General features: G+C 40.1%; 3 protein-coding genes and 2 pseudogenes across 3 annotated transcripts in view; 3 read left to right on the forward strand and 2 right to left on the reverse strand.

Moving 5' to 3' along the window:
* Positions 1-3,430: 3,430 nt before the first annotated feature.
* Positions 3,431-55,535, reverse strand: LOC141510067 (uncharacterized). Its single transcript, XM_074220058.1, is given in 5 exon segments — positions 3,431-5,709; positions 24,960-25,593; positions 50,561-52,100; positions 54,458-54,526; positions 55,404-55,535. Coding segments are annotated over 5 exon segments (4,527 nt in total). The 5' UTR covers positions 55,438-55,535; the 3' UTR covers positions 3,431-3,459.
* Positions 55,536-55,920: 385 nt separating this feature from the next.
* LOC141510093 (transcription factor BTF3 pseudogene) lies at positions 55,921-56,395 on the forward strand (annotated as a pseudogene).
* Positions 56,396-84,627: 28,232 nt separating this feature from the next.
* On the forward strand, positions 84,628-91,421 carry LOC141510017 (uncharacterized). The gene is made up of 4 exons (XM_074219966.1): positions 84,628-84,675; positions 86,817-86,943; positions 87,830-87,898; positions 90,239-91,421. Exons 1-4 carry the CDS (start codon positions 84,628-84,630, stop codon positions 91,390-91,392), a joined length of 1,398 nt encoding a protein of 465 aa, XP_074076067.1. The 3' UTR covers positions 91,393-91,421.
* A 51,194-nt stretch (positions 91,422-142,615) lies between these two features.
* Positions 142,616-143,328, reverse strand: LOC141510091 (transcription factor BTF3 pseudogene; annotated as a pseudogene).
* A 13-nt stretch (positions 143,329-143,341) lies between these two features.
* Positions 143,342-144,179, forward strand: part of LOC141510021 (uncharacterized) — a 7,279-nt gene continuing 6,441 nt past the window's right edge. The window contains exons 1-2 of the mRNA XM_074219980.1: positions 143,342-143,401; positions 143,705-143,831. Of these exons, the coding sequence (XP_074076081.1) occupies positions 143,342-143,401; positions 143,705-143,831 (187 nt within the window). The remainder of the gene's footprint in view (positions 143,402-143,704; positions 143,832-144,179) is intronic.

The following is a 144,179-nucleotide window of genomic DNA, read 5'->3' on the forward strand; positions in this document are numbered from 1 at the left end:
TCATCAAGAAGGAAATATTTTAAACACGACCTACCTGAGAAGGTTCACAGCCATAGGGAAATGAGGGTGGTAGACAAATATAGAACCCAAAAGTTTACAACGGGATGAATATTGAAAGTATCTTTGCATGTAATTGGAAAAATAAAAAGGAATTAATTAATTAATTTTAAAAAAACAGAGAGGAATTGATTTTTTAAGAAGACAATTGCATCATTCTAACCATTCTAATCATTTTTTAATTTAACAATATTTCTCATAAATGACTCCCAAAATCACAAAGAAAAGGGGCAGCTAGGTGGTGAAGTGGCTAGAGTTCAGGCCCTGGAGTCAGGAGTACCTGAGTTCCACTCTGGCTTTAGGCACTTAATAATTACCTAGCTGTGTGGCCTTGGGCAAGCCACTTAACCCCATTTGACTTGCAAAAACCTACAAAAAATAATCACAAAGAAAAACCTGAAACATAAAAGCAATATTATAGATTTAAAACAAAACCTGTTGTTTTCACAAAACAGATTTGAAACAAAATCTTGCTGTCAATCACATGACAGTCCAACTGAATGCATTTTTCAAATTATTTTACATAGAAAATACTTTATCCAGCTAACATTTCAGATGAAGCAGTCAGTTATATTTTAACTGGAGCTTTTTGTGCCATCAAAGAAACAAAGTTGAGTACCCATCAACTCGTGAATAGCCAAAGAAACGACAATATGTGAATTCAAAGGATTATTACTGAAGAATAATGAGAAGCATCGAGATTTCAAGAGGGGTTTTAGGGGTTCCATACACAGTGTGAAATTTGGGATGATTAATGAGTTCTCTTATAATTGGAAATCAAATGAAATCCATAGTGGAGCAAGAGGGCTAACATTGATCCCTAAGTTTTATCTTCAGCAAGATTTGTCCATTGTATAGACAAGACAACTTTGAATCCAAGGCAAAGCACTCAACAGCATACTAACAAGTCTGTCTTCTACCCACTGACGCCAAAGAGACCAAAGTCTATCTTCCAGGGGAAAAAGTCAGAGATGGAGAAGGTTGTATACAATCAGCTAAAATCTAGAACTGGTTGACAGTCTTATTTCAAATTTTAGCCTCAACTTGAACAAGTAAGGAAAACCATCAGACTCTTACAAGATATGATCTAAATAACATTGCTTATGAATAGGAAGTAGAAGTGATGATTCAAGGGATTAGAATTGGTAGATAGCATACCTGAAGAATTATGAATTATAAAAAAGTCTTCTACAGGAAGCAGCAACAGAAGCTATTTCAAAGAAAAAGAAGAGAAAGAAAGCAAAATGATGGTTTGACGAGAGTTTACAAATAGCAGAGGAAAGAAGGAAAGGGAAGTGGAAAAAATGAGAGGGAGAAGATATACCCAACTAAATTCCAGAGAATACCAAGGAGAGGATTCTTAAATGAGCAATCAAGAAAAATTGAAGAAAAAAATGAAATGGGAAAGATAAGAGACCTTTTCAAGAAAATGAGATATCAAAGGGATCGATGCAGTCCAAAAAATGGGCATGAGGACTTCAAGAGCCAAGATAGCAAGGCGAGGCACTAACTGGGTTTTCCCAAATTCCATTCCAGCTAAATTTGCAGCAAGATCTCAAAATTAATTTTGGAGCAATGAAGGAGATTACCTACTCAGGACAGCTTGAAGGGTGAACAAAAAAGGTCTGTTTAATGATGGTGGGAGGAAGTGTCCTCAAATCAGCGAGTCAGTGGCAGGCCCCATCTCCAGGTGCCATGAAATATTTTAGGAGAGCTGTTGAGAAACCTTATGATTTCAGAAAAACAGTTCAATCTATTTTTAGGACTTGTTGCTTTGGATGTGATATGTGATATCTAATAAGATCTGTGCTGCAGGGACAGGCCTTTCCTCACTAATTAGATCCATAAATGTTAACCTCAGGAAGTCTTCTCCAATGTATATACAGTTATAAGATCTGGGCGAAGGCCTTCTCAGAATTCTGACTTTTAAGACTTTTCTTTAGTGTGACTAGTTTGATGTCTACTGAACTCAATCTTGCAGAGAACGTGGGACCTCATTAAGTGTTTTATGTCTGCTCTCTATGATGAATCCTTGATGTCAAGAGATGATCTTAGGATGAAGGTCTTTCCAATAGCATCCATGTGGAACTTGTTCCTCAGTTTGATGTCTAGTGACCTCCATCTTCCTGAGAAGGTGGGACCTCATTAAGAGTTTTATGTTTTCACTCCATGATGAATCTGTCATCAAAAGAGATGATCTTAGGCTGAATGTGTTTCCAATAGCATCCATATAGAACTTGTTCCTCTGATGCCTAATAAACTTTTGTTCTCCATTAATATGCTTTTCCACATTCATTAGAGGAGTAGATTTCTATTTCATGTGAATTCCCTGATGGGAAATAAGGGAAGACCTTAGTCTGAGGACTTTCCATAGTGATGGTATCAATGAGGTTTATCCTGCAGAATGAATTCTCTGATAGGAGACAAATGATTATTATTCTCATATATTAATAACCAATTACTGAATTAGGCCTAAAGGTTTCTTTACATTTTCATTTCCTCATTCAGAAATCAGCCCCCTTAGATTATTCAGTCAGTCTTTAAGGGAAGGCCGATGATGAGATGAAATCTTGGGACAAGCCTTCCCAACTTGAAAACTTTAGAACAGAGCTAAAAGGTAAACAGATTTTTGTCTAGGTGAATTCTGCTCCATTGTGTTTTAGTCAGACAGGTTCAAGGGGAAGTGGATTTCCCCTTTTGTTTAGATTACCCTATTCAGGGATGGTCTGGATGTAAATTTCTGTCTAGACTGAGTGATGAATTATGCTTCCCAAACCCTCATTAGAATAGTCATTCTCATAAAGCACTGGAGTCAGGAGGACCTGGGTTCAAATATGGTCTCAACCACTTAATAATTACCTAGCTGTGTGGCCTTGGGCAAGCCACTTAACCCCATTTGCCTTGAAAAAAACTAAAAAAACCCAAAGAATAGTCATTCTTATAAAGTTTGAACCTGTCAGAACTGATCACCACCTTTTGGGAACATCCGCTCATCTAAGGGCATATAAGTAGTGGGAGGCTTCCATGAGTTATCTTTGGTTTACAGGAGATGAAAAATTGTCCATTCATCAATAATTTGTGTTATACTAAATTCATTATTCATGAATGAAATGAATACCCAGAAATTGATCTGGGAATTGTCACAGTAGTTTGGCAAGGTGGAAGTATTTAAGAGAAGTTTTACATATGAACCACACTCATAAATATTGTCTCCAGTGTGGATTCTCTGATGTCAACTAAGGTGAACATGTATATTAAAAGCATTGGAATATAATCGATACTTCTCAGGTTTCTCACCAGTGTTCATTCACAGACATGTGGCAAGATTTCCCCAAATTTATTACATTCAAACATTTCACTCCAGGGTGGATTTTCTGATACTTATAACATTGGTTGGGCATCTTAATAAGCCCTTTCATATTGATTGTATCCATAAGGCTTCTCTCCAGTGTGGATTCTATGATGTACAGCAAGATGGGAGCTCCGTATGAAAGATTTTCCACATTGATTACATTCATGAGGCTTGTTCCCAGTGTGGATTCTCAAATGTGAAGCAAGTCCACAGCTCTGTGTGAAATTCTTTCCATAGTGATTACATTCGTAAGGCTTCTCCCCAGTGTGGATTCTGTGATGAAAAATAAGAGAGGAGTGTTCGCTGAAAGCCTTTCCACACTGATTACATTCATAAGGTTTCTCTCCAGTGTGCATTCTCTGATGTGCAGCAAGTCAAGAGCTCTGTGTGAAAGTCTTTCCACACTGATTACATTCAGAAGGCTTGTTCCTAGTGTGGATTTTCTGATGTACAGCAAGTCCAGAGCTCCTTCTGAAAGTCTTTCTACACTGATAACACTGGTAAGGTTTCTCCCCAGTGTGGATTCTCTGATGTGCAGAAAGACTGGAGCTGTCTCTGAAAGTCTTTCCACATCCATCACATTCATAAGGTTTGTCCCCAGTGTGGATTCTCTGATGTACAGCCAGATGGGAACTCCGTGTGAAAGTCTTTCCACACTGATTACATTCATAAGGCTTCTCCCCAGTGTGGATTCTCTGATGTGCAGCAAGTCCAGAGCTCCGTGCAAAAGTCTTTCCACACTCATTACATTCATAAGGCTTCTCCCCAGTGTGGATTCTGTGATGATGAATAAGAGAGGAGCTCCCTCTGAAAGCCTTTCCACATAGATTGCATTCATAAGGCTTCTCCCCAGTGTGGATTCTCTGATGTTGAATAAGAGAGGAGTTCTCTCTGAAAGCCTTCCCACATAGATTACATTCATAAGGCTTCTCCCCAGTGTGGATTCTCTGATGTCCAGCAAGTCCAGAGCTCTGTCTGAAAGTCTTTCCACACTGATAACATTGGTAAGGTTTCTCCCCAGTGTGGATTCTCTGATGTACAGAAAGACTGGAGCTGTCTCTGAAAGTCTTTCCACATTGATCACATTCATAAGGTTTGTCCCCAGTGTGGATTCTCTGATGTATAGCCAGATGGGAACTCCGTGTGAAAGTCTTTCCACACTGATTACATTCATAAGGCTTCTCCCCAGTGTGGATTCTCTGATGTGCAGCAAGTCCAGAGCTCTGTGCAAAAGTCTTTCCACACTGATTACATTCATAAGGTTTCTCCCCAGTGTGGATTCTCTGATGATAAATAAGAGAGGAGCTCCCTCTGAAAGCCTTTCCACATAGATTACATTCATAAGGCTTCTCCCCAGTGTGGATTCTCTGATGTTGAATAAGAGAGGAGCTCTCTCTGAAAGCCTTCCCACATAGATTACATTCATAAGGCTTCTCCCCAGTGTGGATTCTCTGATGTCCAGCAAGTCCAGAGCTCTGTCTGAAAGTCTTTCCACACTGATAACATTGGTAAGGTTTCTCCCCAGTGTGGATTCTCTGATGTACAGAAAGACTGGAGCTCTCTCTGAAAGTCTTTCCACATTGATCACATTCATAAGGTTTGTCCCCAGTGTGGATTCTCTGATGTATAGCCAGATGGGAACTCCGTGTGAAAGTCTTTCCACACTGATTACATTCATAAGGCTTCTCCCCAGTGTGGAGTGTCTGATGTTGAATAAGAGTGGAGCATTCTCTGAAAGCCTTTCCACACTGATTACATTCATAAGGTTTCTCTCCAGTGTGGATTCTCTGATGGACAGTAAGCCTGGAGCACTTTGTAAAAGTCTTTCCACACTGATTACATTCATAAGGTTTCTCTCCAGTGTGGATTCTCTGATGGACAGTAAGCCTGGAGCACTTTGTAAAAGCCTTTCCACACTGATTACATTCATAAGGTTTCTCTCCAGTGTGGATTCTCTGATGGACAGTAAGACTGGAGCACTTTGTGAAAGTCTTTCCACACTGATTACATTCATAAGGTTTCTCCCCAGTGTGGATTCTCTGATGTACAGTAAGACTGGCGCTCCCTGTGAAAATGTTTCCACACTGATTACATGGATAACGTTTCTCTCCAGTGTGGATTCTCTGATGTGCAGCAAGTTTGAAGGTCTTTCCACATTCATTATACTCATAAGGTTTCTCTTCAGTGTGGATTTTCCAATTTTCAGTGCCACTGTCATGTCTTTGACAAGTCTTTCCATATTGAGTATATTCATACTGTTTCTCTATACTGTGGATAACATGGTTACCAAGATGAGGCCTCTCTTCACCAGAAGCAGTAAAGTCATTCAAGGAGGTCATTTTCAGAGTTGCACTCATCTCATCACACTTGGTCTCTGCATCTGATGGAAACAAACACACACACATATATGTTTGAGGACATCCTCTTCTTCCTCGCAGAAAGTTTCCCCAGTTAAAAGAAAAAGATCTCAAACTTAAATGAGCAGAATCAATCATTTGAAGATACTATAAACTTACACATAAGACAATTTAAGGATCAAAAAGTTCCACACACAACTGCAATGGATTCTCACCACAAACCAGAGACAAGTGCAAAGCCACGTTCTCACTATGTGTGACTCTTCCGGTCACAAGTTCTGAATGGCCGAGTGACCTGACCCAAATGTCAGCACTCCGCCGGGTGAAGGAGTATGCTCTGCCACTGCCCTGGACAGGTGTTCTCCTTTTTATTTTCCTTTGCATCAAGAGCATTTGGTTGCCAACAATGCTATTTTCTTATATTCAGGTAATTGCCCAACTGTTCTGAGTGGACCAGTTTTGATGCTTTCTCACGAGGTCATTATTTATAAATTTTACGATAACCTGAGAAATAAATTTTCTCTTTTTTACTTGTCCTGTCATAATTTACATTTAGATCCCCTTTTCTGATCACTTGTTCTGATGCTTAGATATTATCTCAAGGACCTTTTAGCAGCCTTGGAGACTGTCAATCATCCACTTTTTCTTGATATTTTTTTCTTTTCTCTAAGTTTCTTGGATATTACTTTCTCTTTGGACTCCTCATACATGATTTCCCACCCATCCCACACAAGCCAATGTTCCTGTAAACTTGGTCTCCTGCTACTATACAGGAAAAACCCTCACAATCATTCATGGGCCAAATTAGGTGTCATCCACTCCTCATTATCACTCCCACTTCCCTGCCCCAACTCTGAAGCAGGTGATTCCACCTGTGTAAGCTTGCTCTAACATTTCCCTTTCTCCACCATCCTTTCCTCTTGTTTGGTTGGGGGTCCAAATGACCTCATGTTTCAGGTATTAAAAGAACTGACTCACGTCTCTTCCCAGGTCACTCCATCCTCCATCACCTGATAAAATCATCTTCCTCAAGTTCTTTGCCTGACCATGGCACTCCCTACTTAATTCCAGGGGCTTGAAGACCAAAGATAAAATTCTGGGATGGGCTCTTCATCTTCTGACTCTTTGTCCCTTTCTAGCCTTCCTTCACCTGTCTTAATCCTCCACAAAGGCTAGTATACAGTGGGGCAGAGGCCTCTTTGTTGCTCCAACAGTGTGGATTTTCCCTGGCTGGTGCTCCTGCTGAGAACTCTAATCTGGGCTTTTCTGAAGTACCACAGATCTGTATCCTTAAGACTGTCCCAGTCTTCTTTAACCTTAGTGCCTGCCCACCTTGTCTTGATGGGCTGCAATAGCAGTTGTGTCCATGTTGTCTTTCTCACCAAACTGTGGGATACCAGAAAGCCTTATGCTTTCAGAAGATGAGCCTTGTACTTCCTTATATCCAGTTGGCACTTAGTAAATTCATATGGATTTAGACAAAACTCATATTTGACAGCCTCAGCCCTCTCTAGAGAGTCAAAGGAGAGCTTCATGCCCCAAAATTCCTAACAAAGACCTCTAATAGGATCACTGAAGCATCACTAGAAGAAAAATTGAAGGGAGAGGGGTGCCATAGTACACAGAGCACCGGCCCTGGAGTCAGGAGGACCTGAATCCAAATCTTGCCTCAGACACCTAGCTATGTGACTATGAGCGAGTCACAACCCCATTATCTTGAAGAAAAAAAAAGAAAACTAAAAGAACCAGGAGAACACTGTACATTTTAACAGAAACACCACAAGAAGAGCAATTATGATGAACTTAGCTCTTCTCAGAATTTCACTGATCAAACACAATCTTCAAAGTCCTGTGATGGAAAATACTGTACAAAATCAGAGGAAAAATATGAAGACTGAATGTAGAGCAAAGAATACTCGCATCAGTTTTTCAAACTTCCTTTATCATAGTTGCCACCCCTGCCCAACCCAGTGCTAATAGAAAATACTATGGAAACATGTTAACATAATTGTACTTGTAAGACCATTATCAGATTGCTCATTTCCATAGGGGGCAGGGTGAAAAGGAAGGGAGGAAGGAAAATGTGGAACTCAAGAGTTTACAGAAGGATGAATTTTGAAAACTATCTTTGTGAGTAACTGGAAAAAAAATTTTAATAGGAGGCAACTGAAAGTCCAGGGTATTCAACTGCTCATGTTAGAGATGAGGATAGCGGACCTCAGAGAGCCTCACCCAGGATCCTACTGTTGAAAAGTATATGAAAAGAAATAACAAGTGAGGTCTTCCTCAGTCGAACACTTCTTTACTGACAAATCCAGAAGTCTCCTGTGATGCAACGCACACCCCTCACTCCTCACTCACCTGGACAGGAGATCCTTAGACACTCTTGCTCCAAGTGGGGGATCAAATCTTCTCTGCAAACTGGAAATCCTAGGTAGGGGGATAAATTAGGCAAGAGGGTGGAGAGAAGTTTGTATTTCCTTTATAGGAAAGGAGGGAGGGTGATTCAAAGCAGAGGCACATTACTGCAAGTAATTTGGAATCAGAAAATTCCAACTTTGCTTGTCTCCTTCATAGAAGGATGTCCACATTTCATAACTTCCATGGCCTAGAAATTAGAGGCATTGCAAGGAGACAGGAGCATAGTGGGCTGGTGTCAGGATCACCTGACCTCAGACTCTTACTGACCCAGGAATTAGTCCCTTAATCTATTTGCCTCAGTTTCCTCAATTATAACATGGGATAATAACAGAAATCCAAACCAAAAGATAATTGTGAGGATTGAGTGGGATTATATGCATGAAGAAAGCTCTTAGTACAGGGTCTAGCTCCCAGCAGATGTCTATAAATACTTATTCCCTTCCCTTTCTTTCCCTAGATCTCTACAAGACTTGGCCAGCATATGAAGGAAGAACATGGGTACTCTTGCTATGCTAGAAATCTATGATTGACACCAAGAGCAGTGAGTTACACATTTGTCCCTAGTAACGAAAAAGTACATTCTAATGACCAAACACTTCCCAAAGAGGAAGGGTAGCATTGGAAGGAAGGGGGTCCCCCTCACTGCCCATCTTCAAGGAGAAGCTGCAGGATCAATGTCTGGAGACTTTGCAGACTTGTGTCTAGCTCCCTGTCACATGGAACAAAGGTCTGTTTCAGAAAAGAAATGCAGCAGGAGGACCTGAGCTCTTGGATTCAGGAGGTCATCACTTTGGACATTCTAAGAGGTGATCAATGGGCCAAACCTTCTTCTAGGACAGAGTTGCAGACACTCCGTTTAATGGAAGATTCCCAGTTACCTGGGGAATGGTCCTTACCCAGGAAAAGAAAGTTCTGAGCATTCTCCAGCATGACGTCCTTGTGTAGCTGCTTCTGAGAATTGTCCAACAGGTCCCACTCCTCTGGGGTGAAGTCCACAGCCACATCCTTGAATGTCACCACCTCCTAAAACATCCACATGCAGAGAACTTAAGAGTTGAGACGGGCTTCAGAATTGATCCAGCTCAATGCTCATCAATGTACAGAAGGAAAGTGAAGCAAAGAGAGGAAATTGCCCAAAGGTTGCACCCTTTATAAGAGTCAGAGCCAGCACAAGGAATTATACTCTTGAAAAGTCCAAGGGAGCATGGGAAAAAGCAATGGACATTTTCAGTTGAAATGAAACTGAGAAATATTCTTCTATGGAATGCTAATCTCTTTAGAAGATAGAAAGTGATGTGTTCTCTTAGAAAGATAAGAGAATTTCTGGAGGAAAACTAAGCAAAGTTAAGAACTGTCAGCAATGATAGATTGAGAAAATTTCCTGAAGACTTTGTGAAGAGCAGTTAGGTGCAGTAGTGGATAGAGCACTGGCCCTGGACTCAGGAAGACTTGAGTTCCAAGACACTTTTTAATAGCCTAGCTGTGTGACCTTGGGCAAGTCACTTAACCCTATTGCCTTAAATAAAATTTTCCAAAAAAAAGAGTGCGTGAGAAACTAGTTAGTTCTGGTTTTAGTCAGTAGAGAGGAAAAGAAACCAAGTTATTTTCCTGAAAGTGAGAAAGACTGAACAAGATGAAAACATGAGGAGGATTATTTTGTTTTTCTTTTTTGGATTTTTACAAGGCAATGGGGCAAAGAAAACTGCCCAGGATCGCAGAGTGAAGCAATTATTAAGTGTCTAGGCCGGATATGAACTGAGGTCCTCTTGACCCAGGGCTAGTACTCTATCCACTATGCCACCTAGCTGCCCCAAGAGGATTGTTTTTATTGATTTTTTATTAATATATTTTGGGAACTACAAGCAAACATAGCTTTCAACAATGATTTTTTTGGTAAGGTTTTGAAATTCACATTTTTCTCCCTCCCTCCCTTCCCTATTACACTTATGTAATTATGTTAAGCATAAATCCATACTAATCATGCTGGGAAAGAGAAATCAAATCAAAAATGGAAGGAAAAAAGCATGAGAAGCGAAAAATCTTAATACATAAAGAATTTTACAAGTTGAAAATAGTAAACTTTGGTCTGTATGCAGACTCCATAGTTCCTTCTCTGGAAGTGGACAGAATTTTCCATCACAAGTCCAATAGAATTGTCTTTGAGCATTGCTCTCTGGAAGTTAGATCAGTGCACAACTCCACCAACAATGCATTAGTATTCAGTTGTCACACATCCTATCCAACAGGAATCCTTTAACTTTTTAATCGCATTAGCCAATTTGATGCGTGAGGAGTAGCACCTTGTTTTAATGTGCATTTCTCTAATCAATCAATGATTTAGAGCATTTTTTCAAATAATTGTAGAGTGTTAACTTCTTCATCTGAGAACTGCATGCTCATGTCCTTTGACTATTGATGAATTAGGGAATAGCTTGTATTCCAATGAATTTGACTCAGTTCTCTATAAGTTTTAGAAATGAGTCCTTTATCAGGAACACTAGCATTAAACAATTCTTTCCCAACTTATTATATTTGTTTTAATATAGGTTGCATTGATTTTACTTGCACAAAAACTTTTCGATTTGATGTAATCCAAATGGTCTATTTTGCATTGTATAATGTTTTCTCTTTTCTTTGGTCATAAACTGCTCCCCTTTTCCATAGAACAGATAAACTATTCTTCATCTTCCCAATTGGCTTATGGTGTCACCTTTCTTGTCCAAATCCAGTACCCATTTCAACCTTATCTTGGTATAGGATGTGAGAGGTTGATGCATAACTCAGTTTTTATCAGTGAGTTTTTATCCTTGAAGCTGAAGTCTTTGAGCTTGTCACACAGGATTAATTTAGGCATTTACTACCATTTCTTTTGTACTCAATCTAACCCACAGATCCACTTTTTTATTTCTTAGTCTCAGACTGTTTTGATGCCAGATAGTTTACCATAGAATTTTAGATCTTGTAAACCGAGGTCTCCTTCCTTTGTATTTTTCTTCATGAATTCCCTTGATATTCCTGACCTTTTGTTCCTCCATATGAATTTCATCACTATTATTTCTAGCCCAATAAAGTCATTTTTGATAGCTTGATTTGTATGGCATTGAATAAGTAATTCAATTTAGGCAGCTTGGTCACTTTTATCATATTATGAAGAGGATTCTTACGGGTCCATAATTGCTATCTGCACTGAAGTAGTATGAGTCTGTTTCCATCAAAAGACGGAAGTTATATCTATTTTTATAGGCTTAAAGAGGTTCTGGGGGTGATATGCTGAAGAACAAAATCTTATGCCAAGGCTTATTTTTGATTTATTTTACTAATGATACATTTTCATTAATTTGGATGTTTATATAGAAATAAGAATGATCACCATGGGGGGACAGGAAAAGTTCTTTCACTCTTCTTTAAACTAATTTATGCTCTATTTGGAACCAATATTTTGTCTTTAACTTCCTTTATTTCTATCAAGTAACCACTGAACAGGAAACAAATATATTAATCCATTCACACTTTTGGAGATCCCTGAGACTTTACAAGCTTGTCCTTTACATTACGGTCTCTTGACTGACTATTCTTCATTGCAGAGTATTTACACACAATATGTTCATTCAATATAGGATGGAAGTCACTTTTTATTGATTAGCAATTGATTCCAGATGGATCTCGAATGCCAAGAGAAGCCATTTCCAACTTCTTTCCTCCTATATCATTCATCAGCCTGAGGCTAGATTGTGATTCCCTACTTCCATTTTAGAAGGAAGCTCAGCTCAGATAGCATTTCATTTGTTACCTGGCTTTAGCTTGTGGGAACCTTCTCAGACTCACTTCTCCATTCTCCCTTCCAATTACGCACTTTCTCCTCTCCTCTAGCTTCTGCATTATGGGGGATGTTCCCTTTCACTGCTAGAATACAAGTTTCTTGAAGTTATGGACTAACTATATGTGTCCATATGGTTGTACCTAGTACTTAATAAAGATTTTGGTTCACAAATGCCATTTAAGAAATTATTTACTGATTATTCCACCCAATCACTCTTATTCAGATACTTCTTAATATACTTTAAAAGCTGAGACCACTGCAGTTGAGCCCCTTTTGCTTTCTACTGCCTTTTCGACAAACTGAACTATGAAGTTAATTCAAGATATCTTACATTCAACATGGGTAAAAATGAACTCATTTTCTTTCCCCTTCTGGTCCCTATTCTTGTCAAGGACCACACCATTCTCCCGGGACCTATTCTCCTAAACGAGGTGTCGTCCTTCAACCTTCTCATTCTACCATGCTAATTTTCTCAATATCTCTGAAATATATCTGGTTCTCGTCACTGATTTTTTTTTTCAAGGTAGGGGTGTTAAGAGACTTGACTGAGATCCCACAGCCAAGTAAATATGAAGTGTCTGAGGTTGGACTGGAACTCAGGTCCTCTTGACTCCAGGGTTAGTCCTCTATCTACTGTGCCACCTAGCTGCCCCTCCACTGATGTTTTAGTCTTGATAGCCCAGACAATTCTCACCCCACTCAGACTATGGCAATTGCTTGTATGTGGTTTAGTCTGATTCAAGACTGTCCTGTTTCTCTGAAGTTCAAACTAAAATTTACCTCCTTTAGAAAGACTTCCCCAATGTCTTTTACTTTTAGTGCCTTCTCTGTTGTTTATTTCCTGGTTATCCAGTATATGACTTACTTTTGTATGTGTTTATATGATGAGCCTCCAATAAATTGGCTGGTTACTGTCCATTGTTATCAAAGAAGATCAAAATAACATCACCACATTTGAGACAAATAGCAGTGTGTCTGTATGTGATTGATCAGACCCATACCAGCTTAGTCCATGAGAATCCTTGGGGTGGGTACTCTAAACTTGTAGTTACCACGTTTTCCTTCAATTGCTTCCATTCTGCCTTTCTCATAGAACTCAAGCCCCTCAGTGATGAGGTCATGTCACCCTGGGCAGTCCTGTGCAGACGCCTCCCATGTTGTACAATCAATTAAAAAATCCTGCCATGAGACCTTGAGGGTGACTCGGTATCACTTCTGACACTTTTGTGGGCACTTGCCATGAGTGAGCTCTCCATAAAATCACTTTTGTTTGGGAAACATACATCTGGCATCCTAACAATGTGGCTAGTCCATTGTAGTTGCATTCTGTGCAGCCAGATTGGAATGCTTAGCAATTTACCTGAGAAAGGACCTCAGGGTCTGGACCCTTCTGCCAGGTCATCTTCAGAGTGTTCCTAAGACAATTAAAATGGAAGTGGTTCAGTTTCCTGCCATGGCACTGATAGACTCCAGGATTCACAGGCATAGAGCAATGAGGCCAACACAACAGCCCTGTAGACCTTCAGTCTGGTGGTCAGTCAACCACCTTTTCTCTCTCTCTCTCTCTCTCTCTCTCTCTCTCTCTCTCTCTCTCTCTCTCTCTCTCTCTCTCTCTCTCTCACATTTTCTTTCACTCTCCTAAATACCAAACTAGCTCTAGCAATATCAGCGTTCATCTCATTGCCAATGTGGACCTTCCTGGAAACACACCATTGGCTTTCATCAGAAATTGAACATCTGGATGGTGTGTTGGGACTGATGGATCACCTGGCTGTTCTTGGTGTTCATTGTTAGACCAACACTAGCACAAGCAGCAGAGAATATTTCCATACTTGTTGCAGCTCATCCTCAGAGGCTGCACGGAAGCACCATCACCTGGAAGCAGAAGATCCTGCACGAACCCTCCCTCATCTTTGATCTTTGCTTGTAGCCTTTAAAAGTAGAAGATGTGAGGCAGCTTACTGTGAGGCCGTGCTAATCCTCAATGAAGGCATGGGATAATATGGATGAAAACATTGTGCTAAAGAGCCAGGGAGCAAGGTCAGCCTTTTTTCACTTCATTCATGACCAAATGGGCTCCAATAATTAGTGAGCTCTTCAAAGGCAGGGATGGTCTTTGCCTCTGTTTGAATCCCTCTCACTCGGCACAATGATTGGGACAAAGTAGGCTCTTAATAAGTGTTTACTGATGAACTGATTTCAGTTCCCAACAACCTAGAGAGCAGTGGTTCTGTTGCTCCTCATTCTTGAAGAGAGGAAACTGAGACAAAGGTTGAGTGACTTGGCCCATGTTGAGGCAAGGGAGGCAGCTTTTGAACTCAGGTCTTCTGGACTGTAGGACCAGTTCCCTCTAGGACCCACAGAGAATAGACAGAAGGTGTCAGCCCATGGGGAAAGGCCTTGGCTATTTAAGGATCAGAAAAGTTTCTTAGAAAAGGTGATTTTGACTTCAGACTTGAAGAATTCTTTAGCTTTGGATTCTTATTCTTAACTTGATGAAGATCTTCACGAGGCTCAACATTTCCCTAAGCAGAATAGAAGAGAAAAAGGTTTGATCCCAGGTGAAATCCTGAGTTGTGATCATGTTTGGGTGGCTTGTTAATAGTAGAGTCACTGCACACATGTCTGTCCCAAACTCCTCCTGGGCATGGTAAATAAAGTCCAATAACTCTCTTTTTTGTCTGTTTGCTTATTTATTTTTGGTGGGGGCAGATTATTCCTTGTTAAAAGAAAGCATGGACTCAGTGAATAGAATCATAGACCTGGAATCTGGAAGATTTGAGTTCAAGTCTGCTTTTAGACACTGTGTGACCATGGGCAACTTACCCACTCTTTGCCTCAGTTTCCTTACCTGTGAAATAAGGATAAGAGCATTTAATTCAAAGGAATCCTTTAAAGATCATCAAAAGTGGATTTGGACAAGAGCTTAAACTCATTCCATTTATCTTTTCTGTCCTGGACATGCCCTGGGGACCTCTTTGGGCAGTTGGTGGTACAGAGGACAGAGTGGACCCTGGAGTCAGAAGGATGTGAGTTCAATTCCAGCCCCAGATACTTCATAGTTGGGCGAGCCTGGGCAGGTCATTTCACCTAATTAGCCTCAGTTTCCTCATCTATCAAATGAGTGGAGAAAAGAATGGTCAATCACACCAGTAGCTTTAGCAAGAAAACCCCAAAGAGGGTCAAAGGCAAGAGTGAAATAATTGAACCAGAAAAACAAAAAAGGAGTCTTGGAATACCACCTTTCCTCCTGGGACTGAATAATTCCAGAAATTCCCTTTCTCCCCAATCTTCTCTAATTAGGCACTCAGCAGGATCTTAATAAATGCCAATTAAATAGCAGAGTCGAAAGAAGATGCTGATTTGCCTTTGTGATGGTTAAGGTCCTGCTAAAGGTCTGGGAACTCTTTAAGCCAGCTCTTCAGGCTTTTAAAAAAAAATTCACTTTTTTCTGTATCTTTTTTTGTCCAAGGGTCTTTTTGTATTTCAGCGGGTTATTGGATATTAACCAAAACTCCCTGCATGTCCAGCAGCTCAAGGAGAGAGAGAGAGAGAGAGCGACAGACAGACAGAGACAGAGACAGAGAGAGAGAGGAAGACAGAGGAAGGTAGCTACAGAAAAAGGGAGAGAGAGGTAAAGGGGGGGGAATAATGAACAAGCATGGAGAGAGGAAACACATGACCGTACAGAATAGAGAGGAAAGACTGAAGGGGGTCATTCGTGCAGCTAAGTTTTCATGAAGGAAATCTAAAAAAAAAAAAAAAAAAAAGCAGGTTAGGGGTGGAAATTTGGGGAGGGGGTCCCTGCAGGGAGATAGAACATGAGATGCTAAATTTCCAAAAAATGTTCTTAAAACACAGGAGGGAGCAGAGCAATGTTGTTACTTCTGTATTGAATGTCCTATATGTTTTTGTAAAGAAATGACCCATAGGGGTAGCTAGGTGGCACAGGGGAGGTTCAGCCAGGTGGTGCTATGAATAGAGCACCAGCCCTGGAGACAGGAGGACATGAATTCAAGTCAGACACTTAGTAATTGCCTAGAGGTGGACCTTGGGCAAGTCACTTAACCCCATTGCCTTGCAAAAGTAACAAAATAAATTAATATTAATAAAAAAAATGGCCCATAAGGATGGTAATGCCAATATTTCATACCTAGTATTTTCAAGAGTTTTTGTCAAATAGTGAATTGCCAGGCTAGAAGTGAATGTCTTTGAATTTCTCAAACAAGAGTCTTTGATTAATTTCTTTGTAACCAGTAGCAGGAAGTTTTGATGCCTGCCACTTTATAGTACAATTGTAGATCTGGTAGGGCCAGTCTACCTTCCTTTACATTTTTTCATCAGTTCCCTTGCTATTTTTGAACTTTTCTTACTCCAGATGAATTTTGTTACTACTTTTCTAGTTCTGTAAAAGCAATCTGATAGCTTGATGGGTTTGGCAGTGAATAAGTAATTTAATTTGGGAAGACATCATTTTTATTAGATTAGCTTGGCCTATCCATGAGCAATTAATGTTTTTTTCCCCAATTATTTAGTTATGACTTTATTTGCGTGAAAAGTGTTTATAATTGTGTTCATACAATTTCTAGGTTTGTCTTAGGAGGTAGATTCCAAAGTATTTTATGTTGTCTGCAGTTACTTTAAATGGAATTTCTCGTCTCATCTCTTGGGCATTTTCATTGTTGTTTATATACAGAAATATTGATGACTTGTGTGAGTTATGTGTGTTTATTTTATATCCTGCTACTTTAATGACATTGTTATAGTTTTCAGAGGGTTTTCTAGGGTTCTCTACGTATACCATCATATCATCTGCAAAATGTTAAAACTTTGCTTCCTCTATGCCAATTTTAATTCCTTTAATTTCTTTTTTTCTCATTGCTAAAGCTAAAACGTCTAATGCTCTCTCTCACTCTGTCTCTCTGTCTCTCTCTCTCTCTCTCTCTCTCTATATATATATATATATATATATTGAAATGGCAAATGGGTTTAAGCAACTTGCCCAAGGTCATACAACTGGGTAATTACGAAGTGTCGGAGGTAGGATTTGAAATCAGGTCCTCCTGAATCCAGGGCCAGTGCTCTATCCACTGAACCACATGGCTGCGCCTCTAATGTAATACTGAATAATAACGGCGACAATGGGCATGGTGACAATGGGCATCCTTGTATCACTGCTAACTTTACTGGAAATGCTACTTAGCTAATCCCCAACACATATAATATTTGTTCATTGTTTTAGATTGATACTGCTTAGTATTTTAAAGAAAACTCCATTTATTCTTAAACTCTCTAGATTTTTTAATATGAATGGATGTATTTTGTCAAGGACTTTTTTTTTGTTTGCAAGGCAGTGGGGTTAAGTGACTTCCCCTAGACCACACAGCTAGGTCATTATTAAGTATCTGAGACAGGATTTGAACCCAGGTACTCCTGACTCCGAGGCTGGTGCTTTATCCACTGCGCCACCTAGCCGCCCCTGTCAAAGACTTTTTCAGCATCTATTGAGATAATAAGATTTCTGTTGGTTTTGTTATTAATACATTCAGTTTGTAAGTGTTTTCCTAATACTAAGCCATTCCTGTGTAACAGGTATAAATCTTCCCCAGTCATGATGTACTATCCTGGTACTAATGTGCTGTAATCTCTTTGCCAAACAGTTAAGATTTTTCCTTTAATGTTCAGTAAGCAAATTAGCCTATAATTGTCTTTGTTTTGACTCTTCCTGGTTTAATCAGCACCATAATCGTTCCATAGAAGGAATTTGAGAAAACTTCTATTTTTTAAAATAATTCATACAGAATTGGAATTAGTTGTGCCTTAAATGTTTGGTAGAATTCACTTTTAGGGGCGGCTAGGAGGCAGAGTGGATAAAGCACCAGCCTCGGAGTCAGGAGTACCTGTGTTCAAATCCGGTCTCAGACACTCAATAATTACCTAGCTGTGTGGCCTTGGGTAAGCCACTTAACCCCATTTGCCTTGCAAAAATCTAAAAAAAAAAACAAAACAAAACCAAAAGCATAATTCACTTATAAATACTTCCTAACCTGGAAATTTTCCTGGTTAATTAATTGATGGTTTCTTTAATTTCTTTTGTTGAAATGGGGTTATTTTATTTTCTCTTTTCTTAATCTGGGTAGTTTGTATTTTTGTAAATATTCAAGCAGTCCCCACAAGGTGTTCAAATGGATTGATATACTGTTGGGAAATATAGTCCTGAATTCTCTCTTTAATTTCCTCCTCATTGGTGCTAAGTTCACCCTTTTCATTGTTGAAATAGGTGATTCCAGATCGCTATTGATTTCAGAAATGCAAAATAAAACAATTCTGAGGTATCACTTCACTTCTTTTATAATGGCTATGATGACAAAAAAAGGAAAATGATGACTGTTGGAGAGGATAATTGGGATTTCAATGCTAGGTCCAAAGAGCAATAAAACTGTTCCTAACCTTTCAGTCATCTGTATCATTATTAGGCTTATATCCAGAAGAAATCATGAAAAATGGAAAAATCTCACACATTCAAAAATATTCATAGCAGCTCTTTTTTAGTGGAAAAAAATTGGAAATTGTGGGGATGCCCATCCATCAGGGAATGGCTGGACAAGATAGGGTACGTGAATATTGTGGAGTATTATAATTCAGTAAGAAATCATGAGAGGTCAGACTTTAGAGAAGCCTTCAAAGAATCATATGGATGGATATAAGTGAAGGGAGCAGAACCGAATGAACATTGTGCACATTAATAATCATTACTAACGGTTTATGAGGATGGAGGTTGCTCCTCTCAGCTATCCAGTGGCCAAGGACAGTCCTGAGAGGAAACATTGAGAGGAAACAACTGTGGAGTCTGGGGGCAGAGCAAAGCAGACCATGTTCATGTTTTACAAATGTCTTTTTGTTTTTCCTTTCTACCCCATGTTTTCCCCCTTAGTTGTAATTCCTCTTCCCCAATGTGACCAATATGGAAATATGTGAGACACAAATGACCCTGTACAACTTTGACCACACTCTGAAGCTTCCTGGGGAGGGGGAGGGAAAGGAGAAAAATGTGGAAGACAGTGAAACAAAAGAAAACAGAAGGAAAGACCAGGGCAAGGTTGCTCCTCTGCCTCCTCTCCACTTTTGTAAGGAAATGGCCCTTCAGGAAGGTCCTGGCAGTCTCCTAGACAAGGTGCTCTGAGGCTGATCTTGTTTAAACCTGAGATTGAAGGGCACTCACCTGGGCTGGGGGGCTGGGGCTCCCAGGGGCCATTCCTTCAGGTTCCAGGCTCCCTTCTTGGTCCGGCCTGGGTCCTCTGCAGACTGGAATGGAAAGGGAGGATCCTGGAGGGGCAGAGGTCTGTCCTTGTCTTCCTGGGCAGGGGGTTGACCTAGAGGGAGTTACAGAGGGTGAGACCCCACAAGGAAAAGAGAGAGACTCTGGCCTTGCCCTCCAGGAGAGACTCCAAGCTAAGGAAGGGGCAGCAGGCTGGGCCCCCTCTCCCCTTTTTCTCCCCACTTGCCTTCAGGACACAGAGGGAGTTTTGGGATTCCAGAGGGGATGAGGACAATCAGAGGTCCAGGACTCCTCCCACTGACTCCCTGGAGGCTTGCCATCCCTTCCCCCAACACCCAGCACACATGTGCAGACACCATCCAGACCACTGACTTCTTGCTTGGTCCAGGAGGGAGGGACAGCTGGCCATGAGAAGGGCTCTGGCCCTCTGGCCCAGGAATGACCAGGGGAAGCCTGAGATTAAATCCCTTCTGGGAACCAGCTCCTGGAAGGGAACTGAGGCTCTGGAAGCTGAGGAGGCAGGGCCCCAGGAGTCTGGGGAAGGGGAGCAGGGGGAGGGTCTCAGAGGCCCCCAGCAGGGAGATCAGGATGGCCAGAAGGACTCCAGAGGGACCCTGAGCCTGGAAAAGCTGGAGGACCATGTCCTGAGGTCTGACTAGTAGCTGGGGGAACTCCTGGGACCTTCTGGGGGAGCAGAAGCTTGGGGTCCAGGAACCAGGGCTGGGAGGGGGGCTGCTCCGTCCAGACACTCACCTCTTGGTCAGATGAGCAGGATGAGACCCCAGACAAGGGGCAGCCAGAGGACACCAGGACGTGCGGGTGCGGGGAAGGGGAGTGGGCTCCTAATCACTTGAGACCTGCAGCCCCCCCAGAGCTGGTTTCTAGGTGTCAGTGACCTCAGGTCCAGGAAGGCAGAGAGATCTGGGCTCCAAGGGAAGAGGGGAGAGGTTTCTTAGCTAGACAAGTTCTGGCTTCTTCTCAGGCCACTTTAGAGGGATCTCCAATTCCCCAGAGCCCCACTCAGCCCAGGACCTAGAAGTCTCTCCCCATGGGAAAGAGCATTTCTCCACTCCAGACTCCACCCATCCTTAAAACTCCACCCAAGCCTGCAGGTCTACCTGGACCTGCCCAGCAATCACCTTCAAGAACTGCTGCATCTGTTCCCCCTTCCCTGAGATTTAGACCCTCCCCCTCCTCAGGAGCAGGAATGTCATGATCCCCTTTGGGCAGCAGACTGAGGGGAGGTCTTATAGTTTGAGGGTAAACTGAGGGTCCCTCTGTGACCCTTTAGAACTAATGGTCATTTGTCTTAAACTCCACTGGCTGCTGATCTAGTAGCAGTCTTCCATTGTCTGAACTCACAGAGAGGGAGGTCAGAACTGAGTGCAAAATTCACCTCAAATATGATAAGAAGGGGATTTGTTTACAAGGTGTAATAATCATAACAGTGTCATTGGAAGGAGATGCCCTGGGTCTCTGAATGCCAGGATTGTTGCACTGATCTAAACAGGAACGGATTTTCTCTGGAAAAAATTTGTAAATGCAGGGAACTGAGCAGAAGGCAATTGAAGACAATCATTTTAGTTCTTGATCCAAATCCAAAGTAGTATTCATTTTATTCTCCTATGTCTTCCATTTGAAGTTTTTGGAAATTCTTTGGTATAAAATGCTGCTAATGAAAAGCTGATTTCCAGAGAGCAATGGAATGATGCCCTCACTAAATTAACCTCTTTAAATTTTGATGCTGTGAAATGGTGTATTGAGCTATTTGAGAGTGTGGTACAATGTTTACTAACTTTTTAAGAATATTTGGTTTACATCAAATTCAGATAATTTGGGAACAGCCGCAAAGATCTGTTTAATTCTCAGTGACTAGGAAGTGTTTTTGTGGGGTTTATAACTGGATTCTGGGGACTTTCTCTGAGAAAGGTCCCAAAATCTTGCCAAATCCATGGGGAGAAACTGCAATTGTCCAATGCAGATTGAGTAACTCAGCGTCCTCCCAGTTCCCAGGGGTGGAGTTAGGGGGCTGTTTTGAGAAGCTTGTTTTTAATGAAGAAATGATTTTGCTCTGATAGATACTCTGGCCATTGATGATGTGAATTACAAACTGAGGAAAGAATAATATTGAAAGAAATGATTATATTTCCTTATTCATAACCAGTTATTAGTAGTTTAGTAAACAGTAGGTTTTTCCTCTTTTCCCTTCCTCCTTCAGAGACCTCTCCTTGAAGGTCAGATAGTCTGGAGCTGAGATGGGATTAACCCGGGAAACATTCTCCTGTATTTTGGGCAGGACCCACCCACCTGGGAGAGGTGATTTCTGCTGAAATGGAAGAGAATCTTCTCCAGGTGGGCAGCACTAAACTGACTTGGGATGTCCCCAGTCATGCTGGAAGGACCTTGAGGGCAGGAACTGGTTCTTTCTGACCCCTGAAATTTAGAACCAGGCCCGGGCCAGAGTAGTCCCCTGAGAAAAGGTGCGTGAGAGGGATTCAGAGAGGAATCCCTGTGGGAAGGTTCCTGTGACCTGAGCAGAAGCAGGGAGACAAATTTGCCTTGCCTCCCTCAGGGCCCAGAGCTGGGGCAGCTTCAGGGCTCTCTCTGCTCCAGAGCCCTAGAGGAAGAGACTAAGGGTGAAGAGCCCAAGTTGGTCAAGACATTGGAAGGAGGGAGAAACTCAGAAACAAATCCGGAAGGGAGCAGTAGATAAGGAGGGAAGAAAAGGTGGAGTGTGAGAAACCGACCTCATGTTTCCATCATTTTTATTTCTTTTTTTAGGTATTTCAGAACTAGTTGACATTTGGAATTTTCTGGCAAACATACAGCTTAGTTACTAGATGAAGGAACTGAGGCAGTTAGTAAGCATCTGAGGCTGGCTGGGAACTCAGGAAGATGAGCATTCCTCAGTCCAGGTTTGGCCCTCTACTCACTGTTCCTCCTGGCTGCCCTTTGACCACCCAGCTGCCCTGATGTCCTGAAAACATCAATATTTAACTTCTATTAATTAGCTTCCAAACAAGAAACCATTTCTCAGCCCATTGCTATTTGACAATTCCCCAAGGCTTTATGAACTTTCCTTTCCACTCCTCTCTTGCTTGACTATTCTCCCTTTTCAACTGAGAATGAACTATCCAGAAAAACTGAGCATCTTCCTTTAGGGGAAAAGGTGGACTTGCAATGAAACAGGGGACTTTCACACCTCTCTAATGAAGCAGCCAGAGCTGAACCGAGTTTGATCTTCAAGTACAGGGACTCAAGGAAACCAGAGAAGGGGTGGAAAAGAAGGACTAATTATGAGAATTGATTTTGAACTGTTTGTATTCCTACAGGGGAAGAAGATGCTGATACCTCACATGAATTTTCTCATTTATCTCTGTTACAAGGGGCAGAATGGTATAATATAGTCAAAAGATGAGGTCAGTGAGTGATAAAGGAAAGTGCTGGAAGGAAGGGAAAGGAAAGGAAGAAGGGGTTAAGCTATTTCCCATTTAAGTGAAGAAAAAGCTTTTACAATGGAGTGGGAAGGGGGAAGGCAAGGGGGAAAGAGTGAGCCTTCATTCTTATCAGAAATGGCTCAGAGAGGACATAACATAAACACCAAATAGGGTGAGGAAATGTGTCTTACACTAGAGAAAAATGAGAAGAAAGGGATGGGAGAGGAGATGATAGAAGAAAGGGAAGATTGTGGAGAGAATACTCAGATACAACACACTTCTGAACAGGGCCAGGATGAAAGGAGAGAGAGAATTGAATAAATGGGAGTGGGAAGGAATAAAATGGAGTGAAATTCAGTTAACAATAGCAACTGTGGAAAAAAATATTGAAGCAAACTTGTCTGATGGACTTATGATAAAGAACACAACCCATCCCAGAGACAGAACTGATGGATCTGAACACAAGACTGAAGTGTCCTTTTTTTTCCCTCTCAATTTTTTTTCATGAGGTTTCTCTATCTTTGTGGGGAGAAACTAATTTTTTTTTTTGTGGGGAAGCTAATTTTGGAGCAATGAAGGAGATTACCAACTCAGGACAGCTTGAAGGGTGAACACAAAAGGTCTGTTTAATAATGGTGGGAGGAATTGTCCTCAAATGAGCAACTCAGTGGCAGACCCCATCCTAGAGAGCCACGAAATATTTTAGGAGACTTGCTGAGAGACCTTATGATTTCAGAAAAACAGTTCAATCCATTTTTAGGACTTCTTGCTTTGGATGTGATATGTGATATCTAATAAGGTCTGTGCTACAGGGCCAGGGCTTTCCTCACTAATTAGATCCATAAATGTTAACCTCAGGAAGTCTTCTCCAATGTATATACAGTTATAAGATTTGGGTGAAGGCCCTCCCAGAATTCTGACTTTTAAGACTTTTCTTTAGTGTGCCTAGTTTGATGTCTACTGAACTCCATTTTCCTGAGAAGGTGGGACCTCATTAAGTGTTTTATGTCTTCACTCCATGATGAATCCTTCACGAAAAAAGATGATCTTAGGCTGAAGGTCTTTCCAACTTCATCCATGTGGAACTTGTTGTTCTGATGTCTAATAAACTTTCTTCTCCATTTATATGCTTTTCCACATACATTAGAGGAGTATATTTCTATTGCATGTGAATTCCCTTATGGGTAATAAGGGAAGATGTAAGTCTGATGATATTCCATAGTGATAGCATCAAAGAGGTTTATTCAGCAGAATGAATTCTCTGATAAGAGAGAAATGATTATTGTTCTCATATATTAATAACCAATTACTGAATTAGGGCTAAATTTCTCTTCACATTTTCATTTCCTCATTCAGGAATCAGTCCCCTTAGATTATTCGGTCAGTCTTTAAGGGAAGGCTGATGATGAGATGAAATCTTGGGACAAGCCTTCCCCAACTTGAAAACTTTAGATTAGAGTAAATGGTAAAGAGTCTAGCTGAATTCTGGTCCATTGCGTTTAAGTCAGACAGTTCAAATGGGAAGTGGATTTCCCCTTTTGTCTAGATTACCCTATTCAGGGATGGTCTGGATATAAATTTCTTTGTCTAGATTGGGTGATGTGTTATGCTTCCTAAACCCTCATTAGAATAGTCATTCTCATAAAGGACAGGCTCTGGTGTCAGGAGTGCCTGAGTTCAAATCCGGTCTCAAGCAATAATTACCTAGCTGTGTGGCCTTGGGCAAGCCACTTAACCCCATTTGCCTTGAAAAAACCTAAAAAAAAAAGAATAGTCATTCTCATAAATTTTGAACCTGTCAGAACTGATCACCACCTTTTGGGAACATGCACTCATCTAAGGGCATATAAGTACTGGGAGGCTTCTGTGATTCATCTTTGGTTTACAGAAGATAAAAAAATGTCCACTCTGTCAAAAATTTTTGTTATACTAAATGGATTATCCATGAATGAAATGAATACCCAGAAATTGATCCAGGAATTGGCACAGTTGTTTGGCAAGGTGGAAGTATTTAGGAGAAGCTTTACATACAAACCACTCATAAATATTCTCTCCAGTGTGGATTCTCTGATGTCAAGATGAACGTGTATATTAAAAGCTTTGGGATGTAATCAATATTGCTCAGGTTTCTCATGAGTGTTCATTCACAGACATGGGGCAAGATTTCCCAAATTGATTACATTCATACATTTCACTCCAGGGTGGATTTTTCTGATACCTACAAAATTGGTTGGGCATCTTAAAAAGCCTTTTCACATTGATTATATCCATAAGGCCTCTCTCCAGTGTGGATTCTATGATGTACAACAAGATGGGAGCTCTGTGTGAAAGTCTTTCCACACTGATTACATTCATAAGGTTTCTCCCCAGTGTGGCTTCTCTGATGTGCAGCAAGTCCAGAGCTCTTTGTGAAAATCTTTCCACACTGATTACATTCAGAAGGCTTGTTCCTAATATGGATTTTCTGATGTACTGCAAGTCCAGAGCTCCTTCTGAAAGTCTTTCTACACTGATAACATTGGTAAGGTTTCTCCCCAGTGTGGATTCTCTGATGTGCAGAAAGACTGGAGCTGTCTCTGAAAGTCTTTCCACATCCATCACATTCATAAGGTTTGTCCCCAGTGTGGATTCTCTGATGTATAGCCAGATGGGAACTCTGTGTGAAAGTCTTTCCACACTGATTACATTCATAAGGCTTCTCCCCAGTGTGGATTCTCTGATGTACAGTAAGACTGGAGCTCCTTGTGAAAGTGTTTCCACACTGATTACATTCATAAGGATTCTCTCCAGTATGGATTCTCTGATGTGCAGCAAATTTGGAGCTAGTAAAGAAAGTCTTTCCACATTGATTATAGTCATAAGGTTTCTCTTCAGTGTGGATTTTCCGATGTTCAGTGCCACTGTCACGTCTTTGACAAGTCTTTCCATATTGAGTATATTCATACTGATTTTCTATAGTGTGGATAACATGGTTACCAAGATGAGTCCTCCCTTCACCAGAAGCAGTAACGTCATTCCAGGAGGTCATTTTCAGATTTGTGCTCATTTCATCACACTTGTTCTGGGCATCTGATGGAAACAAACACACACACATATATGTATGAGGACATCCTCTTCTTCCTGGCAGAAAGTTTCCCCAGTTAAAAGAAAAAGACCTCAAACTTAAATGAGCAGAATCAATCATTTGAAGATACTATAAACGTACACATAAGACAATTCAATGATCAAAAAGTTCCACACACAACTGCAATGGATTCTCACCACAAGCCTGAGACAAGTGTGCAGCCACGTAGTCAGTATGTCTGACTCTTCCGGTCACAAGTTCTGAATGGCCGAGTGACCTGACCCAAATGTCAGCACTCCGCCTGGTGAAGGAGTATGCTCTGCCACTGCCCTGGACAGGTGTTCTCCTTTTTATTTTCCTTTGCATCAAGAGCATTTGGTTGCCAACAATGCTATTTTCTTATGTTGAGGTAATTGCCCAACTGTCCCGACTGGACCGGTTTTGATGCTTTCTCCCATGGTCATTCTTTATAAATTTTACGATAACCTGAGAAATAAATTTTCTTTTTCACTTGTCCTGTCATGATTTTCATTTAGATCCCCTTTTCTGATCAATTGTTCTGATGCTTAGATATTATCTCAAGGACCTTTTTGCAGCCTTGGAGACTGTCAATCATCCACTTTTTCTTGATATTTTTTTCTTTTCTCTAAGTTTCTTGGACATTACTTTCTCTTGAAACGCCTGATTCATTCTTTCCCACCCATCCCACGCGACCCAATGTTCCTGTAAACTTGGTTTGCTGCTACTATACAGGACAAAAACCTCGCAATCATTCATTGGCCAAATTAGTTGTTATCCACTCCTCATTATCACTCCCACACCCCTGCCCCAACACTGAAGCAAGGTGATTCCATCTTTGTAACCTTGCTCTAACACTTCCCTTTCTCCACCATTATTGCCACATTTTTGGTTGGGGGTCCAAATGCCTTCATGTTTGCCATATTAAAATAACTGACTCACGTCTCTTCCCAGGTCAATCCATCCTCCATCACCTGTTAAAATCATCTTCCTCAAGTTCTTTGCCTGACCATGGCACTCCCTACTTAATTCCAGGGTCTTAAAGACCAAAGATTAAAACTGTGGGATGGGCTCTTCATCTTCTGCCTCTTTGTCCCTTTCTAGTCTCCCTTCATCTGTCTTACCCCCTACACAGGCTAGGATGCAGTGGGGCAGAGGCCTCTTTTTTGCTCCAACAGTGTGGGTTTGCCCTGGCTTGTGCTCCTGCCTAGAACTCTTACCCGGACCTTTCTGAAGTACCACAGATCTGTATCCTTAAGACTGTTCCAGTCTTCTTTAACCTTAGTGCCTACCCACTTTCTCTTGATGGGCTGCAATAGCAGTTGTGTCCATGCTGTCTTTCTCACCAAACTGTGGGATACCAGAAAGCCTTATATGCTTTCAGAAGACGAGCCTTGTACTTCCTTATATCAGGTTGGCACCTAGTAGATTCATATGGATTTAGAAAAAACTCATATTTGACAGCCTCAGCCCTCTCTAGTGTCAAAGGAGAGCTTCATGCCCCAAAATTCCTAACAAAGACCTCTAACAGGATCCAATAGGATCACTGAAGCATCACTAGAAGAAAAATTGAAGGGAGTGGGGTGGCATAGTACATAGAGCACTGGCCCTGGTGTCAGGAGGACCTGAATTCAAATCTTGCCTGAGACGCCTAGCTATGTGACTATGAGCAAGTCAGAACCCCATTGTCTGGAACAAAAAAAAAAAGAAAAGAAAAAGAACCAGGAGAAGACTGTACATTTTAACAGAAACACCACAAGAGCAATTATGATGAACTTAGCTCTTCTCAGAATTTCAGAGATCAAAGACAATCTTCAAAGGCCTGTAATGGAAAATGCTGTCCAGAATCAGAGGAAAAAATATGAAGACTGAATGTAGAGCAAAGAATACTCACATCAGTTTTTCAAACTTCCTTTATCATGGTTGCCACCCCCTCAACCCAGTGCTAATAGAAAATACTGTGGAAACATGTTAACATAATTGTACTTGTAAAACCATTATCAGATTGCTCATTGCCATAGGGGGCAGGATGAAAAGGAAGGGAGGAAGGAAAATGTGGAACTCAAGAGTTTACAAAAGGATGAATTTTGAAAACTATCTTTGTGAGTAACTGGAAAAAAAATTTTAAAAGAAGGGAACTGAAAGTCCAGGGTATTCAACCGCTCAGGTTAGAGATGAGGGTACTGGACCGCAGAGAGCCTTACCCTGGATCCTACTGCTGAAAAGTGTCTGAAAAGAAATAATAACTGAGGTCTTCCTCAGTTGAAAACTTCTTTACTGACAAATCCAGAAGCCTCTTGAGATCCAACCCACACCCCTCACTCCTCACTCACCTGGAGAGGAGGTCCTTAGACCCTCTTGCTCCAAGTGGCAGATCAAATCTTCTCTGGAAACTGGAAATCCTAGGTAGGGGGATAAATTAGGCATGAAGGTGGAGAGAAGTTTGTATTCCCTTATTAGGGAAGGGGGGGTGATTCAAAGCAGAGCCACTTTACTGCAAGTAATTTGGAATCAGAAAATTCCAACTTTGTCTCCTTCATAGAAGGATGTCCACATTTCTTAACTTCCATGGCCTAACAATTAGAGGCATTGCATGGGAACAGGAACATACTGGGCTGGATTCAGGATCACCTGAACTGAGACTCTTACTGACCCAGGAATTAGTCCCTCAATCTATTTGCCTCAGTTTCCTCAATTATAACATAGGATATTAACAGAAATCCAAACCAAAAGATAATTCTGAGGATCACATGAGATTACATGCAAGACGAAAACTCTTAAGCCTCGGGAGGGTTAGGGTTAGGGTTAGGGTTAGGGTTAGGGTTAGGGTCCCCTTCAGTGCCCATCTAAAAGGAGAAGGTCCAGGATCAATGTTTGCAGACTTTGCAGACTTGTTTCTAGCTCCCTGTCACATGGAACAAAAGTCTGTCTCAGAAAAGCTAGGCAGCAGGAGGACCTGATCTCTTGGATTCAGGAGGTCATCACTTTGGACTTTCTAAGAGGTGATCAATGGCCCAAACCTTCTTCTAGGAGAGAGCTGAAGACACACCGTTTAAAGAAAGATTCCCAGTTACCTGGGGAATGGTCCTTACCACGGAAAAGAAAGTTCTGAGCATTCTCCAGCATGACATCCTTGTGCAGCTGCTTCTGAGAATTGTCCAACAGGTCCCACTCCTCTGGGGTGAAGTCCACAGCCACATCCTTGAATGTCACCACCTCCTAAAACATCCACATGCAGAAAACTTAAGAGTTGAGACGGGCTTCAGAATTGATCCAGGTCAATGCTCAGCAATGTACAGAAGGAAACTGAAGCAAAGAGAGGAAAATGCCCAAAGGTCACACACTTTATTAGACTCAGAGCCAGCACAGGGAACTATAATCTTAAAAAGACTGAGGGAGCATTGGGAAAAACCAAGGGATATGTTCAGTTCAAATAAAACTGACAAATATTCTTCTTTGGAATGCTAATCTCTTTAGAAGAAGGAAAGTGATGTGTTCTCTTAGAAAGATAAGAGGATTTCTGGAGGAAAACTAAGAACTGTCAGCAATGATAGATTAAGAAAATTTCATGATGACCTTGTGAGGGGCAGTTAGGTGGAGTAGTGGATAGAGCCCTGGAGTCAGGAGGACTTGAGTTCCAAGGAGTTCCAAGATAATAAATAATAGCCTAGCTGTGTGACCTTGGGCAAGTCACTTTACCCTATTGCCTTAAATAAATAAAATTTTCTAAAAAAGAGTGCTTGAGAAACAATAGTTAGTGCTGTGTTTTGGTCATTAGAGAGAAAAAAAATCAAGCTATTTTCCTGAAAGTGAGAAAGGCTGAACAAGATGAAAACATGAGGAGGATTATTTTGTTTTTCTTTTTTGGATTTTTGCAAGGCAATGGGGCAAAGAAAATTGCCCAAGATCGCAAAGTGAAGCAATTATTAAGTGTCTAGGCTGGATATGAACTCAGGTCCTCTTGACCCAGGGCTAGTGCTCTATCCACTGTGCCACATAGCTGCCTCAATAGGATTGTTTTTATTAATTTTTAATTTATATATTTTGGCAACTACGAGCAAAGATAGCTTTCAACAATGATTTTTTGTACGGTTTTGAAACTCACATTTTTCTTCCTCCCTCCCCTATCCCTCTGATGGACAGAAAACAATCTAATATAGATTATACTAGTGTAATTATGTTAAACATAAAACCATAGTAATCATGCTGGGAAAGAGAAATCAAATTGAAAACAGTAAACTTTGGTCCATATGCAGACTCCATAGTTCCTTCTCTGGACGTGGATGGAATTTTCCATCACAAGTCCATTAGAATTGTCTCTGAGCATTGTCTCTGGAAGAGTTGGATCAGTTCACAACTCCACCAACAATGCATTAGTATTCAGTTGTCACACATCCTATCCAACAGGAATCCTTTATTTCTTTTTATTGTATTTTATTTAATTTTTTTTAGGTTTTTGCAAGGCAAATGGGGTTAAGTGGCTTGCTCAAGGCCACACAGCTAGGTAATTATTAAGTGTCTGAGACCGGATTTGAACCCACGTACTCCTGATTGCAGGGCCGGTGCTTTATCCACTATGCCAACTAGCAGTCCCTAGGAATCCTTTAACTTTTTAATTGCATTAGCCAATTTGATGCATGAGGAGTAGTGCCTCATTTTAATTTGCATTTCTCTAATCAATCAATGATTTTGAGCATTTTTCCAAATAATTGTAGAGTGTCTTCTTCATCTGAGAATTGCCTGCTCATGTCCTTTGACTGTTGAGCAACTGGGGAATAGCTTGTATTCCAATGACTTTCACTTAGTTCACTATAAGTTTTAGAAATGAGTCCTTTATTAGGAACACTAGCATTAAACAATTCCTTCCCAACTTACTATATGTTTTAATACAGGTTGCATTGATTTTACTTGCACAAAAACTTTTCAATTTGATGTAATCCAAAAGATCTATTTTGCATTCTATAATGTTTTCTCACTTCTTTGGTCATAAACTGCTCCCCTTTCCATAGAAGAAACAGATAATCATGTTTGGGTGGCTTGTTAATAGGAGAGTCACTGCACACATGTCTGTCCCAAATTCCTCCTGGGTATGGTAAATAAAATTCAATAATTCTCTTGTTTGTCTGTTTGGTTGTTTATTTTTGGTGGGGGCAGATTATTCCTTGTTAAAATAAAGCACTGACTCAGTGAATAGAATCCTAGACCTGGACTCTGGGTGATTTGAGTTCAAATCTGATTTCAGACACTGTGTGACCATGGGCAACTTACCCACTCTTTGCCTCAGTTTCCTCACCTGTGAAATAAGGATAATAGCACTTAATTCAAAGGAATCCTTTAAAGATCATCAAAAGTGGATTTAGACAAGAGTTTAAACTTCTTCCATTTTATCTGTTCTGTCTTGGACATGCCCTGGGGACCTCTTTGCACAGTTGGTGGTACAATGCACAGAGAGCAGACCCTGGGGTCAGAAGGATGTGAGTTCAATTCCAGCCCCAGATACTGCTTAGATGGGGAAACCTGGGCAAGTCATTTCACCTAATTAGCCTCAGTTTCCTCATCTATCAAATGAGTGGAGAAAAGAATGGTCAATCACACCAGTAGCTTAAGCAAGAAAACCCCAAAGAGTGTCAAAGGCAAGAGTGAAAAAACTGAACCAGAAAAACAAAAAAGGAGTCTTGGAATACCACATTTCCTCCTGGGACTCTGAATAATTCCCGAAAGTCCCTTTCTCCTGAATCTTCTCTAATTAGGCAAGCAACAAGAGTTTAACAAATCCTAATTAAATAGCAGAGTCCTAAAGAAGATGCTGATTTGCCTTGGTGATGGTTATGGCTCTGCTAAAGGTCTAGCAACCCTTTAAGCCAGCTCTTCAAATTTTTTTAAAAAATTCACTTTTTTCTGTATCTTTTTTTTTTGCCCAAGGGTCTTGCTGTATTTCAGGGGCCTATCAGATGTTAACCAAAACTCCCTGCATGTCCAGCAGTTCAAGAAGAGAGAGAGAGAGACAGACAGATAGACAGACAGAGATAGAGATAAAGACAGAGAGAGAGAGAAGAAGAAAGAGGAAGGGAGCTAGAGAAAAAGGGAGAGAAAGAGGTAAAGCGGGGAATAATGAAAAAAGCATGGAGAGAGCAAAAACATGATCCTACAGAATAGATAGGAAAGAGTAAAGGGGTAATCTGTGCAACTCAATTTTCAAGAAGGAAAACTGGAAAAAAAAAAAGCAGGGAAGGGGTGGAAATTTGGGGAGGGGAGTCCCTGCAGGGAAATAGAGCAGGAGATGCAAAACTTCCAAAAAATCGGGTTAAATCACAGAAGGAGGGAGCAGAGCAATGTTGTTACTTCTATATTGAAAGTCCTATCCATTTTTGTAAAGAAATGACCCATAGGGGTAGTTAGGTGGCACAGGGGAGGTTCAGCCAAGTGGTGCAATGGATAGAGCACCAGCCCTGGAGACAGGAGGACATGAATTCAAGTCAGACATTTAGTAATTGCCTAGTGGTGTGACCATGGGCAAGTCCTGAGAGGAAACGTTGAGAGGAAACAGCTGTGCAGGCTGGGGGCAGAGCAAAACAGACCATGTTCATGTTTTACTAACTTCTTTTTGTTTTTCCTTTCTACCTCATTGTTTCCCCCTTAGTTCTAATTCCTCTTCCCCAGTGAGACCAATATGGAAATATGTGGAACACAAATGACCCTGTATAACTTTGACCGGACTCTGAAGCTTTCTGGGGAGGGGGAGGGAAAGGAGGGTGGTAGAAAAATGAGGAAGATGTTGAAACAAAAGAAAACAGAAGGAGAGACCAGGGCAAGGTTGCTCCTCCACCTCCTCTCCACTTTTGTAAGGAAAGGGCCCTTCAGGAAGGTCCTGCCAGTCTCCTAGACAAGGTGCTCTGAGGCTGATCTTGTTTAACCCTGAGATTGAAGGGCACTCACCTGGGCTGGGGGGCTGGGGCTCCCAGGGGCCATTCCCTCAGGTTCCAGGCTCCCTGCTTGGTCCGGCCTGGGTCCTCTGCAGACTGGAATGGAAAGGAAGGATCCTAGAGGGGCAGAGGTCTGTCCTTGTCTTCCTGGGCAGGGGGCTGACCTAGAGGGAGTTACAGAGTGTGAGACCCCACAAGGGACAGAGAGTGATTTTGGTCTTGCCCTCTGGGAGAGACTCCAAGCTAAGTAAGGGGAAAACAGGTTGGGCCCCCTCTCCCCTTTTTCTCCCCACTCCCCTTCAGGAGACAGAGGGAGCTTTGGGATTCCAGAGGGGATGAGGACAATCAGAGGTCCAGGACTCCTCCCACTGACTCCCTGGGGGCTTTCCATCCCCTCGCCCAGCACGCCCCACTTGTGCAGACACCATCCAGACCACTGACTTCTTGCTTGCCCCAGGAGGGAGGGACAGCTGGCCATGGGGAGGGCTCTGGCCCTCTGGCCCAGGAATGACCAGGGGAAGCCTGAGACTGAATCCCTTCTGGGAACCAGCTCCGGGAAGGGAGCTGAGGCTCTGGAAGCAGAGGAGGCAGGGCCCCAGGAGTCTGGGGAAGGGGAGCAGGGGGAGGGTCTCAGAGGCCCACAGCAGAGAGATCAGGATGGCCAGAAGGACTCCAGAGGGACCCTGAGCCTGGGAAACCTGGAGGACCATGTCCTGAGGTCTGACTAGGAGCTGGGGGAACTCCTGGGACCTTCTGGGAGAGCAGAAGCTTGGGATCCAGCAGCCAGGGCTGGGAGGGGGGCTGCTCCCTCCAGACACTCACCTCTTGGTCAGATGAGCAGGATGAGACCCCAGACAAAGGTCATCCAGGACACCAGGAAGTGGGGGTGCGGGGAAGGGGAGTGGGCTCCTAATCACTTGAGACCTGCAGCCCCCCCAGAGCTGGTTTCCAGGAGACAGAGACCTGAGGTCCAGGAAGACGGAGAGATCTGTGCTGCAAGAGAAGAGGGCAGAGGTTTCTGAGGTAGACAAGTTCTGGCTTCTTCTAAGGACACTTTAGAGGGTTCTCCAACTCCCCAGAGCCCCACTCAGGCCAGGACCCCTCCTCTTCTCCCCAAGCCCTGCCCCCCAATCTTCTGGAAGGCCTTCCTAGAAGTCTCTCCCCATTGGAAGGAACATTTCTCCACTCCAGACTCCTCCCATCCTTAAAACTCCACCCAAGATTGCGGGGTCTACCTGGACCCACCCACCAAGGATCTTCAAGAACTGCTGCATCTGGACCCCTTTCCCTAAGATTTAGACCCTCCTCCTCAGTAGCAGGAATTTCATGATCCCCTTTGGGCAGCAGACTGAGGGGAAGACTTATAGTTTAAGAGTAGACTGAGGGTCCCTCTGTTACCCTTTAGAACTAATGGTCATTTGTCTTAAAGTCAAATGGGTGCTGATCTAGTAGGAGTTTTCCATTGTCTGAACTCACAGAGAGGGGGGGTCAAATCTGGGTGCAAATTTCACCTAAAATATGATAAGAAGGGGATTTGTTAGAAAGTGGAAGAATCATAAAAGTGTCATTGGAACAAGATGCCCTGGGTCTTTGAATAGCTGGATTGTTGAAGTGATCTAGGCAGGAAATGATTTTCTATGGAAAAAATTTGTGAGCAGAAGGCAACTGAAGGCAATTATTTTAGTTCATGATCCAAATCCAAAATATTATTCATTTTATGTTTGTATGTCTTCCATTTGAAGTTTTGGGAAACTCTTGGGTATAAAATGCTGCTAATGAAAAGCTGATTTCTAGAGGGTGATGGAATGATGCCCTCACTAAATTAACCTCTTTAAATTTTGACACTGTGAAATGGTGTATTGAGCTATTTGAGAGTGTGGTACAATGTTTACTAACTTTTTAAGAATATTTGGTTTATATCAAATTCAGATAATTTGGGAACAGCACCAAAGATCTGTTAAATTCTCAGTGTCTAGGAAGTGTTTTTGTGGGTTTTATAACAGCTTTCTGGGGACTTTCTCTGAGAAAGGCCCTAAAATTTTTCCAAGTCCTTGGGGAGAACCTGCAATTCTCCAATGCTGATTCAGTAACTCAGCCTCCTCCCAGTTCCCAGGGGTGGGGTTAGAGGGCTTTTTGGAGAAGTTTGTTTTTAATGAAGAAATGATTTTGCTCTGATAGATCCTCTGGCCACTGATGATGTGAATTACAAAACTGAGGAAGGAATAATATTGAAAGAAATGATTATTTTTCCTTATTCATACCCAGTTATTAGTAGTTTAGTTATCAGTAGGTTTTTCCTCTTTTCCCTTGCCTTCTATTAATTAGCTTCAGAACTGGAAACAATTTCTCAGTCCATTCCTATTTGAAAGATCCCAGACTTTATGACCTTTCCATTCCACTCCTTCCTTGAGTCAGTATTCTCCCTTTGCAACTGAGAATCAACTATCCAGAAAAACTGAGCATCCTTCAGGCAAAAAGGTGGACTTGCAATGAAACAGGGGACTTTCACACCTCTAATGCAGCAGCCAGAGCTGAACCAAGTTTAATCTTCAAGTAAGGGGACTCAGGGGAACCAGAGAAGGGTTGGAGAAGAAGGACTAATTATGAGAATTGATTTTGAATTGTTTGTATTCCCACACGGGAAGAAGATGCTGATAACTCATGTGAATTTTCTCATTTATCTCTGTTACAAGGGGGAGAATGGTATGATATAGTCAAAAGATGGGTTCAGTGTGTGATAAAGGAAAGTGCTGGAAGGAAGGGAAAGGAAAGGAAGAAGGGCCTAAGATATTTCACATGAAAGAGAAGAAAAAAGCTTTTACGATGGAGTGGGAAGGGGGAAGGCAAGGGGGAATGAGTTAGCCTTCATTCTCATCAGAAATGGCTCAGAGAGGACATAACATAAACACCTAATAGGTTGAGGAAATGTATCTTACCCTAGAGAAAAATGAGAAGAAAGGGATGGGGGAGGAGATGATAGAAGAAAGGGAAGATTGTGGAGAGAATACTCAGAGACAACACAGTTCTGAACAGGGCCAGGATGAAAGGAGAGAGAGAATAGAATAAATGGGACTGGGAAGGAATAAAATAGAGGGAAATTCAGTTAACAATAGTAACTGTGGAAAAAAATATTGAAGCAACTTGTGTGATGGATTTATGATAAAGAAAATAACCCATCCCAAAGACAGAACTAATGGTATCTAAATACAAGACTGAAGTGTCCTTTTTTTTCCCTCTCAATATTTTTTCATGAGGTTTCTCTCTTCTTGTGGGAAGACAGGAGTAGGGTGTGGGGAACCTTTTTTCTGCTATGAGGCATATGGTTATTTACAACATCATTTGCAGACCAGACAAAATGATTGACTTAAAAATTTGCTTGATATATTTAGTCAAACAATTAATTAATTCACTCCTGTAAAGCTCCTGGATTTATTGAATTTCAAGTCTTGCCTGTACTTACCATGGTGGTGTCATTGCATATGATTTCTCTGGGCAGGCTTGACTTTGGCCACCCTTGGTCCAGAGTGTCAGGCTTGGAATCAGTAACCAAACTGTATGAGTCTTCAGATTCCTCGCATGCAAAATGAGGAGTTTACATTCCTTTGCAGACTTCAGAGGGGACCCTCTCTACTCTCTTTTTTATAATGCTGAGAACTTGAATTTTAGTGCCTATACATTTCTGATAACCTGTCTTTCAGATATACACAAATGAATGTGGAAAATAAGCATAAGTAGGTACCATAGAAGAAACAACCAACAAAAGATTGTAAATGATTGCACACTTGTCTTTAAATACCCGCTGACTGATCACTCTCACCCCGCCCACATCATTCTTTCTGTATTTCCTTCTTTTCCTTCCCCCTCTAATATTATGATTTGGGTCTGCTGATGTTACCCATAACTGCATAATTGCAGTGAAAATATGGTGTTCTGGACATCTGTCTGCTTCCTTCTCTATTATTTCTTTGATGTTCATATTTCTCTAGATAAATCTCTCTAATTTTCAATGGCACTAGATTATTCCGGCAGTTTTATTCATATTCTCCAACCAATGGACTCTGGGTTTTTTGCTTTGGTAGTTACCCAGTGATACTGCTAGGAATGTTTTTGTATAGGCAATGTGCTGCAGGGGGGGGCGGACTGAGGAGAGTCAGGCAACTCCATCACAGGATATGGTTCCACACAAATAAAGGAAGGAAGAGTCCTTACCTTCCTTCCTTGCAGCAGTCACCAGATCTCCTAGCATCCCTTCACTCAAATCCAATTCCTGCGCTTGTCATGGCATCACCTCCCTGATGACATGGTCTTACCTGAGAATGAAAAGCAAACAGCCAGATCTCTGGTGTCATCATGACCCATGTGTCCTGGTTCACATGTCAGCCAATGAGTTCAAATTTACTGAGCGACCTGAAATCCAGCCTTGTGACTGGGAGCGCTCCCTGCACAATACTTGATTGTCTTTCTCCATTTGATTTTCATAGGTCTATTTAATTTTACTTTTTGTTTTTATCAACCTCAGATAAACTTCCTGCTTTTCTGTACTGATCCATTTTGTTACACCATGCCATGGTCATTTAGAAATCTCCTCTGTTAAAATGAGAAATGAGCTTACTTTTTTCTTTTTTTTTTAATAATCTTACTTTTCTAACTGTTATGTCATAGCACACATCAATACCGGTCACTGTATATACAACTTTACATAGAGTCTATGAGGTCTGGCTGATATTTGCCAATTGATGCATATATGTTAAATGTTCATATTATTTGATTATTTATTAAATCATTAAGTATAGAAATTTTGCTGGTGAAACTTTTTATCCTTCATTTTTCTGTTCTTAGACCTGACATCATAACCTGATTGGTAGTCAAATGTTTTGATTCCTCTGTGGCCTAGACTGTTAGGATAGTCATTATTCACATTTTTAAAAATATGTGAATAACTCCAAACTGCCATCATCTAGCACAGATAGGTTTGAGTGCTTATATAGTAAATATATGGTAGCCTATCTGCTTCTGCCTCTGTGCAACAAATACTGCCACCATTTTTCAGTACAGAGACCAGAGACCCACTTTCTATGAAGTATCTGAGGTCAGATTCAAAGTTAGATTTTTCTAATTTGATGCATAGCACTCTATCCACTGTCCCTCCTAGCTCCTGATTATGAATGTGCAAGTTTTTAATTATTCATAAATTGGCTCCTGTTTAAAGATCTTGGAATCCCCAGAACCAATGAGTTGCTTGGATCATATCAGATACTTAATAAGAGCTCATTGACTTTTTTTTTTTGTTAAAACCATTAGGGGTGGCTAAGTGGTTCAGTGGATTAAGCACCAGCCCTGGAGTCAGGAGTACCTGAGTTCAAATCAGCCCTGAGACTCTTTATAATTACCTAGCTGTGTGGCCTTGGTCAAGCCACTTAACCACATTTGCTTTGCAAAAAATAAAATAAAGTAAAACCTTTGGAATGTGACCTCCTTGAGGGCAGGTGTTTTTACACCTAGCCTTCTACATTAGTAAGCAGTAGGTGGTTAAACAACCATGAATTGGAGATTGGGTCCATTCTCTTGCTTTTTGGCCTTCTAAGAACTAAAAACAGCAAATGTATTCAAGGAGAGGACCCATTCTGTATTAAGGATGGGGTCTGTGAAGACTGAGGTGTCTCAAAATGTGAAATCGCCATATGTGATATCCCAGGTGAACTTTTATGATTATTCTAATCTCTTTTAATTCCTTTTTTAGGCAATTTCTTTTTGAGGCTGATAAAATATTATGACCTCACCCAAAAGAAAATTCCAGGGTGTCTGTCTTTTCCCAAAAGCTTCCCAGATCAGAAGTTACAGATTCCATTTTACTTTTCCTAAAAAGAAAGTTGCTGGAGATGGGACAGTAGATAGAACATGGTCCCATCAGTCAGGAGGGCCTGAGTTCAATTCCAGTGTCAGATATATAATACTTAGTAGCTGTGTGAGCTTTTTTTTTTTTTTGCAAGCCAATGGGGCTAAGTGGCTTGCCCAAGGCCACACAGCTAGGTAATTATTAAGTGTCAGAAGCTTGATTTGAACTCAGGTATTCCTGACTCCAGGGCTGGTGCTCTATCCATTATGCCACCCCAGCTGTGTGATCTTAGGCAAGTCACTGAACCACATTGCCTTGCCAAATTAACCCCCAAATCAAACAAAAAAATTTGTCATAAATAAGTTTAAACAAAAGTATCCCTAATTTGATACCTATGTTTTTAACCTTGGCTATCATATACACTAATAGCTTAATTCATCAGTTTGCAGAGTCTGTATCAGAAGAAGAGGTGATTGGAGCAGCTGGTGGTGCAGTGGATAGAGTACAGGCCCTGGAGTCAGGAGAACCTGAGTCTAAATCTACCCTCAGACACTTAATAATTGCTTAGCTGTCTCACCTTGGGCAGGTCACTTAACCCCTCGCCTTGCAAAACCCCCCAAAATAAAAAAAAAAGAATTAATTTCCCCAGGGCACAGTTGAATCAGACTGAAGGAATTATTTTTCAACTTAAAAAATAACATCACAATAACATAAATAATCTAAACTAACTCTCAATCAGTAACATCAATTTTGTTGAATACATTCCTGAATTATTTGAAAGAGATAATCGCTTTCTCCATTTATCAATTTGATACTGTAGGTTAAGTGCATTCAGATACCAGGATAAAGGCCTTTTAATCCAATCACTCTTTTAATTCTTATCTTTATGAATTCTAGAAATATTGCCTTAATAAAAAGTTTTCAGAGTATTTTTAAATTGAGGAATTATTCCTTTATGGAGAGTCAAATATCATTATTTTCCTAAGAGAGGAATACATATGACATTAAATAAGATTATAATTTAGGAAATTTTAGTTCCCTCAAACCTACATTTAAATTACAGATGTTATTATCATAGAAAATCTCATTTTTCCCAAATCATTTTGCTGCTAGGATCTCAAATTTGAAGGCCCATTCCTTTGGACAGTCTTTTATCACAGGTTAATTGTGATATTTTTGTGAGACGTCTTCAAAAAGAAGAGAGTCAGAGTCCCAAAGGAAGATGGAGGAGGGAAAGTGGGCAGTGAAGAAGTTGATTTAATGAGTGAGGATCCCTGCTCAAATTCTAATCAGTATTAATCAATCTGATGTGATTCTAAGCTCTGCATACTGCATCTCAGAGCCACTTGTGCAAACAGAGGAAAATAGGGAGAGGTCCTTCTTCCTTGTTTTCAGGATAAAACCCAGTATGGCAAAGGTGACTCAACTATATGGAAACTTCCAGGGAATTCTTGTCTCTCCAGACCATTTAAATGAGCATCTTGTGACCATCTTATGACCACCTTGTCAATATGTTTATCCTCACTGTCTCCTCCTGAGGAAGATATTTTTGCCTAGCTGGAGACTCTGCTGTAGTATGTTTTGCTTCTTTTAGCTTATTCTAGCCTAGGTAGCATATAAAATTGCTCCACATTTGAAATATCAAAGCAGGACATATAAGACTTTCTAATATCAGCCTCAAAAAGGAATTGCCTAAATGTAAAAGCAGCACCCTGAAAAGAGACTGTTGGGTTCAGGTCTGGGTTTCAGTCTTGCACAGTTGAGTCTGCTTGAATATCCAGAGAAATGAAAGTGAATTAAGACAGTGAGTTACCCTCCATGGAAACCCCAACCAGCTCTTCACTTCCATGGAATCCCAACTGGACTCTCAATCCCCTAGGAAAGTACAACACCTTGCTTTCCAATAGCACTCACCATATTAAAAAGTGTGCTTCCTAGGGACAGCTACATGGTGCCAAGGTGACCTGAGTTCAGATCTAGCCTCAGACACTTAATATTTATTTAGCCATGTGAGCTTGAGCAAGTCACTTAACCCCATTGACTAGCAGACAACTAAAAGAAAACTGTGCTCCCTAAAATACAGGCTGCTGGTATCTATTCTGGACCCTGCTCACTATTCCTTCTTGCAAGAAACCATTTTGCACCTCCCTCCATTTGCATTTTTATTGGCATTCTCCTTGTACCTGGGGCTTTCTGATCTTACTGAGTCAACACCTCTGATCATCAGCAAAATCTGAGGTCCTTGTTATTGGAGAGGACCATGGACCCTTTATTGAAGTGCCATTGGCTCAGAGCTTTGCCTCAGTCTTTTTTGTTATAAACAGGACAATTTTATTTGCTACCTTATTAGAATCCTAAGATGGGACAAGAATTCATGGCCCTCAACTTCATTTGTCCATCTCTTCAAAGTTGGTAGGTCTTTCTTCATTTACCCTAAATGCATTTTAAGAAGGGAACACAATTGGGCTGAGGGACTTTTTGAACTTGTAACTTACCTGTCTAAATTTATAAACTCTGGAGCATTCAATTTATTTAAAAATTGAATAATTTTTGGCCATGCGTTTAATTTTTAAACATAGACTCCTTTCCCCCCCCCTTCCATTTTTCTTACTTTCATTTTGAAAAAGATCAGGCAGATTGAGGGGTGGAATTGCTAGATTCTCATTATCTGGCTAAATCTAAAACTTCCTACTGGCAGGGTCAAAATAGATTTTTTTTGCCTTTAAATTCTTTTCACAAAGATCAATTAAATCATGTTTGTCATCCATCTAGAAACCTCTAAATCGGTTGAAAGGAACTTTCTGTGGCTCACAACAGGCAAGGAAACCATCTAAAGAACCCTATGAGCAGTTCTAAGGTTTGTAGGATTTGGGGAACTTACTATCCGCTAGAGTGCTCTTACTCTACCTTAAAAGGCCAATCATTTGGCTTACAACTAATAACCTTAGTGCAGAGAGTCCCCACCTCACTGGCAAGCTATGGTAGAAGTTTCATAAGTTTTCAAACCTACATTCCTGTAAAAAAAAGTTTTCTTTACTATCATAAAAAATGGAATGTTCTCTCTCCTTATGTTAATATAAATTCAAGAAGATAAAAGATGAGATAGCCAGAAAACTTGTCTTTATCCTTTAAGTCAGAAAAAAAGACAAGCATCATGTAATATGATATTCTTTAATTTGGAATTATTACTTCTGAGCTATGTATTTCTGATCAGCAGTTAGATTCTTAACCTTGAACTAATAGTTATAAAATGTCCATCTCCTATGTCAGGCTGGACTCCTACACTGTTGGCTTGGCCTGTGTCAATACTAGCTGGTCATCTCAGTGATAGTTTCCTTACCTGATCAAGAAATCTCGAGATAAGAGACATCTTGGATGAGCAGAGAGAAACTCCTATTGTTATCTGTAAATATTTACTCTTCAGCATAAGTGGGTGCCTTGTCAATAGGAGTTATACCCAAATATTATAAGATTTCAGAAAATCATATTGTAAAATGATATCATCCATGTGAAACCTCAGCTTTCATCATTCATTGTTCTTTCTGTATAAAATGCTTGCAAAATTTTCTATCAACGTTGCCATTCATAAGGATGCCATCCACCCATGGCTTTTGCTAAGATCCTAGGGAATAAAACTTCATTTATATTATAAATGGCTCATGAATACTTAGTCCAGAGGGATTAAAATTGTTTTTATTAAGACATCTTAATGAATGGCACACCTCTCTCAAGGGGAGAGGGGCCCCTAAATTGGAAAATACTAGGTGCTATATATGTATTTGAAAGGCTTTTTTCCTGGCCCTACATGCCAATCATTGGCTGGGGGGAGGTCACAAATCTAATTGTTATATTCATCCCCATAGGTTTTCCCTGCCCTGCTCAATAGACTAATGAGCAAGAACAGCTACCTCCTTGAGCATGAGCAAAGGAGAAAGAAACAGACCCTGGCTAAGGCAGAACTAGGTGGTGCAGACCTGCCCTAATCTCAGGTTTTGATCAGATGGAGGCTAAATCTTTTGTCTTATCTCACATACCTGCCCCTAGGCAAAAATACAGGCAGACCCCAACAATTCTCCCTTCTCCTTCTTGGGGAAGGCAAACACACCCATTTTTCTCACAGTTTACAAAACTAACTTTGTTATTTCACCTCCTTCATACAAGATAACATTATTTTAGAATGCTATTCTTTGGGGAAGCAATTTGGAAACCTAATAGATCACCTTACAAGGAAGTTTAATGATTTTTCCTTATCCTTGCATATATATATATATATATATATATATATACATATATATATATGTATATATATATTTATATGCACACAAATTCTGGTCTCCCTCTGCTCTGGGTGGTCATTACTATAATTCCCTCTAACTATAGATTTCCTCGCAAATTTTAAGAAGATAATTTTCATGCCTAATCTCTATTTCTTATATTTTATTGTAAAGCTAAATTATGAAGTTTTGTACTATGAAGGGTTGTGATGATCCTGGGATCAATCCCACCTTCTTCTAACCTGAGAAGAAGGCTCATGTTGATTCCTCATGATGAGGAAAGAAAAAGTTACTTTCATTTATATTTGTATAGGATTCAATCTGTTCCAAGAAAATCGGAATGAAATTTTCAAGACCTTGAAGGGAAATTTGAGGTGAATTTTGCTGAATATTCATTTTAAAGGACCTTAGGCCCTAGGTGACCTAGAGGTTAAGCCCAGAAATTAAGTGAGGTTGCATTGGAGAATTTGCTAAAACAAAACCCTAAAATACAAGGATTTCCTCTAGTGTTAGCTGTAGGAATGATGCTCAAAATGTTGACCAGAATGCCAAATGCTGGCAGGTAGGAAATGACCCCTCTTGCTCGAATATTCAAGTGCCTTTAGAAGCAATAGGGAATAAGGTGTGCCCTGGGGAGTGTAGTTCATTTTTCTAAGAAGTACATCTCCTCAACTGGGATGCCGACAGAAGAGGAGTCAGTCATAAGAGAAAAAATGCAATGATCCTGAAAAAAGCATGGACCCCCCACTCCTCCAGGGATTTGGGATGACCAGAGATTGAGCCATTAGGCTGTGTAAAATTTGGAATGAAAATACAAGGGTTTAGTTGAGTCCCTAGTCATTGCTAAGTGAATTTCTTCATCAAATAGCTGTACAAATGCTTTTCTAGCACCAAAAAGGTTAACTTTGAGAAGGACATAAATGATTTTTTTTTTCCCCAAAATCATTCTGCTTACTGAAATCTATGATCCTACAATAAGGATCTGATTTGGCTCAGTGGGTTGTTTTGGGGGGAATGTATTTGCCCACATTTACAAAAGTTATGTGATTGTAACCAATTCTGATTGCCCAAAGGTCCTAAAAAAATTAGTATGAAATAGACATTTCTAACCACTGAAAAACTAAAAAGAAAAGGTAGTTAGTAGAGGAATTAAGTAAGAAGAAGGGGGAAAAAAGAGAGTAGTGTTTCTGGGGGAGAATAGAACTGTTGAGAATGAGTGGAAGCGTAGAAAAAGTTGGAGTCTCTTTGCATTGACACAGACTAAATTCAGGGTTTGAAAGTAAAGGGTTGGGGTGGCTAGGTGGTGCAGTCCATAGAGCACTGGCCTTGGACTCAGACACTTAATAATTATCTAGTTGTATGGCCTTGGGCAAGTCACTGAACCCCCCTGCCTTGCCAAAAAAACCCACCCCAAAATAAAAAAAAAAAGAAATTAAAGGGTTTTGGAGTTTTGCAAAGATTTCAGAAAAGGTTTTACCACTACTGAAACAGAAAAGATTTAGGAATATTTTGTTTCCATTATTCCATTCTGCTTATCCCTTACTCCCAAAAGAGAACTATGATGTTCCCCCCCCAAAGCTTCCCAGTTTCCTCACTCCATTTAATGGAAGATTCCTAGTTACCTGGGGAATGGTCCTTACCCAGGAAAAGAAAGTTCTGAGCATTCTCCAGCATGACATCCTTGTGCAGCTGCTTCTGAGAATTGTCCAACAGGTCTTACTCCTCCAGGGTAAAGTCCACAGCCACATCCGTGAATGTCACCACCTCCTAAAACATCCACATGCAGAGGACTTAAGAGTTGAGACAGGCTTCAGAATTGATCCAGGTCAGTGCTCATCAATGCACAGAAGGAAACAGAAGCAAAGAGAGGAAACTGCCCAAAGGTCACACTCTTTATAAGACTCAGAGCCAGCACAGGGAACTACCATCTTGAAAAGTCCAAGGGAGCATTGCAAAACGCAACTTTCAACTGAAATAAAATAGGAGGATTTCTGGAGGAAACCTAAAAACTGTCAGAAATGATAGATTAAAGAAATTCAATGAAGAGCTTTTGAGGAGCAGCTAGGTGGAGCAGTGGACAGAGCACTGGCACTGGACTCAGGATGACCTGATTTCAAATGTTACCTCAGACACTTGATAACTGCCTAGTGCTGTGACCTTGGGCGAGTCACTCAACCCCACAGCCTTAAATAAATAAATGACATCTTCAAAGAAAGAGTTTCGGAGAAGCTAAAGCAATGCTGTATTTTGTGGGTTTAAAACATTTCCTATGGTCACAATAGTGCAAAAAAAAAATCAAGTCATTTTCCTCATAGTGAAAAAATTTGAACGAGACAAAAACATAAGGATTCTTTGTTTTTCTTTTTTGATTTTTGCAAGGCATTGGGGTTAAGAGAATTGTCCAAGGTCACACAGCTAGGGCATTATACAGTGTCTCAGGCCAGATATGAACTCAATTTCCTCATCTGTAAAATGAGAAAGAGAAGGATATGGCAAACTATTCTGGAATCATTGCCAAGAATACTCCAAAAGGGGACATGAAGAATTGGACATGATAGAAACAGGTGAACAATAATCAGTTATCAGTATCCCATTTTGAGCTATCAGTTAGAGGCAGGGAGTTTAAACCTGATTTCTACCAAAATCACTTTCTAGTTTAACCACCAGGTCTTTTTCAAAAGGGAAATTCTTTTCTTTTAGGCTTTTGCAAGGCAATAGGGTTAAGTGCCTTGCCCCAGGCCACACAGCTAGGTAATTATTAAGTATCTGAGTTCGGATTTGAACCCAGGTACTCCTGACTCCAGGGCCGGTGCTTTATCCACTACGCCACCTAGCTGCCCCAAAGGGAAATTCTTCCCCTGCATGTTGATTTTCTTGACTTTATCCAGTTTTGAAATCACTACATTTACTTGCTTCTGTTATTTTCTTAAATCGTGTGCTCCCTTTCATCTTACATGAACTGATGAGGAGAGAAATGAGGAGAACCTGGAGAACCAATTGCAGTAACTATTTTCCAAATGCAATGATCCCATTAAGGTAAAGATGAAGTAAGTAGCTCAATGACTAAAGATGCAAAACAGCAGATGTCTCTGGTACAGGACAATGGAGACCTTTCTCATCCCCAAGAGACCTTGTGGCCTCACTGCTAGAAAGGAAGGTTATCTCCATTAACCATGGGTTTGTGGGACTGGATTCCTTTTCCTAGTTAATTTTCTTTGTGAAAGGAGAAAATGCAGACTGAAGAAAGGTTTGTTTCCCTCTTAAATGGCATTGATATTAAGACAGACTGTGCCTAGAGAATAAGTCTTATTCAATATTACATAATTTAATGAAGAATATTTGCAATAAGCTTAATGGAAATGGATTTAACCGATATTTCCAATTTTTATTTTGGCTGTTACCATGAGACAATGTCATAGGAGAAAAGCCTTAAAGAAACTGGTGGTTGTCCTTTCTGGAGGAACAAAATGACATTGGAGACAAGTTGCAATGTGTCTGTGCTGATTAGATGAATATAAGTTTGGAATACTCTCTGGTTGTGCACCAAAACTCATGCAAACACATGTGGTGGAATCTCTAAGCGTGAGCATCTTGAGACATGGTTTTATTTGAGCTACTTCTGATCACATTTTATGACGTTGCCCGAAGAAAAGGTTCTGAAAGCATTTGGTTAATTTCCAAAGAACTTCCCAGATGAGAATTTAAGAGATTTTTGTTTCTTTTCCCAAGAGTAAGTTGTTATTATTATTATTATTATTATTAAAGCAAAATATATCCAGTTATGTAGCAATTTTTAAAGTTTACAACCACATTCTTTACCAGTTTGATTCTTCAAATCACAGCATCCAGGAGTTGATTTCCAGGAGTGGCTAGACTTCAGAAAAACCTGGAAAGACCTGTATGAACTGAGGCTGAGTAAAGGGAGCGGAACAATTGTACATGTTAGCAGCACCACTGGGTGATGATGACCTCTCGTGGCCCCATTTTTTTCCCAGAACTTCAGTGATAAAGGACAATGCTGACTCTGTTATGGAAAATTCCATCCATACAGATACAAAGAAAAAACTATTAATTCAAAGTAAAGCATACTTTGTTCTTTTTATTTCTTTTTCATGACCCCCCCCCCTTAGTTCTGATTTCACAATAGGATTTATATGGGCAGTGGTGAGAGCACTGACTTAGGAGAATGGGAGTTTGAATCTGGCCTCATGACATTTGACACTTACTAAGCTACATGACCTTAGGCAAGTCACTTAACCCTGATTGCCCAGCACCCAAGGCCATCTCCAGTCGGCCATATATACATCTGGTCATTGGATTCAGATGTCTCTGGAGAAGAAAGTGAGGTTGGTGACGTAGCACAGCCCCCTGCCCCACACTCAAATACAGTTCATGCATTTGTCATGGCCTCATGTAACTAATGTCATAGTCTTCTTCAAGAAAGAAGGACAAAGATCATCATCAAGAAGGAAATATTTTAAACACAATTATAAATATACAACCTACCTGAGAAGGTAGGGGGAAGAGAGGGTGGTATACAAATACTGAACCCAAAAGTTTACAAAAGGATGAATATTGAAAGTATCTTTGCACGTAATTGGAAAAAGAAAAAGGAATTAATTAATTAATTTGAAAGAACAGAGAGGAATTGATTTCCTAAGATGACTATTGCATCATTCTAGCTAATCATTTTTTAAATCAACAGCATTTCTCAGAAATGACACCCAAAATCACAAAGAAAATGAGCAGCTAGGTGGTGCAGTGGCTAGAGCACCGGCTGTGGAGTCAGGAGTACCTGAGTTCCAATCTGGCCTCAGACACTTAATAATTACCTAGCTGTGTGGCCTTGGGCAAGCCACTTAACCTCATTTGCCTTGCAAAAACCTAAAAACAAAATCACAAAGAAAAACCTGAAACATAAAAGCAATATTACAGATTAAAAACAAAACCTGTTGTTTTGACAAACCAGATTTGAAACAAAATCTTCCTGTCAATCACATGACAGTGCAACTGAATATATTTTTCAAATTATTTTACATAGAAAATACTTTATCCAGCTAACACTTCAGACTAAACAGTCAGTTATATCTATAACTGGAGCTTTTCGAGCCATCAAAGAAACAAAGATGAGTACTCATCAACTGGTGAATAGCTGAAGAAATGACGACACATGAATTCAAAGCATTATTACTGAAGATTAACGAAAAACATCAGGATTTCAAGAGTGGTTTTACTGGTTTCATATACGTTGTGAAATATGGGATGATTAATGAGTTCTCTTATAATGGGAAATAAAATGAAATCTATAGTAGAGCAAGAGGGCCAACCTTTTTTTTTTTTTACACAAAATTTGGAGTTTTATTTTTTTCCTCAGTCAGAGATTCATTTTGTAACAAGCATGCATTTCAAAACAGTAATAGGGGCTCAAAGGCCTCCAAGCAAACAGACAAGCACAGAGGACTGAAAATTCCTATTTAGAAAATGCAAAGAGAAGGTCATCTATTTGTCATGATTGGTGGGTTTCCCTTTCCCCAAGAGTTGAACCTAAAACTTTATTCACATTTTGTTTCAATTGCAATGATCCAATTATGCTAGAGTATGATGCCAGTTAAGGATCAATCTGGGATTTATTCCTTTGGAGGCATTACTTTTAATCTCTTTTACAAAAGTGACTATGAGCTGGGGGAGGGGGGGAAAGTCCTTTCTTAAGTTAGCTCCCCCTTAAGATTTGCTTCCCCCAAGCTTCCTGGAAGATGTAGACATGACATCAAAAGACGGTAAGAAAAGATAAGGGGAAAAAAACAAAGTTACTGTTGTGATCTTGCAAGAGTTGCAACGTTTCAGAAACAGGGAACTGGTCTTTTTGAAATGCACCATCCATTGGCCTTCAAAGTATTTGTTGCAATGCAATTTTTTCCGTTTGCTCTCTGCGCTTAAAACATCAAACCACTCCAAGCACTTTTAGTTCATGTGAGAAGAGTTTACAATTTTGTTCTCCTTGATATATACTTATGATGAGGGAGGCTTTATAAAAGAATGAGTCAAACAATACTTTGTTCCATTCTACATTTTCAATAGTAGATTTTTCTCCTTCCTAGGGTAAGGACAAAGAGGAATACCCTCTTCCACCTGTGCCATGAAATATTTTAGGAGAGCTGTTGAGAAACCTTATGATTTCAGAAAAACACTTCAATCCATTTTTAGGACTTCTTGCTTTGGATGTTTTATGTGATATCCAATAAAGTCTACGCTGAAGGGACAGGCCTTTCCTCACTAATTAGCTCCATAAATGTTAAGCTCAGGAAGTCTTCTCCAATGTATATACAGTGATATGATTTGGGTGAAGGCCTTCCCAGAATTCTGAATTTTAAGACGTCTCTTTAGTATGACGAGATTGATTTCTACTGAACTCCATCTTCCAGAGAAGGTGGGAGCTCATTAAGTGCTTTATGTCTTCTCTCTATGATGAATCCTTGATGTCAAGAGATGATGTTAGGCTGAATGTCTTTCCAACCGCATCCATGTGGAACTTGTTCCTCTGATGACTATCAAACTTTGTTCTCCATTTATATGCTTTTACACATTCATTACAAGAGTAAGATTTCTATTTCATGTGAATTCCCTGATGGGAAATAAGGGAAAATTTTAGTCTGATGACTTTCCATAGTAATGGTATCAATGAGGCTTATCGTCCTGAATGAATTCTCTGAGAGAAATGATTATTGTTCCCATGTATTAATAACCAATTATTGAATTAGGGCTAAACATCTCTTCACATTTTCATTTCCTCATTCAGAAATCAGCCCCCTTAGATTATTCAGTCAGTCTTTAATGGAGGGCTGATGAGGAGATGAAATCTTGGGACAAGGCTTCCCCACCTTGAAAACTTTAGATAAGTGGTAAAAGGTAAAGAGGTGAATTCTGGTCCATTGTGTTGTAGTCAGGCAGGTTCAAGGAAAAGTGGATTTCCCCTTTTGTCTAGATTACCCTATTCAAGGATGGTCTGGATATAAATTTTTGTCTAGATTGGGTGATGTGTTATGCTTCCCAAATCCTCATTAGAATAGTCATTCTCATAAAGCACTGGCCCTGGAGTCACGAGTACCTGGTTCAAATCTGGTTTCAACCACTTCATAATTACCTGGCTAAGGGGCCTTGGGCAAGCCACTTAACCCCATTTTCCTTGCAAAAACCTAAAAATAAATATAGTTATTCTCGTAAATTTTGAACCTGTCAAAACGGATCAGGACCTTTTGGGAACATCGACTCATCTAAGGGTGTCTAAGTACTTGGAGGCTTCCATGATTCATCTTTGGATTACAGGAGGTAAAAAAATGTCTATTCCATTAATAATTTTTGTTATACTAAATTTATTATCCATGAATGAAATGAATACCCAGAAATTGATCCAGGAATTGGCACAGTCGTTTGGCAACGTGGAAGTAATTAAGAGAAGCTTTACATACAAACCAAACTCATAAATATTGTCTCCAGAGTGGATTCTCTGATGTCCAGGAAGATGAACGTGTATATGAAAAGCTTTGGAATATAATCGATACTTCTCAGGTTTCTCACCAGTGTTCATTCTCAGACATGGGTCAAAATTTCCCAAATTGATTACATTCATACATTTCATTCCAGGGTGGATTTTCTGATACCTACAAAATTGGTTGGGCATCTTAAAAAGCCTTTTCATATCGATTATATCCATAAGGCTTCTCCCCAGTGTGGATTCTCTGATGTACAGCAAGATTGGAGCTCCGTGCAAAAGTCTTTCCACACTGATCACATACATAAGGTTTCTCCCCAGTGTGGATTCTCTGATGTACAATAAGACTGGAGCTCCTTGTGAAAGTCTTTCCACACTGATCACATACATAAGGTTTCTCCCCAGTGTGGATTCTCTGATGTTCATTAAGACTGGATCTGTGTCTGAAAGTCTTTCCACACTGATTACATTCATAAGGCTTCTCCTCAGTATGAATTCTCTGATGATAAATAAGAGAGGAGCATTCTCTGAAAGCCTTTCCACATACATGGCATTCATAAGGTTTGTTCCCAGTGTGGATTGTCTGATGTACAGCAAGATAGGAGCTCCTTGTGAAAGTCTTCCCACACTGATTACATTCATAAGGTTTCTCCCCAGTGAGGATTCTGTGATGATGAATAAGAGAGGAGCATTCTCTGAAAGTCTTTCCACACACATTACATTCATAAGGCTTCTCCCCAGTGTGGATTCTGCGATGATGAATAAGAGAGGAGCATTCTCTGAAAGTCTTTCCACACACATTACATTCATAAGGCTTCTCCCCAGTGTGGATTCTGTGATGATGAATAAGAGAGGAGCATTCTCTGAAAGTCTTTCCACACACATTACATTCATAAGGCTTCTCTCCAGTGTGGATTCTCTGATGTATGGCCAGTCCAGAGCTCCATGTGAAAGTCTTTCCACACTGATTACATTCATAAGGCTTGTTCCCAGTGTGGATTCTCTGATGTGAAGCAAGTCCAGACTTCTGTGTGAAAGTCTTTCCACACTGATTACATTCATAAGGCTTGTTCCCAGTGTGGATTCTCTGATGTGAAGCAAGTCCAGACTTCTGTGTGAAAGTCTTTCCACACTGATTACATTCATAAGGTTTCTCCCCAGTGTGGCTTCTCTGATGTGAAGCAAGTCCAGAGCTCTGTGTGAAAGTCTTTCCACACTGATTACATTCATAAGGTTTCTCCCCAGTGTGGATTCTCTGATGTGAAGCAAGTCCAGAGCTCTGTGTGAAAGTCTTTCCACACTGATTACATTCATAAGGTTTCTCCCCAGTGTGGCTTCTCTGATGTGAAGCAAGTACAGAGCTCTGTGTGAAAGTCTTCCCACACTCATTACATTCATAAGGTTTCTCCCCAGTGTGGATTCTCTGATGTATAGTAAGATGGGAGCTCCTTGTGAAAGTCTTTCCACATTGATTGCATTCATAAGATTTCTCTCCAGTGTGGATTCTCTGATGTACAGCAAGTTTGGAGCTAGGAAAGAAAGTCTTTCCATATTGGTTATACTCATAAGGTTTCTCTTCAGTGTGGATTTTCCGATGTTCAGTGAAACTGTCACTTCTTTGACTAATTTTTCCATATTGAGTATTTTTATAGTGATTCTCTGTAGTGTAGATAAGCTCATGGTTACCAACATGAGTCCTCTCTTCACCAGAAGCAGTAAAGTCATTCCAGGAGGTCATTTTCAGATTTGCACTCATTTGATCACACTTGGTCTCTGCATTGGGTGGAAACAAACACACACATAAATGTATGATGATATTCTCTTCTTCCTGGAAAAGAGTTTCCCCAGTTAAAAGAAAAAGACCTCAAACTTAAATGAGCAGAATCAATCATTTGACAACAATATAAACTTACACATGAGACAATTTAATGATCAAAAAGTTCCACACAACTGCAATGGATCCTCAGCACAAATGTGAGACAAGTGTGCAGCCACCTAGTCAGGATGTGTTACTCTTCCGGTCATGAGTTCTAAATGGCTGAGTGACCTGACCCAAATGTCAGCACCAGAGACTAGAACTCCAGCCTGGTGAAGGAGTACGCTCCAGCCACTGAACTGGACAGATGTTCTCCTTTTTATTTTTCTTTGCATCAAGAGCATTTTGGTTGCAGACAATGCTTTTTCTTATGTTGAGGTAATTACCCAACTGTCCCGAATGGACCAGTTTTGATGCTTTCTCCCATGGGCATTCTTTGTAAATTTTATGACAACCTGAGAAATAAAATTTCTCTTTTTTACTTATCCTGTCATAATTTTTCAGTTACATCTACTTTTCTGATCATTTATTCTGATGCTTACATATCATCTCAAGGACCTTTTTGCAGCCTTGGAGACTGTCAATCATCCACTTTTTCTTGATACTTTTTTCTTTTCTCTAAGGTTCTTGGATATTACTTTCCTTGGGACTCCTCATTTATTCTTTCCCACCGTCCCACACAACCCAATGTTCCTGTAATCTTGCTTTGCTACTGCTATACAGAACAAATGCTCACAATCGTTCATGGGCCAAATTAGATGTTATCCACTCCTCATTATCACTCCCACACCCCTGCCCCACCACTGAAGCAGGTGATTCCACCTGTGTAACCTTGCTCTAACACTTCCCTTTCTCCACCATCATTGCCCCTTTTTTGGTTGGGGGTCCAAATGACCTCATGTTTGAGGTATTAAAAGAACTGACTCACATCTCTTCCCAGGTCCCTCAATCCTCCATCACCTGTTAAAATCATCTTCCTCAAGTTCGTTGCCTGACCATAGCACTCCCTACTTAATTCCAGGGCCTTGAGGACCAAAGATAAAATTCTGGGATGGGCTCTTCATCTTCTGCCTATTTGTCCCTTACTAGTCTTACTTCACCTGCCTTATCCTCCACATAGGCTAGGATGCAGTGGGGCGGAGGCCTCTTTGTTGCTCCAACTTCATGGGTTTTCCCTGGCTGATGCTCCTGCCTAGAACTCTTACCCAGGCTTTTCTGAAGTAGCATAGATCTGTTTCCTTAAGACTGTTCCAGTCTTCTTTAACCTTAGTGCCTGCCCACCTTGGCTGGATGGGCTGCAATAACAGCTGTGTCCATGCTGTCTTTCTCACCGACTGTGGGATACTGGAAAGCCTTATGCTTTCAGAGAATGTTCCCTGTAATTCCTTTTATCCAGTGGGCACTTAGTAGATTCATATTGATTTAGAAAGGACTCATATTTGACAGACTCAGCCCTCTCTAGAAAGTGAAAGGAGAGCTTCATGCCTCAAAATTCCTAACAAAGACCTCTAATAGGATCACTGAAGCATGACTAGAAGAAAAATTGAAGGGGAGTAGGGTGGTATAGTAGATAGAGCACTGGCCCTAGAGTCAGGAGGACCAGAATTCAAATCTTGCCTCAGACAACTAGCTATATGGCTATGAGCAAGTCACAACCCCGTTGTCTTCAAGGAAAAAAAAAAGAAGAAAACTAAAAGAACCAGGAGAACACTGTACATTTTAACAGAAACACCACAAGAAGACCACTTATGCTGAACACAGCTCTTATCAGAATTTCAGAGATCAAAGACAATCTTCAAAGGCCTGTGATGGAAAATGCTGTCCAGAATCAGAGGAAAAAATATGAAGACTGAATGTAGAGCAAAGAATACTCGCATCAGTTTTTCAAACTTCCTTTATCATGGTTGCCACCCCCCCAACCCAGTGCTAATAGAAAATACTATGGAAACATGTTAACATGATTGTACTTGTAAGACCATTATCACATTGCTCATTGCCATAGGGGGCAGGGTGAAAAGGAAGGGAGGAAGGAAAATGTGGAACTCAAGAGTTTACAAAAGGATGAATTTTGAAAACTATCTTTGTGAGTAACTTGAAAAAAAATTTTAAAAGAAGGGAACTGAAAGTCCAGGGAATACATCCCTTCATGTTATAGATGAGGATACTGGACCTCAGAGAGCCTTATCCAGGATCCTACTGCTGAAAAGTGTCTGAAAGGAAATAATAAGTCAGGTCTTCCTGAGACAAACACTTCTTTACTGACACATCCAAAAGCCTCCTGGGATCCAACCCACATCCCTCAGTCCTCACTTACCTGGACAGGAGATCCTTAGACCCTCTTGCTCCAAGTGGGGGATCAAATCTTCTCTGGAAACTGGAAATCCTAGGTTAGGGGATAAATTAGGTGTGAGGGTGGAGAGAAGTTTGTATTCACTTATTAGGGATGGGAGGGGATGCAAAGCAGAGCCACATTACTGCAAGCAATTTGGAATCTGAAAATTCCAACTTTGCTTGTCTCCTTCATTAGAAGGATGTCCACATTTCATCACTTCCATAGCCAAGAAATTAGAGGCATTGCAAGGGGACAGGAGTATAGTGGGCTGGAGTCAGGATCACCTGACCTCAGACTCTTACTGACCCAGGAATTAGTCCCTCAATCTATTTGGCTCAGTTTCCTCTATTATAACATGGGATAATAACAGAAATCAAACCAAAACATAACTGTGAGGATCGAGGGGGATTACATGCATGAAGAAAGCTCTTAACACAGGATCTAGCGCCCAGCAGATATCTATATATACTTATTCTCTTCCCTTTCCCTGCATCTCTACTAGACTTGGCCAGCATATGAAGGAAGAACATGGGCACTCTTGCTATGCTAGAAATCTATGAATGACACTAAGAGCAGTGAGTTACATATTTGTCCCTAGTAACAAAGAATATATTCTGATGACAAACACTTCCCAAACAGGAAGGGCAGCATAGGAAGGAAGCAGGTCCCCCTCACTGCACATCTTCAAGAAGAAGCTCCAGGATCAATGTCTGGAGACTTTGCAAACTTGTGTCTAGCTCCCAGTCACATGGAACAAAGGTCTGTCTTAGAAAAGCTAGGCAGCAGGAGGACTTGATCTCTTGGATTCAGGAGGTCATCACTTTGGACTTTCTAAGAGGTGATCAATGGGCCAAACCATTTTCTAGGAGAGGGTTGAAGACTCTCCGTTTAATGGAAGATTCCCAGTTACCTGGGGAATAGTCCTTACCCAGGAAAAGAAAGTTCTGAGCATTCTCCAGCATGACGTCCTTGTGCAGCTGCTTCTGAGAATTGTCCAACAGGTCCCATTCCTCTGGGGTGAAGTCCACAGCCACATCCTTGAATGTCACCACCTCCTAAAACATCCACATGCAGAGAACTTAAGAGTTGAGACAGGCTTCGGAATTGATACGGGTCAATGCTCATAAATGTACACAAGGAAACTGAAGCTGAGAGGAAATTGCCCAAAGGTCGCACCCTTTATAAGACTCAAAGCCAGCAGAAGGAATTATAATCTTTAAAAGTACAAGACAGCATGGGAAAAAGAAATGGATATTTTCAGTTGAAATGAAACTGAGAATTATTCTTCTATGGAATGCTAATCTCTTTAGAAGAAGGAAACTGGCTTCCTCTCTGGCTGCCATCTTGGTAACCCGCCTGTGTTCCCCTGTCTCCGGCTCTTCTCCCTGCGACCCAGCGAGTGCTAGCCCTGGGCATCTGCGCTGCTCCGTTTTCATTCAGGCAAGATGAAAGAAATGATTATGAACCAGGAGAAACTTGCCAAGCTGCAGGCACAAGTGTGCATCAGTGGGAAAGGAACTGCTCAGAGAAAGAAGGTGGTTCACAGAATAGCTACAGCAGATGATAAGAAACTTCAGTTTTCCTTAAAGAAACTAGGAGTAAACAACATCTCTGGTACTGAAGGTGAATAGGTTTACCAACCAGGGAACAGTGATCCACCTTAACAACCTTAAAGTTCAGGCATCATTGGCAGCAAACAGAAATGCTTCCCAGTATCTTAAACCAGCTTGGAGCTGACAGTCTGACTAGCTTAAGAAGACTGGCAGAGACTCTGCCCAAGCAACCTGTAGATGGAAAAGCACCACTTGTCACTGGGGAGGATGATGATGATGAAGTTCCAGATCTTGTTCAGAATTTTGATGAGGCTTCTAAGAACGAGGCAAACTGATTTGAGCATCAACTTCTGAAAGTAAAAACTTGAAAGTTGTGGAGCTGCTATTTTATATCGTGTGACTGCTTTTTTTCTTTTTCTTTTCCTTTTTTTCTTTTGGTTACTGTTTTTGTTTATGGATCTAGAGATTTAGAACTCTAATATTTTGAAGCCCGTTGGACATTACAGCTCTTTTCATTTATTGCTTATACAGAATTCATTCTTTGCAGCCTAACTATGCTGAACAGGCCTGAAATTAAAATTAGGAAAAAAGGTCAATAAAATCATTACCTAGTAAAAAAAAAAAGAAGGAAAGTGATATGTTCTCTTAGAAAGAGAAGAGGATTTCTGGAGGAAAAGTAAGGAAAATTAAAACTGTCAGCAATGATAGATTAAGAAAATTTCAAGACGACCTGGTGAGGAGCAGTTAGGTGGAGTAGTGGATAGAGCTCTGGCCCTGGACTCAGGAAGACATGATTTCCAAGACACTTGATAATAGCCTAGCTGTGTGACCCTGGGCAAGTCACTTAACCCTACTGCCTTAAATAAATAAAATTTTCCAAAAAAAGAGTGCGTGAGAAACTATAGTTAGTTCTGGTTTTAGTCAGTAGAGAGGAAAAGAAACCAAGTTATTTTCCTGAAAGTGAGAAAGGCTGAACAAGATGAAAACATGAGGAGGATTATTTTGATTTTCTATTTTGAATTTTTACAAGGCAATGGGGCAAAGAAAATTGCTCAAGATCGCAGAGTGAAGCAATTATTAAGTGTCTAGGCCGGATATGAACTCAGGTCCTCTTGACCCTGGACTAGTACTCTATCCACTATGCCACCTGGCTGCCCCAAGAGGATCGTTTTTATTGATTTTTTATTAATATATTTTGGGAACTACAAGCAAACATAGCTTTCAACAATGAATTTTTTGTAAGGTTTTGAAATTCACATTTTTCTCCCTCCCTCCCTTCCCTATCCCTCTGATGGACAGAAAAAAATCTAATATAGGTAACACTTGTGTAATTATGTTAAGCATAAATCCATACTAATCATGCTGGGAAAGAGAAATCAAATCAAATCAAAAATGGAAGGAAAAAACATGAGAAGGGAAAAATCATAATACATAAAGAATTTTACAAGTTGAAAATAATAAACTTTGGTCTGTATGTAGACTCCATATTTCCTTCTCTGAAAGTGGATGGAATTTTCCATCACAAGTCCATTAGAATCGTCTTTGAGCATTGCTCTCTGGAAGAGTTAGATCAGTGCAAAACTCCACCAACAGTGCATTAGTATTCAGTTGTCACACATCCTATCCAACAGGAATCCTTTAACTTTTTAATAGCATTAGCCAATTTGATGCGTGAAGAGTAGCACCTTGTTTAATGTGCATTTCTCTAATCAATGATTTAGAGCATTTTTTCAAATATTTGTAGAGTGTTAACTTCTTCATCTGAGAACTGCATGCTCATGTCCTTTGACTATTGATGAATTAGGGAATAGCTTGTATTCCAATGAATTTGACTCAGTTCTCTATAAGTTTTACAAATGAGTCCTTTATCAGGAACACTAGCATTAAACAATTCTTTCCCAACTTATTATATTTGTTTTAATATAGGTTGCATTGATTTTACTTGCACAAAAAACTTTTCAATTTGATGTAATCCAAATGGTCTCTTTTGCATTCAATGTTTTCCTCTTTTCTTTGGTCATAAACTGGCCCTCTTTCCATAGGACAGATAAATTATTCTTTGTCTTCCCAATCACCTTATGGTGTCGCCTTTCCTGTCCAAATCCAGTACCCATTTCAACCTTATCTGGGTATAGGATGTGAGAGGTTGATGTACACCTCAGTTTTTACCAGTGAGTTTTTATCCTTGAAGCTGAAGTCTTTGGGCTTGTCACACAGTAGATTACTTTAGGCATTTACTACCATTTCTTTTGTACCCAATCTAACCCGCAGATCCACTTCTTTATTTCTTAGCCAGTATCAGACAGTTTTGATGCCAGATATTTTACCATAGAATTTTAGATCTGGTAAACCGAGGTCTCCTTCCTTTGTGTATTTTTCTTCATGAATTCCCTTCATATTCCTGACCTTTTGTTCCTCCATATGAATTTCGTCACTATTATTTCTAGCTCAATAAAGTCATCTTTGATAGCTAGATTTACATGGCATTGAATAAGTAATTCAATTTAGGAAGCTTGGTCACTTTTATCATATTATGAAGAGGATTCTTAGGGTCCATAATTGCTATCTGCATTGAAGTAGTATGAGTCTTTTTCCATCAAAAGACGGAAGTTATAGCTATTGTTAAATTAAGGGCTTAAAGAGGTTCTGGAGGTGATGTGCCGAAGAACAAAATCTTATGCCATGGGTTATTTTTACTTTATTTTACTAATGATACATTTTCCTTAATTTGGATGTTTATATAGAAGTAAGAATGATCACCATGGGGACAGGAAAAGTTCTTTCACTCTTCTTTAAACTAATTTACGCTCTATTTGGAACTAATGTTTTATCTTTAACTTCCTTCATTTCTATAAAGGAACAAGTATATTAATCCAATCACACTTTTGGAGATCCCTGAGACTTTACAACCTTGTCCTTTACATTAGGGTCTCTTGATTCACTATTCATCATTGCAGAGTATTTAGGCACAATATGTTCATTCAGTATAGGATGGTAGTCACTTTCTATTGATTAGCAATTCATTCCAGATGGATCTCCAAAGCCAAGAGAAGCCATTTCCAACTTCTTTCCTCCTATATCATTCATCACCCTGAGGCTAGATTGTGATTCCCTACCTCCATTTTAGAAGGAAGCTCAGGTCACATAGCATTTCATTTGTTCCCTGGCTTTAGCTTGTTGGAACCTTCTCAGACTCACTTCTCTATCCTCCCTTCCAATTACACACTTTCTCCTCTCCTCCAGCTTCTGCATTATGGGGGATGTTCTCTTTCACTGCTAGAATACCAGTTTCTTGAAGTTATGGACTAACTATATGTATCCATATGGTTGTGCCTAGTACTTAATAAAGGTTTTCATTCACAAATGCCATTTAAGAAAATATTGACTATTGATAATTCCACCCAATCACTCTTATTCAGATACTTCTTAATACACTTTAAAAGCTGAGACCATTGCAGTTGAGGCCCTTTTGCTTTCTACTGCCTTTTTGATAAACTGAACTATGAAGTTAATTCAAGATATCTTCCATTCAACATGGGTGAAAATGAACTCATTTTCTTTCAGCTTCTGATACCTATACTGGTCAAGGACCACACCATTCTCCCGGCATCCAGGCTCCTAAGCGAGCTGTCGTCCTTCAACCTTCTCATTCTACCATGCTAATTTTCTCAATATCTCTGGTTGCCATCACTGACTTTTTTTTTCAAGGTTGGGGTGTTAAGAGACATGACTGACTTCCCACAGCCAAGTAAATATGAAGTGTCTGAGGTTGGACTGGAACTCAGGTCCTCCTGACTCCAGGATTAGTTCTCTATCTACTGTGCCACCTAGCTGCCCCTCCACTGATGTTTTAGTCTTGATAGCCCAGACACTTCTGACATCACTTGGGCTATGGCAATAGCCATATGTGGTTTAGTCTGATTCAAGACTGTCCTGTTTCTCTGAAGTTCAAACTAAAATTTACCTCCTTTAGAAAAACTTCCCCAAAGTGTCTTACTTTTAGTGCCTTCTCTGTTGTTTATTTCCTGGTTACCCAGTATATGACTCACTTTTGTATGTGTTTACATGATGAGCCTTCAATAAATTGGTAGGTTACTGTCCATTGTTATCTAAGAAGATCAAAATAACATCACCACGTTTGCGACAAATAGCCGTGTGTCTGTCTCTGATTGATCACACTCATACCAGCTTAGTCCATGGGAATTCTTGGGGTGGGTACTCTGAACTTGTAGTTATCACGTTTTCCTTCAATTGCTTCCATTCTGCCTTTCTCATAGAACTCAAGCCCCTCAGTGATGAGGTCATGTCACCCTGGGCAGTCCTGTTCAGGGGCCTCCCATGTTGTACAAACAATTAAAAAATCGTGCAATGAGACCTTTAGGGTGACTTGGTATCACTTCTTCTGACACATTTGTGGGCACTTGCCATCGTTGAGTTCTCCATAAAATAGGTTTTGTTTGGGAAATGTACATCTGGCATCCTAACAATGTGACTAGTCCATCATAGTTACATTCTGGGCAGCAAGGTTGGAATACTTAGCAATTTACCTGAGAAAGCACCTCAGGGTCTGGATCCTTCTCCTGCCAGGTCATCTTCAGAGTGTTCCTAAGACAATTAAAATGGAAGTGGGTCAGATTCCTGCCATGGCACTGGTAGACTATCCAGGATTCACAGGCATAGAGCAATGAGGCCAACACAACAGCCCTGTAGACCTTCGGTCTGGTGGTCAGTCAACCACCTTTTCTCTCTCTCTCTCACATTTTCTTTCACTCTCCTAAATACCAAACTAGCTCTAGCAATATCAGCGTTGATCTCATTGCCAATGTGGACCTTCCCGGAAACACACCATTGGCTTTGATCAGTAATTGAACATCTGGATGGTGTGGTGGGACTGATGGATCACCTGGCTGTTCTTGGTGTTCATTGTTAGACCAAAACTAGCACAAGCAGCAGAGAATATTTCCATACTTGTTGCAGCTCATCCTCAGAGGCTGCACGGAAAGCAACATCACCTGGAAGCAGAAGATCCTGCACGAACCCTCCCTCATCTTTGATCTTTGCTTGTAGCCTTTAAAAGTAGAAGATGTGAGGCAGCTTACTGTGAGGCCGTGCTCATCCTCAATGAAGGCATGGGATAATATGGATGAAAACATTGTGCTAAAGAGCCTGGGAGCAAGGTCAGCCCTTTTTCACTTCATTCATGACTGGATGAGCTCCAATAATTAGAGAGCTCTTCAAAGGCAGGGATGGTCTTTGCCTCTGTTTGAATCCCTCTCACTCAGCACAGTGATTGGGACAAAGTAGGCTCTTAATAAATGTTTACTGATGGACTGATTTCTGCTCCCAACAACCTAGAGAGCAGTGGTTCTCTTGCTCCTCATTCTTGAAGATAAGAAAACTGAGACAAAGGTTGAGTGACTTGGCCCATGTTGGCGCAAGAGAGGCAGCTTTTGAAGTCAGGACTTCTGGACTGTAGGACCAGCTCCCTTTAGGACCCACAGAGAATAGACAGAAGGTGTCAGCCCATGGGGAAAGGCCTTGGCTATTTAAGGATCAGAAGAGTTTCTTAGAAAAGGTGATTTTGACTTAAGAATTGAAGAATTCTTTAGCTTTGGATTCTTATTCTTAACTTGATGAAGATCTTCACGAGGCTCAACATTTCCCTAAGCAGAATAGAAGAGAAAAAGGTTTGATCCCAGGTGAAATCCTGAGTTGTGATCATGTTTGGGTGGCTTGTTAATAGTAGAGTCACTGCACACATGTCTGTCCCAAACTCCTCCTGGGCATGGTAAATAAAGTCCAATAACTCTATTTTTTGTCTGTTTGCTTATTTATGTTTGGTGGGGGCAGATTATTCCTTGTTAAAAGAAAGCACTGACTCAATTAAATAGAATCCTAGACCTGGAATCTGGAAGATTTGAGATCAAGTCTGCTTTAAGACACTGTGTGACTATGGGCAACTTACCCACTCTTTGCCTCAGTTTCCTTACCTGTGAAATAAGGATAATAGCGTTTATTTCAAAAGAATCCTTTAAAGTTCATCAAAAGTGGATTTGGACAAGAGCTTAAACTCATTCCATTTTATCTGTTCTGTCTTGGACAAGCCCTGGGGACCTCTTTGGGCAGTTGGTGGTACAGAGGACAGAGAGTAGACCCTGGAGTCAGAAGGATGTGAGTTCAATTCCAGCCCCAGATACTTCATAGTTGGGTGACCCTGGGCAGGTCATTTCACCTAATTAGACTCAGTTTCCTCATCGATCAAGTGAGTGGAGAAAAGAATGGTCAATCACACCAGTAGCTTTAGGAAGAAAACCCCAAAGAGGGTAAAAGGCAAGAGTAAAATAATTGAATCATAAAAATAAAAAAGGAATCTAGGAGAGGAGTAACACATTTCCTCCTGGGACTGTTAATAATTCCAGAAATTACCTTTCTCCCCAGTCTTCTCTAATTAGACACTCAGTAGGATCTTAACAAATGCTAATTAAATAGCAGAGTCCTAAAGAAGATGGTGATTTGCTTTTGTGATCGTGATGGTAATGCTAAAGGTCTGGGAACCCTTTAAGCCAGCTCTTCAGGTTTTTAAAAGAAAATTCACTTTTTCTGTATCTGTTTTTGCCCAAGGGTCTTCTTGTATTTCAGGGGGTTATGGGATGTTAACCAAAACTCCCTGCATGTCCAGCAGCTCAAGGAGAGAGAGAGAGAAAGACAGACAGACAGACAGATAGTGACAGAGAGAGTGACAGAGAGAGGAAGACAGAGGAAAGGAGCTAGAGAAAAAGGGAGGGAGAGGTAAAGGGGGGGAATAATGAACAAACATGGAGAAAGAAAACACAGGACCCTACAGAATAAGGAGGAAAGAGTGAAGGGGTCATCCTTGCAGCTAATTTTTCATGAAGGAAAAGTAAAAAAAAAAAAAGCAGGTTAAGGGTGGAAATTTGGGGAGGGGGGGGTCCCTGCAGGGAGATAGAGCATGAGATGCTAAATTTCCAAAAAATCTGCTTAAAACACAGAAGGAGGGAGCAGGGCAATGTTGTTACTTCTGTATTGAATGTCCTATCTATTTTTGTAAAGAAATGACCCATAGGGGTAGCTAGGAGGCACAGGGGAGGTTCAGCCATGTGGTACAATGGGGAGAGCACCAGCCCTGGGGACAGGAGGACATGAATTCGAGTCAGACATTTAGTAATTGCCTAGAGGTGGACCTTGGGCAAGTCACTTAACCCCATTGCCTTACAAAAGTAACAAAATAAAATAATCAAAAAAATGGCCCATAAGGATGGTAATGCCAGGCTCATAGACAATGCTCTAGGTCTAAGGAACTGCTCTCTTAGGCTGATATTGGTCAAGTCTGAGAATGGACTATACTCACCTGGATTTTCTGAACTGAACAGGCAGTTTTCACATAAAGGATTCAACACTATTCCTTAGCCATAAGAAAAAATGCTCCAAAACATTTTTATTGAAATTTTACTTTGTATTCTCCAATTAACCCTGTTATAAAAGTTTTTCAACATTCACATACTTGCATATTTAGAAGTCCCACAATTTTCTGGCACCCTTGCTTCCCACCTCTCTCACCTCAGTGGCAGTCTAGTGAATGCTGTAAAAATATATTTATGTTTAACATGTTTACATATTAGGCATTTTTGATATTCAGAATTAGTATTAAGGGAAAAGAAAGAAAATCATGGGATAGAAGGAAAACATAAGAGAAATTTTTAAAAAGTGAACAGTGTTCATTCAGATGGACCAGAGAGCAAGTGCTTCCAGCAAGGTTGTTCATCTCACAGTTGTTGGTGATGTATATACATGTATATATATTGTTCCCTTGGTTCTGTTGCCTTTTCTCAGCTGCAGATCCTCTAACTCATTCCATGCTTCCCTAGAGTTCATGATTCATGGTTTCTTATAGAATGATACTATTTCATAACATTCATATTCCATAAATTGCTCAGCCATTCCGGAAATGGAGGACATCCCCCCCAGTTTCCAATTTTTACTACTACAAAACAGCTCTAATAAATATTTTGGAACATGGGGAAATTTTCCCATTTTTTATAATTTTCTTCTGGATATAGGTCTAGTATTGGTATTACTAAGTCAAAAGGTATGCTCACTTTAATTTAATTTAATGCTCTTGGGGCATAATACCATATTACTCTCCAGAATGGTTGGATGATGACACAACTCTACCAACAGTGCACTCATGTTCCAGTCTTCATCCAATCTCTCCAACATTGTTTTGCCTTTTCTCATCTTAGCTAATCTGAGAGTTATGAGGTGTCTCATAGTTGTTTTAAACTGTTTTTCTCTAATCAAGAATGATTTGGAGCATTTTATCTTGTAGTTATAGATAGCTTTAATTTCTTCATTTGAGAACAACCTGGTCATATCCCTTGACTTTATTAATGATTTGCTATCTTACAAATTTGGTTCATTTCTCTATATATTTCAGAAATGAGACCATTATCGAAACTCCTAGCTGTGAAAATTGTTTCCCCACCTTTCTTTTACTTCCAATCTTGAAAGCATTGGCTTAATTAGTGCAAAAAACTTCTTAATTCAATAAAGTCAAAATCAAACATTTGGCAATTATTAAAGGACTTTTTCTTATTTGGTCATGAATTTCTCCCCTTTCCATTGACCTGACAGAGGATTTCTTAGTCTATTCATTTATTATGATGTCACCCTTTATGTCTAAATCCTGTATCCTATTTTGACCTTATTTTGGGATAGGCTGTGAGATCTGGTGCTATATCTAGTTTTTGCCAAACTCTTTTCCAGTACTTCCAAGAGTTTTTGTCACATAGTGAATTCCCAGGCTAGAAGTGAATGTGTTTGACTTTCTCAAAAAACAGTCATTTATTAGTTTCTTTTGAACCTGTGCTAATCCCATGATTCATTACTCTGTTTTGTAACTAGTAGTAGGGAATTTGGATGACTGCCTCTTTATAGTGCAATTATAGATCTGGTAGGGCCAGTCTACCTTACTTTACATTTTTTTCATCACTTCCCTTGCTATTTTTGAACTTTTCTTAATCCAGATGAATTTTCTTACTACTTTTCTAGTTCAGTAGAAGGAATTTGATAGCTTGATGGGTTTGGCACTGAATAAGTAATTTAGTTGGGGAAGACGTCATTTTTATTACATTAGCTTGGCCTATCCATGAGCAATTAATGTTTTTTCCCAATCATTTAGGTCTGACTATTTGCATGAAAAGTTAATTGTGTTCATACATTTTCTAGGTTTGTCTTAGGAGACAGATTCCAAAGTATTTTATGTTGTCTGCAGTTACTTTATATGGAATTTCACATCTCATCTCTTGGGCTTTGGCATTGTGGTTCATATATAGAAACACTGATGACTTACGTGTGTTTTTTTATATCCTGCTACTTTACTGAAATCGTTATAGATTTCAGAGGGCTTTCTAGGGTTCTCTAAGTATATCATCACATCATCTGCAAAATGTTAAAATTTTGCTTCCTCTATGCCAATTTTAATTCCTTTAATTTCCTTTTCTTCTCACTGCTAAAGCTAAAACTTCTAATGCTCTCTCTCTCTCTCTATCTATATATATTTTTCAAAATGGAAAATGCATTTAAGCAACTTGAGCAGGGTCATACAACTGGGCAATTATGAACTGTCTGAGGTTGGATTTGACCTCAGGTCCTCCTGAATCCAGGGCCAGTGCTTTATCCGCTGCACCACATAGCTGCGCCTCTAAGGTAATACTGAATAATAACATTGACAGTGGGCATCCTTGTTTCACTGCTAACTTTACTGGAAATGCTACTTAGCTAATCCCCAACACATATTATATTTGTTCCTGGTTTTACAGAGATTCTGCTTAGTATTTTAAGGAAAACTCCATTTATTCCTAAACTCTCTAGAGTTTTTAATATGAACGGATGTATTTTGTCAAAGACTTTTTCAGCATCTACTGAGATAATAAGATTTCTGTTGGTTTTGTTATTAATATATTCAATTTTTCAGTGTTTTCCTAATACTGAGCCATTCCTGTGTAACAGGTATAAATCTTCCCCAGTCATGATGTACTAATCTAGTACTAATGTCCTGTAATCTCTTTGCCAAAACGTTAAGATTTTTCCTTTAATGTTCAGTAAGGAAATTACTCTATAATTGTCTTTGTTTTGACTCTTCCTGGTTTAATCAGCACCATAATCTTTCCATAGGAGGAATTTAGCAAAACTATTTTTAAAAATAATTTATACGGAACTGGAATTAGTTGTACCTTAAATGTTTGGTAGAATTCACTTATAAATCCTTCCTAACTTGTAGATGTTCCTGTTTAATTAATTGATGGCTTCTTTAATTTCTTTTGCTGAAATGGGGTTATTTTATTTTTCCTTTTGTTAATCTGGGTAGTTTGTATTTTTGTAAATATTCAAGCAGTCCCCACAGGGTGTTCAAATGGATTGACATAACTTTGGGCGATATAGCCCTGAACTGTCTCTTTAATTTCCTCCTCAATGGTGGTGAGTTCACCCTTTTCATTGTTGAAACTGGTGATTCCAGATTGTTATTGATTAGAGAAATGCAAAATAAAACAACTCTGAGGTATCATCTCACATCTATTACAGTGACTAAGATGACAAAGAAAGGAAAATGATGACTTTTGGAGAGGATAATGGGACTTCAATGCTATGTCCAAAGAGCAATAAAACTGCTCCTAACATTTGAGCCATCTGTATCATTATTAGGCTTATATCCAGAAGAAATCATGAAAAATGGAAAAATCTCACACATTCAAAAATATTCAAAGGAGCTCTTTTTGTAGTGGCAAAAAATTAGAAATTGGGGGGATGCCCATCCACTGGGGAATGGCTGGACAAGATAGGGTGCGTGAATATTGTGGAGTATTATAATTTAGTAAGAAATCATGAGAGGTCAGACTTTAGAGAAGCCTCCAAAGCCTCATATGGACGGATGCTAAGTGAAGGGAGAAGAACCAAATGAATGTTGTGCACATTAATAATCATTAATAATGGTTCTCCAGGATGGAGGTGGCTCCTCTCCGCTGTCCAGTGACTAAGGACAATCCTGAAAGGAAACACTGAGAGGAAACAGCTGTGCAGTCTGGGGGCAGAGCAAAGCAGGCCATGTCCATGTTTTACTAACTTCTTTTTGTTTTTCCTTCCTACCTCATTGTTTTCCCCTTAGTTCTAATTCCTCTTCCCCAATATGACCAATATGGAAATATGTGGAACACAAATGACCCTGTACAACTTTGACCAGATTCTGAAGCTTCCTGGGGAGGGAGAGGGAAAGGAGGGTGGTAGAAAAATGAGGAAGATGTTGAAACAAAAGAAAACAGAAGGAGAGACCAGGGCAAGGTTGCTCCTCTGCCTCCTCTCCACTTTTGTAAGGAAATGGCCCTTCAGGAAGGTCCTGCCAGTCTCCTAGACAAGGTGCTCTGAGGCTGATCTTGTTTAACCCTGAGATTGAAGGGCACTCACCTGGTCTGGGGGGCTGGGGCTCCCAGGGGCCATTCCCTCAGGTTCCAGGCTCCCTGATTGGTCCATTCTGGGTCCTCTGCAGACTGAAATGGAAAGGAAGGATCCTAGAGGGGCAGAGGTCTGTCCTTGTCTTCCTGGGCAGGGGGCTGACCTAGAGGGAGTTACAGAGGGTGAGACCCCACAAGGGACAGAGAGAGACTCTGGCCTCACCCTCCGGGAGAGACTCCAAGGTAAGGAAGGGGCAGCAGGCTGGGCCCCCTCTCCCCTTTTTCTCCCCACTCCCCTTCAGGAGACAGAGGGAGCTTTGGGATTCCAGAGGGGATGAGGACAATCAGAGGTCCAGGACTCCTCCCACTGACTCCCTGGAGGCTTTCCATCCCCTCCCCCAGCACCCCCCACATGTGCAGACACCATCCAGACCACTGACTTCTTGCTTGCCCCAGGAGGGAGGGACAGCTGGCCATGGGGAGGGCTCTGGCCCTCTGGCCCAGGAATGACCAGGGGAAGCCTGAGACTGAATCCCTTCTGGGAACCAGCTCCTGGAAGGGAGCTGAGGCTCTGGAAGCTGAGGAGGCAGGGCCCCAGGAGTCTGGGGAAGGGGAGCAGGGGGAGGGTCTCAGAGGCCCCCAGCAGGGAGATCAGGATGGCCAGAAGGACTCCAGAGGGACACTGAGGCTGGGAAAGCTGGAGGACCATGTCCTGAGGTCCTGAGCTGGGGGAACTCCTGGGACCTTCTGGGAGAGCAGAAGCTTGGGGTCCAGGAGCCAGGGCTGGGAGGGGGGCTGCTCCCTCCAGACACTCACCTCTTGGTCAGATGAGCAGGATGAGACCCCAGACAAGGGGCAGCCAGCGGACACCAGGAAGTGGGGGTGCGGGGAAGGGGAGTGGGCTCCTAATCATTTGAGACCTGCAGCCCCCCCAGAGCTGGTTTCCAGGAGACAGAAACCTCAGGTCCAGGAAGGCAGAGAGATCTGGGCTCCAAGGGAAGAGGGCAGAGGTTTCTCAGCTAGACAAGTTCTGGCTTCTTCTCAGGCCACTTTAGAGGGATCTCCAAGTCCCCAGAGCCCCACTCAGCCCAGGACCCCTCCTCCTCTTCTCCCCAAGCCCTGCCCCCCAACCTTGTGGAAGGCATTCCTAGAAGTCTCTCTTCACTGGAAGGAGCTCTTCTCCACTCCACACTCCTCCCATCCTTAAAACTCCACCCAAGCCTGCGGGGTCTACCTGGACCCGCCCAGCAATCACCTTCAAGAGCTGCTGCATCCGTTCCCCCTTCCCTGAGATTTAGACCCTCCCCCTCCTCAGGAGCAGGAATGTCATGATCCCCTTTGTGCAGCAGACTGAGGGGAGGTCTTATAGTTTGAGGGTAAACTGAGGGTCCCTCTGTGACCCTTTAGAACTAATGGTCATTTGTCCTAAACTCCATTGGCTGCTGATCCAGTAGGAGTCTTCCACTGTCTGACCTCACAGAGAGGGAGGTCAGATCTGGGTGCAAAATTCACCTAAAATATGATAAGAAGGGGATTTTTTTTTTTTTAGATTTTTGTAAGGCAAATGGGGTTAAGTGGCTTGTCCAAGGCGACACAGCTAGGTAATTATTAAGTGTCTAGACCGGATTTGAACCCAGTTACTCCTGACTCCAGGGCTGGTGCTTTATCCCCTACCCCACCTGGCTGCCCCAGCATTTTATTACAAGGTGTAATAATAGTCTCATTGGAACAAGATGCCCTGGGTCTCTGAATGCCAGGAGTGTTTCACTGATCTAGGAAAGAAGGAATTTTCTATGGATAAAATTTGTAAATGCAGGGCACTGAGCACTAGGCAACTGAAGGCAATCATTTTAGTTCCTGATCCAAATCCAAAGCAATATACATTTTATTCTCCTATGTCTTCCATTTGAAGTTTTTGGAAACTCTTGGGTATAAAATGCTGCTAATGAAAAGCTGATTTCTAGAGGACCATGCAATGAGGCCCTTACTAAATTGACCTCTTTAGATTTTGATGCTGAGAAATGGTGAATTGAGCTATTTGAGAATGTGGTACAATGTTTACAAACTTTTTAAGTATATTTGGTTTACATCAAATACGGATAATTTGGGAACAGCACCAAAGATCTGTTAAATTCTCAGTGTCTAGGAAGTGTTTTTGTGGGGTTTATAACTGGATTCTGGGGACCTTCTCTGAGAAAGGTCCTAAAAATCTTGCCAAGTCCTTGGGGACAAGCTGCAATTGTCCAATGCAGATTGAGTAACTCAGCCTCCTCCCAGTTCTCAGGGGTGGAGTTAGGGGGCTGTTTTGAGAAGTTTGTTTTTAATGAGGAAAATGATTTTGATCTGATAGATCCTCTGACCACTGATGATGTGAATTAGAAAACTGAGGAAGGAATAACATTGAAAGAAATGATTATATTTCCTTATTCATAACCAGTTATTAGTAGTTTAGTAAACAGTAGGTTTTTCCTCTTTTCCCTTCCTCCTTCAGAGACCTCTCCTTGAAGGTCAGATAGTCTGGAGCTGAGATGGGATTAACCCTGGAAACATTCTCCTGCATTTTGGGCAGGACCCACCTACCTGGGAGAGGTGATTTCTGCTGAAATGGAAGAGAATCTTCTCCAGGTGGGCAGCACTACACTGACTTGGGATGTCCCCAGTCATGCTGGACAGACCTTGAGGGCAGGAACTGGTTCTTTCTGGCCCCTGAAATTTAGAACCAGGCCCGGGCCAGAGGAGTCCCCTGAGAAAAGGTGCCTGAGAGGGATTCAGAGAGGAATCCCTGTGGGAAAGCTCCTGTGACCTGAGCAGAAGCAGGGAGACAAATTTGCCTTGCCTCCCTCAGGGCCCAGAGCTGGGGCAGCTTCAGGGCTCTCTCTGCTCCAGATCCCTAGAGGAAGAGACTAAGGGTGAAGAGCCCAAGCTGGTCAAGACACTGGAAGGAGGGAGAAACTCAGAAACAAACCAGGGAGGGAGCAGTGGGCAAGGAGGGAATAAAAGGTGAAGTGCCAGAAACTGACCTCATGCTTCCATCATTTTTATTTCTTTTCTTAGGTATTTCAGAAGTGGTTGACATTTGGAATTTTCTGGCAAACATACAGCTTAGTTACTAGATGAAGAAAGTGAGGCAGCTAGTAAGCATCTGAGGCTGGCTGGGAACTCGGGAAGATGAGCATTTTTCGGTCCAGGTTTGGCCCTCTACTCACTGTTCCTCCTGGCTGCCCTTTGACCACCCAGCTGCCCTGATGTCCTGAAAACTTCAATATTTAAATTCTATTACTTAGCTTCCAAACAGGAAACCATTTCTCAGCCCATTGCTATTTGACAGACCCCCAAGGCTTTATAAACTTTCTTTTCCACTCCTCTCTTGCTTGACTATTCTCCGTTTACAACTGAGAATCAGCTATCCATAAAAACTGAGCATCCTCTTTCATGGGAAAAGGTGGACTTGCAGTGAAGCAGGGGACTTTCACATCTCTCTAATGAAACAGCCAGAGCTGAACCGAGTTTGATCTTCGAGTACAGGACTCAGTGAACCAGAGAAGGGGTGGACAAGAAGGACTAATTATGAGAACTGATGCTGAACTGTTTGGATTCCTACACGGTAAGAAGGTGCTGATAACTCACATGAATTTTCCCATTTATCCCTCTTACAAGGGGCATATATAGACAAGGAGCACAGGAAGGAGATGCGTATATGGGATAATACAGAATGGTATAATATAGTCAAAAGATGGGGTCAATGTGTGATAAAGGAAAGTGCTGGAAGGAAGGGAAAGGAAAGGAAGAAGGGCCTAAGATATTTCACATGAGACTGAAGAAAAAAACTTTTTCAATGGAGTGGAAAGGGGGAAGGCAAGGGGGAATGAGTTAGCCTCCATTCTCATCAGAAATGGCTCAGAGAGGACATAACATAAACATTTAATAGGGTGAGGAAATGTATCTTACCCTAGAGAAAAATGAGAAGAAAGGGATGAGAGAGGAGATGATAGAAGAAAGGGAAGATTGTGGAGAGAATACTCAGATACAACACATTTCTGAACAGGGCCAGGATGAAAGGAGAGAGAGAATTGAATAAATGGGAGTGGGAAGGAATAAAATGGAGGGAAATTCAGTTAACAATAGCAACTGTGGAAAAAAAATATTGAAGCAACTTCTCTGATGGACTTATGATAAAGAACACAACCCATCCCAGAGACAGAACTGATGGTATCTGAACACAAGACTGAAGTGTCCTTTTTTTCTCCTCAATTTTTTTTTTCATGAAGTTTCTCTATCTTTGTGGGGAGACTGGAGATTATTTTACTTTCACAAGATTATGGTAGTAACATGAAAATAAATAAATAAATGATAAAAAATAAAGGGAACAAAAAGAGGAAAAAACAGGACTGCTATGTAGAGCAGGGTGGGGAACCATTTTTTCTGCTATGGGACATTTGGTTCTTTACAACATCATTTGCAGACCACACAAAATGATTGACTTAATATTTAGCTTGCTATATTTAGTCAAACATTTAATTAATTCACTCCTATAAAGCTCCTAGATTTATTGAATTTCAGGTCTTGCCTGTACTTACCATGGTGGTGTCATTGCATATGATTTCTCTGGGCAGGCTGGTCTTTGGCCACCCTTGGTCCAGAGAGTCAGGCTTGGAATCAGTAACCAAACTATATGAGTCTTCAGATTCCTCACCTGCAGAATGAGGAGTTTACATTCCTTTGCAGACTTCAGAGGGGATGCTCTCTACTCTCTTTTCAATAATGCTGAGAACTTGAATTTTAGTGCCTATACATTTCTGATAACCTGTCTTTCAGATATACACAAATGAATGTGGAAAATAAGCATAAGTAGGTACCATAGAAGAAACAACCAACAAAAGATTGTAAATGATTGCACACTTGTCTTTAAATACCCGCTGACTGATCACTCTCACCCCGCCCACATCATTCTTTCTGTATTTCCTTCTTTTCCTTCCCCCTCTAATATTATGATTTGGGTCTGCTGATGTTACCCATAACTGCATAATTGTAGTGAAAATATGGTGTTCTGGACATCTGTCTGCTTCCTTCTCTATTATTTCTTTGATGTTCATATTTCTCTAGATAAATCTCTCTAATTTTCAATGGCACTAGATTATTCCGGCAGTTTTATTCATATTCTCCAACCAATGGACTCTGGGTTTTTTGCTTTGGTAGTTACCCAGTGATACTGCTAGGAATGTTTTTGTATAGGCAATGTGCTGCAGGGGGGGGCGGACTGAGGAGAGTCAGGCAACTCCATCACAGGATATGGTTCCACACAAATAAAGGAAGGAAGAGTCCTTACCTTTCTTCCTTGCAGCAGTCACCAGATCTCCTAGCATCCCTTCACTCAAATCCAATTCCTGCGCTTGTCATGGCATCACCTCCCTGATGACATGGTCGTACCTGAGAATGAAAAGCAAACAGCCAGATCTCTGGTGTCATCATGACCCATGTGTCCTGGTTCACATGTCAGCCAATGAGTTCAAATTTACTGAGCGACCTGAACTCCAGCCCTGTGACTGGCAGCGCTCCCTCCACAATACTTGATTGTCTTTCTCCATTTGATTTTCATAGGTCTAGTTAATTTTACTTTTTGTTTTTATCAACCTCAGATAAACTTCCTGCTTTTCTGTACTGATCCATTTTGTTACACCATGCCATGGTCATTTAGAAATCTCCTCTGTTAAAATGAGAAATGAGCTTACTTTTTTCTTTTTTTTTTAATAATCTTACTTTTCTAACTGTTATGTCATAGCACACATCAATACCGGTCACTGTATATACAACTTTACATAGAGTCTATGAGGAATGGCTGATATTTGCCAATTGATGCACATATACTAAATGTTCATATTATGTGATTATTTATTGAATCATTAAGTATAGTAATTTTCCTGGTGAAACTTTTTATCCTTCATTTTTCTGTTCTTAGACCTGACATCATAACCTGATTGGTAGTCAAATGTTTTGATTGCTCTGTGGCCTAGATTGTTAGGATAGTCATTATTCACATTTTTAAAAATATGTGAATAACTCCAACCTGCCATCATATGGCAGAGAAATATTTGAGGACTTGTGTAGTAAATATAAGGAAACCTATCTGCTTCTGCCTCTGTGCAACAAATACTGCCACCATTTTACAGTACAGAGACCCATTTTCTAAGAAGTATCTGAGGTCACATTCAAAGTTAGATTTTTCTGATTTGATGCACAGAACTCTATCCAGTTTTCCTCCTAGCTCCTGATTATGAATGTCCAAGTTTTTAATTATTTATAAATTCGCTCGTGTTTTAAAGATCTTGGAATCCCCAGAACCAATGAGTTGCTTGGATCATATCACATACTTAATAAGAGCTCATTGACTTGGTTTTTTTTTTTTTAATAAAACCATTAGTGGTGGCTAGAGGGTTCAGTGGATTAAGCACCTGCCCTGGAGTCAGGAGTACCTGAGTTCAAATGTGGCCTGAGACACTTTATAATTACCTAGCTGTATGGTCTTGGTCAAGCCACTTAACCACATTTGCTTTGCAAAAAATAAAACCATTGGATTGTGACCTCCTTGAGAGCAGGTGTTTTTACACCTAGCTTTCTACATTAGTAAGCAGGAGGTGGGTAAACAACCATGAATTAGAGATTGGGTTCATTCTCTTGCTTTTTTGCCTTCCAAGAACTCAAAACAGTAAATGTATTCAAGGAGAGGACCAATTCTGTGTTAAGGATGGGGTCTGTGAAGACTGAATTGTCTCAAAATGTGTAATCGCCATATGTGATATTCCAGGTAAACTTTTATGATTTTTCTAATCTCTCTTCATTTCTTTTTTTAGGCAATTTCTTTGAGGTTAATAAGATATTATGACCTCACCCAAAAGAAAATTCCAAGGTGTCTATTGTGCCCCATAAGCTTCCCAGATAAGGAGAATTTACAGATTCCTTTTTACTTTTCCTAAAAAGAAAGTTGCTGGAGATGGGACAGTGGATAGAGCATGGTCCCTTCAGTCAAGAGGGCCTGAGTTCAAATCCAGTGTCACATATATAATACTTTTTTTTTTGCAAGCCAATGGGGCTAAGTGGCTTGGCCAAGGCCACAAGGCTAGGTAATTATTAAGTGTTTGAGGCTGGATTTGAACTCAGGTACTCCTGACTCCTGGGCAGGTGCTGTATCCATTATGCCACCTACCCCCCCCAGCTGTGTGATCTTAGGCAAGTCACTGAACCAAATTGCCTTGCCAAAGAAACCCCCAACTCAAACAAAAAAATTTATCATAAATAAGTTTAAACAAAAGTATCCCTAATTTGATACCTGTGTTTTTAACCTTGGCTATCATATACACTAATAGCTTAATTCATCAGTTTGCAGAGTCTGTATCAGAAGAAGAGGTGATTGGAGCAGGTGGTGGTGCAGTGGATAGAGTACAGGCCCTGGAGTCAGGAGAACCTGAGTCTAAATCTACCCTCAGACACTTAATAATTGCTTAGCTGTCTCACCTTGGGCAGGTCACTTAACCCCTCGCCTTGCAAAACCCCCCAAAATAAAAAAAAAAGAATTAATTTCCCCAGGGCACAATTGAATCAGACTGAAGGAATTATTTTTCAACTTAAAAAGTAACATCACAATAACATAAATAATCTAAACTAACTGTCAATCAGTAACATCAATTTTGTTGAATACATTCCTGAATTATTTGAAAGAGATAATCGCTTTCTCCATTTATCAATTTGATACTGTAGGTTAAGTGCATTCAGATACCAGGATAAAGGCCTTTTAATCCAATCACTCTTTTGATTCTTATCTTTATGAATTCTAGAAATATTGCCTTAATAAAAAGTTTTCAGAGTATTTTTAAATTGAGGAATTATTCCTTTATGGAGAGTCAAATATCATTATTTTCCTAAGAGAGGAATACATGTGACACTAAATAAGATTATAATTTAGGAAATCTTAGTTCCCTCAAACCTACATTTAAATTACAGATGTTATTATCATAGAAAATCTCATTTTCCCCAAATCATTTTGCTGCTAGGATCTCAAATTTGAAGGCCCATTCCTTTGGACAGTCTTTTATCATGGGTTAATTGTGATATTTTTGTGAGACGTCTTCAAAAAGAAGAGAGTCAGAGTCCCAAAGGAAGATGGAGGAGGGAAAGTGGGCAGTGAAGAAGTTGATTTAATGAGTGAGGATCCCTGCTCAAATTCTAATCAGTATTAATCAATCTGATGTGATTCTAAGCTCTGCATACTGCATCTCAGAGCCACTTGTGCAAACAGAGGAAAATAGGGAGAGGTCCTTCTTCCTTGTTTTCAGGATAAAACCCAGTATGGCAAAGGTGACTCAACTATATGGAAAAGCTTCCAGGGAATTCTTGTCTCTCCAGACCATTTAAATGAGCATCTTGTGACCATCTTATGACCACCTTGTCAATATGTTTATCCTCACTGTCTCCTCCTGAGGAAGATATTTTTGCCTAGCTGGAGACTCTGCTGTAGTATGTTTTGCTTCTTTTAGCTTATTCTAGCCTAGGTAGCATATAAAATTGCTCCACATTTGAAATATCAAAGCAGGACATATAAGACTTTCTAATATCAGCCTCAAAAAGGACTTGCCTAAATATAAAAGCAGCACCCTGAAAAGAGACTGTTGGGTTCAGGTCTGGGTTTCAGTCTTGCACAGTTGAGTCTGCTTGAATATCCAGAGAAATGAAAGTGAATTAAGACAGTGAGTTACCCTCCATGGAAACCCCAACCAGCTCTTTACTTCCGTGGAACTCCCCCTGGACTCTCAATCCCCTAGGAAAGTACAACACCTTGCTTTCCAATAGCACTCACCATATTAAAAAGTGTGCTTCCTAGGGACAGCTACATGGTGCCAAGGTGACCTGAGTTCAGATCTAGCCTCAGACACTTAATATTTATTTAGGCATGTGAGCTTGAGCAAGTCACTTAACCTCATTGACTAGCAGACAACTAAAAGAAAAGTATGCTCCCTAAAATACAGGCTGCTGGTATCTATTCTGGACCCTGCTCACTATTCCTTCTTGCAAGAAACCATTTTGCACCTCCCTCCATTTGCATTTTTATTGGCATTCTCCTTGTACCTGGGGCTTTCTGATCTTACTGAGTCAACACCTCTGATCATCAGCAAAATCTGAGGTCCTTGTTATTGGAGAGGACCATGGACCCTTTATTGAAGTGCCATTGGCTCAGAGCTTTGCCTCAGTCTTTTTTGTTATAAACAGGACAATTTTATTCACTACCTTATTAGAATCCTAAGATGGGACAAGAATTCATGGCCCTCGACTTCATTTGTCCATCTCTTCAAAGTTGGTAGGTCTTTCTTCATTTACCCTAAATGCATTTTAAGAAGGGAACACAATTGGGCTGAGGGACTTTTTGAACTTGTAACTTACCTGTCTAAATTTATAAACTCTGGAGCATTCAATCTATTTAAAAATTGAATAATTTTTGGCCATGCGTTTAATTTTTAAACAAAGACTCCTTTCCTCCCCCCTTCCATTTTGAAAAAGATCAGGCAGATTGAGGGGCGGAATTGCTAGATTCTCATTATCTGGCTAAATCTAAAACTTCCTACTGGCAGGGTCAAAATAGATTTTTTTTGCCTTTAAATTCTTTTCACAAAGATCAATTAAATCATGTTTGTCATCCATCTAGAAACCTCTAAATCGGTTGAAAGGAACTTTCTGTGGCTCACAACAAGCAAGGAAACCATCTAAAGAACCCTATGAGCAGTTCTAAGGTTTGTAGGATTTGGGGAACTTACTATCCACTAGAGTGCTCTTACTCTACCTTAAAAGGCCAATCATTTGGCTTACAACTAATAACCTTAGTGGAGAGAGTCCCCACCTCACTGGCAAGCTATGGTAGAAGTTTCATAAGTTTTCAAACCTACATTCTTGTAAAAAAAAGTTTTCTTTACTATCATAAAAAATGGAATGTTCTCTCTCCTTATGTTAATATAAATTCAAGAAGAAAAAAGATGAGATAGCCAGAAAACTTGTCTTTATCCTTTAAGTCAGAAAAAAAGACAACCATCATGTAATATGATATTCTTTAATTTGGAATTATTACTTCTGAGCTATGTATTTCTGATCAGCAGTTAGATTCTTAACCTTGAATTAATAGTTATAAAATGTCCATCTCCTATGTAAGGCTGGACTCCTACACTGTTGGCTTGGCCTGTGTCAATACTAGCTGGTCATCTCAGTGATAGTTTCCTTACCTGATCAAGAAATCTGGAGATAAGAGACATCTTGGATGAGCAGAGAGAAACTCCTATTGTTATCTGTAAATATTTACTCTTCAGCATAAGTGGGTGCCTTGTCAATAGGAGTTATACCCAAATATTATAAGATTTCAGAAAATCATATTGTAAAATCATATCATCCATGTGAAACCTCAGCTTTCATCATTCATTGTTCTTTCTATATAAAATGCTTGCAAAATTTTGTATCACCATTGCCATTCATAAGGATGCCATCCACCCATGGCTTTTGCTAAGATCCTAGAGAATAAAACTTCATTTATGTTATAAATGGCTCATGAATACTTAGTCCAGAGGGATTAAAATTGTTTTTATTAAGACATCTTAATGAATGGCACACCTCTCTCAAGGGGAGAGGGGCCCCTAAATTGGCAAAAACTAGGTGCTATATATGTATTTGAAAGGCTTTTTTTCCTGGCCCTACATGCCAATCATTGGCTGGGGGGAGGTCACAAATCTAATTGTTATATTCATCCCCATAGGTTTTCCCTGCCCTGCTCAATAGACTAATGAGCAAGAACAGCTACCTCCTTGAGCATGAGCAAAGGAGAAAGAAACAGACCCTGGCTAAGGCAGAACTAGGTGGTGCAGACCTGCCCTAATCTCAGGTTTTGATCAGATGGAGGCTAAATCTTTGCTCTTAACTCACATACCTGACCCTAGGCAAAAATACCTGCAGACCCCAACAATTTTCCCTTCTCATTCTTGGGGAAGGCAAACACACCCATTTTCCTCACAGTTTACAAAACTAACTTTGTTATTTCACCTCCTTCATACAAGATAGCATTATTTTAGAATGCTATTCTTTGAGGAAGCAATTTGGAAACCTAATAGATCAGCTTATAAGGAAGTTTAATGATTTTTCCTTATCCTTGCATATATATATATATATATATATATATATATATATATATATATATATATATATATATATATATATACAAAAATTCTGGTCTCCCTCTGCTCTGGGTGGTCATTGCTACAATTCCCTCTAACTATAGATTTCTTGGCAAATTTTAAGAGGATAATCTACATGCCTAATCTCTATCTTTAGGCAGCAACTTGATAGAATCAATTGACCACAAAATCTTTCTCCAATCAAAAGATTGCCTGATACAACCCTATGTTGAATAACTCTCTCTTGTTTCCATGGCTAAGCCAGCCACCAAATCCAGGGCCCTAGCTGTCTAATTGGTCATTGTTTCCACTACTGCTTAGATTCTAATGAGGATATAAATTGGGGTTCCATTGCCCTAACTCACATCCCATGGCCAGGTAGCAGACCCATAAGTCTGGATAATAACTCCCTGACCAATCCTTGACAGATGGGTATATGCAGTGATAATCACAATACTCTTTACTGTAATACATCCTGACAAGTGATCCAGGTTCCATCATTCCATCTCACATGAGTCTCAGACCACCTGTCTCTTTTGTACAAATTTTTTTATACATTAACAAAATATACTTGTTTACAAGTAAACAAACTACCCCTCCCCCCATGAATATGGATAGACTTGCTTGGGCGAAAAAGTAAAGGGGAGAGAAAAAAATTAAAATTAAAAAAAATAATAGTAATAATTGTAGGTATGGCCAGGTGGCACAATGGACGAAGCACCAGCCCTGGAGCCACGAGCATCCAAGCCCACATCCAGCCGCATAGACCCAATAATCACCCAGTCATGTGACATGCAAGCCACCTGATCCCCACTGCCCTGCAAAAACCAAAAAGAAGAAAAAAAAAGACCCAAAATAAAATAAGATAGTAAAAATAGTAGGGGTGGCTGGGTGGCAGACAGAGCATTGGCCCTTGAGCCAGGAGTACCTGGGTCCGAATCTGGCCCCAGACACCCAAAGATCACCCTGCTATGTGGCCCCAGGCAGGCCACCCAGCCCCACTTGCCCTGCACCCTCCCCCAAATAATCATAACAAAAAATGTGCTTCAGTCTTTGTTCCAACATCAACAACTCTGTCGTGAGTGGATCACATTCTTTATGATAAGTCCATCACAAAAGTTACTTCCATATTTTTCCAACCTTGCCATTGCTGATCGCAACTCCCTCTTTTGTACTTCTCCTCTACCATGTACTATATTTTCTCTCTCCTTTCACTCTGACTCTGCTGTAGGGTCGCTGAGTGGTGCAGCAGACAGATCCCTGGTCCTGGGGCCAAGAAGCCCTGAGCCCCCATACCACCCCTTAGGCCCAGAATCCACCTGGCCCTATGGTCCTGGGCAGGCCTTCCAATTCCAGCCCCTTGCAAGAAGTAAAAAACAAAATGTGTTATATCTGACCACTGTCCTCCCATGGTCCATCCTCTCCTCCTTTATTCACATCCCCACCCCTTCCCCCTGCTCCCCTCTACTTCTTACTCCAGTTGTCTATACCCCATTGAGTATATTTGCTGTTTCCTCTCCTAGCCATCTCTGATGAGAGCAAAGGTTCCCTCATTCCCCCTTGCCTCCCCCCTTCCATATCATTGCAATAGCTCATTATAATAAGAAAATATCTTATTATGTGAAATATCTTGGCCTATTCCCCCTCTCCTTTTTCTTTCTCCCATTCCATTTCCCTTTTTTTTCCTATTGACTCCATTTTTACACCATATTTTATCTTCGAATTCAGCTTTCTTTTGTGCTTCAACTATAAAAGCTCCCTCTACCTGCTCTATTAACTGAGATGGTTCATATGAATATTATCAGTATCATTTTTCTATACATGCAGTTCATCCTCATTAAGTCCCTCATATTTCCCTCTTCTCCTCCAATCTCCATGCTTCACCTGAGTCCTGTATCTGAAGATCAAACCTTCTGTTCAGCTCTGGCCATTCCAAAAGGAACCTTTGAAATTCCCCTGGTTCACTGAAAGTCCATCTTTTTCCCTGGAAGAGGACATTCAGCCTTGCTGGGTAGTTGATTCTTGGCTGCATTCTAAGCTCTTTTGCCTTCCAGTATATTGTATTCCAAGCCCTAAGAGCTTCCAATGTAGTTGCTGCTAAGTCCTGTGTGATCCTGACTGCAGCTCCATGATATTTGAACTGTGTCCTTCTGGCTGCTTGTAATATTTTCTTTTAGACTTTGGAGTTCTGGAACTTGGCTATAATATTCCTGGGGGTTGGTTTTTTGGGATCTCTTTCTCAGGGGGATGGGTGGATTCTCTCCATTTCTATTTTGCCCTCTGCTTCTAGAATATCAGGGCAATTTTCCTGTAGTACTTCTTTGAAAACGATGTCAAGGCTCTTTTCCTGATCATGACTCTCAGGTATTCCAATAATTTTTAAATTATCTTTCCTAAGTCTGTTTTCCATATCAGTTGTTTTTTTCAATGAGATATTTCACATTTTCTTCTAATTTTTCATTTTTTTGGTTTTGAAGTAAAGATTCCTGATTTCTGGTAAATTCATCAATCTCCCTGAATTCTATTCTTTCTCTGAAGGATTTGTTCTCCTCAGAGAGTTTTCTTATCTCTTTTTCCATCTGGCCAATTTTGCTTTTTAAAGCATTCTTCTCCTCAATAACTTTTTTGAACCGTTTCATCCATTTGACCTAAGCTGGTTTTAGCATGCTATTTTCTTCAGCATTTTTTTGGATTTCCTTGACTAAGCTGCTGGCTTCATTTTCATGTTTTTCCTGCATCTCTCTCCTTTCTTTTCCCAGTTTTTCTTCCAACTCCTTCATTTGATTTTCAAAGTCTTTTTTGAGCTCTTTCATAGCCTGAGCCCAATTTCTGTTTTTCTTGGAGTCTTTAGATGCAGGAGCTTGTGCTTCCTCATCTTCAGACTGAGTATTTTGATCCTTCTTGGGCTCATTTGCAAAATATTTCTCAATGGTCTTCCTCTTGTTTCTTTACTTGTTCATTTTCCCAGCCTGGGCCTGTTTTCGGGGTGCTTCCTGAGCTTTTGGGACACTCCCACAAGGGTCCAGTGTGTGAGGTTCTGTCCTCCCTCCTGGTCTGTGAATGACCATAAGCGCCCGCCTCTGCCACGGGGCCGAGGTGGGGGGGCCCTGTTGTTCTATGGGGGGGCCTAGACTGCGATCAGGATCTGAATGTGGTCAGAGCCCCAGAGTCCTGTTCCAGAGGCAGAGGAAAGAGCTCTGCAGTCTCTCTTCACTCCCCTCCCTCAGCTCAATGGGCTCATGCCCTGGGGGCTCCTGCTTACTGGCTCTGCCTGCTTCTGTTTCCCGGTCTGGGTGAAAGACCAAGCTTATGGCTGTGTGCCCCGAGGGCTGGGATCCATGTGCTCCCTCTGGCAGAGGTCCCCCGGCCAGTGCTGCCCGGGGGTGCTGCTCAGGAGACTCCCCCGCTGCTGTGAGCCCTGGGGCTGCCTCCGGGAGGCTGAAGTTCTTTGGCTCTGGCGGGCCACTCCTCTGGTGGGCCACCCCTCCGACCCCGGGGAGCAGAGCCTTTCTGCTCTTTTCCAGGTTACCTTGAGTATGAGAACTGCCTCATTGGGTCCCTTTGTGGGTTCTGTCTCTCGAAAGTTTAGTTAGAGTCCTTAGTTTAGAAGTTTTATCAGAAGAGAGCGCATAAGACTCGATCCCTTCTTCAATCCTAATTCTTCATATCAAAAATGACAAATATGTAAAGATGTTAAAAGTAAATATATTTTTACAGCATTCACTAGACTGCCGCTGAGGTGAGAGAAGTGGGAAACGAGAGTGCCAGAAAATTGTGGGGCTTCTAAATATGCAAGTAGATGAATGTTGAAAATCTTTTATAACAGGGTTAATTGGAGAATACAATATAAAATTTCAATAAAAATGATTTGGAGCATTTTTTCTTACGGCTAAGGAATAGTTTTAATTCCTTTATGTGAAAACTGCCTGTTCAGTTCATAAAATCCAGGTGAGTACAGTCCATTCTCAGACTTCACCAATATCAGCCTAAGGGAGCATTTCTGTAGACCTAGAGCATTGTCTATGAGGCTTGCATGACCATGTTTATGGGCCATTTTTTTGATTAATTTAGTTTTGTTGCTTTTGCAAGGCAATGGGGTAAAGTGACTTGCCCAAGGTCACACTGCCAGGCAATTACAAGGTGTCTGACTTGAATTCATGTACAGGGAAGGTGCTCTATCCATTCAAGCACTACTGGTGTGATTGACCATTCTTTTCTCCACTCATTTGATAGATGAGGAAACTGAGGCTAATCAGGTGAAATGACCTGCCCAGGGTCACCTAACTAAGCAGTATCTGGGGCTGGAATTGAACTCACATCCTTCTGACTCCAGTGTCTGCTCTCTGTCCATTGTACCACCAACTGCCCAAAAGAGGTCCCCAGGGCCTGTCCAAGACAGAACACATAAAAGGAATGAGTTTAAGCTCTTGTCCAAATCCACTTTTGATGATCTTTAAAGGACTCCTTTGAATTAAATGCTATTATCCTTATTTCACAGGTGAGGAAACTGAGACAAAGAGTGGGGAAGTTGCCCATGGTCACACAGTGTGTGAAATCAGATTTGAACTGAAATCTTCCAGATTCCAGGTCTAGGATTCTATTCACTGAGTCAGTGCTTTCTTTTAAGAAGGAGCAATCTGCCCCCACCAAAAACAAACAATCAAACAGATAAACAAGGGAGTTATTGGACTTTATTTACAATGCCCAGGAGGAGTTTGGGGCGGATATGTGTGCAATGACTCTGCTCTTCTAACAATATTTACTTGGCTGTGGGACCTCAGTCAAGTCTCTTAACACCCCTACCTTGAAAAAAAAATCAGTGAGGAGAAGCAGATAAATTTCAGATGTATGGAGAAAATTAACATGGTACAATGAGAAGGTTGAAGGACCATACCTTGCTTAGGAGCCTGGGTGCCTAGAGAATGGTGTGGTCCTTGACCAGTATAGGCATCAGAAGCTGAAAGAAAATGAGTTCATTTTCACCCATGTTGAATGGAAGATATCTTGAATTAACTTCATAGTTCAGGTTGTCAAAAAGGCAGTAGAAAGCAAAAGGCGCTCAACTGGAATCGTCTCAGCTTTTAAAGTATATTAAGAGGTATCTGAATAAGAGTGATTGGGTGGAATTATCAATAGTCAATATTTTCTTAAATGGCATTTGTGAACCAAAATCTTTATTAAGTACTAGGTACAACCATATGGATACATATAGTTAGTCCATAACTTCAAGAAACTGGTATTCTAGCAGTGAAAGAGAACATCCCCCATAATGCAGAAGCTGGAGGAGAGGAGAAAGTGTATAATTGGAAGGGAGGATAGAGAAGTGAGTCTGAGAAGGTTCCAACAAGCTAAAGCCAGGTAACAAATGAAATGCTATCTGAGCTGAGCTTCCTTCTAAAGTGGAGGTAGGGAATCACAATCTAGCCTCAGGCTGATGAATTATATAGGAAGGAAAGAAGTTGGAAATGGCTTCTCTTGGCATTCGAGATCCATCTGTAATCAATTGCTAGTCAATAAAAAGTGACTACCATCCTATACTGAATGAACATATTGTGTGTTAATACTCTGAAATGAAGAATAGTGAATCAAGAGACCCTAATGTAAAGGACAAGCTTGTAAAGTCTCAGGGATCTCCAAAAGTGTGAATGGATTAATATATTTGTTTCCTGTTCAGTGGTTACTTGATAGAAATAAAGGAAGTTAAAGACAAAATATTGGTTCCAAATAGAGCATAAATTAGTTTAAAGAAGAGTGAAAGAACTTTTCCTGTCCCCCATGGTGATCATTCTTATTTCTATATAAACATCCAAATTAATGAAAATGTATCATTAGTAAAATAAATCAAAAATAATCCTTGGCATAAGATTTTGTTCTTCAGCATATCACCCCCAGAACCTCTTTAAGCCTATAAAAATAGATATAACTTCCGTCTTTTGATGGAAACAGACTCATACTACTTCAGTGCAGATAGCAATTATGGACCCGTAAGAATCCTCTTCATAATATGATAAAAGTGACCAAGCTGCCTAAATTGAATTACTTATTCAATGCCATACAAATCAAGCTATCAAAAATGGCTTTATTGGGCTAGAAATAATAGTGATGAAATTCATATGGAGGAACAAAAGGTCAGGAATATCAAGGGAATTCATGAAGAAAAATACAAAGGAAGGAGACCTCGGTTTACAAGATCTAAAATTCTATGGTAAACTATCTGGCATCAAAACAGTCTGAGACTAAGAAATAAAAAAGTGGATCTGTGGGTTAGATTGAGTACAAAAGAAATGGTAGTAAATGCCTAAATTAATCCTGTGTGACAAGCTCAAAGACTTCAGCTTCAAGGATAAAAACTCACTGATAAAAACTGAGGTATGCATCAACCTCTCACATCCTATACCAAGATAAGGTTGAAATGGGTACTGGATTTGGACAAGAAAGGTGACACCATAAGCCAATTGGGAAGACGAAGAATAGTTTATCTGTTCTATGGAAAAGGGGAGCAGTTTATGACCAAAGAAAAGAGAAAACATTATACAATGCAAAATAGACCATTTGGATTACATCAAATTGAAAAGTTTTTGTGCAAGTAAAATCAATGCAACCTATATTAAAACAAATATAATAAGTTGGGAAAGAATTGTTTAATGCTAGTGTTCCTGATAAAGGACTCATTTCTAAAACTTATAGAGAACTGAGTCAAATTCATTGGAATACAAGCTATTCCCTAATTCATCAATAGTCAAAGGACATGAGCATGCAGTTCTCAGATGAAGAAGTTAACACTCTACAATTATTTGAAAAAATGCTCTAAATCATTGATTGATTAGAGAAATGCACATTAAAACAAGGTGCTACTCCTCACGCATCAAATTGGCTAATGCGATTAAAAAGTTAAAGGATTCCTGTTGGATAGGATGTGTGACAACTGAATACTAATGCATTGTTGGTGGAGTTGTGCACTGATCTAACTTCCAGAGAGCAATGCTCAAAGACAATTCTATTGGACTTGTGATGGAAAATTCTGTCCACTTCCAGAGAAGGAACTATGGAGTCTGCATACAGACCAAAGTTTACTATTTTCAACTTGTAAAATTCTTTATGTATTAAGATTTTTCGCTTCTCATGCTTTTTTCCTTCCATTTTTGATTTGATTTCTCTTTCCCAGCATGATTAGTATGGATTTATGCTTAACATAATTACATAAGTGTAATAGGGAAGGGAGGGAGGGAGAAAAATGTGAATTTCAAAACCTTACCAAAAAAATCATTGTTGAAAGCTATGTTTGCTTGTAGTTCCCAAAATATATTAATAAAAAATCAATAAAAACAATCCTCTTGGGGCAGCTAGGTGGCATAGTGGATAGAGTACTAGCCCTGGGTCAAGAGGACCTCAGTTCATATCCGGCCTAGACACTTAATAATTGCTTCACTCTGCGATCCTGGGCAGTTTTCTTTGCCCCATTGCCTTGTAAAAATCCAAAAAAGAAAAACAAAATAATCCTCCTCATGTTTTCATCTTGTTCAGTCTTTCTCACTTTCAGGAAAATAACTTGGTTTCTTTTCCTCTCTACTGACTAAAACCAGAACTAACTAGTTTCTCACGCACTCTTTTTTTTGGAAAATTTTATTTAAGGCAATAGGGTTAAGTGACTTGCCCAAGGTCACACAGCTAGGCTATTAAAAAGTGTCTTGGAACTCAAGTCTTCCTGAGTCCAGGGCCAGTGCTCTATCCACTACTGCACCTAACTGCTCTTCACAAAGTCTTCAGGAAATTTTCTCAATCTATCATTGCTGACAGTTCTTAACTTTGCTTAGTTTTCCTCCAGAGATTCTCTTATCTTTCTAAGAGAACACATCACTTTCTATCTTCTAAAGAGATTAGCATTCCATAGAAGAATATTTCTCAGTTTCATTTCAACTGAAAATGTCCATTGCTTTTTCCCATGCTCCCTTGGACTTTTCAAGAGTATAATTCCTTGTGCTGGCTCTGACTCTTATAAAGGGTGCAACCTTTGGGCAATTTCCTCTCTTTGCTTCCCTTTCCTTCTGTACATTGATGAGCATTGAGCTGGATCAATTCTGAAGCCCGTCTCAACTCTTAAGTTCTCTGCATGTGGATGTTTTAGGAGGTGGTGACATTCAAGGATGTGGCTGTGGACTTCACCCCAGAGGAGTGGGACCTGTTGGACAATTCTCAGAAGCAGCTACACAAGGACGTCATGCTGGAGAATGCTCAGAACTTTCTTTTCCTGGGTAAGGACCATTCCCCAGGTAACTGGGAATCTTCCATTAAACGGAGTGTCTGCAACTCTATCCTAGAAGAAGGTTTGGCCCATTGATCACCTCTTAGAATGTCCAAAGTGATGACCTCCTGAATCCAAGAGCTCAGGTCCTCCTGCTGCATTTCTTTTCTGAAACAGACCTTTGTTCCATGTGACAGGGAGCTAGACACAAGTCTGCAAAGTCTCCAGACATTGATCCTGCAGCTTCTCCTTGAAGATGGGCAGTGAGGGGGACCCCCTTCCTTCCAATGCTACCCTTCCTCTTTGGGAAGTGTTTGGTCATTAGAATGTACTTTTTTGTTACTAGGGACAAATGTGTAACTCACTGCTCTTGGTGTCAATCATAGATTTCTAGCATAGCAAGAGTACCCATGTTCTTCCTTCATATGCTGGCCAAGTCTTGTAGAGATCCAGGGAAAGAAAGGGAAGGGAATAAGTATTTATAGACATCTGCTGGGAGCTAGACCCTGTACTAAGAGCTTTCTTCATGCATATAATCCCACTCAATCCTCACAATTATCTTTTGGTTTGGATTTCTGTTATTATCCCATGTTATAATTGAGGAAACTGAGGCAAATAGATTAAGGGACTAATTCCTGGGTCAGTAAGAGTCTGAGGTCAGGTGATCCTGACACCAGCCCACTATGCTCCTGTCTCCTTGCAATGCCTCTAATTTCTAGGCCATGGAAGTTATGACATGTGGACATCCTTCTATGAAGGAGACAAGCAAAGTTGGAATTTTCTGATTCGAAATTACTTGCAGTAATGTGCCTCTGCTTTGAATCACCCCCCCCCTTTCCTATAAAGGAAATACAAACTTCTCTCCACCCTCTTGCCTAATTTATCCCCCTACCTAGGATTTCCAGTTTGCAGAGAAGATTTGATCCCCCACTTGGAGCAAGAGGGTCTAAGGATCTCCTGTCCAGGTGAGTGAGGAGTGAGGGGTGTGCGTTGCATCACAGGAGACTTCTGGATTTGTCAGTAAAGAAGTGTTCGACTGAGGAAGACCTCACTTGTTATTTCTTTTCAGATACTTTTCAACAGTAGGATCCAGGGTGAGGCTCTCTGAGGTCCACTGTCCTCATCTCTAACATGAGCAGTTGAATACCCTGGACTTTCAGTTGCCTCCTATTAAAATTTTTTTTCCAGTTACTCACAAAGATAGTTTTCAAAATTCATCCTTCTGTAAACTCTTGAGTTCCACATTTTCCTTCCTCCCTTCCTTTTCACCCTGCTCCCTATGGAAATGAGCAATCTGATAATGGTCTTACAAGTACAATTATGTTAACATGTTTCCATAGTATTTTCTATTAGCACTGGGTTGGGCAGGGGTGGCAACTATGATAAAGGAAGTTTGAAAAACTGATGCGAGTATTCTTTGCTCTACATTCAGTCTTCATATTTTTCCTCTGATTTTGTACAGTATTTTCCATCACAGGACTTTGAAGATTGTGTTTGATCAGTGAAATTCTGAGAAGAGCTAAGTTCATCATAATTGCTCTTCTTGTGGTGTTTCTGTTAAAATGTACAGTGTTCTCCTGGTTCTTTTAGTTTTCTTTTTTTTTTCTTCAAGATAATGGGGTTGTGACTCGCTCATAGTCACATAGCTAGGTGTCTGAGGCAAGATTTGGATTCAGGTCCTCCTGACTCCAGGGCCGGTGCTCTGTGTACTATGGCACCCCTCTCCCTTTAATTTTTCTTCTAGTGATGCTTCAGTGATCCTATTAGAGGTCTTTGTTAGGAATTTTGGGGCATGAAGCTCTCCTTTGACTCTCTAGAGAGGGCTGAGGCTGGCAAATATGAGTTTTGTCTAAATCCATATGAATTTACTAAGTGCCAACTGGATATAAGGAAGTACAAGGCTCATCCTCTGAAAGCATAAGGCTTTCTGGTATCCCACAGTTTGGTGAGAAAGACAACATGGACACAACTGCTATTGCAGCCCATCAAGACAAGGTGGGCAGGCACTAAGTTTAAAGAAGACTGGGACAGTCTTAAGGATACAGATCTGTGGTACTTCAGAAAAGCCCAGATTAGAGTTCTAAGCAGGAGCACCAGCCAGGGAAAATCCACACTGTTGGAGCAACAAAGAGGCCTCTGCCCCACTGTATACTAGCCTTTGTGGAGGATTAAGACAGGTGAAGGAAGGCTAGAAAGGGACAAAGAGTCAGAAGATGAAGAGCCCATCCCAGAATTTTATCTTTGGTCTTCAAGCCCCTGGAATTAAGTAGGGAGTGCCATGGTCAGGCAAAGAACTTGAGGAAGATGATTTTATCAGGTGATGGAGGACGGAGTGACCTGGGAAGAGACGTGAGTCAGTTCTTTTAATACCTGAAACATGAGGTCATTTGGACCCCCCAACCAAACAAGAGGAAATGATGGTGGAGAAAGGGAAATGTTAGAGCAAGCTTACACAGGTGGAATCACCTGCTTCAGTGTTGGGGCAGGGAAGTGGGAGTGATAATGAGGAGTGGATGACACCTAATTTGGCCCATGAATGATTGTGAGGCTTTTTCCTGTATAGTAGCAGGAGACCAAGTTTACAGGAACATTGGCTTGTGTGGGATGGGTGGGAAATCATGTATGAGGAGTCCAAAGAGAAAGTAATATCCAAGAAACTTAGAGAAAAGAAAAAAATATCAAGAAAAAGTGGATGATTGACAGTCTCCAAGGCTGCTAAAAGGTCCTTGAGATAATATCTAAGCATCAGAACAAGTGATCAGAAAAGGGGATCTAAATGTAAATTATGACAGGACAAGTAAAAATGAGAAAATTTATTTCTCAGGTTATCGTAAAATTTATAAATAATGACCTCGTGAGAAAGCATCAAAACTGGTCCACTCAGAACAGTTGGGCAATTACCTGAATATAAGAAAATAGCATTGTTGGCAACCAAATGCTCTTGATGCAAAGGAAAATAAAAAGGAGAACACCTGTCCAGGGCAGTGGCAGAGCATACTCCTTCACCAGGTGGAGTGCTGACATTTGGGTCAGGTCACTCGGCCATTCAGAACTTGTGACCGGAAGAGTCACACATAGTGAGAACGTGGCTTTGCACTTGTCTCTGGTTTGTGGTGAGAATCCATTGCAGTTGTGTGTGGAACTTTTTGATCCTTAAATTGTCTTATGTGTAAGGTTATAGTATCTTCAAATGATTGATTCTGCTCATTTAAGTTTGAGATCTTTTTCTTTTAACTGGGGAAACTTTCTGCCAGGAAGAAGAGGATGTCCTCATACATATATGTGTGTGTGTTTGTTTCCATCAGATGCAGAGACCAAGTGTGATGAGATGAGTGCAACTCTGAAAATGACCTCCTGGAATGACTTTACTGCTTCTGGTGAAGAGAGGCCTCATCTTGGTAACCATGTTATCCACAGTATAGAGAAACAGTATGAATATACTCAATATGGAAAGACTTGTCAAAGACATGACAGTGGCACTGAAAATTGGAAAATCCACACTGAAGAGAAACCTTATGAGTATAATCAATGTGGAAAGACCTTCAAACTTGCTGCACATCAGAGAATCCACACTGGAGAGAAACGTTATCCATGTAATCAGTGTGGAAACATTTTCACAGGGAGCGCCAGTCTTACTGTACATCAGAGAATCCACACTGGGGAGAAACCTTATGAATGTAATCAGTGTGGAAAGACTTTCACAAAGTGCTCCAGTCTTACTGTCCATCAGAGAATCCACACTGGAGAGAAACCTTATGAATGTAATCAGTGTGGAAAGGCTTTCAGAGAATGCTCCACTCTTATTCAACATCAGACACTCCACACTGGGGAGAAGCCTTATGAATGTAATCAGTGTGGAAAGACTTTCACACGGAGTTCCCATCTGGCTATACATCAGAGAATCCACACTGGGGACAAACCTTATGAATGTGATCAATGTGGAAAGACTTTCAGAGAGAGCTCCAGTCTTTCTGTACATCAGAGAATCCACACTGGGGAGAAACCTTACCAATGTTATCAGTGTGGAAAGACTTTCAGACAGAGCTCTGGACTTGCTGGACATCAGAGAATCCACACTGGGGAGAAGCCTTATGAATGTAATCTATGTGGGAAGGCTTTCAGAGAGAACTCCTCTCTTATTCAACATCAGAGAATCCACACTGGGGAGAAGCCTTATGAATGTAATCAGTGTGGAAAGGCTTTCAGCGAACACTCCTCTCTTATTTTTCATCACAGAATCCACACTGGGGAGAAGCCTTACGAATGTAATCACTGTGGAAAGAATTTCACACAGAGCTGTGGACTTGCTTCACATTTGAGAATCCACACTGGGAACAAGCCTCATGAATGTAATCAGTGTGGAAAGCCTTTCATACGGAGCTCCCATCTTGCTGTACATCATAGAATCCACACTGGAGAGAAGCCTTATGGATACAATCAATATGAAAGGGCTTATTAAGATGCCCAACCAATGTTATAAGTATCAGAAAATCCACCCTGGAGTGAAATGTTTGAATGTAATAAATTTGGGGTAATCTTGCCACATGTCTGTGAATGAACACTGGTGAGAAACCTGAGAAGTATCGATTATATTCCAATGCTTTTAATATACATGTTCACCTTAGTTGACATCAGAGAATCCACACTGGAGAGAATATTTATGAGTGTGGTTCATATGTAAAACTTCTCTTAAATACTTCCACCTGCCAAACTACTGTGACAATTCCCAGATCAATTTCTGGGTATTCATTTCATTCATGAATAATGAATTTAGTATAACACAAATTATTGATGAATGGACAATTTTTCATCTCCTGTAAACCAAAGATAACTCATGGAAGCCTCCCACTACTTATATGCCCTTAGATGAGCGGATGTTCCCAAAAGGTGGTGATCAGTTCTGACAGGTTCAAACTTTATAAGAATGACTATTCTTTGGGTTTTTTTAGGTTTTTTCAAGGCAAATGGGGTTAAGTGGCTTGCCCAAGGCCACACAGCTAGGTAATTATTAAGTGGTTGAGACCAGATTTGAACCCAGGTACTCCTGACTCCAGTGCTTTATGAGAATGACTATTCTAATGAGGGTTTGGGAAGCATAACTCATCACTCAGTCTAGACAGAAATTTACATCCAGACCATCCCTGAATAGGGTAATCTAAACAAAAGGGGAAATCCACTTCCCCTTGATCCTGTCTGACTAAAACACAATGGATTGGGAAGGCTTGTCCCAAGATTTCATCTCATCATCGGCCTTCCCTTAAAGACTGACTGAATAATCTAAGGGGGCTGATTTCTGAATGAGGAAATGAAAATGTGAAGAAACGTTTAGGCCTAATTCAGTAATTGGTTATTAATATATGAGAATAATAATCATTTGTCTCCTATCAGAGAATTCATTCTGCAGGATAAACCTCATTGATACCATCACTATGGAAAGTCCTCAGACTAAGGTCTTCCCTTATTTCCCATCAGGGAATTCACATGAAATAGAAATCTACTCCTCTAATGAATGTGGAAAAGCATATAAATGGAGAACAAAGTTTATTAGGCATCAGAGGAACAACTTCTATATGGATGCTATTGGAAACACATTCAGCCTAAGATCATCTCTTTTGATGATGGATTCATCATGGAGTGAAAACATAAAACTCTTAATGAGGTCCCACCTTCTCAGGAAGATGGAGGTCACTAGACATCAAACTGAGGAACAAGTTCCACATGGATGCTATTGGAAAGACCTTCATCCTAAGATCATCTCTTGACATCAAGGATTCATCATAGAGAGCAGACATAAAACACTTAATGAGGTCCCACGTTCTCTGCAAGATTGAGTTCAGTAGACATCAAACTAGTCACACTAAAGAAAAGTCTTAAAAGTCAGAATTCTGAGAAGGCCTTCGCCCAGATCTTATAACTGTATATACATTGGAGAAGACTTCCTGAGGTTAACATTTATGGATCTAATTAGTGAGGAAAGGCCTGTCCCTGCAGCACAGATCTTATTAGATATCACATATCACATCCAAAGCAACAAGTCCTAAAAATAGATTGAACTGTTTTTCTGAAATCATAAGGTTTCTCAACAGCTCTCCTAAAATATTTCATGGCACCTGGAGATGGGGCCTGCCACTGACTCGCTGATTTGAGGACACTTCCTCCCACCATCATTAAACAGACCTTTTGTGTTCACCCTTCAAGCTGTCCTGAGTAGGTAATCTCCTTCATTGCTCCAAAATTAATTTTGAGATCTTGCTGCAAATTTATTTGGAATGGAATTTGGGAAAACCCAGTTAGTGCCTCGCCTTGCTATCTTGGCTCTTGAAGTCCTCATGCCCATTTTTTGGACTGCATCGATCCCTTTGATATCTCATTTTCTTGAAAAGGTCTCTTATCTTTCCCATTTCATTTTTTTCTTCAATTTTTCTTGATTGCTCATTTAAGAATTCTCTCCTTGGTATTCTCTGGAATTTAGTTGGGTATATCTTCTCCCTCTCATTTTTTCCACTTCCCTTTCCTTCTTTCCTCTGCTATTTGTAAACTCTCGTCAAACCATCATTTTGCTTTCTTTCTCTTCTTTTTCTTTGAAATAGCTTCTGTTGCTGCTTCCTGTAGAAGCCTTTTTTATAATTCATAATTCTTCAGGTATGCTATCTACCAATTCTAATCCCTTGAATCATCACTTCTACTTCCTATTCATAAGCAATGTTATTTAGATCATATCTTGTAAGAGTCTGATGGTTTTCCTTACTTGTTCAAGTTGAGGCTAAAATTTGAAATAAGACTGTCAACCAGTTCTAGATTTTAGCTGATTGTATACAACCTTCTCCATCTCTGACTTTTCCCCTGGAAGATAGACTTTGGTCTCTTTGGCGTCAGTGGGTAGAAGACAGACTTGTTAGTATGCTGTTGAGTGCTTTGCCTTGGATTCAAAGTTGTCTTGTCTATACAATGGACAAATCTTGCTGAAGATAAAACTTAGGGATCAATGTTAGCCCTCTTGCTCCACTATGGATTTCATTTGATTTCCAATTATAAGAGAACTCATTAATCATCCCAAATTTCACACTGTGTATGGAACCCCTAAAACCCCTCTTGAAATCTCGATGCTTCTCATTATTCTTCAGTAATAATCCTTTGAATTCACATATTGTCGTTTCTTTGGCTATTCACGAGTTGATGGGTACTCAACTTTGTTTCTTTGATGGCACAAAAAGCTCCAGTTAAAATATAACTGACTGCTTCATCTGAAATGTTAGCTGGATAAAGTATTTTCTATGTAAAATAATTTGAAAAATATATTCAGTTGGACTGTCATGTGATTGACAGCAAGATTTTGTTTCAAATCTGTTTTGTCAAAACAACAGGTTTTGTTTTAAATCTATAATATTGCTTTTATGTTTCAGGTTTTTCTTTGTGATTATTTTTTGTAGGTTTTTGCAAGTCAAATGGGGTTAAGTGGCTTGCCCAAGGCCACACAGCTAGGTAATTATTAAGTGCCTAAAGCCAGATCGGAACTCAGGTACTCCTGACTCCAGGGCCTGAACTCTAGCCACTTCGCCACCTAGCTGCCCCTTTTCTTTGTGATTTTGGGAGTCATTTATGAGAAATATTGTTAAATTAAAAAATGATTAGAATGGTTAGAATGATGCAATTGTCTTCTTAGAAAATCAATTCCTCTCTGTTTTTTTAAAATTGATTAATTAATTCCTTTTTATTTTTCCAATTACATGCAAAGATACTTTCAATATTCATCCCTTTGTAAACTTTTGGGTTCTATATTTGTCTACCACCCTCATTTCCCCGTGGCTGTGAACCTTCTCAGGTAGGTCGTGTTTAAAATATTTCCTTCTTGATGATGATCTTTGTCCTTCTTTCTTGAAGAAGACTAAGACATTAGGGATGAGAGGCCATGACAAACACATGAACTGTATTTGAGTGGGGGGGAGCTGTCCTAAGTCACCAACCTCACTTTCTTCAGAGCCATCTGAATCCAATGACCAGACATGGATATGGCTGACTGGAGATGTCCTTGGGTGCTGGGCAATCAGGGTTAAGTGACTTGCCTAAGGTCATGTAGCTTAGTAAGTGTCAAATGTCTTCAAGCCAGATTCAAACTCCCATTCTCCTAAGTCAGTGCTGTCACCACTGCCCATATGAATCATATTGTGAAATCACAACTGGGGGGGGCATGAAAAAAGAAATAAAAAGAACAAAATATGCTTTACTTTGCATTCATAGTTTTTTCTTTGGATCTGTATGGATGGAATTTTCCATAACAGACTCAGGATTGTCCTTTATCACTGAAGTTCTGGGAAAAAATGGGGCCAACAGAGGTCATCATCACCCAGTGGTGCTGCTAACTACAATGGATCTGCTCCCTTCACTCAGCCACAGTTCATAGAAGTCTTTCCAGGTTTTTCTGAAGTCCAGCCAGTCCTGGAAATCCACTCCTCTTTTTAACTGGATGCTGCGATTTGAAGAATCAAACTGGTAGAGAATGTGGTTCTAAATTTTAAAAATTGCTAAATAACTGGATATATTTTGCTTTAAAAAGAATAATAATAATAATAACTTACTTTTGGGGAAAGAAACAAAAATCTCTAAGTTCTAATCTGGGAAGTTCTTTGGAAATTAACCAAATGCTTTGGGAACCTTCTCTTCAGGCAACGTCATAAAATGTGATCAGAAGTAGCTCAAAAAAAAACATATGTCAAGATGCTCACGCTTAGAGATTCCACCCCAGGTGTTTGCATGAATTTTTGTGCACAACCCAAGAGAGTATTCCAGACATATTAATCTAATCAGCACAGACACATTGCAACTTGTCTCCAATGTCATTTTGTTCCTCCAGAAAAAAAGGCCAACCACCAGTTTCTATAAGGCTTGTCTCCTACGACATCGTCTCATGGTAACAGCCAAAATAACAACTGGAAATATGGGTTAAATCCATTTCCATCAAGCTTATTGCAAATATTCTTCATTAAATTGTGTAATATTGAATAGGACTTCTTCTCTAGGCACAGGCTGTCTTAATATCAATGCCATTTCAGAGGGAAACAAACCTTTCTTCAGTCTGAATTGTCTCTTTTGACAAAGAAAATTAACTAGGAAAAGGAATCCAGTCCCCCAAACCCATGGTTAATGGAGATAACCTTCCTTCCTAGCAGTGAGGCCACAAGGTCACTTGGTGATGAGAGACGTCTCCATTGTCCTGTACCAGAGACATCTGCTGTTTTGCATCTTTAGTCGTTGAGCTACTTGCTTCATCTTTGCTTTAGTGGGATCATTGCATTTGGATAATACACACTGCAAATGGTTCTCCAGGTTCTACTCATGTCTCTCCTCATCAGTTCATGTTAGATGAAAGGGAGCACACGAGATAAGAAAATAACAGAAGCAAGTAAATGTAGTGATTCAAAACTGGATAAAGTCAAGAAAATCAACATGCAGGGGAAGAATTTCCCTTTTGAAAAAGACCTGGCGGAAAAACTAGAAAGTGGTTTTGGTAGAAATCACGTTTAAACTCCCAGCCTCTAACTGATAGCTCAAAACAGGATACTGATAACTGATGATTGTAAACCTATTTCAATCATATTCAAGTGTTGATGTCCCCTTTTGGAGTTTTCTTGGCAGTGATTCCAGACTAGTTTGTCATATCCTTCTCTTTCTCATTTTACAGATGAGGAAACTGAGGCAAAAAGAGTTAGTGTCTATTGAGCTCAGGAAGATGAGCTTTTTAGCTTCAGGCCCTCCATTCTCTTCCCTGCATCACTTAACTTTAGGAAAGCCACCTAATGTGGTGGCTAAGTGGCACAGTGGATAGAGCACTAGACCTGGAGTCAAGAGGACCTGAGTTGATATCTGGCCTCAGACACTTTTATAATTCCCTAGGTGTGTGACCTTGGACAATTCTCTTAACCCCAATGCCTTGCAAAAATCAAAAAAGAAACAAAACAAAGAATCCTCATGTTTTTGTCTTGTTCAAATTTTTTCACTATGAGGAAAATGACTTGATTTTTTTTGCACCCCTGTGACCATAGGAAATGTTTTAGCCCCACAAAATACAGCATTGCTTTAGCTTCTCAGAAACTCTTTCTTTGAAGATGTCATTTATTTATTTAAGGCTGTAGGGTTAAGTGACTTGCCCAAGGTCACACTGCTTGACAATTATTAAGTGTCTGAGGTCACATTTGAAGTCGGGTCATCCGGAGTCCAGTGCTCTGTCCACTGCTCCACCTAGGTGCCCCTCACAAGCTCTTCATTGAATTTCTTCAATCTATCATTTCTGACAGTTCTTGGTTTTCCTCCAGAAATCCTCCTATCTTCGTGAGAGAACAGAACACTTTCCTTCTAAAGAGATTAGCATTCCAGGGAAGAATATTTCCCAGTTTTACAAAGGCCTTAGATACCATCAGTCATGAGGATTAATGGAAAATTATCTCAAAATTTGTTTGCCTAAAAAAGTTCAGGAATATTGTACATCATTTCCATGATGGCATATATGCCCTGGTGTTGGATAGAGGCTGATGTTCTTGAGAATTCTTGATCACCAGTGGAGTAAAGCAAGGATGTGTCATTGTTCTCGTCCTTTTTTATGATATTTACAATGATATTATCTAATACTTTAATTTGGAGCATGAAGGGGCCTCAAGGACAGTTACCAAACTGCTGGCAAATGTGTAAAAATGAAAAGGCTATAAGACCAGATCAAGTTGTTGCATCATCTGTTTGCATGTGATTGTGCCTTCAGTGCAGCCTGTGAAGCAGAGATGCAAGGAAGTATGGATCGATTCTCTGCTGCTTCTGCTAATTTTGGTCTGTGAACACCAAGAAAGCACAGGTGCTCCATCAGCCTGCACAACACCAACCATATGTGGAATCAATGATTACAGCAAATGAAGCTGTGAACACTATGGAATACGTAGGCCAAAGTGTTGCCTATGACTCCCAAGCATTTCTAATGCAGAGTTTTGTTTCCTCCTTTATGCCAAGGCTTTGCCTCTGCAGATCTAAATTCCCAATCCAGTCCCACCTGCACAGCATCCCCAGGGCCTAGACTTCATCTTCTCATCTGCTATAGGAACCTCAGTGCTGGCTTCTTACACCACTACCTTACTGAGCAGGGACCTGAACTGTGCTGTGACTAAGAGCTTCCCATTGTCTTTCCAGCAGACCTGCCTTCCCTGGGCCATGTTTTCCCTTTCCTCAGAAGAGACAGACATTTATGGACGACTCTCCATTATCTCTTGACTTGAGAATTTTTTTTGCTCTTTTTCAGGTGAAATCTAAATCTAATTATATCTTTTAAAAAGAATTTTGTAACATAGCACCAAACAACCTCTTTTATATTAGTGTCCTTGATGCTATGTATTCGTAATATCATTGTAGATTATAGAATATATGAATATGGTTATTATATAGATTTATATTGCATTAAACTTGGAGCTTTTTCTGGCAGTACAGGCACCCCTCACTCCTGTGAACATCACCATTGCTACCTTTTGGCATTTCTTTGCAATCATCATTCACTTAACTCCTAGGATATTGCTGACCTTATGAACAAAAAGTTGCCATCCTAGGAAAACCCGTATTGAGGTGGCAAGTGGAATCCTTTGTTTGCCTGCAGAAAACTTGATACTGAATAAATGACTCAAAAGGATATGGAAACTGATGACTGATGAACCTGTGCTCAGCCAAATACAGTTTTCCCGATTTCTCGTCTCTATCATTCATGGACGTGTCCTGCCTCACTCTATTTATAGTGCTCTCTCAAAGGCATAAAAGTTGCTTTCACGCAAGGAGAAGAATCACTGATTCTGAGAAAGATCTTGGCCCCAAACAATGAGACCCCAAAATACTTAATAAATAATAAAGACTTGGAGAGACTTAGTATCTTTTTTTGTTGCTGTTTTGGAATTTTGGAAATCAATCACCTCTTTTATTCATCTGTACTATTTTGTTTTCACACGTACTATTTTCAAGTATTAATTGAAATATGGAGGAGTTGGGGTGGCTAGGTGGCGTAGTGCATAGAGCACCAGCCCTGGAGTCAGGAGTACTTGAGTTCAAATCCAGCCTCAGACACTTCATAATTACGTAGCTGTGTGGCCTTGGGCAAGCCACTTAACCCCATTGCCTTGCAAAAAACTAAAAAAAAAAAATATGGAGCAGTTAGGCTCTCTCTTTACTACATTTTTCAAAAAGAAAAAACATCTTAATCTTGTTCTAATAAAAACAAAACAAAATAAAAAAACAAGTCTGAAGTAATCAGCACAAAATTTTCATTGATAAAGGATTAATAAATTGGGTCATTCCAAAAAGATGAGTGAAGGTGGGAACAACAGTGTTATGATGTTGGTGTGTTGGCCTTCAAATTATTCATCCTCAAGTAATTATGTCACGGAGGATGCTTTAAAGTTTCCTGTTACAAAAATATTTCCTATCTTAAATTTATGGGGCCAGATGTTTTTAGTCGTTATTTCTAGTGCATAAGGGAATAACTATTGTGATGATCTATTACTCTGACATCTTTCTAGAATAATGCTTTCTCTTCCTAAATTAAAATAAATAATTCAAAAATAAAAATTTAACTGGCAGCAATCTGGAAATCCTGAGGAATATCAATTACATATACTATTGGCCTGAGTAGAACAGCACATGAGAAAATGTAATCCATTCTGACATTCCCTTGTAAATACTTTTGATCCTTTTATCTCCCAATCATGATTCTCTGGCTACTGCAGAGCAGAGATAGATTGAAGAATCCTCCCCTGGCATGGAAATAGATTCCAGAGCCAGTTGTTCTGAAAAGATGGAGTCCTGAGCTGTGGTGTAGGCAAGCAGACATGAATACTCGCCCAGTAAGTATTGTAGCAGCAGCGAACAAAACCCTTGGCCAAAGACCCTTGCAGGAGAGTAGACTCCCTGGTTTTCTTTCTAGAGAAGACTGAACTGAAGCTTGCAGCCAGAGCGTTTGCCATGATAGCATGATTGGAGGCCCTAGTCATGGCTCAGAGGTAGAGAAGAAGGTATGAGATTCATACCACAGAGAGAGCTCAGAAAGCAGCAATGAGAATAATTTAGAGCCTGAGAAATAATGTCCCATACCTTGGGAGAGAATCTGACTTTTATAACAATATAAATTTAATCATAATAATTAAACAAAAAAGAAGCAATCTGACCAAAGGTAGACCATTTGGGAGAGATCTGGGTTCATATTCTGAAGAAGTTTGTAAAGTTTTAAAAAGTCACTTTCAGCTTCAATATGTCAAATACTCTCAATTTCCAAAAGAAATTTAGAAGAGCATAAAAAGGACCTTAAATTGAAATGAGAGAGATTGAGAAAAATAGCGAAAAATAAACCTATGAAAAAAAGTGAAAAAAATGAAAGAAGAGATTCTAAAAGGTAGGAAAATGCCTGCTTTTAAACTAAAATTGGAAAGGGTGAAGTTAATGATGTTAAGACACAAGTAAAAATAAAACAAAGGCAATAGATAGACTGCTTCTCCTCATCCAAATATTACGAGAAAGGCCCATTCATATCGTCTGTCAATTTGAATTCTTTCTAAGAACGGCATCATTTGGAACAGTCTATGTAGACTGGTAGACAAACTGAAAATGTCCCTGTATTTGATTTAGATGGTGGAAAGGACTTGGCAGATAAATACCCTGGACCCCAAGAGCATGAAGATTTCCATGCTTCCTGGTGCAACAATGTATGTGAAGCATGGGCTGAGCAAATCCTCCCCTTTATCATTGTCATTGAACTTCTGACTTTGTCATCTCACACTGACTTCTAGCTGATGCAGCCTCTATCGATTCCACAGTCATTGCAGGAACCCAGGCTGTTCTCACAGGGTCAGACAGTCCTGAACACAAGCACAGCTCAAGAAAAATCCCTTGACATCCTTCCCTTCTTCTCTAGTCTACTGTGCTGAGAATACCTGAACAGGGATAGAGAAAACAGCAAAATATGTTTATCACTGAGATATGGGAAGCCAGGTGCAGTTGCCAAGCCCCAAAGAGAGATGGTCTCAGAGCACCCATTGACTTGACTCATTCTGGTTCCATTTGGGGTGGGAGGCAGAGGTGGTAAGGATCCTTAAAATAAAGATGCCTATAGATCCAAATGGTTACAAGATTTAGACATAAAACACAATACTATAAGCATATTAGAAGATCAAAGACTAGTTTACCTGTCAGATCTATGGAAAGCGGAGCAGTTTATGACTAAGGAAGAGTTGGAGAACGCATCACCAAAAACCAACTAGATGATTTCAATTACATTAAATTAAAAAGCTTTTGCACAGATAAAACCAACATAACCTAGATCAAAAGAAATGTAGTAAATTGGGAAACAATCTTTACAACTAATGATTCTGACAAAGGACTCATCTCTAAAATATACAGAGAACTGAGTCACATTTTTAAAACAAAAAGGCATTCCCCAACTGACAGATGGTCAAAGATATGCATTAGTGTTTATTGTCAAAGGATGACATTTTTCCCCCATGGACAAAAATTTTTAATTTATTCAAATGCGATCATTTCACCCAGATCTGTAACATTGTTATAACTCTCTGCAAACCCCGAATTCCAACCTGAATTTCTTGTGAATCCATCACTTATAGAACTATTAGCCCCAATCTCTCCTGTCTGGCAATAGTGTTCTCAAATGACCACTTCTTGTCCACATAGCCTGCTCATTGTGCATTGGCAGCACAGCTGTCAGTTATTTTATCTCATGAATTCTTCACCCAAGTCAGAACTTCCTGCAGACTAGGCATCATACATTTTTCACCCTGATTTCTCCCCATTCTATCTTCCATGTCATGGATTTACATGCACAAGTGGTCTTTGAATGTCTTCTTCAATGTAATATAAAGAGGCTGGAGTCAGGCAATCATTGCTACTGAAATCATCATTTGATCTACTCTTCTCGCTGCAACATGTATCATTGGATATTTACAAATATTGAACTATTATTCATATTATCATATATTTTAAGTATTAACATCAACATTTATTTATATATAGTGATACAATTATATAATTATTTATTACTTTATTATAATTCTTATATTATATCATACATATTTTAAAATATATCTTATCATATATTATATTATATATTATTATATTACATATAAATATATATTATTATTGTAGACTTCATTCTGTCCAATTTAACCAATTTATTGCAATGGACCTAACAAATCCGACCATCTTGCTCAGGACCTTAATGGCAGCTTAATATGGGGGTAGGGATTCTAATATGTGCATTCTGAAAAATCATACAAAAGTTTATTTTCAGAGAAATCTGGTAAAAGAAAAAGAGAAAATGAGAAACAGAGAGAAATCAGTAAAAGAAGTCAATAGGCCAAATAAAAATGAAACAGAATGCTGAGCTCTTTTTACATCTTTGGGCCTCATCGCTCTGCCAAAAAAAAGGACGTTGTGACTTTCCACTCAGATTTTGTCATTAGGACCATACATTAGTTCTTTGAACTTTGAAAACATTCATATTAGGGGCAGCCCAGGTGGTGCAATGGATAGAACACAGGCCCTGCAGTCAGGAGGACCTGAGTTCAAATCCAGCCTCAGTCACTTAATAATTACCTAGCTGTGTGGCCTTGGCCAGCCACTTAACCCCTCTACCTTGCAAGAAAAAAAATCTTTAAAAAAATATTCATAATAAAATAATTTTTGTTTGTTTGCTATTTTTTGGCATTTAGTTTTATGGTAAACCTGGTACACATTCTATTTTTCACTTGGATTGTGTGATAAGTAAAGTACATTGAAGAAGACTGAATTTTAGTTGAATCTTCAAAGAATCCACAGAGCTCAGTAAACAAAACAGTAATAGAGGGTGTTTCAGATTTGGGTAAAAGGTAAGAAAACTTAGGAAGTTTTCATTTCATTTTTAAATTTCTTTTTTAGTGATTTGGAGTACTCATGTTCTCATTAATACATTCTGTGTTTTGTCTTTTGAGAATGTTAGCTTTGGTATTTTATGTTGTTATGACCTTGTATATTATACATATATATATATATATATCAATAATGTACATTTAACTGAAGTACATATATATATGTAATTTAAAAACTACAAATCTTAACAGAATGATTAAAATTATATTGTCTTTTTTTTCATTTATTCAGAATTTTGTTCTATCCTTTCATCATTTGGGTTCATCATTCTGTTACATATTTCACAAACAGAGGGAATAATTTTTAATTCTCTCATGATTATGACATTACACTCTATTTCTGTATTAATTCAGAACAATTTCCTTCATGAACTTAAACGCAAAATTATTTAATTACTTTATAGTGACTATTGATCTTGCTGTATTGTCCATTTTTTAGAATAGCAGCATTTCTTCCCTCATAGAATTTTATATCAAATTTTACCTTAAACTTACATGATAGTAGCTAATTTTTTAATTTGATTTATATATAATAATTTTTGCAGGTCATTTGTATTTGGTGGAGGTATTTGCTTTGTCGATGTTTCTTGTAAGAAATTGGTTGAGAGATTTTATTTCCTTGTCCTGTATGCGACCTTTTTTTTCTGAGTAGCAGTCTAATTCATTGAGCTCATTTGATTATAGTAAGGTAATCATATTATAATTTAAAAATATATAATGTAATATGATATAATTTAAGCTGCTAAAGTATGATATGTGTAATGATGCAAATGTTAGAAAGTAAATTGATATGGTAAAATGCATTTAATAATATCATAGAGCATATGCTCACATGATCAACCAAACTCTTTGAGCGTAAGCTAATATAATATAAATTTAGAACTTTTAATCTCTTCCTATTTTACATTAGGAGATTTCTTACTTATATCATGATTCATTTCTTTATATTTCTTTCCCCAATTAGGATTTTTTAAAAAACTCTGTCTCATTAAAGATACGACTTTGGTCTTTCAATTATTTTCACTTAGACATGTTAAGGCATTCTTTTTGCAAAAGGCTTCCTACCCTTCCCTTCCAAGCACCTGAACCAGTTTCTGACAGTTTCCAGGGATTCTGGCATTTTATTAAGTCATCATTTCTATCCTTTTTCTAGTTGTGTATTTACCTCTTGTTGTGTCATATGTGTTCCAGGCTAAGAGCTTTGAAGGGTTAACACAGAAATAGTTATGTGCTTTTACGAGCAAGATGTACTTCAGGGCTTAGATAAGGGAGTAGCTGCATGTCTGAGCTAAAGAGATGTATTCCCAGGCCCAGATAGATAGCGCATTCTGAGATAATTACCTTCTGCACTCTGTTTATCAAATCACTGTTTGGTTCTCAAAACAATCTTCTCTCTGTTTATCAGAACACTGTTTGGTTCTCAAAACAATCACCTAAGAAATACACAAGGTATGCATGTGAAAAAAAATGCTTGCTAAAACGCTTATGTAATTGGTTACGTAAATGTAGAGTATAAAAGTATGTATCCTGTGATCAATAAAGGAACCAGCTTATGCATCATATTGATGTTGGCCTGAGTTCCCTCCCCCGGACTGGAAATATGGTGACCCCGACGTGAGGGAAGTGAGTGGAATGGGGAGAAGACATCCTGGTATGAGTTGGTAGGGAAGTGCTGGACACTTCCTCGCTTGGTGCTAGAAGAAAAGCGGATTTAAGTGGCCACGGCTGACCTGTGAGTCAGGGAATTTGGGATGGGAATGGCTGCATCAGCCACGGAGCGCATTGAGCTCAATACCTTAGAGGACTTATCGAAAAAATATGACCTGCCTGTTAAGAGGTCAGAAATCTCCTGGGTATTACACTGGGGAAGAGATAAGGGCATAATTACTAAGACTGAAGAACTCTTCTCCTTGGAAAAATGGGATAAGCTGGGAAAATGCTTATGGGAAGCAGTCCAAACTAAGAACAAGGAAGCCCAGAGACTGGCAGAACCGTATGGCACACTGTGCAGAATTGTCTATGATGACATTGAAAGTTTGTGGGCTTGCCCCGCTGAAGGGAAAAATCAGTTTACCCATTTTATAAGATCATTTCAAATACTAACCATCCAAGGCCTGATTGACTGATCCATGAACTCTACTGATTATCGGCAGCTGTAATTCCAGGAACTAGCCATTCCAGGAGCTGTTTATCCTTGAAAGAAGTTGGCTACCTCCTTCAGGATAAACGATTTAATTAAGAATATGCCCTTTACGAGTACATGGCCTTCAGCAGGTCACACAATCTACAGATGGTTTTTTAAATTTATTACTGAATACTGGAACTTAGCCCAAGCCTTGGCTTTATGCCTTCTTTGTCCTCTAATGTATAAAAATCACTTTCGGGTTAAAAAACACTGAAGCCTCACCCATGGAGCTGACGAGTTGCCTGGGATTCTCCCCTTCGGGTCTCACGCTGGATTGATCCGGGGCTTCCCCAGCATTGACTTTGAGAGACGGTGTTCCCCCGAAGTGGTGATGTTTTCTTTTTCTTTTTCTTTTTCCTCTATCTTAATAATTATTGTAATAGTTTTAATACTCTGTGTAATTGTGTATTGTTTGTGTCAGTGTCGTTCGTCTTATTGTCCCATTCCTTGTTTAGTTTAATAAATCCCTATTAAAATTTGTTGTATGAGAGTGTCATTTTGTGGGAGCAGATCCACGAACACTTAAAATCACAATACAAAATTGGCGTAGTCGGCAGGATCTGCTACACAAAATGCCTTTTTTCAAGAAAAACAGTAATGCTCAAAGCTTTCCTGTTGAAGTCCCAGGATGGGAAGATTTTCCTTATTGTTCTTTAGCTGCTGCATGGGCTCAGTCAACCGGCCCTTGCGAAGATTGGGGAAGCAGAGTAAAAGATGGAAAACCTCCCCAATTAACTGCATGTTTTGATAAAATCCCTATTGAAAAAGGAAAGGAAATGACAGGAGTTTGCAGAAGATGGTGGGCTATGTTAACTGCATATCGGAAGGTGTGTCAGTTGTTGGACAAAAAAGATGAAGAGAAAGTACAGTTAGAAAAGGAGTTAGTAGAATTGCAAGGAAAACTTTCTATGTTGCAGTGTCAAAATTTTATTTTGGGGGATCAAGTTAGAAATTATCAGAATGTGGCTGAGAAGGCTGCTGTAAGAGTAGCACAATATAAATATAAAAACAGGAGAGGAAAAGTTAATAAAAAGAAAGTACATGCAGTAATAGCCTCAGCTAATATGGAATGGGACCCTGATAAATGGGATGGAGATATATGGGATGAGGATGATGAAAGATGGGAGGACATAATAGCTGAAGATATACCTGATGTCAATTAAAATGAGGAAGTAAGACCTATAAGTAGGCGTAGAATAGAGAAGGATCATAATGGGGCAGTGCAAGAATCTATAAATGTACAAGAGGATTATTCCCAAAGAGAAATTTCAGATCTGCTGGAGCGCTTTTCCCAAAGACAAGGAGAGAGTGCCATCTCCTGGATAGTAAGATTAAGTGATGCAGGGGCAGGAGGAGTTTGGGTGGATGCTTTAGACTGCCAGAAATTTTTGAGTATTACTTCCAACCCGTTTGTACAACAAACTGTCAGGAATCATGCTACTAAAGCTCCTCCTACAGATACCAATTTATTGGCTTTGGTGGCCACCGGGTTACGGGCTCAATACCCAGACTCTGCCATGTGGCCAAATGCCAACCGCCCCTGGTACACCCTACGGGACGGAATGCAGAAATTAAAGGAGGAAGTAATGAAAACTGCAGTAATGATTGGAGAATCGGACACTTACTTACAATGCCCGGTCCGAGCCATCCACCGTGCTCCCGTGGTAAAGACTGCCCCACCCGCTTATAAAAATTTGATTTTAACTTTGCTCGTGGCAGCTACTGGAGAAACTTTAGGAAATGTGCTAGATAAGTTATCACAATTAGGAGATTTAGGAGAATTTAGAGATACTATGGATCAACAACCACAGAAAGATTGGAAACCTCGTGGGAATACAACTAATTATAATAATTTTGGAAATGGTGCCCATATGTCCCGACGAGAAATGTTTACTGCCTTATTGAAGGCAGGAGTAAAAAAGGAAGAGATAGATGGGATCAGTACACCTGAAATGTATAAGTTATATAAGGATAGGATAAAGAAAGGAGAACGAGTTTCCGCAGTGAGTGCAGAGCCAAATGCCCCTCTTGCTAATCTTTATCCTAGTTTAGACCATCTAAAAGGAGAACAGGAAGGTGGCCAAGCCCTGGAGGTACGTCCTTTAATCACGGACAAAAGACCTCATGTACCTCTTACCATTTATTGGAAAAATGGATCAATGACACAAGCTAATGCTCTTGTAGATACGGGGGCGGAGGCCACCCTCATATATGGAAACCCTCATAAATTTAAAAATGGAATACCTATAACCATTTCAGGGCTAGGGGGATCTGAGATTCATGCTAAACAAGTATGGCTTACAATGAAAATTGGGAGTTTTATGAAAAAAGATTATAAGGTAGTTATTGTTCCAATACCTGAGTATATAATTGGTATTGATATACTTAAAGGAATGACATGATACCTCCCTGATGGAAGATATCAATTTGCAGTTAGACCTTTGAAAATATGTACTGTTCTAGTAGGAAAATTGAAAATGCCTCCAGTCCAAGTCCCTATTCCCAGAGAAAAGGTTAGTCAAAAGCAATATAGAATACCAGGAGGAACAGAAGAAATATCTAAGACTATTCAAGAATATGTAGAAGCAAGAGTACTAGTACCTATAACTACTGAGTGGAATAATCCTGTTTGGCCAGTGCGAAAATCAGATGGAAGCTGGAGAATGACAGTAGATTACAGGCAATTAAATAAAGTAACACCTCCTCTGTATGCTGCAGTGCCTGATACTGTTTCTATTATTGAAAATATACAGACTTATAAAGGGGCCTGGTATGCTGTTATAGATCTAGCTAATGCTTTCTTTACTATTCCAATAGCATCAGATCAACGGGAACAATTTGCCTTTACTTGGCAAGGAAGACAATATACTTTTACTAGGTTACCACAGGGGTATGTACATAGTCCCACCATTTGTCATAAAATTGTAGCTGAACATTTGGATGAATTTAAAGCCCCTCAAGTCAAGTTACATCATTATATAGACGACATCATGATACAGGGTTTTGATCAGGAATCTGTAGAACTGGCTTTGGGAAACTTGATTCAACATATGAAAAATAAAGGTTGGGAAATTAACCCCTCTAAAGTTCAGGGGCCATCTCAAACTGTGAAATTTTTAGGCATTATATGGAATCAAGGACACAGGGAGATACTTCCCAAAGCTAGACAGAAAATTTTGGATTTCTCCCAACCTAGAAGTAAGAAGGAAGCTCAAAAGTTTATTGGACTTTTTGGGTTCTGGAGAAACCATATTCCCCATCTAGGACAAATTTTACAACCCCTATATAGGGTCACTAGGAAGAAATATGATTTTGAATGGGGAAGAATTGAACAACAGGCATTTGAGGAAGCCAAGATGGCCATACAAACTGCTTTAGATTTATGGCCCATGATTGAGGGCCCTGTAGAAATACAAGTATCTGTACAAGATGGATATGCTAATTGGAGTTTGTGGCAAAAACAACAAGGAAAGAATGTTCCTTTAGGGTTTTGGTCTAGGAAACTGCCTATTGCTGGACAGAATTATACTCCTTTCGAACAACAATTGGTAGCTGCATACCGGGCCTTAGTAGAAACAGAACATCTTACATTAAATCATGAAGTTACCTTAAGGCCCATGATCCCCATAATGAGCTGGATAATGGGGACTCCTGCTTCACACAAGATAGGCCATGCACAAGAATCATCTATTATCAAATGGAAGTGGTATTTACAGAATAGAGTAAAACCAGGAAAAAATGGAGTGTCTATGTTACATGAAAAGGTATTAGAACTACCCAGTAATGTGGAACAAGAAGAACTTCCAAAAATAGTTACTCAATCTCCTGTGTATTGGAATAAAGGATATGATACTCTTACTTTAGAAGAAAAAGGTCATGCTTGGTTTACTGATGGATCTGCTAAATATATAGGTAATAAAAGATATTGGAAGGCTGTGTCCATTAATCCTAATACAAAAGAAACATTAGAGACTACTGGAGAAGGACAAAGCAGCCAGTGGGCTGAGTTGATGGCTGTTTATCAAACTTTGGAAAAAGAGCAAGGAAAACAATGTCATATTTTTACCGATTCATGGGCTGTTGCTAATGGATTAGTAATGTGGATGCCAAATTGGGAAAAACATAATTGGAAAATTCGGGATAAGGAAATATGGGGCAAGAGGTTGTGGGAAAAAATATGGAATTGGTGCCATAATACTAAAGTCTCTGTGTTTCATGTAGATGCCCACACTAAAACAGATACTGTGGAACGTGAGTATAATAACCAAGTGGATGAATTGTCAAAAATCCAAGGGAAGGCTTTGAAAATCCATACTACAGAAGAAACTGACAATCTGACCCTAGGAAAATGGGTGCACAACGTAGCAGGACATCTTGGCGCACTTGCCTCATACAGGTGGGCACAGGATAGGGGAATTAATATTCCTCTCAATACATTTAAACAAATAACACAAGAGTGTCCTCAATGTCAACTCTTTAGCCAAAGGCCAATACCTAGGCAGATGACTGGAGAATTGGCTAGGGGAATCCTACCAGCTCAAATTTGGCAAATTGACTACATAGGTCCTTTACCTATGAGTCAAGGATGTCAATATGCCTGCACTTGTGTAGATACATATTCAGGGGTTCTGGTAGCATGTCCATATAGACGTGCTACCCAGAAAAATACTTGTAAAACCCTGGACCTTATTTCCCTATATTATGGCACTCCTATGCAAATTCAGAGTGATAATGGTTCCCATTTTAAGGGAAAAGAAATTGAATCTTATTGCAAATTCAATAATATAGAATGGATATACCATATCCCTTATTATCCCCAAGCTGCTGGTTTAATTGAAAGAATGAATGGCATGTTAAAAGAAAAGTTGAGAAAGATGAGTAGGGATAACTCTTTGATGGGTTGGAAGGAAAATTTAATTGAGGCATTGAGACAATTAAATAATAGGCCTTTGACTATAGAAGAAGGAACTCCACTTTCTCGGATGAAAACTCCTAATTTGCAGATTAAAACTACCATTATTCCTACCATTCAGTGGTGGTCATTGGCACAGAATGCTAGACAGCCATTTTTGGCTTCTCCTGGATCTGCTGGGTATGATTTATATGTGACTCATGACGTACACATTAAGCCTTTAGGCCAACAACTTTGTCATCCTGGAATTGGAATAAAATTGCCTCAGGGCTATTATGGGCAGTTGTTTTCTAGATCTGGATTGGCAATAAAAAATCAGATCCATATCTTGGGAGGGGTAATAGATAATGATTATAGGGGAGAAATTAAGGTAGGCTTGCATAACTCACAGAAAAGTGAGTCATTCTTTTGTAAAACTGGAGAAAGAATTTGCCAATTAGTGATACTCCCCTATTTGAATGTCAAATTAGAACAAAAACAAAAAGCCCCCCATGAAACTTTAAGAGGGGAAAATGGTTTTGGGAGTTCCAATGAAAAAGATAATCTGATACCTGGAACCAAAGTATGGGTAAAAAGATACCCTACTGACAAACCAAGGCCAGCTGAATTGATTGCTCAAGATAAAACTAATACTGCAATAATTGTTTATCCTGGAAATGATAAATGGTTTCATGTGCCACTAACTCAAGTTTTTCTACGGAATTAAGTGTTTTTTAGGATATTGCTCCATAGGATGGGCCTGGACACCTGGCTTACCTTTATTCCAATCAGCTCACATAGTGAATCTTCGATGGAGTAATAGTACCCAAGACCGTACTCAAGATAATTACACCTGTCCATCCAACCAAGATTGCAATGTGGCTAACTGGACTACCACAAATGCCAATTTTTGGAAGGCTCCTTCCCCAACAAGAGCTGTAGTGAAAGGAACATCTCCCTTTAATGTAACTGTCAATACTAAAGTTTCCCTTACTTGTTGTATCACCCCCCTTCATTTTACTACATTGGAAACACGAAGACAAAAAATAATAGATCAAATGTCAAATTGTACTACCTGGAATATTATAGGTAACACTTCACAAGATATAATAATTAATATAACTGATAAGTATCAATTCTTATTTTGTTATAATAATTCTAAAATTTCTAATAGAACTACTTGGGTGCAGTATGTTTTGCTTCTGCCTGATGATACTCCCCACCAGCATCTACCCTCAATTGTAAGAGTACCTAAATCCTGTAGAAATGTTTCATTATCTCAACTTAAAATTGTGGTTCATTACAACATTTCTTTTCCACCTTTAAAACAATGTTCTAGAATAAAAAGGGCCTGGTATGATACTTTGCTTGGTGGAGTAGGATCTGGTTTGGGTATAGTGAATTCTATAGACCTTGAGTCCTTGGCTAGCAGACTGCGCAGTGCTGGACAAGATGTGTCTCAAGCTTTGACAATTAATGCAAAATGGCTACCCACAACGATCCTGTCACACCAAAATATTATTACATATCAAGAACAATTTTTGTATGTGTTTAATGAATCAGTATTAGCAAATATAAATGAGACAGAAAGCTTAAAAACATGGAGTGATTGGTCTGCTTGTTCATTACAAAACCTATATACACTAATCCAGAAGGAGAATGCTCAGAGATTAATACAAGAATCAGATCAGCAAATGTGGAATCATATATTTCCTCAGTACACAGATTATCTGTGACCAAAGCTGAATGTCAATCTTTATATTGTACTGGGATACTGGTCTATTATAAGATCTCTGTATGGAAATTAATGTGTCAATTTCATGTAATTCCTTTTGTGTTGTATAATTATTTTGCTCTTCCACATATTTTTGGAAATTATGTAAGTTCTGATAATATAACTTACTCTTTGTCTGACTGTACTGAAACGTATATGGCTTAATATGTGGGATGATGTCAAGGCAGTTGGAACCCTGCCTTCTCTCACATTCTTCTAACCTCTGTGATCTTACTCTGTATCCTGTGGATAATTTTACTATGATATATGAAGTCACTGCACAGCATATATGCCTTGTATCTAATAGTTATACTGATTTAGCTTCTGTACATCTATCTCCTCCTTTTGCTGGATGTCTAACAAACATCTCTTTTTTGCACTGGCAGGGTGATGATTTTTATTTTTCCCCTGACATAGAAGTGTATGAAGAATTGAAATGGGTACCCGACGTTTTACAACCCCCAATCATTCACTTACCTTTAAATTCCCTTGTTAAGATACTTAATGAATCTCAGCAACTAAAAAGATTATTGGACTCAAATAAGTGCGCATTAAACCAACACAAAATTCAAACTCATATAGCTGCTGGGAAATTGTTAGATGTATCTCATTTAGTTGTCTCGGACACTAATCATCATTGGTATGATCTTTTTTTTATTTAGTTCATCTACTGCTACTAAATACTTTAACAGTATGGCCATACCTTTATTAGTGATAGTTATAGCGTTGGTTTTACTATGTTTATGTCATTGTTACATGCTTCAACAAACGAAAAGAATCTATTCTTCTTTTACTCCTTTAGCCTTATCTGATTATTATTCTCATGATCTTAAGGCCAAATGAAGGGAAAAATCAGTTTACCCATTTTATAAGCTCATTTCAAATACTAACCATCCAAGGCCTGATTGACTGATCCATGAGCTCTACTGATTATCGGCAGCTGTAATTCCAGGAACTAGCCATTCCAGGAGCTGTTTATCCTTGAAAGAAGTTGGCTACCTCCTTCAGGATAAACGATTTAATTAAGAATATGCCCTTTACGAGTACATGGCCTTCAGCAGGTCACACAATCTACAGATGGTTTTTTAAATTTATTACTGAATACTGGAACTTAGCCCAAGCCTTGGCTTTATGCCTTCTTTGTCCTCTAATGTATAAAAATCACTTTCGGGTTAAAAAACACCGAAGCCTCACCCATGGAGCTGACGAGTTGCCTGGGATTCTCCCCTTCGGGTCTCACGCTGGATTGATCCGGGGCTTCCCCAGCATTGACTTTGAGAGACGGTGTTCCCCCGAAGTGGTGATGTTTTCTGTTTCTTTTTCTTTTTCCTCTATCTTAATAATTATTGCCATAGTTTGAATACTCTGTGTGATTGTGTATTGTTTGTGTCAGTGTCGTTCGTCTTCTTGTCCCATTCCTTGTTTAGTTTAATAAATCCCTATTAAAATGTGTTGTACGAGAGCGTCATTTTGTGGGAGCAGACCCACCAACACTTAAAATCCCAATACACCCCTGAGACTGATGCTGAAAGGACCGCTATTGGAGGAGTTCGGATGTGCCTCCTCTAGCAGCAAAAGGGGTAATTAATCCCCGCCGCCACCTGGCGTGGGAAGAGGGCGGCGGGCCGCCCCAGAGCCTTCCCGCGGCCGCCTTTGTCTCTCCCAGGCTTTTCAGATCAGGGGCCCCGGGCCGCCTGCGCTCCGTGGCCTGGGCGGGGCTGACCGAAGGGGGGAAAGCCGATCCTGTCCCCCCTCCGCGCCCTTAGTCTGGCCGCTGGCCGCTCCCTCCCCCTGCTGCACCCTGCCCATCTCAGCCAAGGCTTTGGCGAAAACCTTCAACCTGCCCCTGGCACAGACGAGCATGATTGCTGCCTCCTGCCCTGACTGCAGGACAGACTCTCCTGCTTACTGAGGACTTGACGCGCAGCCGCCGTGAATCCCCTGGGCTGGCGGAGGAGGGAGGAGGATTTAACCCCCTGCCACCCCACTTCACGTCCGGGTCTCATTCGCCTGGGTCTGCCTGGCCCGACCGCCGCTGACAGGGCTCGTCAGGATGCTAAGAACTACTTAGCCTTGTTTTTAAAAGAAAAGGGGGAGGTTGGGGGATCACTGCAGACCATAGTGAGCAAGGTGATTGATGTTTTGAACTGCCTTAACCCTAAGCACTCCATCTCAGATAACAAGCCTCTTTACTTTCACTTCTCAAAGAACGGGCACACTTTGCCAGTGTTGACATTTGTCTCTGATTTTGATCCTAAGACTGCCCAATGGGATAATTCCTATAGGTTACTAACCTGGGGACGAGGGCATGCGTGTGTTGTTTCAGGTTCATCGAAACCAAAGTGGGTTCCTGCAAAGTGGGTAAAACCTCACCTCAAAGATGATACTTCTCCTGCTGGCACTTGCATCCTGCCCGCTATGGCTCTTGGGACTCATCTGATTCCTAAGTATCTACAGCATCAAGAAAATATGTGGCTCGCACTGGCTAATGCTGCAGGACAGCATCAAATGTGTATCTCCCCGAAATCAGCTGGTGATCCCTTCAAGACATGCTCCATAGGGATCCCCCTGGACCCAGGGGACATCAAACAGAGACGGAAAGGGCCCTATGGACAGTTAAAGGAAATATGTAGGAGTTTTCAGCAGTATAGTTCTTGTGCATGTATGTGTGATAAGCAGCAATATTACACCTGGCCATCCCTAAAAATAGTTGTAGATTAAGAGCTATATTAAAGGCTTTAAATAAAGCAACTACACAGGAACCACAGGAAATAAATCTCTTGTGGAGCGTTCCCCCTGGAATAAAAGAGAATATCACTCATCTCCCACATTATAGTCTTGTGAGCTCCCCACAACTTTATAATGCTACAGGAGTTTTTATATTTGGAGGTTTAGCATATTTTAAAGAAAACGTGCCTTGGGATTCCGCTAAGTGGTAACGATTCACTAATGTATCAGGGCACTCTCATTATTGGAATTGATCAAAAACAGAACAGGGGCTCCTTGAGGTAGAAATTGAGGTAGCGAAGTCATTACGCCCTGGAGTGTTCTTGATAAGTGAAGGCAAGGCATACAGTTCTATCCCATGGCGTCCTATAGGAGGACCTTGTTATGTAGCCCAATTAGCACTAGTGTCCACACCATACCTTAATTTCTCCAGAAGCCCTAAGAAAACAAGGAGCATTCCTCTGGCTTCCAACTGTAATAAAAATGTTAATCAGTATCAGAAACAGTAGCCACATCCTTTTTCACACCAGGGGTAATGGCATCTATTAATTATAATACCGTGAAAAAACTTGCATGTTGGGCAAAAGCTCAGGCTGACATTACGTCCATGGCTTTAATGGATATAATTACGGATGTACAGAGCATTCGCAAGGCTACACTACAAAATAGAGCTGCAATAGATTTCTTGCTTTTATTACATAATCATGGTTGTGAGGAATTTAAAGGCATGTGTTGCTTTAATATTTCAGACAATAGTGCTTCAGTCTATGCTAAAATCAAAAAGTTACAAGAAAATCTTGATAAAATAATTGTACATGAAGATTTCTTTAAGGATTGGTTAAAATCTTTAGGATTACCTGCTTGGCTTTTGGCAATTGTAAAACTTATAATTGTAATTTGCTTAATACTTGTTATATTCTTGTTGTTTGGACCATGCATCCTTTTGTGTTGTCAGAGATCTCTAGCAACCATGCTCTCCCAGGCCTTTAAACAAAAAAGGGGAGATGTTGTGTCATATGTGTTCCAGGCTAAGATCTATGAAGGGTTAACACAGAAATAGTTATGTGCTTTAACCAGCAATGTACTTCAGAGCTTAGATAAGGGAGTAGCTGCATGTCTGAGCTAAGGAGGTGTATTCCCAGGCTCAGATAGATAGCACATTCTGAGATAATTACCTTCTGCACTCTGTTTATCAAATCACTGTTTGGTTCTCAAAACCATCTTCTCTCTGTTTATCAGAACACTGTTTGGTCTGATTTTATTTGTGTTTTATAGTTGTTTTCATGGTGTTTCTGAGTCTGCCTTGGCAGGTAGACTCTCAAGTATTTTATTTTGTCTGAAGTTATTTTAAATTACATTTCTCTTTCCAACTCTTGCTGCTGTATCTTGCTAGCAATATATTGAAATGTTCCAGAGTATGTGAGTCTATTTTATATCCTGCAACTTTGCTAAAGTTGCTAGTACTTCCCATAGTTTTTGGATGATTTTTTATGGTTCTCACTATCATCATATCATCTGCAAAGAGTGAGAGTTTCGCTTCTTCCTTCACAATTCTAATTCCTTCAATATCTTTTTCTTCTCTTATTGCTAATGATAACACTGCTAATATAATATTGTATAGTCGAGGTGATAATGGACATTGTTGTTTCACGCCTGATCTTATGGGAAATGCTTATGTCTTATCTCCATTTTAGATAATGCTTGTTGATAGCTCCAGATCCAGACTGCTTATCATTTTAAGGAACATTCCATTTATTTCTATGCTCTCTTGTCTTGTTGGAAGGAATGGATGCTAGATTTTGTCAAAGCTTTTTTCAGCATCTGCTGAGATGATCATAAAACTTCTGTTAGCTTTGCTATTCATATAGTCCATTATGCTGACAATTTTTCTAATATTAAAGCAATCCTGCATTCCTGGAATAAATCCTGCTTTGTCATAGGGTATTATCCTACTGATAACTTGCTCTAATTGCTTGCCTTTAAACTTTATTCAAGATTTTGGCATCCATATTCATTAGGGAAATTGGTGGAAAATTTTCTTTCTCTGTTTTGTGCGGGGGTCCAGCCTCCGTGGAGTCCTTGGAACCTGACAGGAGGGATAGAGTCAGCAAAATGAGTTGAGTCACCAAGTGGGTAAACACAGGAGCAGGTTGACAGAGTGTCAGCTCCTTGGATTTATTTTTAGTCTCAGAATCATGTATGTTTCAAGCAAGCAAGTTAAAATCATTTCCTTGGTTACAAAAGTACACAATTTTGAACATCAATCATATAGTTCATATGGTTACAAGTTTTAATCATGTGATTACAAGTTTCAGTAATAATCATATAGTTAATTGATTTCTTATCCCTACTCAGACCATGATGACCTCAACCTGTCTGTTGCCTTATTTATTACTACATTGTAGAATTGTTAATTCATTTAAAGTTATTAATTACACAATTCTTTTAATGGAAAGTTTTTTATATTTTTTGTATAAGTAATGTTTTTTGATACACTCCTTAACAATCTATAGTGTGGGTCTTTATGCTTGTCTACCCATCCATTAACTCTTACAATAACCAATTTTTCTTTCAGGCCTTGTTGGTGGAAACCAGAGTTTCTGTGACTTTTTTATCCTTTCCCATTGAACTAAGGCTGCTGGAGTTCACATATCGGTCACCTGTACTATTTTCTCACCATCTTTTTCATATATTCCTGTGTGGGGTAAGGGGGGAAGAACTATTAATTTCTCTGGAATTCTGTCTGACCCATCTTGTATCTGTTTTCCCTGTCTATATTCTGACATTTCCTTGGAATTCCCAGTGTTGAGTTTTCCAGAGATTTCATAATGTTGAAGCCTTTTGTATGCCTCAGGGAGAGGCAGTCCTGTTGAATTTCCACAGAGTTTACAATCTGTTTTATTCAAGGAATTTCTCTGAAGTCCTTCCTTTATAGTCATTCCACTATTAGGATGAGTAAATATTGTAATCAATAATAAACCTATATAGAGCAGCAGCCTTGGAGTCAGGAGTCCCTGGGTTCAAATTTGACCTCAGACACTTAATAATTACCGAGCCGTGTGGCCTTGGGCAAGCCACTTGACCCCATTGCCTTGAAAACTCTAAAAATAATAATAATAATAATAAACATATAAGTATTGGTATGCATGAAATCCCTAATATATATATATACATATGAAGGAAATGTTGTTCCATCAGGCAGTGTGACTGCCTTGAGTCTTCTCGCTGCAACTGTGTCAAACAGCTTAGAGAGCCTGGCTCCCAACAGTTTTGACTCTTTTTGGTTTAGCTATCAGCAGCATAGTGTTGTCATCGAAGGAATTAGGCAGAGTTCTGTCTTCAGCTGTTTTTCCATATAGTTTATATAGAATTGGAACCAATTCTTTAGAATTCACTTGTGAATCCATTTGGCCCTGGAGAGTGTTGCTTAGGCAGCTCATTGGTGTAGGGAGGCTAGGTGGTGCAGAGGATAGAGTACCGGCCCTGGAGAAAGGAGTACCTGGGTTCAAATCTGGTCTCAGACACTTAATAATTACCTAGCTGTGTGGCCTGGGGCAAGCCACTTCACCCCATTGCCTAGCAAAAACCTAAATTAAAAAAAAAAAGGAAGTTCATTGGTGGATTGTTGAATTTATTTTTTCTAAAATAGAGTTAGTGACATTTTAAATTTTGAGCTTCATTAAACCTAGGCAATTTATATATTAGTAAATATTCATCCATTTCATTTAGATTTTTTGTTGCCATACAGTGGGGCAAAATTGTTCTGAATTATTAGCCCAATTTCATCCTCTTTGGTGGTGAAAATGACCAAATGACTATTATTTGCTTTTCTTATTTTTTTAAATCAAATTAAGAAAAATGTTAATCTATTTAACTGATGTTTTTTTTTCATAAAACCAACTCTTGGTTTTATTTTATCTGTTCAATAGTTTTCTTGCTTTTGAGTTTAATAATTTCTCTTTTACTTTTTAGAATTTCTAGTTTGGTATTTAAGTGGGCGTTGTTATTTTGTGCTTCCTATAACTCTTTTAGTTGCATAATAAGTTCAAAGATTTCCTCTTTCTCTATTTTATTCATGCAAGCATTTAGGGGATATAATATATTCACTAATAAGTGCATTGGCTGAAACTCATAAGTTTTGTGGTGTTGGTGTGTTGTCTTGTTGTTGTCAGCCCTTGGATGAAATCATTAATTCTTTCTATGATTTCTTGCTCGACCCACTCATTCTTTAAAATGAGGTTATTTAGTTCCCCATTTCTTTTAGGTCTATCTCTCCATAGGCTATGATTTCACATGATTTTTAATTGCATTATCCTCTAAAAGGGAAGTATTCAATATTTCTGCATTTGCTTATCAGGTCATTAATGCCCTACTACATGGTCAATTTTTGTGTAGGTGCCATGTACTCCAGAAAAAAAGGTATATGCCTTTCTTTCCCCTTTCAGTTTTCTCCAAAGGTCTATTGTGTCTTTAGTTTTCTAACATTTTATTCACCTCCTTAATTTCCTTCTTGTTTAGTTTATGGTTAGATTTATCTAATTCTGAGAGGGAGGTTGAGGTCTCCTACCAGTAGTGATTTTCTGTCTGTCTCTTCCTGTAACTCATTCAACTTCTTCTCTGAGAATTCAGATGCTATGCCACTTGGTGCATAAATATTTAGTGTTGAAATTACTCAGTTGTCTATGGTACCTTTTAGGAGGTTACAATTCCCTTCCTTCTCTTTTAATGAGATCTCTTCGCCTGAGATAAGGATTGCTACCCCTGCCTTTTTCTCTTTAGGTGAAGCATAATATATTGTGCTCCAACCTTTTCCCTTTACTCTGTATGCATTTCCTGTAAGCAGCATCTTTTGAGCTTCTAGTTTTTAATCTGCTCTGCTACCTACTTATAGGAGAGTTTTTATAGGAGAGTTCATTCCATTCACATTGAAAGTGGTAATGACTAACCTTTAATTGGCCCTCCATTTGTGTTTTCCCATTTTTTCCCCTTATCCCCTATTCCTCAGTATTTGCTTCTGAATACCAGTGTGTTTGCCCCCTTTTATCAGACCCCCTTCCCCTTTCTTTCCTCTTTCCCCTTGCTCCTTCTTCCTTCCCTTCCATCAGTTCCAATTTTTTCTCCCCCCCCTTTCCCTTTCCCCTCTTAATATTTCAAAGTTAAGATAAGTTTCGAAAGTCAACTGAGTGTTTTTGTTTGTTCTGGAGAGACTCATGGCCTCCCAGAGTAACTGGCCAGGGGACTCAGCTGGAAACACAGGGACTCCACTGAAAACATGGGGGGCCGGATACCTGGGTCTTCCAGACCAGCCGAGCTGACCAGACAGATGTCTAGGCTGCAGGGTGGGACCTCTCCTATATGCCCACCATTCACACAGAGAATTCGTCTGCCCTGGTTTTCAGGTGAGCTCCTGGCCTCACCCCACTTTGCTCTGTCTCTGCTCTCCACCCCGGCTCACCCTCCCTCCCCTGTGACATTCCTTGTTGGTAGATGTTCTCCTCAGTTCTTCTCTCAGTTCTGTGGATCCCGTATCTCTTAAGAGTCTCGGTTCCTGTTAGTTCTGTGGGAAAGCTAGGAGAGCTTAAAATATGGCCTTATTTCTCTCTGCCATCTTGGCCAGAAGTATGAGTGAAACAAACTTTCAATGAAACCGTGTCTCACCTCCTCACCATTCTGATCAGAATGAGAAATGGTTGTTTACTAACTTCATGTCACCTAGGAGTGAATCCTAGCAGTTCTCTCCTAGAAGTCTCCCTTACTTTCACCAGGTTATCTGATCTGGGACTAAGCCCCTTCACATTTCCAGTGGATTAGTTGCACCCACCTTCTCTCATCTGCCCTTGTCACACTATCACACTCACAACCTCAAACTGAGAGTACTGAACAGCTGCTTAGGTTTCCTGTGACAAATCATCCTGTTCTCCAAATCATTCATCACTCAACTTTTGATAACCTTATATTACATTACAGGTCTGACCATGCCAACTACCCCCTTAAAACATTCCATACAATAAAACATCTAAATTTCTCTTACATCAGCAAATAGAAATAGATTCTTTGGCATTTGAGGCACATGTACACTTGACTCCTTCATACCTTTCCAGTGTTCCAATGCTTGTACTCCCCTTTTTTCTAGTTCATAATCCTTGGACACTACTCGCCATTCATTACTTTTTAAACAACAGTCCATCTAATCTCCCAGTACAGCGTTCTTCTCTTATGGATGCATGGAAATATCCTATTCTAATAATTATCATAGTATAATATTATAGTAGTAAAGTATTACTTGGAACATCATGTGTAACTTTCAATTCTGGAATCACAGAAATATCCCCCAAATTACATCATTATTTCCAAGACTTAGGGCATTGATAATGTAATGAGAGCTGTCTGAGGCTCAGAGATGGTGTCCAAAAAACTCATGGTTTCAGAAAAGGAGATTAAGTTTACTGAGTGTCATGATTAAATCTTACATGAGTCGGTATATCCCATCTAGGGAGAGTCTAACTTCTAATTCAGAAAGCAGGGTATTATTAATGGTGGGGGGAGAATCCAGCTGACAGAAGTATTTTGGTGTGGCTGTTGGATTTGTGGTGATCCACAGCAATTTGAGAACTGGCCCTGGTACCAGTCTCCCAGATCAGGTCTAGATTCTCAATTCCTTGTCAGAAGTACACTATGGCAGGATTCTGGTCCAGGGGACAGAAAGACCAATGGCAAATGACTGAGTCAGTTCAGAGAAAGAACCATGGAGTCTGAATGCAGATCACATTATGATATGTTCCATCTATAAGGTTTTGTTTTACTTTTTCCCCTGTTGACTATAATAATTACTCTAAGTTAGTATAAACTGTTTTCCTAGTCCAAGGTTGTTTGTCTTCCCTATTGTGAGGACTGGAATGTGTCTTTTTTAGACTTTGAAAGGAAGACTTATCCTGCCCTTTTTAATCCCTGTATAATTTGAAAAGAAAAGCTTGCCTGACCCTCCTTCAATCAAGAAAAGAATTCAGTCCACCTTTAGACTTCAAAAACAAATCCTTAATCTGCCTCCTAGTGCATAAACTCAGAAACAGTTTACTTCTCTCAATTAAAATAGCATTATAGGAGAATGTTCCTGTGAGATACAATAATAGAATAATCTCCAGGTAAGGTTATGGTTTTGTCTACTCTTGTTATGAATATTCTGTTCCCCTCCTTGTATAGGCTTTATGATCTCCCTCAACTCTGGGAGATCATTTGCTATGATGGTCTCCATTACTTAATGGGGGTGGGTAAAATCTCAGAGAAATAAAACTTTCTGTCTATTCTATTTTTCTTTATTGTTCTTGTGTTAACATCCATCCTGGGTTATTTCCCCTTTTGTTCTGATTCTTCGTTCACATATGACTCAAATGAAAATATGTTTAACATAGCTGTATGTATGTGTATATCTATATATCTATATCTATATCTACATCTATCTATTTATCTATCTATCTATATATATAATGTTCTTTATCATATTACTCATTGTGAAGGGGAGAGGAGAAGGGGGGCAGAGAAAAAGTGTGGAACTCACAATCTTACCAAAAAGTGAATGTTGTAAACTTTCTTTGTAAGTGGCTGGGAAAATAAATAAATGAATAATGGAAACAAAATATTCCTAAATCTTTTCTATTTCAGTAGTGGTAAAACCCTTTCTGAAATCTTTGCAAAATTCCAAAACCTGTTAATTTCTTTTTTTTATTTAGTCTTTTATTTTTTTGGCAAGGCAGTGGGGTTAAGTGACTTGCCCAAGGCCACACAACTAGATAATTATTAAGTGTCTGAAGCCTGATTTGAACTCAGGTACTCCTGAGTCCAAGGCCAGTGCTCTATGGACTGCACCACCTAGCCACCCCAACCCTTTACTTTCAAACCCTGAATTTAGTCTGTGTCAATGCAAAGAGACTCCAACTCTTTCCACGCTTCCACTCATTCTCAACAGCTCTATTCTCCCCCAGAAACACTACTCTCTTTTTCCCCCCTTCTTCTTACTTAATTCCTCTACTAACTACCTTTTCTTTTTAGTTTTTCAGTGGTTAGAAATGCCTATTTCATACTAATTTTTTTAGGACCTTTGGGCAATCAGAATTGGTTACAATCACATAACATAGGCAAATAAATCCCCCCTCCCCCAAACAACCCACTTAGCCAAACCAGATCCTTACTGTAGGATCATAGATTTCAGTAAGCAGAATGATTTGGGGGGGAAAAATCATTTATGTCTTTCTCAAAGTTAACCTTTTTGGTGCTGGAAAAGCATTTGTACAGCTATTTTATGAAGGAATTCACTTAGCAATGACTAGAGACTCAACTAAACCCTTGTATTTTCATTCCAAATTTTACACAACCTAATGGCTCAATCTCTGGTCATCCCCAATCCCTGGAGGAGGGGGGCAGTCCATGCTTTTTCCAGGATCATTGCATTTCTTCTCTTATGCCTGATTCCCCTTCTGTGGGCATCTCATTTGAGGAGAGGTACTTCTTAGAGAAAGGAACTAAGCTCCCCAGGGCACACCTTATTCTCTATTGCTTCTAAAGGCACTTGAATATTCGAGCAAGAGGGGTCATTTCCTACCTGCCAGCATTTGGCATTCTGGTCAACATTTTGACCATCATTCCTACAACTAACACTGTAGGATATCCTTGTATTCTAGGGTTTTTTTTTAGCAAATTCTCCAATGCTTCCTCACTTAATTTCTGGGCTTAACGTCTAGGTCACCTAGGGCCTAAGGTCCTTTAAAATGTATATTCAGCAAAATTCATGTCAAATTTCCCTTCAAGTTCTTGAAAATTTCGTCCTGATTTTCAGGAACAGATTCAATCCTATACAAATATAAATGAAAGTAACTTTTTCTTTCTTCATCATGAGGAATCAACATGAGCCTTCTTCTCAGGTTAGAAGGAGGTGGGATTGATCCGAGGATCATCACAACCCTTCATAGTGCCAAACTTCATAATTTAACTTTACAATAAAATGTCAGAAATAGAGATTAGGCATGAAGTTCATCCTCTTAAAATTTGCCAAGAAAACTACAGTTAGAGGGAATTATAGTAATGACCACCCAGAGCAGAGGGAGACCAGGATATTTATATTTATATGTGTGTGTATATACATATATATATATATATATATATATATATATATATATATATATATATATATATATATATGAAAGCAAGGATAAGGAAAAACCTTTAAACTTCCTTGTAAGTTGATCTATTAGGTTTCCAAATTGCTTCCCCAAAGAATAGCATTCTAAAATAATGTTATCTTGTATGATGGAGGTGTAATAACAAAGTTAGTTTTGTAAACTGTGAGGAAAATGGGTGTGTTTGGGTTCCCCAAGAATGAGAAGGGAGAATTGTTGGGGTCTGCCTGTATTTTTGCCTAGGGTCAGGTATGTGAGATAAGACAAAAGATTTAGCCTCCATCTGATCAAAACCTGAGATTAGGGCAGGTCTGCACCACCTAGTTCTGCCTTAGCCAGGGTCTGTTTCTTTCTCCTTTGCTCATGCTCAAGGAGGTAGCTGTTCTTGCTCATTAGTCTATTGAGCAGGGCAGGGAAAACCTATGGGGATGAACATAACAATTAGATTTGTGACCTCCCCCCAGCCAATGATTGGCATGTAGGGCCAGGAAAAAAGCTTTTCAAATACATATATAGCACCTAGTATTTGCCAATTTAGGGGCCCCTCTCCCCTTGAGAGAGGTGGGTCATTCATTAAGATGTCTTAATAAAAACAATTTTAATCCCTCTGGACTAAGTATTCATGAGCCATTTATAACATAAATGAAGTTTTATTCTCTAGGATCTTAGCAAAAGCCATGGGTGGATGGCATCCTTATGAATGGCAATGGTGATACAAAATTTTGCAAGCATTTTATACAGAAAGAACAATGAATGATGAAAGCTGAGGTTTCACATGGATGATATGATTTTACAATATGATTTTCTGAAATCTTATAATATTTGGGTATAACTCCTATTGACAAGGCACCCACTTATGCTGAAGAGTAGATATTTACAGATAACAATAGGAGTTTCTCTCTGCTCATCCAAGATGTCTCTTATCTCCAGATTTCTTGATCAGGTAAGGAAACTATCACTGAGATGACCAGCTAGTATTGACACAGGCCAAGCCAACAGTGTAGGAGTCCAGCCTTACATAGGAGATGGACATTTTATAACTATTAATTCAAGGTTAAGAATCTAACTGCTGATCAGAAATACATAGCTCAGAAGTAATAATTCCAAATTAAAGAATATCATATTACATGATGCTTGTCTTTTTTTCTGACTTAAAGGATAAAGACAAGTTTTCTGGCTATCTCATCTTTTTTCTTCTTGAATTTATATTAACATAAGGAGAGAGAACATTCCATTTTTTATGATAGTAAAGAAAACTTTTTTTTACAAGAATGTAGGTTTGAAAACTTATGAAACTTCTACCATAGCTTGCCAGTGAGGTGGGGACTCTCTCCCCTAAGGTTATCAGTTGCAAGCCAAATGATGGGCCTTTTAAGGTAGAGTAAGAGCACTCTAGTGGATAGTAAGTTCCCCAAATCCTACAAACCTTAGAACTGCTCATAGGGTTCTTTAGATGGTTTCCTTGCCTGTTGTGAGCCACAGAAAGTTCCTTTCAACCGATTTAGAGGTTTCTAGATGGATGACAAACATGATTTAATTGATCTTTGTGAAAAGAATTTAAAGGCAAAAAAAATCTATTTTGACCCTGCCAGTAGGAAGTTTTAGATTTAGCCAGATAATGAGAATCTAGCAATTCCACCCCTCAATCTGCCTGATCTTTTTCAAAATGGAAGGGGGGGGGGAAAGGAGTCTTTGTTTAAAAATTAAACGCATGGCCAAAAATTATTCAATTTTTAAATAAATTGAATGCTCCAGAGTTTATAAATTTAGACAGGTAAGTTACAAGTTCAAAAAGTCCCTCAGCCCAATTGTGTTCCCTTCTTAAAATGCATTTAGGGTAAATGAAGAAAGACCTACCAACTTTGAAGAGATGGACAAATGAAGTCGAGGGCCATGAATTCTCGTCCCATCTTAGGATTCTAATAAGGTAGTGAATAAAATTGTCCTGTTTATAACAAAAAAGACTGAGGCAAAGCTCTGAGCCAATGGCACTTCAATAAAGGGTCCATGGTCCTCTCCAATAACAAGGACCTCAGATTTTGCTGATGATCAGAGGTGTTGACTCAGTAAGATCAGAAAGCCCCAGGTACAAGGAGAATGCCAATAAAAATGCAAATGGAGGGAGGTGCAAAATGGTTTCTTGCAAGAAGGAATAGTGAGCAGGGTCCAGAATAGATACCAGCAGCCTGTATTTTAGGGAGCATACTTTTCTTTTAGTTGTCTGCTAGTCAATGGGGTTAAGTGACTTGCTCAAGCTCACATGGCTAAATAAATATTAAGTGTCTGAGGCTAGATCTGAACTCAGGTCACCTTGGCACCATGTAGCTGTCCCTAGGAAGCACACTTTTTAATACGGTGAGTGCTATTGGAAAGCAAGGTGTTGTACTTTCCTAGGGGATTGAGAGTCCAGTGGGAGTTCCACGGAAGTAAAGAGCTGGTTGGGGTTTCCATGGAGGGTAACTCACTGTCTTAATTCACTTTCATTTCTCTGGATATTCAAGCAGACTCAACTGTGCAAGACTGAAACCCAGACCTGAACCCAACAGTCTCTTTTCAGGGTGCTGCTTTTACATTTAGGCAATTCCTTTTTGAGGCTGATATTAGAAAGTCTTATATGTCCTGCTTTGATATTTCAAATGTGGAGCAATTTTATATGCTACCTAGGCTAGAATAAGCTAAAAGAAGCAAAACATACTACAGCAGAGTCTCCAGCTAGGCAAAAATATCTTCCTCAGGAGGAGACAGTGAGGATAAACATATTGACAAGGTGGTCATAAGATGGTCACAAGATGCTCATTTAAATGGTCTGGAGAGACAAGAATTCACTGGAAGCTTTTCCATATACTTGAGTCACCTTTGCCATGCTGGGTTTTATCCTGAAAACAAGGAAGAAGGACCTCTCCCTAGCTTCCTCTGTTTGCACAAGTGGCTCTGAGATGCAGTATGCAGAGCTTAGAATCACATCAGATCGATTAATACTGATTAGAATTTGAGCAGGGATCCTCACTCATTAAATCAACTTCTTCACTGCCCACTTTCCCTCCTCCATCTTCCTTTGGGACTCAGATTCTCTTCTTTTTGAAGATGTCTCACAAAAATATCACAATTAACCTGTGATAAAAGACTGTCCAAAGGAATGGGCCTTCAAATTTGAGATCCTAGCAGCAAAATGATTTGGGAAAAATGAGATTTTCTATGATAATAACATCTGTAATTTAAATGTAGGTTTGAGGGAACTAAAATTTCCTAAATTATAATCTTATTTAATGTCACATGTATTCCTCTCTTAGGAAAATAATGATATTTGACTCTCCATAAAGGAATAATTCCTCAATTTAAAAATACTCTGAAAACTTTTTATTAAGGCAATATTTCTAGAATTCATAAAGATAAGAATTAAAAGAGTGATTGGATTAAAAGGCCTTTATCCTGGTATCTGAATGCACTTAACCTAGAGTATCAAATTGATAAATGGAGAAAGCGATTATCTCTTTCAAATAATTCAGGAATGTATTCAACAAAATTGATGTTACTGATTGAGAGTTAGCTTAGATTATTTATGTTATTGTGATGTTACTTTTTAAGTTGAAAAATAATTCCTTCAGTCTGATTCAATTGTGCCCTGGGGAAATTAATTCTTTTTTTTTTATTTTGGGGGGTTTTGCAAGGCGAGGGGTTAAGTGACCTGCCCAAGGTGAGACAGCTAAGCAATTATTAAGTGTCTGAGGGTAGATTTAGACTCAGGTTCTCCTGACTCCAGGGCCTGTACTCTATCCACTGCACCACCACCTGCTCCAATTACCCCTTCTTCTGATACAGACTCTGCAAACTGATGAATTAAGCTATTAGTGTATATGATAGCCAAGGTTAAAAACATAGGTATCAAATTAGGGATACTTTTGGTTAAACTTATTTATGATAAATTTTTTTGTTTCATTTGGGGGTTAATTTGGCAAGGCAATGTGGTTCAGTGACTTGCCTAAGATCACACAGCTGGGGTGGCATAATGGATAGAGCACCAGCCCTGGAGTCAGGAATACCTGAGTTCAAATCAAGCTTCTGACACTTAATAATTACCTAGCTGTGTGGCCTTGGGCAAGCCACTTAGCCCCATTGGCTTGCAAAAAAAAAAAAGCTCACACAGCTACTAAGTATTATATATCTGACACTGGAATTGAACTCAGGCCCTCCTGACTGATGGGACCATGTTCTATCTACTGTCCCATCTCCAGCAACTTTCTTTTTAGGAAAAGTAAAATGGAATCTGTAACTTCTGATCTGGGAAGCTTTTGGGAAAAGACAGACACCCTGGAATTTTCTTTTGGGTGAGGTCATAATATTTTATCAGCCTCAAAAAGAAATTGCCTAAAAAAGGAATTAAAAGAGATTAGAATAATCATAAAAGTTCACCTGGGATATCACATATGGCGATTTCACATTTTGAGACACCTCAGTCTTCACAGACCCCATCCTTAATACAGAATGGGTCCTCTCCTTGAATACATTTGCTGTTTTTAGTTCTTGGAAGGCCAAAAAGCAAGAGAATGGACCCAATCTCCAATTCATGGTTGTTTAACCACCTACTGCTTACTAATGTAGAAGGCTAGGTGTAAAAACACCTGCCCTCAAGGAGGTCACATTCCAAAGGTTTTACTTTATTTTATTTTTTGCAAAGCAAATGTGGTTAAGTGGCTTGACCAAGGCCACACAGCTAGGTAATTATAAAGAGTCTCAGGGCTGATTTGAACTCAGGTACTCCTGACTCCAGGGCTGGTGCTTAATCCACTGAACCACTTAGCCACCCCTAATGGTTTTAACAAAAAAAAAAAAGTCAATGAGCTCTTATTAAGTATCTGATATGATCCAAGCAACTCATTGGTTCTGGGGATTCCAAGATTTTTAAACAGGAGCCAATTTATGAATAATTAAAAACTTGCACATTCATAATCAGGAGCTAGGAGGGACAGTGGATAGAGTGCTGTGCATCAAATTAGAAAAATCTAACTTTGAATCTGACCTCAGATACTTCATAGAAAGTGGGTCTCTGGTCTCTGTACTGAAAAATGGTGGCAGTATTTGTTGCACAGAGGCAGAAGCAGATAGGCTACCATATATTTACTATATAAGCACTCAAACCTATCTGTGCTAGATGATGGCAGTTTGGAGTTATTCACATATTTTTAAAAATGTGAATAATGACTATCCTAACAGTCTAGGCCACAGAGGAATCAAAACATTTGACTACCAATCAGGTTATGATGTCAGGTCTAAGAACAGAAAAATGAAGGATAAAAAGTTTTACCAGCAAAATTACTATACTTAATGATTTAATAAATAATCAAATAATATGAACATTTAACATATATGCATCAATTGGCAAATATCAGCCATTCCTCATAGACTCTATGTAAAGTTGTATATACAGTGACCAGTATTGATGTGTGCTATCACATAACAGTTAGAAAAGTAAGATTATTAAAAAAAAAAAGAAAAAAGTAAGCTCATTTCTCATTTTAACAGAGGAGATTTCTAAATGACCATGGGATGGTGTAACAAAATGGATCAGTACAGAAAAGCAGGAAGTTTATCTGAGGTTGATAAAAACAAAAAGTAAAATTAAATAGACATATGAAAATCAAATGGAGAAAGACAATCAAGTACTGTGGAGGGAGCGCTGCCAGTCACAAGGCTGGATTTCAGGTCACTCAGTAAATTTGAACTCATTGGCTGACATGTGAACCAGGACACATGGGTCATGATGACACCAGAGATCTGGCTGTTTGCTTTTCATTCTCAGGTACGACCATGTCATCAGGGAGGTGATGCCATGACAAACACAGGAATTGGATTTGAGTGAAGGGATGCTAGATCTGGTGACTGCTGCAAGGAAGGAAGGTAAGGACTCTTCCTTCCTTTATTTGTGTGGAACCATATCCTGTGATGGAGTTGTCTGACTCTCCTCAGTCCGCCCCCCCCTGCAGCACATTGCCTATACAAAAACATTCCTAGCAGTATCACTGGGTAACTACCAAAGCAAAAAACCCAGGGTGATTGGTTGGAGAATATGAATAAAACTGCCCGAATAATCTAGTGCCATTGAAAATTAGAGAGATTTATCTAGAGAAATATGAACATCAAAGAAATAATAGAGAAGGAAGCAGACAGATGTCCAGAACACCATATTTTCACTGCAATTATGCAGTTATGGGTAACATCAGCAGACCCAAATCATAATATTAGAGAGGGAAGGAAAAGAAGGAAATACAGAAAGAATGATGTGGGCGGGGTGAGAGTGATCAGTCAGCTGGTATTTAAAGACAAGTGTGCAATCATTTACAATCTTTTGTTGGTTGTTTCTTCTATGGTACCTACTTATGCTTATTTTCCACATTCTTTTGTATATATCTGAAAGACAGGTTATCAGAAATGTATAGGCACTAAAATTCAAGTTCTCAGCATTATTGAAAAGAGAGTAGAGAGGGTCCACTCTGAAGTCTGCAAAGGAATGTAAACTCCTCATTCTGCAGGTGAGGAATCTGAAGACTCATATAGTTTGGTTACTGATTCCAAGCCTGACTCTCTGGACCAAGGGTGGCCAAAGACCAGCCTGCCCAGAGAAATCATATGCAATGACACCACCATGGTAAGTACAGGCAAGAACTGAAATTCAATAAATCTAGGAGCTTTATAGGAGTGAATTAATTAAATGTTTGACTAAATATAGCAAGCTAAATTTTAAGTCAATCATTTTGTCTGGTCTGCAAATGATGTTGTAAAGAACCAAATGTCCCATAGCAGAAAAAAAGGTTGCCTACCCTGCACTATATAGCAGTCCTGTTTTTTCCTCATTTTGTTACCTTTTTTTTAATCATTTATTTATTTATTTTCACGCTACTACCATAATCTTGTGAAAGTAAAATTATCTTCAGTCTCCCCACAAAGATAGAGAAACCTCATGAAAAAAAATTGAGAGAGGAAAAAAAAGGACACTTCAGTCTTGTGTTCAGATACCATCAGTTCTGTCTCTGGGACGGGTTGTGTTCTTTATCATAAGTCCATCAGAGAAGTTGTTTAATATTTTTTCCACCTTACTATTTCTTTTTTATTCACAGTTGCTATTGTTAACTGAATTTCCCTCCATTTTATTCCTTCCCACTCCCATGTATTCAATTCTCTCTCTCCTTTCATCCTGGCCCTGTTCAGAAGTGTGTTGTATCTGAGTATTCTCTCCACAATCTTCCCTTTCTTCTATCATCTCCTCTCTCATCCCTTTCTTCTCATTTTTCTCTAGGGTAAGATACATTTCCTCACCCTATGAAGTGTTTATGTTATGTCCTCTCTGAGCCATTTCTGATGAGAATGAAGGCTAACTCATTCCCCCTTGCCTTCCCCCTTTCCACTCCATGGAAAAAGTTTTTTTCTTGAGTCTCATGTGAAATGTCTTAGGCCCTTCTTCCTTTCCTTTCCCTTCCTTCCAGCACTTTCCTTTATCACACATTGACCCCATCTTTTGACTATATTATACCATTCTGTATTATCCCATATACGCATCTCCTTCCTGTGCTCCTTGTCTATATATGCCCCTTGTAAGAGGGATAAATGGGACAATTCATGTGAGTTATCAGCACCTTCTTGCCATGTAGGAATACAAAGAGTTCAGCATCAGTTCTCATAATTAGTCCTTCTTGTCCACCCCTTCTCTGGTTCACTGAGTCCTGTATTCGAAGATCAAACTCGGTTCAGCTCTGGCTGTTTCATTAGAGAGATGTGAAAGTCCCCTGCTTCACTGCAAGTCCACCTTTTCCCCTGAAAGAGGATGCTCAGTTTTTATGGATAGCTGATTCTCAGTTGTAAACGGAGAATAGTCAAGCAAGAGAGGAGTGGAAAAGAAAGTTCATAAAGCCTTGGGGGTCTGTCAAATAGCAATGGGCTGAGAAATGGTTTCTTGTTTGGAAGCTAATTAATAGAAGTTAAATATTGATGTTTTCGGGACATCAGGGCAGCTGGGTGGTCAAAGGGCAGCCAGGAGGAACAGTGAGTAGAGGGCCAAACCTGGACCGAAAAATGCTCATCTTCCTGAGTTCCCAGCCAGCCTCAGATGCTTACTAGCTGCCTCACTTTTTTCATCTAGTAACTAAGCTGTATGTTTGCCAGAAAATTCCAAATGTCAACCACTTCTGAAATACCTAAGAAAAGAAATAAAAATGATGGAAGCATGAGGTCAGTTTCTGGCACTCCACCTTTTATTCCCTCCTTGCCCACTGCTCTCTCCCTGGTTTGTTTCTGAGTTTCTCCCTCCTTCCAGTGTCTTGACCAGCTTGGGCTCTTCACCCTTAGTCTCTTCCTCTAGGGATCTGGAGCAGAGAGAGCCCTGAAGCTGCCCCAGCTCTGGGCCCTGAGGGAGGCAAGGCAAATTTGTCTGCCTGCTTGTGCTCAGGTCACAGGAACCTTCCTACAGGGATTCCTCTCTGAATCCCTCTCAGGCACCTTTTCTAAATTGATTCCTCAGGCCCAGGCCTGGTTCCAAACTTCAGGGGCCACAAAGGGCCAGTCCCTGCCCTCAAGGCCCTTCCAGGATGACTGTGGACATCCCAAGTCACTTTACTGCTGCTCATCAGGAGAAGATTGTCTCCCAGTTCACCACAAATCATCTCTCCCAGGTGGGTGGGTCCTGCCCGAAATGCAGCAGAATGTTTGCTGGGTTAATCCCATCTCAGCTCCAGACTATCTGACCTTCAAGGAGAGGTCTCTGAAAGAGGAAGGGAAAAGAGGAAAAACCTACTGTTTATTAAACTACTAATAACTGGTTATGAATAAGGAAATATAATCATTTCTTTCAATGTTATTCCTTCCTCAGTTTTCTAATTCACATCATCAGTGGCCAGAGGATCTATCAGATCGAAATCATTTTCCTCATTAAAAACAAACTTCTCAAAACAGCCCCCTAACTCCACCCCTGGGAACTGGGAGGAGGCTGAGTTACTCAATCTGAATCGGAAAATTGCAGCTTCTCCCCAAGGACTTGGAAAGATTTTAGGACCTTTCTCAGAGAAGGTCCCCAGAAACCAGTTATAAACCCCACAAAAACACTTCCTAGACACTGAGAATTTAACAGATCTTTGGTACTGTTCCCAAATTATCCGTATTTGATGTAAACCAAATATACTTAAAAAGTTTGTAAACATTGTACCACACTCTCAAATAGCTGAATTCACCATTTCACAGCATTAAAGTCTAAAGAGGTTAATTTAGCGAAGGCATCATTCCATAGCTCTCTAGAAATCAGCTTTTCATTAGCAGCATTTTATACCCAAGAGTTTCCAAAAACTTCAAATGTTAGAAATAAGAGAATAAAATGAATAATACTTTGGATTTGGATCAGGAACTAAAATGATTGCCTTTAGTTGCCTTGTCCTCTGTGCCCTTCATTTACAAACTTTATCCACAGAAAATCCCTTCCTGGGGCAGCAAGGTGTTGCAGTGGATATAGCACAGGCCTTGGAGTCAGTTGTACCTGGGTTCAAATTTGGTCTCAGACACTTAATAATTACCTAGCTGTGGCCTTGGGCAAGTCACTTAACTCCATTTGCATTGCAAAAAGCTAAAAGAAAAAAAAATCCCTTTCAGCCTAGATGAGTTCAACACTCCTGGCATTCAGAGGCCGGGGTCATCTTGTTCCAATGACACTTTTATGATTCTTCCACTTTCTAAACAAATCCCCTTCCTATCATATTTTAGGTGAATTTTGCACCCAGATCTGACCTCCCTCTCTGTGAGGTCAGACAGTGGAAGACTCCTACTAGATCAGCAGCCAATGGAGTTTAGGACAAATGACCATTAGTTCTAAAGGGTCACAGAGGGACCCTCAGTTTACCCTCAGACTATAAGACCTCCCCTCAGTCTGCTGCCCAAAGGGGATCATGACTTTCCTGCTCCTGAGGAGGGGGAGGGTCTAAATCTCAGGGAAGGGGGAACAGATGCAGCAGCTCTTGAAGGTGATTGCTGGGCGAGTCCAGGTAGACCAGGAGCCTTGGGTGGAGTTTTAAGGATGGGTGGAGTCTGGGGTGGAGAAGTGCTCCTTCCAGTGGGGAGAGACTTATAGGAAGGCCTTCCACCAGGTTGGGGGGCAGGGCTTGGGGAGAAGAGGAGGGGTCCTGGTCTGAGTCGGGCTCTGGGGACTTGGAGAACACTCTAAGGTGCCCTGAGAAGAAGCCAGAACTTGTCTAGCTGAGAAACCTCTGCCCTCTTCCCTTGGAGCCCAGATCTCTCTGCCTTCCTGGACCTGAGGTCGCTGACGCCTGGAAACCAGCTCTGGGAGGTGCAAGTCTCAAGTGATTAGGAGCCCACTCCGCACCCCCACTTCCTGGTGTCCCCTGGCTACCCTTTGTCTGGGGTCTCATCCTGCTCATCTGACCAAGAGGTGAGTGTCTGGAGGGAGCAGCCCCCCTCCCAGCCCTGGCTACTGGACCCCAAGCTTCTGCTCTCCCAGAAGGTCCCAGGAGTTCCCCCAGCTCCTAGTCAGACCTCAGGACATGGTCCTCCAGCTTTCCCAGGCTCAGTGTCCCTCTGGAGTCCTTCTGGCCATCCTGATCTCCCTGCTGGGGTCCTCTGAGACCCTCCCCCTGCTCCCCTTCCCCAGACTCCTGGGGCCCTGCCTGCTCAGCTTCCAGAGCCTCAGCTCCCTTCCAGGAGCTGGTTCCCAGAAGGGATTTAGTCTCAGGCTTCCCCTGGTCATTCCTGAGCCAGAGGGCCAGAGTCCTCCCCATGGCCAGCTGTCCCTCCCTCCTGGGGCAAGCAAGAAGTCAGTGGTCTGGATGGTGTCTGCACATGTGGGGGGTGCTGGGGGAGGGGATGGAAAGCCCCCAGGGAGTCAGTGGGAGGAGTCCTGGACCTGATTGTCCTCATCCCCTCTGGAATCCCAAAGCTCCCTCTGTCTCCTGAAGGGGAGTGGGGAGAAAAAGGGGAGAGGGGGCCCAGCCTGCTGCCCCTTCCTTAGCTTGGAGTCTCTCCTGGAGGGCGAGGCCAGAGTCTCTCTCTGTCCCTTGTGGGGTCTCACCCTTTGTAACTCCCTCTAGGTCAACCCCCTGCCCAGGAAGACAAGGACAGACCTCTGCCCCTCTAGGATCCTCCCTTTCCATTCCAGTCTGCAGAGGACCCAGGCCGGACCAAGAAGGGAGCCTGGAACCTGAAGGAATGGCCCCTGGGAGCCCCAGCCCCCCCAGCCCAGGTGAGTGCCCTTCAATCTCAGGGTTAAACAAGATCAGCCTTAGAGCACCTTGTCTAGGAGACTGGCAGGACCTTCCTGAAGGGCCCTTTCCTTACAAAAGTGGAGAGGAGGCAGAGGAGCAACCTTGCCCTAGTCTCCCCTTCTGTTTTCTTTTGTTTCAAGGTCTTCCACATTTCTCTACCACCCTCCTTTCCCTCCCTCTCCCCAGGAAGCTTCAGAGTCTGGTCAAAGTTGTACAGGGTCATTTGTGTTCCACATATTTCCATATTGGTCACATTGGGGAAGAGGAATTAGAACTAAGGGGAAAACAATGAGGTAGGAAGGAAAAACAAAAAGAAGTTAGTAAAACATGAACATGGCCTGCTTTGCTCTGCCCTCAGACTGCACAGCTGTTTCCTCTCAGTGTTTCCTCTCAGGAGTGTCCTTAGTCACTGGACAGCTGAGAGGAGCCACCTCCATCCTCAAGGACCATTATTAATGATTATTAATGTGCACAACATTCATTTGGTTCTTCTCCCTTCACTTAGCATCCGTCCATATGAGGCTTTGGAGGCTTCTCTAAAGTCTGACCTCTCATGATTTCTTACTAAATTATAATACTCCATAATATTCACTCACCCTACCTTGTCCAGCCATTCCCCAGTGGATGGGCATCCCCACAATTTCCAATTGTTTGCCACTACAAAAAGAGCTCCTTTGAATATTTTTGAATGTGTGAGATTTTTCCATTTTTCATGATTTCTTCTGGATATAAGCCTAATAATGATACAGATGGCTCAAAGGTTAGGAGCAGTTTTATTGCTCTTTGGACCTAGCATTGAAGTCCCATTATCCTCTCCAACAGTCATCATTTTCCTTTTTTTTTTGACATGGTAGCCATTATAATAGATGAGAGGTGATCCCTCAGAGTTGTTTTATTTTGCATTTCTCTAATCAATAACAATCTGGCATCACCAGTTTCAACAATGAAAAGGGGGAACTCACCACCATTGAGGAGGAAATTAAAGAGACAATTCAGGGCTATATCGCCCAAAGTTATGTCAATCCATTTGAACACCCTGTGGGGACTGCTTGAATATTTACAAAAATACAAACTACCCAGATTAACAAAAGGAAAAATAAAATAACCGCATTTCAGCAAAAGAAATTAAAGAAGCCATCAATTAATTAAACAGGAACATCTCCAAGTTAGGAAGGATTTATAAGTGAATTCTACCAAACATTTAAGGCACAACTAATTCCAGTTCCGTATAAATTATTTTTAAAAATAGTTTTGCTAAATTCCTCCTATAGAACGATTATGGTGCTGATTAAACCAGAAAGAGTCAAAACAAAGACAATTATAGACTAATTTCCTTAATGAACATTAAAGGAAAAATCTTAACATTTTGGCAAAGAGATTACAGGACATTAGTACTAGGATAGTACATCATGACTGGGGAAGATTTATACCTGTTACACAGGAATGGCTTAGTATTAGGAAAACACTGAAAAATTGAATATATTAATAACAAAACCAACAGAAATCTTATTATCTCAGTAGATGCTGAAAAAGTCTTTGACAAAATACATCCATTCATATTAAAAACTCTAGAGAGTTTAGGAATAAATGGAGTTTTCCTTAAAATACTAAGCAGAATCTCTGTAAAACCAGGAACAAATATAATATGTGTTGGGGATTAGCTAAGTAGCATTTCCAGTAAAGTTAGCAGTGATACAAGGATGCCCATTGTCAATGTTATTATTCAGTATTACCTTAGAGGCGCAGCTATGTGGTGCAGTGGATAAAGCACTGGCCCTGGTTTCAGGAGGACCTGAGGTCAAATCCAACCTCAGACAGTTCATAATTGCCCAGTTGTATGACCCTGGTGAAGTTGCTTAAACGCATTTTCCATTTTGAAAAATATATATAGATAGATAGAGAGAGAGAGAGAGAGAGAGAGAGAGAGAGCATTAGAAGTTTTAGCTTTAGCAATGAGAAGAAAAGGAAATTAAAGGAATTAAAATTGGCATAGAGGAAGCAAAGTTTTAACATTTTGCAGATGATGTGATGGTATACTTAGAGAACCCTAGAAAACCCTCTGAAAACTATAACGATTTCAGTAAAGTAGCAGGATATAAAAAAACACACGTAAGTCATCAGTGTTTCTATATATGAACCACAATGCCAAAGCCCAAGAGATGAGATGTGAAATTCCATATAAAGTAACTGCAGACAACATAAAATACTTTGGAATCTGTCTCCTAAGACCAACCTAGAAAATGTATGAACACAATTATAAACACTTTTCATGCAAATAGTCAGACCTAAATGATTGGAAAAAAACATTAATTGCTCATGGATAGGCCAAGCTAATGTAATAAAAATGGCGTCTTCCCCAACTAAATTACTTATTCAGTGCCAAACCCATCAAGCTATCAAATTGCTTCTACTGAACTAGAAAAGTAGCAACAAAATTCATCTGGATTAAGAAAAGTTCAAAAATAGCAAGGGAAGTGATGAAAAAATGTAAAGGAAGGTAGACTGGCCCTACCAGATCTATAATTGCACTATAAAGAGGCAGTCATCAAAACTCCCTGCTACTAGTTACAAAACAGAATAATGGATCATGAGATTAGCAGAGGTTCAAAAGAAAGTAATAAATGACTGTTTTATGAGAAAGTCAAACACAATTACTTCTAGCCTGGGAATTCACTATGTCACAAAAACTCTTGGAAGTACTGGAAAAGAGTTTGGCCAAAACTAGATATAGCACCAGATCTCACAGCCTATCCCAAAATAAGGTCAAAATAGGATACAGGATTTAGATATAAAGGGTGCCATCATAATAAATGAATAGACTAAGAAATCCTCTGTCAGGTCAATGGAAAGGGGAGAAATTCATGACCAAATAAGGAAAAGTCCTTTAATAATTGCCAAATGTTTGATTTTGACTTTATTGAATTAAGAAGTTTTTGCACTAATTAAGCCAATGCTTTCAAGATTGGAAGGAAAAGAAAGGTGGGAAACGATTTTCACAGTTAGGAGTTTCGATAATGGTCTCATTTCTGAAATATATAGAGAAATGAACCAAATTTGTAAGATAGCAAATCATTAATAAAGTCAAGGGATATGACCAGGTTGTTCTCAAATGAAGAAATTAAAGCTATCTATAACTACAAGATAAAATGCTCCAAATCATTCTTGATTAGAGAAAAACAGTTTAAAACAACTATGAGACACCTCATAACTCTCAGATTAGCTAAGATGAGAAAAGGCAAAACGATGTTGGAGAGACTGGGTGAAGAGTGGAACATTAGTGCACTGTTGGTAGAGTTGTGTCATCATCCAACCATTCTGGAGAGTAATATGGTATTATGCCCCAAGAGCATTAAATTAAATTAAAGTGAGCATACCTTTTGACTTAGGAATACCAATACTAGACCTATATCCAGAAGAAAATTATAAAAAATGGCAAAATTTCCCCATGTTCCAAAATATTTATTAGAACTGTTTTGTAGTAGTAAAAATTGGAAACTGGGGGGATGTCCTCCATTTCCGGAATGGCTGAGCAATTTATGGAATATGAATGTTATGAAATAGTATCATTCTATTAGAAAGAATGAATCATGAACTCTAGGGAAGCAGGGAATGAGTTAGAGGATCTGCAGCTGAGAAAAGGCAACAGAACCAAGGGAGCAATATATATACATGTATATACATCACCAACAACTGTGAGATAAACAACCTTGATGGAAGCAGTTGCTCTCTGGTCCATCTGAATGAACACTGTTCACTTTTTAAAAATTTCTCTTATGTTTTCCTTCTATCCCATGATTTTCTTTCTTTTCCCTTAATACTAATTCTCCATATCAAAAATGCCTAATATGTAAACATGGTAAACATAAATATATTTTTACAGTATTCACTAGACTGCCACTGAGGTGAGAGAGGTGGGAAGCAAGGGTGCCAGAGAATTGTGGGGCTTCTAAATATGAAAGTAGATGAATGTTGAAAAACTTTTATAACAGGGTTAATTGGAGAATACAAAGTAAAATTTCAATAAAAATGTTTTGGAGCATTTTTTCTTATGGCTAAGGAATAGTGTTGAATCCTTTATGTGAAAACTGCCTGTTCAGTTCAGAAAATCCAGGTGAGTATAGTCCATTCTCAGACTTGACCAATATCAGCCTAAGAGAGCAGTTCCTTAGACCTGGAGCATTGTCTATGAGCCTGGCATTACCATCCTTATGGGCCATTTTTTTGATTAATTTATTTTGTTACTTTTGTAAGGCAATGGGGTTAAGTGACTTGCCCAAGGTCCACCTCTAGGCAATTACTAAATGTCTGACTCGAATTCATGTCCTTCTCTCCTGAGGGCTGGTGCTCTCCCCATTGTACCACATGGCTGAACCTCCCCTATGGGTCATTTCTTTGCAAAAATAGATAGGACATTCAATACAGAAGTAACAACATTGCCCTGCTCTCTCCTTCTTTGTTTTAAGCAGATTTTTTGGAAATTTAGCATCTCCTGCTCTATCTCCTTGCAGGGACCCCTTCACTCTTTCCTCCCTATTCTGTAGGGTCATGTGTTTCCTCTCTCCATGTTTGTTCATTATTCCCCCCCTTTACCTCTCCCTCCCTTTTTCTCTAGCTCCCTTCCTCTGTCTTCCTCTCTATCTCTGTCTCTGTCTGTCTGTCTGTCTGTCTGTCTTTCTCTCTCTCTCCTTGAGCTGCTGGACATGCAGGCAGTTTTGGTTAATATCCAATAACCCCCTGAAATAGAAGAAGACCCTTGGGCAAAAAAAGATACAGAAAAAGTGATTTTTTTTTAAAAAACCTGAAGAGCTGGCTTAAAGGGTTCCCAGACCTTTAGCAGTACCATAACCATCACAAAGGCAAATCACCATCTTCTTTAGGACTCTGCTATTTAATTAGCATTTGTTAAGATCCTGCTGAGTGTCTAATTAGAGAAGATTGGGGAGAAAGGTAATTTCTGGAATTATTCAGAGTCCCAGGAGGAAATGTGTTACTCCTAGACTCCTTTTTTATTTTTGTGATTCAATTATTTTACTCTTGCCTTTTACCCTCTTTGGGGTTTTCTTGCTAAAGCTACTGGTGTGATTGACCATTCTTTTCTCCACTCATTTGATCGATGAGGAAACTGAGTCTAATTAGGTGAAATGACCTGCCCAGGGTCACCCAACTATGAAGTATCTGGGGCTGGAATTGAACTCACATCCTTCTGACTCCAGGGTCTACTCTCTGTCCTCTGTACCACCAACTGCCCAAAGAGGTCCCCAGGGCGTGTCCAAGACAGAACACATAAAAGGAATGAGTTTAAGCTCTTGTCCAAATCCACTTTTGATGAACTTTAAAGGATTCCTTTGAAATAAATGCTATTATCCTTATTTCACAGGTAAGGAAACTGAGGCAAAGAGTGGGTAAGTTGCCCATGGTCACACAGTGTCTTAAAGCAGACTTGAACTCAAATCTTCCAGATTCCAGGTTTAGGATTCTATTTAATTGAGTCAGTGCTTTCTTTTAACAAGGAATAATCTGCCCCCACCAAACATAAATAAGCAAAGAGACAAACAAGAGAGATATTGGAGGAGTTTGGGACAGACATGTGTGCAGTGACTCTACTATTAACAAGCCACCCAAACATGATCACAACTCAGGATTTCACCTGGGATCAAACCTTTTTCTCTTCTATTCTGCTTAGGGAAATGTTGAGCCTCGTGAAGATCTTCATCAAGTTAAGAATAAGAATCCAAAGCTAAAGAATTCTTCAAGTCTTAAGTCAAAATCACCTTTTCTAAGAACCTTTTGTGATCCTTAAATAGCCAAGGCCTTTCCCCATGTGCTGACACCTTCTGTCTATTCTCTGGGGGTCCTAGAGGGAGCTGGTCCTACAGTCCAGTAGACCTGAGTTCAAAAGCTGCCTCTCTTGCCCCAACATGGGCCAAGTCACTCAACCTTTGTCTCAGTTTCCTCATCTTCAAGAATCAGGAGCAACAGAACCACTGCTCTCTAGGTTGTTGGGAGCAGAAATCAGTCCATCAGTAAACATTTATTAAGAGCCTACTTTGTCCCAATCACTGTGCTGAGTGAGAGGGATTCAAACAGAGGCAAAGACCATCCCTGCCTTTGAAGAGCTCTCTAATTATTGGAGCTCATCCAGTCACGAATGAAGTGAAAAAAGGCTGACCTTGCTCCCAGGCTCTTTAGCACAATGTTTTCATCCATATTATCCCATGCCTTCATTGAGGATGAGCACGGCCTCACAGTCAGCTGCCTCACATCTTCTACTTTTAAAGGCTACAAGCAAAGATCAAAGATGAGGGAGGGTTCGTGCAGGATCTTCTGCTTCCAGGTGATGTTGCTTCTGTGCAGCCTCTGAGGATGAGCTGCAACAAGTATGGAAATATTCTCTGCTGCTTGTGCTAGTTTTGGTCTAACAATGAACACCAGGAACACCGAGGTGCTGCATCAGCCCCACCACACCATCCAGATGTTCAATTACTGATCAAAGCCAATGGTGTGTTGCCAGGAAGGTCCACATTGGCAATGAGATGAACGCTGATATTGCTAGAGCTAGTTTGGTATTTAGGAGAGTGAAAGAAAATGTGAGAGAGAGAGAGAGAGAGAGAGACAGACAGAAAAGGTGGTTGACTGACCACCAGACCGAAGGTCTACAGGGCTGTTGTGTTGGCCTCATTGCTCTATGCCTGTGAATCCTGGATAGTCTACCAGCGCCATGGCAGGAAACTGAACCACTTCCATTTTAATTGTCTTAGGAACACTCTGAACATGACCTGGCAGGAGAAGGGTCCAGACCCTGAGGTGCTTTCTCAGGTAAATTGCTAAGTATTCCAACCTTGCTGCCCAGAATGTAACTATGATGGACTAGTCACATTGTTAGCATGCCAGATGTACATTTCCCAAACAAAACCTATTTTATGGAGAACTCACCGATGGCAAGTGCCCACAAATGTGTCAGAAGAAGTGATACCGAGTCACCCTAAAGGTCTCATTGCACGATTATTTTAATTGATTGTACAACATGGGAGGCCCCTGTACAGGACTGCTCAGTGTGACATGACCTCATCACTGAGGGGCTTGAGTTCTATGAGAAAGGCAGAATGGAAGCAATTGAAGGAAAACGTGATAACTAGAAGTTCAGAGTACCCACCCCAAGAATTCCCATGGACTAAGCTGGTATGAGTGTGATCAATCAGAGACAGACACACGGCTATTTGTCTCAAACGTGGTGATGTCATTTTGATCTTCTTGGATAACAATGGACAGTAACCTACCAATTTATTGGAGGCTCATCATGTAAACACATACAAAAGTGAGTCATATACTGGGTAACCAGGAAATAAACAACAGAGAAGGCACGAAAAGTAAGACACTTTGGGGAAGTTTTTCTAAACCAGCACTAACTATAGATTCTCACGCACTCTTTTTTTGGAAAATTTTATTTATTTACTTAAGGCAGTAGGCTTAAGTGACTTGCCCAGGGTCACACAGCTAGGCTATTATCAAGTGTCTTGGAAATCATGTCTTCCTGAGTCCAGAGCCAGAGCTCTATCCACTACTCCACCTAACTGCTCCTCACCAGGTCTTCATGAAATTTTCTTAATCTATCATTGCTGACAGTCTTAATTTTCCTTACTTTTCCTCCAGAAATCCTCTTATCTTTCTAAGAGAACATACCAGTTTCCTTCTTTTTTTTTTACTAGGTAATGATTTTATTGACCTTTTTCCCTAATTTTAATTCCAGGCCTTTCAGCATAGTTAGGCTGCAAAGAATAAATTGTGTATAAGCAATAAATGAAAAGAGCTGCAATGTCCAACGGGCTTCAAAATATTAGAGATCTAAATCTCTAGATCCATAAACAAAAACAGTAACCAAAAGAAAAAAAGGAAAAGAAAAAGAAAAAAAGCAGTCACACGATATAAAATAGCAGCTCCATAACTTTCAAGTTTTAACTTTCAGAAGTTGATGCTCAAATCAGTTTGCCTCATTCTTAGAAGCCTCATCAAAATTCTCAAGGAGATCTGGAACTTCATCATCATCATCATCCTCCCCAGTGACAAGTGGTGCTTTTCTATCTACAGGTTGCTTGGGCAGAGCCTCTGCCAGTCTTCTTAAGCTAGTCAGACTGTCAGCTCCAAGCTGGTTTAACATACTGGCAAGCATTTCTGTTAGCTGCTTTGTCTCAGCATGGCCTGTAATAGTGAAAGTGTTTGCTGCCAATGACACCTGAACTTAAAGGCTGTTAAAGTAGATCACTGTTCCCTGGTTGGTAAACGTATTCACCTCTTCAATACCAGAGATATTGTTTACTCCTAGTTTCTTTAAGGAAAATCTGCTGTAGCTGTTTTATGAACCACCTTCTTCTTTCTCCGAGCAGTTCCGTTCCCATCGATGCGCACTTGCACCTGCAGCTTGGCAAGTTTCTCCTGGTTCATAATAGTTTCTTTCATCTTGCTGGAACGAAAACGGAGCAGCGCAGATGCCCAGGGCTAGCATTTGCGGGGTTGCAGGGAGAAGAGCCGGAGACAGGGGAACACAGGCGGGTTACCAAGATGGCAGCCAGAGAGGAAGCCAGTTTCCTTCTTCTAAACAGATTAGCATGCCATAGAAGAATAATTCTCAGTTTCATTTCAACTGAAAATATCCATTGCTTTTTCCCATGCTGAATTGTACTTTTGAAGATTATAATTCTTTGTGCTGGCTCTGATTCTTATAAAGGGTGTGACCTTTTGGCAATTAACTCTCTTTGCTTCAGTTTCCTTCTGTACATTGATGAGTGTTGACCTGTATCAATTCGGAAGCCCATCTCAACTCTTCACTTCTCTGCATGTGGATGTTTTAGGAGGTGGTGACATTCAAGGATGTGGCTGTGGACTTCACCCCAGAGGAGTGGGACCTGTTGGATAATTCTCAGAAGCAGCTGTACAAGGATGTCATGCTGGAGAATGCTCAGAACTTTCTTTTCCTGGGTAAGGACCATTCTCCAGGTAACTGGGAATCTTCCATTAAACGGAGAGACTTCAACCCTCTCCTAGAAAATGGTTTGGGCCATTGATCACCTCTTAGAAAGTCCAAAGTGATGACCTCCTGAATCCAAGAGATCAGGTCCTCCTGCTGCGTAGCTTTTCTAAGACAGACCTTTGTTCCATGTGACTGGGAGCTAGACAGAAGTCTGTAAAGTTTCCAGACATTGATCCTGCAGCTTCTTCTTGAAGATGTGCAGTGAGGGGGACCCGCTTCCTTCCTATGCTGCCCTTCCTCTTTGGGAAGTGTTGTCATTAGAATATATTCTTTGTTACTAGGGACAAAATATGTAA

This window comes from Macrotis lagotis, chromosome 1, assembly GCF_037893015.1.
Source record: "Macrotis lagotis isolate mMagLag1 chromosome 1, bilby.v1.9.chrom.fasta, whole genome shotgun sequence".
NCBI lineage: Eukaryota > Metazoa > Chordata > Mammalia > Peramelemorphia > Peramelidae > Macrotis > Macrotis lagotis.

What these genes read in the sequence shown, in the direction of transcription:
- LOC141510017 (XM_074219966.1), top strand. Translation starts at nt 84,628, where the DNA reads ATGGAAACAGACTCATACTACTTCAGTGCAGATAGCAATTATGGACCC. An exon ending in CAGATAGCAATTATGGACCC is followed by an intron (nt 84,676 to 86,816) that starts GTAAGAATCCTC and finishes TGGATGTTTTAG; the next exon opens with GAGGTGGTGACATTCAAGGA. An exon ending in TCAGAACTTTCTTTTCCTGG is followed by an intron (nt 86,944 to 87,829) that starts GTAAGGACCATT and finishes CCCCCTACCTAG; the next exon opens with GATTTCCAGTTTGCAGAGAA.